This window comes from Canis aureus, chromosome X (genome assembly GCF_053574225.1).
Source record: "Canis aureus isolate CA01 chromosome X, VMU_Caureus_v.1.0, whole genome shotgun sequence".
Lineage (NCBI taxonomy): Eukaryota > Metazoa > Chordata > Mammalia > Carnivora > Canidae > Canis > Canis aureus.
This window is the reverse complement of record NC_135649.1, coordinates 49,325,075-49,469,253: the sequence shown is the minus strand read 5'-3', so window position 1 is coordinate 49,469,253 and position 144,179 is coordinate 49,325,075. Positions and strand designations below refer to the sequence as shown.

At 39.3% G+C, this 144,179-nt stretch overlaps 3 protein-coding genes across 32 annotated transcripts; 1 reads left to right on the top strand and 2 right to left on the bottom strand.

Annotated features, from left to right (window-relative positions):
* Positions 1–25,307: 25,307 nt before the first annotated feature.
* LOC144308451 (uncharacterized) lies at positions 25,308–79,450 on the bottom strand. 27 transcript variants are annotated; one of them, XM_077888963.1, is made up of 9 exons: positions 78,771–78,978; positions 76,884–77,014; positions 76,495–76,555; positions 69,984–70,106; positions 63,775–63,823; positions 60,979–61,100; positions 50,256–50,313; positions 30,595–30,684; positions 26,695–27,427 (listed from the first exon to the last, which is right to left on the bottom strand). In XM_077888963.1, the coding sequence occupies exons 1-4, from the start codon at positions 78,824–78,826 to the stop codon at positions 70,103–70,105; spliced, it is 252 nt and encodes an 83-aa protein (XP_077745089.1). In that variant the 5' UTR covers positions 78,827–78,978; the 3' UTR covers positions 26,695–27,427; positions 30,595–30,684; positions 50,256–50,313; positions 60,979–61,100; positions 63,775–63,823; positions 69,984–70,102. The 27 variants fall into 27 exon arrangements, 18 of the variants coding, with proteins under 18 accessions (XP_077745074.1, XP_077745073.1, XP_077745076.1 ...); XM_077888962.1 differs by lacking the exon at positions 69,984–70,106 and adding an exon at positions 53,257–53,493; XM_077888961.1 differs by lacking the exon at positions 69,984–70,106 and adding an exon at positions 53,257–53,479.
* Positions 79,244–103,135, top strand: CSTF2 (cleavage stimulation factor subunit 2). Of its 4 annotated transcripts, none has more exons than XM_077888940.1 (16): positions 79,244–79,399; positions 80,437–80,515; positions 81,046–81,215; positions 81,916–82,052; positions 82,515–82,634; positions 82,749–82,886; positions 84,757–84,880; positions 89,905–89,967; positions 92,550–92,609; positions 92,790–92,876; positions 93,257–93,398; positions 94,363–94,538; positions 95,115–95,407; positions 98,815–98,925; positions 100,063–100,188; positions 102,925–103,135. In XM_077888940.1, the coding sequence occupies exons 1-15, from the start codon at positions 79,342–79,344 to the stop codon at positions 100,183–100,185; spliced, it is 1,881 nt and encodes a 626-aa protein (XP_077745066.1). In that variant the 5' UTR covers positions 79,244–79,341; the 3' UTR covers positions 100,186–100,188; positions 102,925–103,135. The 4 variants fall into 4 exon arrangements, with proteins under 4 accessions (XP_077745066.1, XP_077745067.1, XP_077745068.1 ...); XM_077888944.1 differs by lacking the exon at positions 79,244–79,399 and adding an exon at positions 79,418–79,587; XM_077888941.1 differs by lacking the exon at positions 92,790–92,876.
* Positions 103,136–103,892: 757 nt separating this feature from the next.
* On the bottom strand, positions 103,893–132,792 carry NOX1 (NADPH oxidase 1). The gene is made up of 13 exons (XM_077888965.1): positions 132,569–132,792; positions 126,985–127,080; positions 122,104–122,214; positions 121,783–121,867; positions 121,290–121,441; positions 121,005–121,186; positions 120,785–120,917; positions 111,880–111,972; positions 110,515–110,750; positions 110,153–110,315; positions 109,603–109,749; positions 109,299–109,423; positions 103,893–106,211 (listed from the first exon to the last, which is right to left on the bottom strand). The coding sequence occupies exons 1-13, from the start codon at positions 132,611–132,613 to the stop codon at positions 106,085–106,087; spliced, it is 1,695 nt and encodes a 564-aa protein (XP_077745091.1). The 5' UTR covers positions 132,614–132,792; the 3' UTR covers positions 103,893–106,084.
* Positions 132,793–144,179: the final 11,387 nt, after the last annotated feature.

Below are 144,179 nucleotides of genomic sequence, written 5' to 3'. Positions count from 1 at the left end.
TTCCACATGATATATCTGATGAAGGGTTAGTATCCATAATCTATAAAGAACTTATCAAACTCAACACCGAAAAATCAAATAATCCAGTTAATAATGGGCAGAAGACATGAGCAGACATTTTTCCAAGAAGATATCTAGATCTCTAACCAACATGTGAAAAGATGCTCAACATCACTCATCAGGAGGAAAATACAAATTAAAACCATAATTAGATAACACCTCACACCTGGCAGAGTGGATAAAATTAACACAGAAAACAACAGATGTTCCTGAGGATGTGGAGAAAGGGGGACCCACTTACCCTGTTAGTGGGAATGCAAACTGGTGCAGCCACTCTGGAAAACAGTATGGAGGTTCCTCCAAAAGTTAAAAATAGAACTGCTACATGATCCAGCAATCACACTACTAGGTATTTGCCCAAAGGTTACAAAAACACTGATTCAAAGGGATAATGCACCCCGATATTCATAGCACATTATCAACAATAGCCAAATTATGTGAAGATCCCAAATGACCATTGACTGATGAATGGATAAAGAAGATGTGGTATATATATACAATGGAATAATACTCAGCCAAAAAAAAAAGAAATCTTGGCATTTGCAATGACATGGATGGAGCCAAAATGTATTATGCTAAGCAAAATAAGTCAGAGAAAGACAAATACCATATGATTTCACATATGTGGAGTTTTTTAAAAGATTTATTTATTTATTTTAGAGAGCTAGAGAACATGTGGAGGGGTAGAGAGATATAGAGAATATCTCAAGCAGACTTCCTGATAAGCACAGAGTGCTCAATCCCACAACTCCGAGATCATGACCTGAGCTAAGATCAAGAATCAGATGCCTAACTGACAGAACCAGCCAGGTGCCCTTCATATGTGGAATTTAAGAAACAAAACAGATGAACATAGGGGGAAAAAGAGAGATGCAAACCATAAAGCAGAATCTTAACTATAGAGAACAAGCTGAGGTTTATTGGAGGGGAGATGGAGGGAGTATGGGTTATATGGGTAATAAGTATCAAGGAAGGCACTGTGATGAGCAATGAGTATTGTATATAAATGATGAATCACTAAATTCTACTCTTGAAACTAATATTACGTTATATGTTAACTAACTGGAATTTACGTAAAAACTTGAAAATAAAAAGTAAAAAAAAATTAAAATTAAAGGTACTAGAGGGCATTGATATGGTTCTAGACATGAGGGAGATGCCACCCAGATACTCAGATACTCCAGTCTCATGCCCCTCTACACACACTGCCCCAGAAATTTCCCTTGAACAAATTTCCCTCAAAGAAAAGGACTCCTCACTCCCTCCCCAATAAACCCTCACCTATTTTTGCCCCTTATAGAAATACACAGGCAAACCCCTACTGGGAGTTACACAAAGTTGAGGTTCTTGGCCACTTAATCTCTGGACAGCCAGTCTTTAAACCCCAGGCCCTAGGGGTTTAAAGAATTCTAGAAAACTAGTATTCTTTCAGCTACAGCCCTGCCATCCATCCTCTTGCCACACAGCCACCCTCTAACTCTTCTGATGCCACTATTCCCTCTTCTCCCTTCCCTGACTTTGAAGATTGGCAGACATCTTCTAACCTCCTATCCTAGGAAATTGATGGCTCCCTGGGGCTTGTCCCACCTTTTGGGGACAATCGCCTCTGGTAGTTCATTGAGACAATAAAAATGCACAGTTCTGAAGCACCTGGGTGGCTCAGTCAGTTAAGTGTCAGACTCTTGATTTCAGCTCAGGCCATGATCTCAGGTTTATGAGATCAAGCCCTGTGTCAGGCTCCATGCTGGGCATAGCCTGCTTAGGATTCTCTCTCTCCTTCCTCTGATCCTCCTCACATCTCTAAAAAAAATGCATAGTCCTTTCTGGCCCTATTAGACATTGGAGCCCAAGTTACTGTCATTCCAAGAAATACCACCAAATTCCCCGAAGGGGAGCCCTTCTACCTACAGGACATTGCTGGTGTACAGACCCATTCAGGTGTAACTATTAGGACCGGTCACCTTAACTGGCTTCCTCTGGTGGTGACCCCTATGGTTCTTTCTTTCCCTATTATACAAATGGAGGCATTTGACACAGTGCCATACTACATGGAACAAGCCCAAGTTCTTGGCCTTCCTGGTAGGATTTGCCAAATGGATACCAGCAACTTTCCCTTCTCAGGTCACTTCCCAATAACTGACTTAGAGATGACACTGAATGCCTACACCCTGTCATTAAAAATTTTCTTGAGACAGGAGTCATTAAGCCCACAAACTCCCTAAAAGCCCATTTGGATGGTACTTAAGAGAACCACTAATGAATGGCATCTCATGATTGGCTACTGAAATCTCCCCCGATTAAGGCTCCAATTCCTATTATAAAATTGACTGGGGACATACAATGGCCCAAGGAGCATCCATGGATCATTTACCTTGCTAATATGTTCTTCTCTGTTCCCATTTCAGAGGAATTCCAAAACCTTTCACTACTGAAGGGGCTCAGTATATATTTATGTGGTCCCCAGTAGGAAATTTAAATAGCCCTGCAATTGCATATAACCTCTGATGCCAGGATTTAAACCCCTCACAATTGGAAAGGTACCGTTTTTTGCCATTGTATGCTTAGGAGTCCCTCTGAGGAAGTATGGGAAAATTTACACACCCTCACAGACTCCCTACACCAAAAATTGCACCTCACAAGGTCCAAGGCCCAGTCTCATCTCTCAAGTTTCTGGGCATCACCTAGTCCTTTGAGGGCTGAGAAATTTCTCCAACAATCAAACATAAATTATTCAGCATTAAACTACCCACTATATTCAAATAGGCACAACACATACTAGGACTTTTCATGTCCTGGAGGCAACACATCCCTCATATCTAATTCTTTGCCCTATATATGCAATCATACGAAAGTCTGCCACCTTCCATTGGGATGAAGCCCAACAGTGTGCTTTGGAAGCTGCCCAGCAGGCAGTTCAGTAAGCCTTACTTTTGGTCCCACCTGGCTTCACATTCCAAATCACACCACATCTAACTATGCCTCCTGGAGTTTCTGGACAAAAGAGGAGTCTACCTGGCTTCCTATGGAGTTTTGGACTAACTGCCTACCTCCAGTTGCAACTTGATATACTCCCCTTGAGTGCCAGCTTTTGTCATCTTGTTGGGCTTTTAGAAAGTGAGGCCATAACAGGCCCCCACTGGGTAATACCTCAGACTCAAGTTCCTATATTGCCCTGAGAGATGCCTCCCAGTAGAACCTTAGCACAACCACTGATGCCTCCTTGGTTAAATGGAAATGGTACCTTTAGGAGAGGGTTAAACCTGATGTCAAAGGCCTTGCCAAATTATAAGAAAATACGGCTTCCCCCATGCTCAGCCCCTTGCCTGAAAGCCTAGAGGAAGTGATAGTGGTGCCCTGCTTCCTCTTCTTCTGGCTGTTTGGGGAACCACTTGGGATCAACCATCAGAGATGGACAATGAGTCAGTGTCGTTTACTGATGGAAGAACATACAACTTTGTACAACACTGTACACAATGCAGCTTTCTGTAGAGCCACAGCATTCTACCTAGCATTAGGTACCTCACTAGCTGTGGAGGACACTCGAGGCTCAACCCGGTGGAACTTGTAGCTAGCTGTTCACTTAGCTCTTAAGGAAGCAAAAAGGGGCTTTTCACAACTCCACATTTTTATATATTCCTGATTTGTTGCTAACAGTCTTGTGGTTTGATCTGGCCAGTGGCTAAGGGACAATTTTCTCATTAAAGGCAAGTCCTTCTGGGGCACTCAGATATGGAAGTAATTAGCAAAGTCCCCAGTTTCTATTATTGTTTCTCACATTCTGCTCATATTAACCACTGCACACTAGAAGCCATTTCAATTTCAGAGTCCCTCATTAAGCCCTCCACACTCTGCCTGGTATGGGCTCCTCAGGTATTAACTTTTCCTGTTAGCTCACAAAATGGGTCCACACAACCTCAGGTCATCAGGGAATTCAGCCTTAATAACTGGGGTTCAAGTGAAGGGATGCCCTCAATCCTCAGTGCCAGCCAAGGTTGTGATAGATGAGTGCATTCTTTGTTCCCATACCAAACAATGGAGACTATCCAGATGGGGATATACTCCAGGGGGAAACCAACCATACTTCTGTTTTGGCATATTGACTTCATCAGCCCACTGTCCCCTTCTGCTGGGGCTTCCAGGTAAAAATCATTAAAATCATCAGTACTTACATGGAACTCTTCTCAGTGACCCTCACCCAGAATTTCTCTCCAAACAGGTAATATCTTCTTTACTAAATTTGTTCTTGTTCACTTTGGATCACCAAACATTATTGACTCTAACTACAGTACTCATTTTACCCCTCAGGAGACTAAACAGTGGTCTATCCAACATAATATTCTTCAGAACATCAATCTAGACTATTGCTGCAAGGCAACAGGCCTCATTAAGCACCATAACAGCTTTCCTTTTTTTAGTATAGTTGACATGTAATAGCATATTAGTTTCAAGTGTACAACATAGTAACTAAACAATTATATAAATTACAAAATGCTCACAATGATAAGTATAGTTACCATCTGTCACCATTCATAGTTATTACAATGTTATTGGCTCTATTTCCTATACTACAGTTTTTATCCCTGTGACTTATCAATTTTATAACTGTAAGTTTGTACTTCTTAATCCCCTTCACTCATTTTACCCATCCCCTCCTTCACTCCCAGCATCCACCAGTCTGCTCTCTATATTTAAGCCTATTTCTTTTGTTAATTTGTTTTGTTTTAAATTCCATATATACGTGAAATCATACAGTACTTGTCTTTCTATCTACTTATATCACTTAACATAACACCCTCTAGATCCATCCATGTTGTCACTAATGGTAAGATTTCATTTTTTTAAAATGACTATTAGTCCGTTGTGTATATATATAATATCCTCCTTATCCATTCATTTTCCAATGGACACTTAAATTGCTTCCATATTTTGGCTTTTACAAATAAGACTGCAATAAACATAGGGGTGCATATATCTTTTAGAATTAGTGTTTTCTGTTTTTGTTTTCTTTGGGTAAATACCCAGAAATGAAATTACCAAGTAGTATGGTATTTCTATTTTTAATTTTTTGAGGAACTTCCATTCTGTTTTCCATAGTAGCTATACCAATTTGCATTCCCACCAATAGTGCTTGAGAGTTCCATTTTCTCCACATCCTTGCTAATGCTTGTTATTTCTTTTCTTTTTGATACTAGCCATCCTGACTGGTGTGGGGTAATATCTCGTGGTTTTGGTTTGATTTCCAAAATGATTGGTAATGTTGAGCATCTTTTCATGTCTGTTAGCCATCTGGATGTCTTCCTTGGAAAAATATCTAGTCAGGCCCATTTTTAAATCAGATTATTTGTTTTGGTGTTGAGATGTAGGAGTTCTTTATATTTTTTGGATATTAGCTTCATATCAGATATATCACAAGTAAATATCTTATCCCATTCAGTAGGTGGTCTTTTCAATTTGTTGATGGTTTCCTTCACTGTATAAAAGATTTGTTTGATGTTTGCCCAATTGTTTCTTTTTTCTTTGCCTGAGGAGAATGTCTAGAAAAAAATGCTACTAAGGCTGATGTCCAAGAGATTACTTCCTATGTTTTCTTTCAGGAGTTCATGGTTTCAGGTCTTACATTTAGGTCTTTAATCCGTTTTGAGTTTGTTTTTCTGTATGGTGTAAGAAATTAGTCAAGTTTTATTATTTTGCATCTAGCTGTCCTGTTATAACCAGCGCCATTTATGGGAGAAACTGTCCTTCCCCTCTTGTATATTATTTCCTTCTTTGTTGAAGAATAATTGACCATATAAGGGTGGGTTTATCTCTGGACTCTATCTCCTGTCTATTTTGGGGGGTCAGATGATACTGTTTTGATTACTATAGATTTGCAGTATAGATTGACATCTGGAATTGTGATGCCTGCAGTTTTGTTTTTCTTTTTTAATGATTCCTTTGGCTATTTGGGGTCTTTTGTGGTTCCATACAAATTTTAGGATTATTTGTTCTAGTATTATGAAAAATACTATTGGTATTCTGATAGGTATTGTATTGAATCTATAGATTACTTTGGGTAGTATGGACATTTATTAGTTCTTCCAATTCATGAGCATGATATATCTTTCTATTTATTTGTGCCTCCTTCACTTTCTTTCATTAAGGTATATAGTTTTTAAAGTACAGGTCTTTGACCTCCTTGGTTAAATTTTTCCTAGGTATTTAAGTTTTTTAATGCAATTGAAATAGGATTTTTTCTTAATTTCTTTTTCTGCTCGCCCATCACTAGTGTATAGAGACACAAAAAATTTCTGTATTAATTTTAAATCCAGCAACTTTATTGAATTCATTGATTACTTCAAATAGTTTTCTGGTGGAATCTTATTTTAAGTTTTTATTTTAGGGCAGCCCGGGTGGCTCAGCAGTTTAGCACCACCTTCAGCCCAGAGCGTGATCCTGGAGACCCGGGATCGATTCCCACGTCAGGCTCCCTGCATGGAGCCTACTTCTCCCTCTGCCTGTGTCTCTGCCTCTTTCTCTCTCTCTGTGTCTCTCATGAATAAATAAATAAAATCTTTAAAAAAAGTTTTTAATTCCAATTAGTTAACAGTAAGTGTTATATTAGTTTCAGGTGTACAATATAGTGATTCAACAATTCATACATCACTCAGTACTCATCACAACAAGTGCACTCCTTAATCCTCATCTCCTATTTAACCCATCCCCACACCCACCTCCCCTCTGGTAACCGTCACTATGTTCTCTATAATTAAGAGTCTGTTTCTTGGTTTCTCCCTCTCTTTTTTCCCCTTTGTTCATTTTTTTTGTTTCTAAATTCCACATATGAGTGAAATCATATGGTATTTCTCTTTCTCTTACTAACTTGTTTCACTTACCATAATCCTCTCTAGTTCCATCCATGTCATTTGCAAAAGGCAAGATTTCATTTTTATGGCTGAATCATATTCCATTGTATATACATACCACATCTTATACATTCATCAATCAAAGGACACTTGGGTGTTTCTATAAATTGGCTATTGCAGATAATGCTGCTATAAACATTGGGGTGCATGTATCCTTTTGAATTAGTATTTTTGTATTCTTTGGGTAAATATCTAGTGGAGCAACTGCTGGATCATAGGGTAGTTCCATTTTTGTCTTTTTGAGGAACCTCCATACTGTTTTCCAGAGTGGCTGTGCCAGTTTGCATTCCCACTGAGAGTGTTAGGAGGGTTCTCCTTTCTCCACATCCTTGCCAACACCTGTTGTTTCTTGTTTTGCTGACTTTAGCCATTCTGAAAGGTGTAAGCTGGGATCCCTGGGTGGGGCAGCGGTTTGGCGCCTGCCTTTGGCCCAGGGCGCGATCCTGGAGACCCGGGATCGAATCCCACGTCGGGCTCCCGGTGCATGGAGCCTGCTTCTCCCTCTGCCTGTGTCTCTGCCTCTCTCTCTCTCTGTGTGACTGTCATAAATAAATAAAAAAAATATTATTGAAAGGTGTAAGCTGACATCTTATTGTAGTTTTTTTAAGAGAGAGAGAGAATGTATATGAGGAGGGGGAGGAGCAAAGGGAGAAGAGAGAGAATCTTATTTTTTTTTATAAACAATAGAAATTTATTTCTCGAAGGGAGGGGCAAGATGGTGGAAGAGTAGGGTCTCCAAATCACCTGTCTCCACCAAATTACCTAGAAAACCTTCAAATTATCCTGAAAATCTTTGAATTCGGCCTGAGAATTAAAGAGAGAACACCTGGAATGCTACAGTGAGAAGAGTTTGCGCTTCTATCAAGGTAGGAAGACTGGGGGGAAAAAGAAATAAAGAAACAAAGGCCTCCAAGGGGCAGGGGCCCCGCGAGGAGCCGGGCTGAGGCCGGGGCGAGTGTCCCCAGGACAGGAGAGCCCCGTCCCGGAGGAGCAGGAGCTGCACCGACCTTCCCGGGTGGAAAGGGGCTCGCGGGGAGGTGGAGCAGGACCCAGGAGGGCGGGGATGCCCTCGGGCTCCCCGGGACAGTAACAGCAACTGCGCGCCCAGGAGAGTGCGCCGAGCTCCCTAAGGGCTGCAGTGCGCACGGCGGGACCCGGCGGGACCCGGAGCAGCTCGGAGGGGCTCGGGCAGAGGAAGAGGCTCCGTGCGGAGGTGGCTGCGCGGTTCCAGGAGCAGCTCGGGAGGGCTCGGGCGGCGGCTCCGCGGAGGGGGCTGCGCGGCCAGGAGCGCGAATACAACAGCGCAGGCCCCGGAGCACAGGGCGCCGGGACACAGCCCAGGATCCGGCCTCCACCCGGGACAGGCAGAGGCCGGGAGGGCCCAGGACAGCGAGGACGCTCCTGCCCCGAGCAGAGCAGATCAGCGGCCCCGCCCCGGAGCCTCCAGGCCCTGCAGACGGAGAGCTCCGGAGTTACTGCGGGGGCGGAATCCAGGTTTCCAGAGCTGCCCCGCCACTGGGGCTGTTGCTCCTGGGGCCTCACGGGGTAAACAACCCCCACTGAGCCCTGCACCAGGCAGGGGCAGAGCAGCTCCCCCAACTGCTAACACCTGAAAATCAGCACAACAGGCCCCTCCGCCAGAACACCAGCTAGACTGACTGACAACTTCCAGGGGAAGCCAAGGGACTTAAAGTACACAGAATCAGAAGATACTCCCCCGTGGTTCTTTTTTTTCTTTTTCTTTTTTTTTTTGTTTTGTTTTGCTTTTTGATTTGTTTCCTTCCCCCAACCCCCTTTTTTCTCCTTTCTTTCTTTTTCTTTCTCTTTTTCTTCTTTTTTTTTCTTCGTTTTTTTTCTTGCCTTTTTTTTCTCTTTCTCTTTTCTTTCCTTCTTTCTCTCCTCTCTTTTTCTCCTTTTCCCAGTACAACTTGTTTTTGGACACTCTGCACTGAGCAAAATGACTAGAAGGAAAACCTCACCTCAAAAGAAAGAATCAGAAACAGTCCTCTCTCCCACAGAGTTACAAAATCTGGATTAAAATTCAATGTCAGAAAGCCAATTCAGAAGCACTATTATACAGCTACTGGTGGCTCTAGAAAAAAAGCATAAAGGACTCAAGAGACTTCATGACTGCAGAATTTAGAGCTAATCAGGCAGAAATTAAAAATCAATTGAATGAGATGCAATCCAAACTAGAAGTCCTAACGACGAGGGTTAACGAGGTGGAAGAACGAGTGAGTGACACAGAAGACAAGTTGATAGCAAAGAGGGAAACTGAGGAAAAAAGAGACAAACAATTAAAAGACCATGAAGATAGAATAAGGGAAATAAACGACAGCCTGAGGAAGAAAAACCTACGTTTAATTGGTGTTCCCGAGGGTGCCGAAAGGGCCAGAGGGCCAGAATATGTATTTGAACAAATCATAGCTGAAAACTTTCCTAATCTGGGAAGGGAAACAGGCATTCAGATCCAGGAAATAGAGAGATCCCCCCCCTAAAATCAATAAAAACCGTTCAACACCTCGACATTTAATAGTGAAGCTTGCAAATTCCAAAGATAAGGAGAAGATCCTTAAAGCAGCAAGAGACAAGAAATCCCTGACTTTTATGGGGAGGAGTATTAGGGTAACAGCAGACCTCTCCACAGAGACCTGGCAGGCCAGAAAGGGCTGGCAGGATATATTCAGGGTCCTAAATGAGAAGAACATGCAACCAAGAATACTTTATCCAGCAATGCTCTCATTCAAAATGGAAGGAGAGATAAAGAGCTTCCAAGACAGGCAGCAACTAAAAGAATATGTGACCTCCAAACCAGCTCTGCAAGAAATTTTAAGGGGGACTCTTAAAATTCCTCTTTAAGAAGAAATTCAGTGGAACATTCCACAAAAACAAGGACTGAATAGTTATCATGATGACACTAAATTCATATCTCTCAATAGTAACTCTGAATGTGAACGGGCTTAATGACCCCATCAAAAGGCGCAGGGTTTCAGACTGGATAAAAAAGCAGGACCCATCTATTTGCTGTCTACAAGAGACTCATTTTAGACAGAAGGACACCCACAGCCTGAAAATAAAAGGTTGGAGAACCATTTACCATTCGAATGGTCCTCAAAAGAAAGCAGGGGTAGCCATCCTTATATCAGATAAACTAAAATTTACCCCAAAGACTGTAGTGAGAGATGAAGAGGGACACTATCTCATACTTAAAGGATCTATCCAACAAGAGGACTTAACAATCCTCAATATATATGCCCCGAATGTGGGAGCTGCCAAATATATAAATCAATTATTAACCAAAGTGAAGAAATACTTAGATAATAATACACTTATACTTGATGACTTCAATCTAGCTCTTTCTATACTCGATAGGTCTTCTAAGCACAACATCTCCAAAGAAACGAGAGCTTTAAATGATACACTGGACCAGATGGATTTCACAGATATCTACAGAACTTTACATCCAAACTCAACTGAATACACATTCTTCTCAAGTGCACATGGAACTTTCTCCAGAATAGACCACATATTGGGTCACAAATCGGGTCTGAACCGATACCAAAAGATTGGGATCTTTTGCAGGGGACGCCCTGCATATTCTCAGACCATAATGCCTTGAAATTAGAACTAAATCACAACAAGAAGTTTGGAAGGACCTCAAACACGTGGAGGTTAAGGACCATCCTGCTAAAAGATGAAAGGGTCAACCAGGAAATTAAGGAAGAATTAAAAAGATTCATGGAAACTAATGAGAATGAAGATACAACCATCCAAAATCTTTGGGATGCAGCAAAAGCAGTCCTAAGGGGGAAATACATCGCAATACAAGCATCCATTCAAAAACTGGAAAGAACTCAAATACAAAAGCTAACCTTACACATAAAGGATCTAGAGAAAAAACAGCAAATAGATCCTACACCCAAGAGAAGAAGGGAGTTAATAAAGATTTGAGCAGAACTCAACGAAATCGAGACCAGAAGAACTGTGGAACAGATCAACAGAACCAGGAGTTGGTTCTTTGAAAGAATTAATAAGATAGATAAACCATTAGCCAGCCTTATTAAAAAGAAGAGAGAGAAGACTCAAATTAATAAAATCATGAATGAGAAAGGAGAGATCACTACCAACACCAAGGAAATACAAACGATTTTAAAAACATATTATGAACAGCTGTACGCCAATAAATTAGGCAATCTAGGAGAAATGGACGCATTCCTGGAAAGCCACAAACTACCAAAACTGGAACAGGAAGAAATAGAAAACCTGAACAGGCCAATAACCAGGGAGGAAATTGAAGCAGTCATCAAACACCTCCCAAAACACAAGAGTCCAGGGCCAGATGGCTTCCCAGGGGAATTTTATCAAACGTTTAAAGAAGAAACCATACCTATTCTCCTAAAGCTGTTTGGAAAGATAGAAAGAGATGGAGTACTTCCAAATTCGTTCTATGAGGCCAGCATCACCTTAATTCCAAAACCAGACAAAGACCCCACCAAAAAGGAGAATTAAAGACCAATATCCCTGATGAACATGGATGCAAAAATTCTCAACAAGATACTGGCCAATAGGATCCAACAGTACATTAAGAAAATTATTCACCATGACCAAGTAGGATTTATCCCTGGGACACAAGGCTGGTTCAACACCCGTAAAACAATCAATGTGATTCATCATATCAGCAAGAGAAAAACCATGAACCATATGATCCTCTCATTAGATGCAGAGAAAGCATTTGACAAAATACAGCATCCATTCCTGATCAAAACTCTTCAGAGTGTAGGGATAGAGGGAACATTCCTCGACATCTTAAAAGCCATCTATGAAAAGCCCACAGCAAATCTCATTCTCAATGGGGAAGCACTGGGAGCCTTTCCCCTAAGATTAGGAACAAGACAGAGATGTCCACTCTCACCACTGCTGTTCAACATAGTACTGTAAGTCCTAGCGTCAGCAATCAGACAACAAAAAGACATTAAAGGCATTCAAATTGGCAAAGAAGAAGTCAAACTCTCCCTCTTCGCCGATGACATGATACTCTACATAGAAAACCCAAAAGTCTCCACCCCAAGATTGCTAGAACTCATACAGCAATTCGGTAGCGTGGCAGGATACAAAATCAATGCCCAGAAATCAATGGCATTTCTATACACTAACAATGAGACTGAAGAAAGAGAAATTAAGGAGTCAATCCCATTTACAATTGCACCCAAAAGCATAAGATACCTAGGAATAAACCTAACCAAAGATGTAAAGGATCTATACCCTCAAAACTATAGAACACTTCTGAAAGAAATTGAGGAAGACACAAAGAGATGGAAAAATATTCCATGCTCATGGATTGGCAGAATTAATATTGTGAAAATGTCAATGTTACCCAGGGCAATATACACGTTTAATGCAATCCCTTTCAAAATACCATGGACTTTCTTCACACAGTTGGAAAAAATAATGTTAAGATTTGTGTGGAATCAGAAAAGACCCCGAATAGCCAGGGGAATTTTAAAAAAGAAAACCATATCCGGGGGCATCACAATGCCAGATTTCTGGTTGTACTACAAAGCTGTAGTCATCAAGACAGTGTGGTACTGGCACAAAAACAGACGCATAGATCAGTGGAACAGAATAGAGAATCCAGAAGTGGACCCTGAACTTTATGGTCAACTAATATTCGATAAAGGAGGAAAGACTATCCATTGGAAGAAAGACAGTCTCTTCAATAAATGGTGCTGGGAAAATTGGACATCCACATGCAGAAGAATGAAACTAGACCACTCTCTTTCACCATACACAAAGATAAACTCAAAATGGATGAAATACCTAAATGTGAGACAAGATTCCATCAAAATCCTAGAGAAGAACACAGGCAACACCCTTTTTGAACTCGGCCATAGTAACTTCTTGCAAGATACATCCACGAAGGCAAAAGAAACAAAAGCAAAAATGAACTATTGGGACTTCATCAAGATAAGAAGCTTTTGCACAGCAAAGGATACAGTCAACAAAACTCAAAGACAACCTACAGAATGGGAGAAGATATTTGCAAATGACATATCAGATAAAGGGCTAGTTTCCAAGATCTATAAAGAACTTATCAAACTCAACACCAAAGAAACAAACAATCCAATCGTGAAATGGGCAAAAGACATGAACAGAAATCTCACAGAGGAAGACATAGACATGGCCAACATGCATATGAGAAAATGCTCTGCATCACTTGCCATCAGGGAAATACAAATGAAAACCACAATGAGATACCACCTCACACCAGTGAGAATGGGGAAAATTAACAAGGCAGGAAACAACAAATGTTGGAGAGGATGCGGAGAAAAGGGAACCCTCCTGCACTGTTGGTGGGAATGTGAACTGGTGCAGCCACTCTGGAAAACTGTGTGGAGGTTCCTCAAACAGTTAAAAATATACCTGCCCTATGACCCAGCAATTGCACTGTTGGGGATTTACCCCAAAGATACAAATGCAATGAAACACCGGGACACCTGCACCCCGATGTTTATAGCAGCAATGGCCACGATAGCCAAACTGTGGAAGGAGCCTCGGTGTCCAACGAAAGATGAATGGATAAAGAAGATGTGGTTTATGTATACAATGGAATATTACTCAGCTATTAGAAATGACAAATACCCACCATTTGCTTCAACGTGGATGGAACTGGAGGGTATTATGCTGAGTGAAGTAAGTCAGTCGGTGAAGGACAAACATTATATGTTCTCATTCATTTGGGGAATATAAATAATAGTGAAAGGGAATATAAGGGAAGGGAGAAGAAATGTGTGGGAAATATCAGAAAGGGAGACAGAACGTAAAGACTCCTAACTCTGGGAAACGAACTAGGGTTGGTGGAAGGGGAGAAGGGAGGGGGGTGGGAGTGAATGGGTGATGGGCACTGGGGGTTATTCTGTATGTTAGTAAATTGAACACCAATAAAAAATAAATTAAAAAAATTAAAAAAAATAAAATAAAAAAAAAAAAGAAATTTATTTCTCACAGTTCTGGAGGCTGAAAGTCTAAGATCAGTGTGCCAGCATGGTGATGGCCCTCTAGAAAATGGCAGACGTCCTGTGAAGAGAGAGAAACTTAAGCAGCCTCCATGCTCAGTGCAGAGCCAGATGTGGGACTTGATCTCACAACCTGAGTCAAAATTGAGTTGTACACTTAACTGATTGAGCCACCTAGGCACCCTTCTCATTGTAGTTTTGATTTCCATTTCCCTAATGATGAATGACGTTAAGCATCTTTTCATCTGTTGTCCACCTGGATGTCACCTTTGGAAAAATGCCTATTCATATCCTCTGCCCATGTTTAAATTGGATTATTTGGGTTTTGGATGTTGAGTTTGATAAGTTCTTATAGATTTTGGATACTAACCATTCATCAGATATTTCACTTGCAAACACCTTCTCCCATTCTAAATGTTGTCTTTTAGTTTTGTTGATTGTCTCCCTCAATGTGCAATAGCTTTTTATTTTTATATAATGCAAACAGTTTATTGTCGCTTTTGCTTCCCTTGTCTCAGGAGGTCTCTCTGGAAAAAAAGTTGCTGTGGCTGAGGTCAAAGAAGTTACTGCCTGTGTTCTCTTCTAGGATTTTTATGGTTTTAGGTCTCACATTTAGGTTTTCAATGCATTTGTATTTATATCTGTGTATGGTATAAGAAAATGGTCCAGTCTCATTCTTTTGCATGTTGCTGTCCAGTTTTCCCAATACCATTTGTTGAAGAGACTGTCTTTTTTAAAAAATATATATATTTTATTTGTTTATTTGAGAGAGATAGAGTGCACAAGCAGAGGGAAAGGGAGGCTCTCTGCCAAGCAGGAAGCCCAATGTGGGGCTCGATCCCAGGACCCTGGGGTCATGACCTGAGCCAAAGGCAGATGCTTAACCAACTGAGCCACCCAGGTATCCCAAAAGTGTCTTTTCCCATTTGATATCCTTTCCTGCTTTGTCAAAGATTGATGGACAATATAATTGTGAGTTCATTTCTGGGTTTTTGATTCTGTGCCATTTCTGTGCCAGTACTATATTGTTTTGATTACTACAGTTTTGAAATATAACGTGAAGTCCCCCAAGTTTGCTTTTCTTTTGCAAACTCGTTTTGGCTATTCAGGGTCTTTTGTGGTTCCACACAAATTTTAGGATTGTTTGTTCTAGTTCTGTGAAAAATGCTGTTGGTATTTTCATAGAGATTGCACTAAATGTGTAGATTTCTTGGGGGTAGTATAGACATTTTAACAATATTCTTCAATCCATGTGCATGGAATGTCTTTCCATTTCTTCAGGTTATCTTCAATGGCTTTCATCAGTGTTTTCTAGTTTTCACAATACAGGTCTTTTCACCTCTTTGGTATCATTTTGTTTTGATGTAATTGTAAATGAGATTGATTCTTTAATTTCTCCTGCTGCTTCATTATTGGTGTATAAAAATTCAACTGATTTCTGTACATTGATTTTGTATCCTGCAACTACTGAATTTATCAGTTCTAGCAGTTTTTTTGGTGGAGTCTTTCATATTTTTTATATATTGTATCATGTCCTCTGCAAACAGTGAGAGTTTTACTCCTTCCTTACTGATTTGCAGGCTTTTTATCTTGTTGTCTGCTGTGGATAGGACTTCCAGTACTATCCAGTACTATGTTAAATAACAGTAGGTGTGGATTTTTGTATATGGCCTTCATTATGTTGAGGTATGTTCCCTCTATCCCTACTTTGTTGAGGGTTTTTATCATGAATGGATATTGTACTTTGTCAAATGCTTTTTCTGCATTCATTTAATCAATCACATGGGTCTCAGCCTTTCTTTTATTAATGTAGTGTATCATGCTGATTGATTTGCAAGTATTGAACCACTCTGGCCCCTCAAGAATAAATCCCACTTGATTGTGGTGAATGATTTTTTTAAGTGTATGGTTAGATTTGGTTTGCTAATATTTTGTTGAGGATTTCTGCACTTGTGTTCCTCAGGTATATTGGCCTGTTAGTTCTCTTTTTTAGTGGACTCTTTATCTCAGGTTTTGGTTTCTGGGTAATGCTACTTTCATAGAATGAACTTGGAAGTTATCCTTCCTTTACTACTTTTTGGAACAGTTTGAGAAGAATAGGTATGAATTCTTTAAATGTTTGGTAGGATTTACCTGTGAAGTCATCTGGTCCTGGACTTTCTTTGTTGGCAGTCTTTTTACTATTGATTCAATTTCTTGGCAGGTTTTCTATCTGTACAAGTATTCCATTTCTTCCTGTTTCAGTTTTAGTAGCTTACATGTTTATAGGAATTTGTCCATTTCTTCTAGATTGTCCCATTTGTTGGCACAAAGTTTTTCATAATATTCTCTTATAACTGTGTTTCGTTGGTGTTGGCTGATATTTCTCCTCTCTCATCAGTGATTTTATTTATTTGGGTCTCTTCCCATTTCTTCTTTATAACTGGGTGAAAGGTTTATCAATTTTATTAATTTTTTTCAAGGAACCAACTTCTGGTTTCATTGATCGATTTTTTTCTGTATTTCTATATCATTTATTTCTGCTCTAATCTTTGTTATTTCCTTCCTTCTGCTAACTTTCATCTGTTCTTTTTTCAGCTTCTCTAGGTGTAAGGTTAGGTGTCTATTTGAGATTTTTCTTTTTCTTGAGGTAGGCCTGTATTGCTATATACTTTCCTCGTAGGACTGCTTTTGCTGCATCCCAAAGGTTTTGGACTGTTGTGTGTTGTCATTTTCATTTGTCCATGTACTTTTTTATTTCTTCTTTTATTTACTGATTGACCTATTCTTTGTTTAGTAGCATATTGTTTAACCTCCATATATTTGTGGTCTTTGCAGATTTTTTTCTTGTGGTTCACATCAAGTTTCATAGCATTGTGGTCAGAAAATATGCATCGTATGATCTCAATCTTTTTGTACTTACTGAGTCCTGATTTGTGACCAGTGTGTGATCTATTCTGGAGGATGTCCCATGTGCACTTGAATACAATTTGTCTTCTGCTGCTTTAGGATGTAATGTTCTGAATATATTTGTTAAGCCCATCTAGCCCAGTGTGTCATGCAAAGCCATTGTTTCCTTATTGATTTTTGACTTTATGATCTGTATAATTTAATCACAATGTTAGATTGGTGTTAAAGTTTCTTACTATTATTGTATTATTATCAATGAGTTCCTTGATGTTTGTTACTAATTATTTTATACAATAGGTGCTCCCATGTTGGGTGCATAAATATTTACAATTATTATATCTTCTTGTTTGACTGTCCCCTTTATGATTATATAGCATCCTCTTGGTCTTGTGTTACAGTCTTTGTTTTAAAGTCTAGTGCATCTGATACAAGTATTGCTATTCCAGCTTTCTTTTGACAGTCATTTGTGTGATAAATGGTGTCCCCCCTCAATCTGCAGGTATCTTTAGGTCTAAAATGAGTCTCTTGTAGGCAGCATATAAATGGGTCTTTTTTTTTTCATCCATTCTGACACCCTATGTCCTTTTGTTGGAGAGTTCAGTCCATTTATAGTCAAAGTATTTATTGATAGATATGTATTTATTACCATTTTATTACTTGTTTTGTCATTGTTTCTGGAAGTTTTCTCTGATCATTTCTTGTCTTTGTCACTTTTGGTCTCTACTTTCCACTCAGAGTTTCCTTGAATATTTTTTGCATGGCTGGTTTAGTGGTCACAAACACCTTTAGTTTTTATTTGTCTGGGAAACTTTATTTCTCCTATTCTTAATGATAGCCTTGACAGATAGAGTACTCCTGGCTACAGATTTTTCCTTTCAACACTTTGAATATATCATGCCACTTTTTTCTGGCTTGGAAAGTTTCTGTGGATAAATCCCCTGATAGCCTTATGAGTTTTCCCTTGTCAGTTAAGGACTTCTTTTGTCTTGATGCTTTAAAATGTTTTCTTTGGGGAGGGGCAAGATGATGGAAGAGTAGAGGTCCTCAACTCACCTGGCCCCACAAACTTACCTAGATAGCTTTCAAAACATCCTGAACACCTACAAATTCAACCTGAAGATTTAAAGAGAGAACAGCTGGAATGCTACAGAGAGAAAAGTTGTTGATTCTAACAAGGTAGGAAGGTGAAAAAAAGTTTTCAAAAAAGAATAAAATGGGGAAGAGGAACCACAAGTAGCCAAGCTGAAGTGGAGCAGTGAAAGCTTCCGGGACAGGAAAGCCCAGATCTAGAGAAGAGGGAACTTTAAAAATCTGTGCCAGAGTTTTCTGTGATAGAAAAGTGCTTAGCAGGGAAATCGGGCAAAATCCCAGGAGGGGCAGTGAAGCCTCAAGATTCCAAGAGTCACTATAAGAGGAGGGTCACCCAGAGGAAAGCTCACTGCAAACTGAGGTCTGATATCTGTAAAGGGCTGGAGTTCCACAGCCCTCCAGGGCATTTGGGAGAAGATAGTCAGTTAGGCAGGCCTGCTCCAGATGGAGGTGGCTGAGCCCTCTTCCCTTCAGGCCAGGAGGCCCCTGGGAGTGTGGGTCTAGTGGCACAGGGCTTTGGATCCCAGGGCGCCCAAGCAGGCAAAGCCAGCGATCCTGTATTCCCCCTGGGACAGGCAGAATCATGGAGGGCACAGAAAAGTGAGAACTCTCCTGCCACTGGGTGCCCCACAAGCTGTGCAGGTCAGTGCACCTGCGCCTGCCCCCAGGAGCATCTAGGGCAGTGCAGACTGGAAGACTAGTTAGTTACTCGTGGGGAGCTTGACTCCAGAGCTGGATATTTGGTTGCTGTCATATATAGTATATATGTGTGGAGGTTCCCCAAAGAGTTAAAAATAGAGCTACCCTAGGACCCAGCAATTGCCCTGCTGGGGATTTACCCCAAAGATACAGATGCAGTGAAACACTGGGACACCTGCACCCCGATGTTCATAGCAGCAATGTCCACAACATCCAAACTGTGGAAGGAGACACGATGTCCTTCGATAGATGAATGGATAAAGAAGATGTGGTCTATGTATACAATGGAATATTACTCAGTGGTCAGAAAGACGCATACCCACCATTTGCTTCAACATGGATGGAGCTGGAGGGTATTATGCTGGGTGAAGTAAATCAATTGGAGGACACACATCATATGGTTTCCCTCGTATGTGGAATATAAGAAATAGGGAAAGGGATTTTGAAGGAAAGGAGGGGAACTGAGTGGGAAAAATTAGAGAGGAAGACAAATCATGAGAGACTCCTAAGTCTGGGAAACAAACAAAGGGTTGCAGAAGGGGAGGTGGGTGGGGGATTGCAGTAACTGGTGATGAGCACTGAGGAGGGCACTTGATGGGATGAGCACTGAGTGTTATACTATATGTTGGCAAATTGAACATTAATAAAAAGAAAAAACAAATAAATAAAATGTTTTCTTTATCAGTATATTTTACCAATTTAATTACAATGTGTCTTGGTGTGGAACTGCTTTTGTTTATTTTTTTAGGGGTTCTCTGTGCCTCCTGGATCTAGATTATCTTTTTTTCTTTCCCAGATTAGGAAGTTTTGAGCTATTATTACTTCAAATGAACTTGCTGCTCCCTTTTTTCTCTCTTCTGGGACTCCTATGATATGATTGTTACTATGTTTGAAGGAGTTACTGAGTTCCTTAAGTGTGTTCTCATTTTGCTTAACTCCTTTTCCTCTCTTGTTCAGCTTGATTATTTTCCATTACTCTGTCTTCTAGGTCATTAGTTCATTCTTCTGCTTTTCCAGCTTACTGTTCATTCCATTAGGCATATTTCTCATTTCGTTTATTGAGCTCTTTATTTCTGCTATGTTATTCCTTACCTCTGTGTTAATGTTCTCACTCATGTCTTCCACTCTTCTCAAGTCCAGTGAGTTTCCTTATGGTCACTGTTTTATTTTATTTTTTTGGTAATTGTTTTAAATACTCCATTATGCATGTTACTTATATCTGTTTTACTTAGATCACATAGCTGAGGAATCTTGTCACTCACTCATACTCTTCCTTTTCCCATGGAAGAAATCATGGGAGAAGGAGAGGGTGTCTCTTGGCACTGAGCTATGCCACCTTAAAGGAAGGGTGATGCAAGTGCAGGGATACTTTTCCTCTTACCATTTACAGTAAGTCCAGGATCAGATTATTTTTGCTCCATTGTTATGCAAGAACTTCTCCACTGGACCCCTGGACTTCCATGAAAGCACTCACATCTATAGAGGATTATGAAAATTAATGTTCTGAAGGTAGAGGAGATAGTGTAAACCTCCCAGTTTGCCATTTTGCTAATGTCACTCTGAATCCAGTAAGTTTTGTTATTTTGTGCTTTTGTTTTCATTTGTCTCAGATAACTTTTTTCATTCTCTTGTAATTTCTTCTTTGATTATTTGGTTAAGAGTGAATAGTTTAACTTCTACACATTTGTAGACTTTCCTGTTTCTTACTATTGATTTCTGATTTCATTCCATTGTGGTCAAAGATTTTTTGTATGAATTCAATCTTCTTAAATTTGTTCAGCACTGTTTTGTGATGTAATGTGAATGCTTATGTGTGCTTGAGTAGAATGTGCATTCTGCTGCTGTTAAAATGAAATGTTCTATATACATCTGCTAAGTCTCTTTGGTCTATTGTGTTGGTCCAGTCCTCTGTTTCCTAATTGATCTTCTGTCTGGTTTTTCTATCAATAACTGAAAATGAGGTATGAAAGTCTCCTATTGTTATTGTACTGCTGTTTATTTCTCCTTTTGGTTTTGTCAATGTTTCCTTCATACATTTGGGAGCTCTATTTTAGTATATGTGCTGCCAAAGCGAGCACTATTTGGGAGCTCTAATATTAGGTGCACATATTTATAATCATTATATCCTCCTTCCTTATGTATATATTTACCTTTACCAGGGAGTTTCATATTTTCATATGGTTTTGTGTTGTTATCATTTTTAAGCTCAACTTGAAGGAATCCCTTTAGCATTTCTTATAGGGCAAATGTTGTGGTAATAAATTCTTTCAGGTTTTATCTAATAAAATCTTAATTTCTTTTTCATTTCTGAAGGATAGTTTTGCTGGATATATCATTGATTATATCATCCCACTTTCTTCTAACCTGGAAGATTTCTGCTAAGAAATCCATTAATAATTTTAATGGATTTTAAGGAGCTCACTTATATGTAATGAGTTGCTCTTGCTGCTTTCAAGATTCTTTGTGACTTTTGACTGTTGGCTGAAATGTGTCTTGGTGTAGGCCTCTTTATACTTATCCTACTTAGAGTTTTATGAGGTTCTTGAATTCATATGTTCATTTGTCCTCAGATTTGGAAATTTTCAGCCATTAGCTCTTCATATAGATTCTCTGTACCCTTTTCCTCTTTCTTCTCCTTCTGGAACTTCCATAATGCATATGTTGCTCCTCTTGATGGTGTCTCTTAGACTCTGTTCAGTGTTTTCATTCTTTTTCTTCACCTGTCTCAGTAATTTTGAAGTCTTTGAACTTCAGTGATTCGTCTGCCTGGTCACACCTACTGTGGAACCCCTCTAGTGACTTTTTCAGTTCAGTAATTATATTCTTCAGTTCCTGAATTTTATGTCTTTTTTTCATAACTTCTAACTTTTTCTCAATATTCTAATTTACTTCCTGAAATTTTTCCCTTGATTTTGCCTGTATTCTCTTTTATGGCAGTTATTTTGAACTTGTTGCATGGTGAGTCATATATCTCTTTTATTCTAGGAATGGCATCAGTATATTTAATTTGTTCCTTTGATTGAGCCATGTTTCCCTGTTTCTTTATATACCTTGTTATGTTCTACCGGGTCTTTGGCATTTGAAAAATCAGCCACCTCTCCCAGTCTTTGTGGTCTGGTTTTGTATAGGGAAGACTTTCTCCAATCTCTCAGCTAGAGATTCAGGAATCGTCTAAAGCTTTTTCTGGGAACACACTCTCTCAGGGCTTGTATGTGAATTCCTAATTTAAGAGATTTGACAATGTCTGTTCGGCAAGCTCCCCCTGGTGTCTATTTGCGATACTGCAAGCCTGTAGTAGTATACTAAGCCACAGTACTGGACCACCATCTAGTGTCCTTTTGTGATATTGCAGCCCCTGGTGCATGTTACTTTCCCTTGTTCTTAAATGCTTCGAAACTAACTTTTATTTTATTTAAGATTTTATTTATTTATTCATGAGAGACAGAGACAGAGAGAGAGAGAGAGAGAGGAGAAGCAGGTTCCATGCAGTGAGCCCGATGTGGGGACTCAACAGCCACACTCCAGGATCATGCCCTGAGCCAAAGGCAGACGCTCAACCACTGAGCCACCCAGGTGTCTGGAAACTGACATTTTAGAGTCAAAGTAAGTAAGTAAGGCAAAAGCCAGTATCTCAGGCAACTCCCCCAAAAGTCAGAACACTGGATGTGTGTTCTACTCTTCTCTTTCCCTCCCAAGGGAAATTTGGGAGTTTTCTCTCAATCATGCCTACTGTGCTGGGAGGAGGGGCTCTAGTGAGTACCATGAATTTTTCTTAAAGATTTTTTATTTGTTTATTTGAGAATGAGAGAGAGGGTGGGTGAGGGGGCATAAATAGGAGGGAGGAGCAGAGGGAGAGGGAGAAGCAGACTCCCCACTGAGCAGGAAGCCTGATGCAGGACTCAATCCCAGGACTCTGGGATCATGACCTGAGCCAAAGAGAGACACTTAACAGACTGCCACTCAGGCACCCCTACCATGAATTTTTCTGTCAGGCTTTGATGCAGTTGGCTTCATACTCACCTGGGGTGCTGGAACCTCTTAACTGTTCTCTTGATATCCTACAAAGGCAATTGGTCTGTGTACTGTGTTAAGTTGGTGTTTGTGTGGGTGGAGGTTCTGGGGCTTCCTATCCTATCTTGCTGATGACACTACCCATGAGTCTATTCATTCTTTTTCTTTAAATAGATTTAGTAATTTATAATTCACATGCCACACAATTGACCCATTTAAAGTGTACAACTTAGTGGTTTTTAATATATTTACAGATATGGGCAACTACCACCAGTCAATTTTAGAGCATTTTCATCACCTCAAAAAGGAACCCTGTAAAATTTAGCTGCCCTCATCTTTCCAAACCCTAAACCACTAATCTTCTGTGTCTACAGATTTCCCTATTCTGGATATTTCATAAGAATGAAATCATGAAATCATGATTGCTTAAGACTGGCTTGTTTTGTTTAGCATAATGATTTTAAGCTTCAACCATGGGGCACATATCAATATATCATTACTTTTATGGCTGAATAATATTCCATTGTATGGTAATACTATATATACAAAAAATTTATAAATATCTTTTCATTTAGGTTTTCAAAAAAAATAACAAATCGAACCCAAAAATGTATAGAAATAATTATATACCAGGACCAGTTTTTCCAACTATGTAAGGTTTGTCCAATATTTAAATATCAGTGTAATCCATTGTATTAATAGGCTTAAAAAACCAGTATCAGTTCTTGAGAAAACTTAATACTTACATGTGAATTTAAATAAAGCTATTTTTTAAGTCTTAGTATACCAGGAATAGAAGGAACTGTTATTTTGTTGGTTTTTTTTACATTTATATTCATAAGGAATATTGTTCTGTAGTTTTATATTTTATGTGAAGTGTTTGGCTACTTTTGGCATCAAGGTAATACTGGTTTCACAGAATAAAGCTGAAGCTGTTCCTTTTTTTTATTTTTTGAAGAGTTTATATAAAATTGATATTCTTTTTTAAATAATTAGAATTTACTAATGAAGTGATATATGGTCCTGGGGTTTTTGTTACAGGCATACATTTTACTGATATAACTTAGATAACATAAAATCCAACCTCATAAAGCATGCATTTGTGAATTAGTATGTTAGTGTTAAGAACTCTTACCACAATTAATTTTAAAATACATTCACTGCCTTTTAAAAAGTCTATACCAACTAGCATTCTCTTGCCCACCATGCTCCCCACTATATTCCTATGCAACCAATAATTTACTTTCCAGCTATGTTTTTGCCTATTACGCACATTTCATATAAACTATAGGGTTCTTTGTGACTCGCTTCTTTCATGTAGCATGTTTTTTCTTATTTATTTATTTATTTATTTATTTATTTATTTATTTATTTATTTTATTGGAGTTCAATTTGCCAACATATAGCATATCACCCAGTGCTCATCCAGTCAAGTGCCCCCCTTGGTGCCCGTCACCCAGTCACCTCAACCCCCCGCCCACCTCCCCTTCCACTATCCCTTGTTCGTTCCCCAGAGTTAGGAGTCTCATTTCTGTCACCCACACTGAGCATGTTAATTTCATCTATGTTAAATCATATATCAGTACTTCGCTGTTTTGAATGCCTGAATAATATTTCATTGTATGGAAATGTCACATTTGTTTATCCATTAATTGACATTTAGATTGTTCCCACTTTTTGGAAATTATCAGGAATGCTGCTATGAACATTTGTGTATAATTTTTTATGAACATGTTTTCACTTCTCTTGCATATATACCTAGGAATGGAATTTGTCTATGTTAACTCAATGCTTAACCTTTTGATGTTTTGTTTCACATAGCAGTTGCACCATTTCCCATTACTACTAGCAATATATGAGGTTTCCAATTTCTCTGTCGTTATCATTTGTTATTCTTTCTTTTTTTAAGTAGGCTCCACACTCCCACGGAGCCCAACATAGGGAATGAACTCATGACCCTGACATTGAGATCTGAACTGAGATCAAGAGTCAGATGTTTTACCAACTAAATCACCCAAGAGCCCCTATCTTCTATTATAGCCTCACTTCTGTGTGTCAAGTGGAATCTCATTGTTGTTTTGACTTGTATTTCTCTAACAACTGATGATAGCATCTTTTCAAGTGCTTATTGGTCATTTATATATCTTCTTTGGAAAAATTCAAATCCTTTGTCCATTTTTAAGTTGGGTTGTATGTGTTTCATTTTGTCATTTACGTAGGCTCCACACCCAGCATGGAGCCCAATGTGGAGCTTGAATTCATGACCCTGAGATCAAGACCTGAGCCCAAATCTAGTGTCGGACACTTAACTGAGCCACCCAGGTGCCCCAGGTTGTAGGTCTTGAGTTGAAAGAACTCTTAAATGAATGTTAAGAGTTCACACATTCTAGATACTAGACTCTAACCAGATATATGATGCAAATATTTTTGTGGATTTGCTTTTAATTTTATTGAACATGAATTTTTTATAGAAAATTCCTTACATGAATTTTCAATGAGTAAAATTTTAGTGTCATTTGAAGAAAAGAAATTCTTAAATTTTGATAAACATAATTTATATTCTCTTTTGTTATTTTTCCTTTAGGTACCAAATCTAAAAAGCCATGACCTAATCTAAGTACAAGAACACGTACACTTATGACTTTTTAAATTGTTTTTATTTTAATTCCAGTATAATTAACATACAGTGTTGTATTAGTTTCAGGTGTACAATATAGTGATTTAATAATTCCATACATCACCCAGTGCTCATCACAAATGCACTTGTTAATCTTCATCACCTATTTCACCATCACATCTATCAGAATGGCTAAAATAAAAAAACAACAAGTATTGACAAGGATGTGGAGAAAAAGGAAACCTCTTGCACTGTTAGTGGAAATGCAAACTGATGCAGCCACTGTGGAAAAAAGTATAGAGTTTCATTAAAAAGTTAAAAATAAAACTACCCTACATCCAACAATTGCACAATTTGTATTTACCCCAAAATACAAAAACACCTATGCCTTCTAGTAATAATTTTATAGTTCCACTTCTTACATATAGGTCTTTGATACAGAGTTAATATGCATATATAGTGTGAGACAGGGTTACAAATCTCCCAGCAAGATTTGTTGAAAACATTGCTTTTTTTTTTCTATTGAATTGTCTTGGCATTCTTATTGAAAAGCAAGACCTACTGGTTTATTTCCGGACTCTCAATTGTATTCCATTGATCTATATAACTATCTTCATGACAGTATCACATTGCTCTGATTACTATAGGTTTGTAGTAAATTATGAAACAGGGAAATGAGTCCTCCAACTTTGTTGCTCTTTTTCAAGATTCTTTTAGCTCTTATAGGTTCCTTGAATTTCCATATGAATGTTAAGATCAGATTGCCAATGTTAAGGAAAAACAAGCATCTGAAATTTTGATAGAGATTACATTGAATCAGTAGATCATTTTGGGTAGTACTAGCATCTTAACAATATTAAGCCCTCCGATCTATAAACATAGAATATCTTTTAATTTAATTTAATCCAATATTTTGTAATTTTCAGTGTACAAGTCATTCATTTCCTTGGTTATCCTAATATTTTATTCTTTTTGATGCTATTGTAAATAGTTATTTTAATTCATTTTTGGATTATTAATTGCTAATATAAAGAAGTACAACTGATTTTTATATTGGTCTTGTATCCTGCAATGTTTCCGAACTCACTTATTTTTTTAAAGATTTTATTTATTTATTCATGAGAGACAGCGAGAGAGCGCGAGAAAGAGGCAGAGACACAGGCAGGGGGAGAAGCAGGCTCCATGCAGGGATCCTGATGTGGGACTCGATCCGAGAACTCCAGGATTACACCCTGGGCAGAAGGCAGGCACTAAACCGCGGAGCCATCCAGGGATCCCCTGAACTCACTTATTAGTTCCAAAAGTTTTGTGTGTGTAGATTCCTTAGGAAATTATATAGAAAATTATGTCTTCTGAAAGTAAATATAGTTTTACTCCTTTCCTTCTGACCTGGATATTCTTGTTTGTTTCAGGATTAATAAGATGGAACTGACAAATCAAAATTGTATATATTTAAGGTATACACTTTTGTGGGTTTTTTTTTTAAAGATTTTATTTATTCACGAGAGACACACAGAGAGAGGCAGAGGGAGAGGGAAGAGCAGGCTCCCTGTGGGGAGCGTGATGCAGGACTTGATCCCAGGACCCCGGGATCACGACCTGAGCCAAAGGCAGAAGCTCAACCACTGAGCCACCCAGGCGTCCTGTGATGTTTTGATAAATGTATACATTGTGAAATGACCACCACAATCAAGTAAATCACCATAGCCATCATCTAATATAATTACCTTTTTGTGGGTGTGGTGAGAACACCTCTTAGTAAATCTCAAGTTTTCAATACAATATTTCTAACTAGTCATTATGCTATACATTAGATCTCTAGGACTTCCTATCATGCATAACTGAAACTTTGTACTCTTTTCCCATTTCCCCCTCATCCTAGCCGCTGGCAACAACCTTTCTATTCTTTGCTATGAATTTGACTGTTTTAGATTCCATATTGCATTAGTCAGGGTTCTCCAGAGAAACAGAACCAATAGGATGGATGAATTGATATAGAGCTACAGATACAGATACAGCCATATAGCTATGAGGACTGTTATAAATTAGCTCATGTGATTATGGAGGCCAGGAAATCCCAAGATCTGCCGTTTTTAAGCTGGAGAACACGGAAAGCTGGTGATGTAATTCAGTCTGAATCCAGAGGCCTGAAAATGAGAGATCAATGGTGTAAGTTCCAGTCTGTGTCTAAAGGCCCAAGAGCCGGGATCCCTGGGTGGCACAGCGGTTTGGTGCCTGCCTTTGGCCCAGGGCGCGATCCTGGAGACCCGGGATCGAGTCCCACATCGGGCTCCCAGTGCATGGAGTCTGCCTGTGTCTCTGCCTCTCTCTCTCTCTCTCTCTCTCTCTCACTATCATAAATAAATAAAAATTAAAAAAAAATAAAGGCCCAAGAGCCAGGAGTACCAACCTACAAGGTCAGGAGAAGATGGATAGTCCAACTGAAGCAAAGAGTAAATTTGCCCTTCCTCTGTTTGTTCTATTTAGGCCCTCAATGGATTGGATGATGCCCACCCATATTGGTGAGCCTGGTCTTTATTCAGTCTACTAATTCAAATGCTAATTACTCTGGAAACATCTTCATAGACACATCCAGAAATAATGTTTTACCAACTATCTGAGCATCCTGTAGCCTAGTCATGGTGATACGTAAAACTAACCAACATAAGTCCGTGACTTGTCAACTTGGCACCATATATATATCTCCTTAAACCATACTTATCTCCAAATAAAAACAATAACAAGGTCATAATTCTACCTAACATGATACAGCTCTCCTGCATGTAACTGAAAATGTATTAATCCTTTCTCCAGAAGATGAGGTAGAGTCCTTGAGCAGTGTTTACTCTTCTGTAACTTAAATAAAATTAGCAAAATTAACAACACTTAAGAACGGATATAAAGTCAATTCATGATAAGGGAATAAGAAACAAAGATATTTATGTAATTTATGTGTATATATGACAAACCTATTTGTAACAAAATGAGGAAGTATTGATGATCATTACAGTTCTCATTTCTGTAACTAGTCATGGTTGTAGGTGGGATTTATAACTACCTTCTTCTAATACACATTCTGTATTCCCTTTGCCTTCAGTGAACACCTACCTCAGCTGGCCATTTTTCTTTAGCTGGCAGGGTAACCCTAACTTTCATTTCTGAATGGTGTGGGCCATTAGTAGTCCTGCCTGGATTGGTTTGTTGTGGTTTTCCATTGATTGTGATCACAAGGCATGGTAATACTGAGAAACATCCTAAAAGACTATTCCAGGCATACTTTTCCTAAGTTCCACTGTGTAGTAGTAATCCAATTTCCCCTTGATAGTCAGGAACAATCATCCCAGGCAATGCCACAACTCTTTTCTTTGCCTGTTGATTTAGAGGCATGAGGAGGCCAAAGTGGCCCAATGGCAGTCTTAACTTCCAGCTCAATGGAATCATTGTTGTGTGTCCCAGTAGAAACTTTCCTCCCCCTGGCCTCTAGGCCAGCAGAACATTATGAGAACAGGAAGCAAAAATTTATGGGTCATTATGATAATAGTGAGTGGTGAGCTTTCATTTCCACCTCTTGATTCCTGGACCTGTGAATCCTAGCTGTTGGAAAAACAGCACCACATATTGGACATTTATTCAGAGCATATACAACTTTCTGGAAGGGCTAGCAAAGTACTGCCACCTAGCTGGTACTATAACTCTTAAAAAGGTCATTCCACTGTTAAATGAAGCAAGCTGCTTCAGGATAGGGAATATAGTAAGACCAGTGAATTCCATGACCATGAGCCCACTGTCATACTTCCTTTGCTGTGAAGTGAGTTCCCTGATCTGCAGGCAATGCTCTGTGAAATACCATGATGGTGAATAAGGCATTCTTTAAGTCCACAGATGGTAGTTTTGGAGGAAGCATTGCATGCATGGTAGGCAAATCTGTAACTATATCTAGTATGTCTATCCCAGTAAGGACAAATGCTGCCCCTCCCTCGAGATGGGAGCAATCTAATGTAATCAACCTGCCACCAGGTAGCTGCTGGTATAATCAGCCATATAGTACCATATAGGAACAGTACTATATAAGGCGCTCAGTTTTGGTCTCTACTGTTGGCAGACTGCACACTCAGTGTTGGCCATAGCCATGCTGGGCTTGGTAAATGGCAGTCCATGTTGCTAAGCCTATGTATAAACCACCATCCTAACACTATGGCCACTTTGTTCATGAGTTGACTGGGCAATGACAGAAGTGGCTGGAAAAAGAGGTGAATGGTATCCACAGAATGGGCCATCCTACCCACTTGATCATTAAAATATTCCTCTGGTGAGGAAACCAAATCTTTGGTGAAGATTCACACATGATATAAATATCTTCACATCTTTTTCCCAGAGAGGTCTATCCACATACCTCTTCCCTAAATTTGTTTGTCACCAATTTTTTAATCATGTTCCTTTCAAAGTTCGTGACCATTGGCTGCAGCCCATGAACTGGTATATAATCACACATCTGGTCATTTTTCTTTCCAAGATAAATTGAATAATCAGAGGTACTACCTGAAGTTCTGCCCACTAGACGGATTTCCCTTTACCACTGTCCTTCAGGGATGTCCCAGAGAGAAGCCACAGTGCTGCAGCTGTCCCCTTTTGAGTGGTACCTGGCATATCATGTAGAACCATCTATAAACCAGGGCCTAGTCTTCTCTTCCTGCCAGTTGATTATAGCAATCAATACAGGCTGGGAGAGAAATGGCAGCATAGCAGGAGTGGGGTCCATGGGCATTTGGGCTACTTCGTCATGTAGTCTGTGTCTTTAGAGCCTGTTTGGGCCTGATCACATATATATCACTTCCATTTGATGATGGAGTATTGTTTTGCATGCCCAACTTTGAGGCTTGCTGGGTCAGACAACACTCAGTTCATGAAAGGTAGCTCAGGTCATATGGTAACTTGGTGGTCCCTGGTCAAGTGTTCAGTCTCAGGCCCAGTAGCAGGCCAAGAGCAGTTTCTCAAAAGGATAGTATTTATCTCCAGATGTTGGCAGGGTCTTCCTCCAAAATCTGAAGGACTATGCTGCAATTCACCTATAGAAGTCTACCAATGGTTTCAAATACCATCTCTGTCACTAACACTTCAAGCACCACTGATCTTCTGGATCATATGGCCCAAGTGCAATACACCTTGCTCAGGAGCCTGGACTATTGCAGAGCCTTCTCTTGTTCTGGATTTCAGTCAAACCTAGCAACTTTCCAGGCCACTCAGTAAATGGACTGGAGTAACACAACCGAATGAAAAACATGTTCCTTCCAAAATCCAGAGCCCCACTATGTACCGTGCCTCTTTCTTGATCATAAAAGGGACCAAATATAATTTATCCTTCACCTGAGATGTCTCAATGTTGATGCTCCACACCACTGGATCCCTAGAAATTTCAGAGAGAAGATCCCCGAATTTTAGTTGAATTTATTTCCCACCCTCTGGCATACAACTATATCACTAGTAAGTCTAGACTAGTTGCTAATTCTCACTCACTAGGTCCAATTAGCATAATGTCATCAATACAAGAGAACAGCATGACATCTTGTGGAAGGTAAAGGCAATCACAATCCCTGTAAACTAAATGACATAGAGCTTGATGGTTGATGTACCCCTGAAGTACAACAGTGAAAGTATACTGCTGGCCTTGCCAACTGAAAGCAGACTGCTTCTGGTGGGCCTTATGGACAGGGATAGAGAAAAAATGCATCTCCCAAATCAATAGCTGCATACTATGTGCCATGTAATCTGTTAATTTGCTCAAGCAATGAAAACACATCTGGTACAGCACCTGCAACTGCAATCACTACCTAGTTAGGCTTAAAATAACCCATTATCATTCTCCATCTGTCTTCTGCATAGGTCAAATAGAAGAGTTGAAGGGGGATGTGGTAGAAATCACCACTCCTGCATCTTTCACCTCCTCAATGGTGGCACTAGTCTCTACAATCCCTCCAGTAATGTGGACTTTTAAAAAATTATTATTGAAGTATTTTTGATTTATTATTTTCCCAGGTAGAGGCAGTTCTAATAGCTTCTATTTGGCCTTTCCCACCATAATAGCCCTCACTCCACAGATCAGGAAACCAATATGGGGAGTCTGCCAGCTGTTATGTGTGTCTATTCCAGCTATACAGTCTGGAACTGAGGAAATAATCAGAATGGGTTTGGGGACCCACTGGACTCACTGTGAGACAGACCTGAGGTAAAACCCCATTGATCACCTGACATCTATAGGCCCATACTCTGATTGCAGGGCCACAGAGATGTTTCAAGTCTCCTAAAATCAGTGTCAGTTCAAAGTCAGTGCCTAGTAGTCCCTGAAAGGTCTGATTATTTCCTCTTGTTCAATGTAGTTACCTCATGTTGGTCCTATAGAGTAACAGTATAAAATTTCAATGTACTGAGGTCCTTCCTCAAGGGAACTGGCCTCCCCTTCATTCAAAGGGTTCTGGGCTTGCCAACTGCCTCAAGTGTGGGAATTTATTGAGAAGTTGTGACTCTTGATTTTTAGGATATGAGTTAGAATTTTGTTTATGTGACCTATAACTTTTCTGTTTATACAAACCAAGTAAGACTCTAGTAGGCTTCCTATTTATTTCACTTTTTAGAACACAATAACTAGTCAGTGCCATAAGTCTGCATGAATCATAAAAATCTGCTGTTTGACTCTACTGTCCATTACAATAACCACACCCACCTTCCCTTTGGGGTTTGAGAGCCACTACTTGGCCCCTGCCATCCCAGGATCCAATTACTCCCATTGCATTTAGGTTTTCCAACTGAGTGTCTGTAATTCCCACTGTAAGTTCTGGCCTACAGAGAAGAGCAATCACAGAGCTCTTTAAGGATACTAGGGCTCCATCATATCCTTCAACAGATAAATGGATAAAGAAGATGTGGTGTGTGTATATATACACACACACACACACACACATACATACACACACAATAGAATATTACTCAGCCATCAGAAAGGATGAATACCTACCATTTGCTTCCACATGAATAGAACTGGAGGGTATTATGCTCAGTGAAATAAGTTAATCGGAGAAAGAAAATCATCATATGGTTTCACTCATATATGGAATATATGAAATAGTGAAAGGGACTATAAGGGAAAGAAGGGAAACTGAGTGAGGAAAAATTAGAGAGGAAGACAAACCATGAGAGACTCCTAACTCTGGGAAACAAAGAGTTGCAGAAGGGGAAGAAGGTGAAAGGATGGGGTAACGGGGTCATGGGCACTAAGGAGGGCACTTGATGGGATGAGCACTGAGTGTTATACTATATGTTGGCAAACTAAATTTAATAAAATATATTTTTAAAGATTTTATTTATTTATTCATGACACACACACACACACAGAGAGAGAGAGAGAGAGAGAGAGAGAGAGAGAGAGAGAGACACGCAGAGATACAGGCAGAAGCAGAAGTAGGCTCCATGCAGGAAGCCCGACGTGGGACTCGATTCCAGGTCCCCAGGATCAGGCCCTGGGCTGAAGGCAGCGCTAAACCACTGAGCCACCCGGGCTGCCCAATAAAATACTTTTTAAAAAAGGATGCTAGAGCTCCACTCACAAAATTATTTCTCAAAGTATTAGTGAAAGGTATGTCTTCTGGACCCTCCCAGTATGGATGAGTACATCTTAAGTGACAAATCCATTTGAACATTCCAATCTAAGCCTCTAAACTCCTTCCTCTACATTAAACCAAGAGAGATGGGACATTTCCAATTCACGTAAGGTGGGCCATCTTTTGGTCCATATTTCAACCAATGAACAAATCAACCATTAAAGCCCTTTCTAACTTCTGAAGATATATTACATGCAGAATTTCTGCTTAGTGAGCTGCTGAAGAAGGTCATTGAGATAATGTGACCACTGGTTGACCCATGAGCAGAACCCAAGAAATCAGATACATAAAGCTTTTAACTAATATTTATGGAGAAGACTTTTAAGATTTGTATTTGCCCTTGATGAATAATCTTATGGAAACTGTACACTAAATTTGGGGTAAGGAAGCATCAATAGTAGTTGGTATTTTAAAACTTGGTCTGGGGATGCCTGGGTGGCTCAGCAATTGAGCATCGGCCTTCCACTCAGGGCATAATCCCAAGGTCCTGGATCAAGTCCCACATCAGGCTCACTGAGAAGAGCCTGCTTCTCTCTCTGCCTGTGTCTCTGCCTGTGTGTGTGTGTCTCATGAATAAATAAATACATTTAACAAAAAAAAGAATGCACCAGCCCCAGGCACCTTAGAATACCAAAACAAACAAACAAACAAACAAAAGCTATGGCTTTAAAGAGCAACAGAAATATCAGAGAACAAGTTCTAAAGCTCAAAGAGCAGGGTTGCTGCAAGAACTCTCTGGAATCAAAGGGACTGGTGGCACCATTGTTTACATTCCCCTTCCACATTAACAGTGAAGATGGGAACAGGGTTTAGGTACCCTAGCCATTTAGCTGCTCAACAAGTAGTAGGCCCAGCCCACACCAGTCCCAGATTAACCAAGATGGTCCAACTGCTTGAAACCACCCTGAGCTCCAGCCAACCCACCAAGACAACTCCAGCGGGACATACAGTAGGACACTCCTAGACAGTGACCATTACAGTTCCAGCCAACTGACCAAGGTGTCACAAGTACAAAGAATCCTGGAACATTTCAGGCCCACACCTAATTCAGCTCCAATATCCCAGGGCAATCCCTGCATGAAGTGCCATGAAACCTCCCAGCCACAACCACATCAGCTCCAGTTACCCACCAGGGCAACCATTCATAGAATATCACAAAGCTTCCCAGCCCACAGACACTTTAGGTCCAACCAGCCTGCAAGTGTATCCCATTAATAAAGTACCCTCAAACCACTCAGCCGGCACCCACTTTGGATCTTACAATCTTGCGAGTGTCCACTGTGGGGAGCACCCCAGGACCCCATGGCCCATGCCTGCTTCAACTCCAGATGCCCTGTTAGGGCACCCACTGTGTGGAATGTCCCAGGATTCCCATGCTGTACCCACTACAGCTCCAGCCTCAGCCAAAGAAACCAGGCATACATAGTCTATACAGGGAATGTATCTACATAAGACTATTCCTTCAATTATAGAAGTAGCTATTCTGCATAATTCACAGGAAGAAACAAAACCTCAAACAAAATGAGGAGAGAGGAATATACTCTGACAGAACAAAACAGAATCTCAGAAAAAGAACTAAACAAATGGAGATAAGCAATCTACCTGATAAAAAGTTCACAGTAATGGCCATAAGGAAACACACTGGATGTGAAAGAATAGATGGACTCAGAATTTCAACAGAGAAAATAGAAAAAGAACTAATCACACATGAAGAATATAACTGAAATGAAAAACACACCAGATTGTACTACAAAGCTGTGGTCATCAAGACAGTGTGGTACTAGCACAAAAACAGACACATAGATCAGTGGAACAGAATAGAGAACCCAGAAGTGGACCCTGAACTTTATGGTCAACTAATATTCGTTAAAGGAGGAAAGACTATCCATTGGAAGAAAGACAGTCTCTTCAATAAATGGTGCTGGGAAAATTGGACATCCACATGCAGAAGAATGAAACTAGACCACTCTCTTTCACCATACACAAAGATAAACTCAAAATGAATGAAAGATCTAAATGTGAGACAAGATTCCATCAAAATCCTAGAGGAGAACACAGGCAACGCCCTTTATGAACTTGGCCAAAGCAACTTCTTGCAAGATACATCCACAAAGGCAAAAGAAACAAAAGCAAAAATGAACTATTGGGATTTCATCAAGATAAGAAGCTTTTGCACAGCAAAGGATACAGTCAACAAAACTAAAAGACAACCTACAGAATGGAAGAAGAGATTTGCAAATGACATATCAGATAAAGGGCTAGTTTCCAAGATCTATAAAGAACTTCTTAAACTCAACACCAAAGAAACAAACAATCCAATCATGAAATGGGCAAAAGACATGAACAGAAATCTCACAGAGGAAGACATAGACATGGCCAACATGCACATGAGAAAATGTTCTGCATCACTTGCCATCAGGGAAATACAAATCAAAACCACAATGAGATACCACCTCACACCAGTGAGAATGGGGAAAATTAACAAGGCAGGAAACCACAAATGTTGGAGAGGATGTAGAGAAAAGGGAACCCTTTTACACTGTTGGTGGGAATATGAACTGGTACAGCCACTCTGGAAAACTGTGTGGAGGTTCCTCAAAGTGTTAAAAATAGATCTGCACTACGACCCAGCAATTGCACTGTTGGGGATTTATCCCAAAGATTCAGATGCAATGAAACGCCGGGACACCTGCACCCCGATGTTTCTAGCAGCAATGTCCACAATAGCCAAACTGTGGAAGGAGCCTCGGTGTCCATCGAAAGATGAATGGATAAAGAAGATGTGGTTTATGTATACAATGGAATATTACTCAGCCATTAGAAACAACAAATACCCACCATTTGCTTCAACGTGGATGGAACTGGAGGGTATTATGCTGAGTGAAGTCAATTGGAGAAGGACAAACATTATATGGTCTCATTCATTTGGGGAATATAAAAAGTAGTGAAAGGGAATAAAGGCATAGGAGAGAAAATGAGTGAAAATATCAGTGATGGTGACAAAACGTGAGAGACACCTAACGCTGAGAAATGAACAAGGGGTAGTGTAAGGGGAGGTGGACGGGGGGTTGGGGTGACTGGGTGATGGGCACTGAGTGGGGCACTTGGCGGGATGAGCAGTGGGTGTTATGCTATATGTTGGCAAATTGAACTCCAATAAGAAAAATAAACAAAAAACCCAAGTCCAGCAGAAGGAAGGAAATAATAAATATTAGAGCAGAAAAAAAAATGATACAGAAACTAAAGACACACACACACAACAACAACAACAGAACAGATCAATGAAATCAGAAGCTGGTTTTTTAAAAAAATCAATACAACTGATAAACCTCTAACCAGACTCATCAAAAAAAAAAAAATAGGCAGGTCTAAATAAACAAAATCACAAATGAAAGAAGAAAAAATAACAACACCACAGAAATACAAACTATTCTAAGAGAATATTATGAAAAATTATATGGCAACAAATTTGGACAACCTAAAAGGAATAAATTCCTAGAAACATATAACATACCAAAAGTGAAACAGGAAGAAATAAAAAATTTGTGCAAACAGATAACCAGCAGTGAAATTGATCAGCAGTTCAAAAACTCCCAATAAACAAAATCCAGGACCTTCAAAGATAAATTTTACCAAACATTTAAAGAAGAGTTAATATCTATTCTTCTAAAACTATTTGAAAAAATAGAAAAGGAAGGATAACTTCAAATTCATTCTAGGAGGTCATCATTACCCTGATACCAAAACCAGATAAAAACACCCCAAAAAAAGAGTACTACAGGCTAATATTTTTGTTGAACACAGATGTAAAAATTCTCAACAAATACTAGCAAACCAAATCCAGGAATACATTAAAAAAATCATTCACCAATCAAGTGGGATTTATTCCTGAGTTGCAAGGGAGGATCAATATTTGCAAATCAATCAATGTGATACACTAGAGTAATGTAAGAAAGGATAAGAACCACACAACCATTTCAATAGATGCATAAAAGAATTGGACAAAGTACAGCATCCATTCATGATAAAAACCCTCAACAAAGTAGATTTAGAGGGGATATACAACATAATAAAGGTCATATATGAAAAACCCACAGCTAATATCATCCTCAATGGGAAAAACTGAAAGTTTTTCCTGTAGGGTCAGGAACAAGACAGGGCTATCTACTCTCACCACTTTTATTCAACATAGTACTGGAAGTCCTTGCCAGGAATTCCTAGCAATCAGACAACAAAAAAGAAATAAAGGGCATCCAAATGGTAAGGAAGAAGTAACACTTTCATGATTTGCAGATGACATTATATGTACAACACCTAAAGACTCCACCTAAAAAACTACTAGAACTGATAAAAGATTTCAATAAAGTTGTAGGATACAAAATCAATGTATTGAAATCTTTAGATTCCTACACACTAATAATGAAGCAGCAGAAAGAGAAACTAAGAAAACAATCAATCGTATTTACAAATGCACCAAAACCAATTAAGATACCTAGAAATAAACTTAACCAAAGAGATGACACACCTATACTCTGAAAGCTAGAAAACTATGAAGAAAGAAATGGAAACATATTCCATGTTCATGGACTGGAAGAACAAATATTGTTAAAATGTCTATACTATCTAAAGCAAGCTACAGATTTAATTTAACCCTTACCAAAATACCAAGGGCATTTTTCATAGAACTAGAACAAACAATCCTAAAATGTGTATGCAACCACAAAAGACCCCAAATAGCAAAAACAATCTTGAAAAAGAAAAATAAAACTTGAGGTATCACAATCCCAGACATTAAGTTACAAAGCTGTAGCAATCAAGCATTATGGCCCCAGCACAAAAATAGACACATAAATCAACAGAACATAATAGAAAACACAGAAATGAACCCACAACTATATGATGAATTAATCTTCAACAATGGAGGCAAGAATATGCAATGGGAAAAAGACAGTCTCTTCAACAAATGGTGTTGGGAAAACTGGACAGCTACATGCAAAAGAATGAAAGGGGACCACTTCCTTGTACTATACATAAGAATAGGCTCAAAATGGATTAAAGACCTAAATGTGAAACCTGAAACCAAAAAACTATAGAATAGATCACAGGCAGTAAGTTCTCTGACACTGGCTGTGTGTAGCAACCTTTTCCTAGATATGTCTTCTAAGGCAAGGGAAACAAAAGCAAAAATAAACTATTGGAACTAAATCAAATAAAAAGCTTCTGCATAGCGAAGAACACATAGAATGACTAAAAGACAACCTACTGAATGGGAGAAAATATTTACAAATGACATATTCAATAAAAGGTTAGTATCTAAAATATATAAAGAACTTCTAAAACTTAACACCCCCCAAAAAAAAACAATCCAGTTTAAAAGGGGCACAAGACATGAAGAGACATTTCTCCAAAGATATACAGGTGGCCAACAGACACATGAAAGGATGTTATTCATCATCACTTACCATCAGGGAAATGCTAATCAAAACTACAATATCACCTCACACCTATCAGGATGGCTAAAATCAACAACACAAGAAACAACAGGTGTTGACAAGGATGTGGAGAAAAAAGGAACCCTCATGCACCGTTGGTGGGAATGCAAACTGGTGCAGCCACTGTGCAAAACAGTATTATTAAAAGTTTAAAAAGAAAAATGTTTATTTTTATTAAAAATAGAACCACCCTTTGATCCAGCAATTGCACTACTATGTATTTACCCAAAGAAAATTTAAAAAAACCCCACTAAATCAAAGGGATACATGCACCCCTATATTTACAGCAGCATTATTTACAATAGCCAGATTATGGAAGCACCCCAAGTCTCCATCAGTAGACAAGTGGATAAAGAGGTGGTGTGTATATATGTATGTACATGTGGTGTGTATATATGTGTGTACATATACATATACATATATACATACATATATACACACACATATACACACAGTGGAATATCATTCAGCCATAAAGGAGTGAAATCTTGCCATTTGCAATGACATGGATGGAGCCAGAAAGGATAATGTTAAGTGATATAAAAATTGGAGAAAGACAAAAACCATATGGTTTCATTCATATGTGGAATTTAAGAAACAAAAACAAGGAAAGAAGAGAGACAAACCAAGAAACCTACTCAATTATAGAGAACTAATGGTTGCCAGAAGGGAAGTGGGGCAGGGATGGGTGAAATAGGTGATGAGGATTTAAAGTACACTTATCATGATGAGCACTGAGTAATGTTTAGAATTGCTGAATCACTATATTCTACACATGAAACTAATATAACACTATGTTAACTACACTGGAATTAAAATTTAAAAATTAATTAAAAATCCTGTAACAAGAGACAAGAAAGAGTATTACATAATGATCAAGGGATCAATTCAATAAGAGGATATAACACTGGTACATATCCATACATCTAACATAGGAGTACCTAAATATAGAAAGCAAATATTAGTAGACATAAAGCTAGACACTGCCAGTAATGCAATCAAAATAGTACACTTCAACAGCCCATTTAAATCAATTCATAGGTCATCTGAACACCAAATCAATAAGGAAAGAGTGGTTTTCAATGACATATTAGATCAGGTTGACTTAACACATATATACAGAACATTCTATCCTAAAACAGCAAAATGCACATCCTTTTCTAATGCACATGTAACATTCTCCAGCAAAAATCACACGTTGGGACACAAAACTCAGTAAATTTAAGAAGACTGAAATCATATCAAGCATGTTTTCTGACCACAACAATATAAAACTAGAAATTGATTATAACAAAAAACTGGAAAAAAACACAAACACAGGGAGGCTAACATGCTAATGCTACTAAATAACCAATGGGTCACTGAAGAAATCAGAGCAAGTCAAAAAATACATGGAGGAAAAAAAAAAGTACATGGAGGAAATTAAAATAAAACACAACGGTCCAAAAATACTTGAGACACAATAAAAGCAATTCTAATAGGGAAGTTAATAGCAATAAAGGTCAACAAAAAAAAGGAAAACCTCAAATAAAAAACCTAACCTTATACCTTAAGGTGTAGAACAATACCTTTAGAAAAAGAACTGCAAAGGCCAAATTTAGAAGTAACGAATAATAAAGTTCACAGGAAAAAGAAATGAAATAAGAGACTAAACAACAATAGAAAAGATCAGTGGAACCAAGAGCTGGTTCTTTGAACAAAACTGATAAACCTTTAGCCAGGCTCATCAAGACAGATCTTTCAAGTCTGTAAAATAAGAAATAACAGAGAAGTACCAACTGACACCACAGAAAAACAAACAATTATAAGAGACTACTACAAAAAATTATATGCCAACGAATTAGACAACCTAAAAGAAATGGATAAATTCCTGGAAACACAATCTTCAAAGACTTAACCAGGAAGAAACAGAAAATATGAACAGGTCAATTACTAATTTGAAAACTGAATCAGTAATCAAATCTTCCCAACGAACAAAAGTCAGGACCAGGTGGTTTCATAGGTGAATTCTACCAAACATTTAAGAAGAGTTAAAACTCTTTCTCCCCAAATTATTCCAAAAAATAGGAGAGGAAGGAAAGTTTCCAAATTTATCCTATAAGACCAGCATCACTCTGATACCAAAGCCAGAGAGATAGTACAAAAAAATAAAATTACAAGCCAATATGCATAATGAACATATATGCAAAAATCCTCAACAAAATATCAGCAAACTGAATTCAATAATACATTAAAAGGATTAGTCAACACAATCGAGTGGAATTTATTCCAGGAATGCAGTTATAGTACAATTTTCTCAAATCAATTAACATGTTACATCACAGTAACCAAATAAAGGGTAAAAACCATATGATCATCTCAGCATTTGACAAAATTCTACATCTATTAATGATAAACACTGAACAAAATGAGTAGAGAGGACATCTACCTCAACATAATAAACACCATATATGACACACAACTAACATCATACTCAACATTGAAAACTGAAAACTTTCCATCTAATATCAGAAGCAAGGGCTACCTGGGTGGCTCAGTCGATTAAGTGTCTGCCTTCAGCTCAGGTCATGATCCCAGAGTCCTAGGACTTGAGTTCCCGCATCGGGCTCCCTTCTCAGTGGGAAGCCTGCTTCTTCCTCTCCTCCCTGCTCATGCTCTCTCTTGCTACCTCTGTCACTATCTCTCTCTCAAATAAATAAATAGTCTTTAAAAAATAAAATCAGGGGATCCCTGGGTGGCGCAGCGGTTTAGCGCCTGCCTTTGGCCCAGGGCGCAATCCTGGAGACCCGGGATCGAATCCCACATCAGGCTCCTGGTGCATGGAGCCTGCTTCTCCCTCTGCCTATGTCTCTGCCTCTCTCTCTCTCTCTCTGTGACTATCATAAATAAATAAAAAAAAATAAAATAAAATCAGAAACAAGACAATAATGTCCATTCTCACCAGTTTTACTAACATAGTAGTGGAAATCCTAGCAGTAGCAATCAGAAAAAAAATAATAAAAAGCATCCAAATTGGTAAGGAAGAAGTTAAACAGTCACTATTTGCAGATGACATGATACTACATACAGAAAACCCTAAAGACTCCACTAAAAGGCTATTAGAACAAATTAATTCAGTAAAGTTGATCAACACAAAATATACAGAAATCTGCTCCATTTCTACATACTAATAATGAAATAGCAGAAAGAGAATTAAGAAAACAAGCCCATTTACAATAGTACCAAGAAGAATAAAATACCTAGGAATAAATTTAACCAAGGAGGTGAAAGACCAGTACTCTGAGAACTATAAAACACTGATTTAAAAAAAATTGAAAATAAAACAAATGGAAAGATATACATGTTCATGGATGAGAAGAATATTGTTAAAATGTCCATACTACTCAACATAATCCTCAGATTCAATACACTTCCTATCAAAACATCACTAGTATTTTTCACAGAACTAGAAAAATTAATGGTGAAATTTGTATGGAACCACAAAAGATGCCTAGCCAAAGCAATCTTGAGAAAGAACAACAAAGTTGGAGGTATACAATGCCAGATTTCAAGAAAGACTACAAATCTAAAATTATTACAACAGTATGGTACTGTTACAAACTAGACATACTGATCAATGGAACAGGACAGAGAGCCCAGAAATAAACCCACACTTATAGGGCCAATTAATCTACAACAAACGACAATATATAATGGTGGAAAAGACAGTATATCCAATAAATGGCGCTGGGAAAACTGGACAGCTACATGTAAAAGCTACATGTAAAATTAGAATTCTTACAGCATACACAAAAATAAAGCCAAAATGGATTAAAGATCTGAATGTGAAACCTGAAACCATAAAACTCCCAAAAGAAAACAAAGGCAATTAGCACCTGAACATCACCTCTAGCAACATTTTTCTAGACAGTTCTCAAGCAAGGGAAGCAAAAGCAAAACTAAACTATTAGGATTACACCAAAAAGAAAGATTTTGCACAACAAAAAAAATCAACAAAACAAAAAAGGATACCTACTGAAGATATTTGTAAATGATACATCTGAAGAGGGATTAATATCCAAAATACATAATTTTATTCAAGTATCACCAAAAATCCCCAAACAATCCAATTTAAAAATGGGCAGAGGACCTGAATAGACATTTTCCCAAAGAAGACATATAGACAGGCCAACAGACATACAAAGATGCTCTGTATCACTAATTATCAGGGAAATGCAATCAAAACCACAATGAAATATCATTTACACCTGTTAGAATGGCTAGTATAAAGACAAGAAATAACAAATGTTTGTAAAGATATAGAGAAAAGGGAACACTCTTACACCACTGGTGGGAAATAAATTGGTGCAACTACTGTGGAAAACGGTATGAAGGTTCCTCAAAACAATAAAAATAGAAATGTCAGGGTGCCTGAGAGGCTCAGTCGATTAAGTGTCTGCCTTCAGCTTGGGTCATGATCCCAGAGTCCTGGGATCGAGCCCCGCATTAGGCTCCCTGCTCAATGGAGAGCCTGCTTCTCCCTCTGCCCCTCCCTCTGCTCATGCTTTCTCTCTCAAATAAAATCTTTTTTAAAAAATAAAATAAAAATAGAAATATCATATGATCCAATAATTCCATTACTGAGTATTTATCCAAAGAAAATGAGAACACTAATTCCAAAAGACATATGCCCCTATGTTTACAAAGCACTATTACAATATTCAAGGTATGAAAGCAACCTATGTGTCCATCAATAAATGAATGGATAAAAAAGATGTAAAATATATATATATATATACATATATACAACAGAATATTACTAAGCCATAAGAATGAGATCTTGCCATCTGCGACAACATTGATGGACCTAAAGGATATTATGTGAGAGACATCAAACAGAGAAGACAAAAACCATGTGATTTCACCTGTATGTGGAATGTAAAAAACGAACAAAGAAAACCGAGACAGAATCCTAAGTACAAAGAACTCATGTTTGCCAGAGGGGAGGGGTTTGGGGAGATGTGTGAAATAGGTGAAGAGAATTAAGAATTACAAACTTCCAGTCATAAAATTGGTAAGTCACAGGAATGAAAAGTATAATATGGGGAATATAGTCAATAATACTGTAATAACATTGTATGGTGACAGATGGAGATGGTAACTACAGTTTATCATGGTGAATATCGTGTAATGCACAGAACTGTCGAATCACTGTTGTACACCTGAAACTAACACAACATTGTACATCAAATATAATTCAAAAATACGGAAAGAAAATATGGTATACATGTACAATGGAATGAAATTCAGCCATAAAAAAAGATGAAATCTTGCCATTTGGAATTCCATGGATGGACCGTGAGGGCATTATGCTAAGTGAAGTATGTCAGAAGAAGACAAAAACCATATAATCTCATTAATATGTAGAATCCGGGGAGGGGCAGGGAAACAAACTCAGAGAATAGACTGGTAGTTGTCAGAGGTAGAGGTAGGCAGTGGACAAAATGGGTGAAGGGGGTCAAAAGGTACAAACTTTCAGTTTTAAAATAAATAAGCTATTGGATATAATGTACAACATGGTGACCACAGTTAATAAAATTATATTGCATATTTGAGAGTTGCTAAGATAGATCTTAAAAAAATTCTCACAAGAAAAAAATTATAACTGTGTGGTGATGTTAACTAGATCATTTTGCAATTTATACAATTCAAGTGATTATACTGTACACTTGAAACTATTAACATTATGACAATTATACCTCAATAAAGAAAAAAGAAATGGGTAGAAGTAGCCAAAGACCACTAAAAATATTTGCAAAAGACACATTCAATAAGGATTTTAATCCTCACCAAAAAATAGGTGAAATATCTGACACCTCACCAAAGATACACATTCAGCACATGAACATAAGAAGCTCCACATCACATGTCACTAAGAAATGGCAAATTAAGACAACAAAGGTGTACCACTACATAACTATTAGAATGGCCAAACTCTAGAACAGTAAGTGACACCACCAAATGCTGGTGAGAATGTGAAACAGCGAAAACGCTTTCATTCCTAGTGGGAATGTATATAGCCTCTTTGAAAGACAGTTTAATGGTTTCTTACTGTTGGTGGGAATGCAAGCTGGTGCAGCTGGAAAATGGTATGTAGGCTCCTCAAGAAACTAAAAATAGAGCTACCCTATGACCCAGCAATTGCACTACTGGGTATTTTCCCCAAAGATACAAATGAAGTGATCCAAAGGGGTACCTCCACCACAATGTTCATAGCAGCAATGTCCACAATAGCAAAACTGTGGAAAGAGCCAAGATGTCCTCTGACAGATGAATGGATAAAGATGTGGTGTGATGTGTGTGTGTGTGTATCCACATATATACAGTGGAATATTACTCAGCCATCAAAATGAATGAATATTTGCCATTTACATCAACATGGATGGAACTGGAGGGTATTACACTGAGTGAAATAAGTCAATCAGAGAAGATGATTATCATATGGTTTCACTCATATGTGGAATATAAGAAACAGCACAGAGAATCATAGGAGAAGGGAGGGAAAACTGAATGGGAGTCATTAGAGAGGGAGAAAAACCATGAGAGACTTTTTTTTTTTTTTGAGAGACTCTTTTTTTAAGATTATATTTATTTGGGGATCCCTGGGTGGCTCAAGGTTTAGCACCTGCCTTCGGTCCAGGGCGTGATCCTGGAGACCTGGGATCGAGTCCCACATCAGACTCCCTGCATGGAGCCCCTTTCTGCCTCTGCCTGTATCTCTGCCTCTCCCTCTCTCTGTCTCTCATGAATAAATAAAATCTTAAAAAAAGATTATATTTATTTATTTGAGAGACAGAGAGAGTGAGAGAGCTCACACAAGCAGGAAAAGGCAGAGGGAGGAGAAGCAGACTCCCCACTGAGCAGGGAGCCTAATGTGGGGCTTGATCTCAGGACCCCGGGATCATGACCTGAGGCAAAGGCAGATGCTTAACCAACTGAGCCACCAAGGCACCAAAGAGACTCTTAACTCTACGAAACAAACTGAGGGTTGCTGGAGGGGAGATGAGTGAGGGGATGGGATAATTTAGTGATGGGCATGAAGGAGGGCACATGATTTGATGAGCACTGAGTATTATATACAACTGATAAATTATTGAACACTATATCTGAAACTATGTACTATATGTCGGCTAATTGAATTTAAATTTTAAAAAGATCATATCATTAACAAAAAAAAACCCCATATATGTTTCTGCCATACAATCTAGCAATCACATTCCTTGGTATGTACCTAAAGATGAAAACTTATGTTCATGCAAAAACCTGCACACAGATATTCATAGGAACTTTATTCATAATTGCCAAAACTTTGGAAGCAACCAAGATGTCCTTCAGTAAGTGAATGGACTAATAAACTGTGGTACATCTAGATAACACAATATTATTCACTGCTAAAAGGAAATGGGCTATCAAGCCATGAAAAGACATGGAGGAATCTTAAATGCTTATTACTAAGCAAAAGAGTCAATCTTAAAAGACTACATGCTGTGTGATTCCAAATATATGACATTCTCGAAAAGGCAAAACTATGGAAACAATAAAAAAGATCACTTAGGGGTTGCAGGCAGGGGGTACTGAGCATAAAGGATATTTAGGGTAGCAGAAATACTTTATAGGATACTATAATGATGGACCTATATATAGTTATAAATTTTTCAAACCCACGGAATTTATATCAATAATGAACTCTAAGGTAAACTATGAGGTTTGGGTGACTATGATCTATCAATGTAGATTCATCAATTGCAACCAAAGTACCACTGTGGTGGGAGATGTTGAAAATGTGAGAGGCTATTTAAGTGTGGAAGCAGTGAGTATATAAGAAATCTCTGTATCTTTCAAATTTGCTGTGAACCTACAACTGCTCTAAAAAAAATTAAGTCTTTTAAAAAAAACACATGATAGAAGAAAATATTAGCAAATCATATAATTGGATAAGGGTCTAATATGTAGATATATAAAGAGCTCTTAAAATTCAACAACAAAATGACAACCCAGGGGCACTTGGGTGGTTCAATCAGTTAAGCATCTGACTCTTGATTTTGGCTCAGGTGATCTCAGGGTTGTGAAATCAAGCCCCACATCAAGCTCCACATACAGAATCTGCTTAAGATTTTCTCTCTCCCTCTTCCTCTGCCCCTCCCACTCTGCTCACATTCCCTCTCAAAAAGAAAAGACAATCCAATTAACAAATGGACAAAGGACTTAAATAAACATTTTCCAATGAAGATTTAAATACCTCCAACAAGCACATGAAAAGGTGTTCAACCGAATTATTAGAGAAATGCAAAACAAAACCACAAAGAGGTACCACTTTACACCCACTAGGCTGGCCACAATTTAAAAAAAAACAGAAACAAGTATTGGCAAAGATGTAGGGAAAATGGAACCATGTATATTGTTTGTGGGACTGTAAAATGGTACGCCACTGTGGAAAGTTTGACCCTTTGTTAAAAAGTTAGACACAGAATTACCATATCACCCAGCAATTCCACTCCTAGGTAAATGACTTAAATTCTAAAATGATCTAAAATGACTAATAATGCACTCATCTATGATTACAGTAAATACTATTAATTATTAATTTTTAAGATGTATTTATTTATTTTAGAGACAGAGAGCCACCCAGGCACCCCTGAATTATTTAATTGTATGATTTATATAATATCTGAATATTATAATATATATTATTATATCTTATCTGAAAATAGCTGCTATACACACACACATTCACACACAGATATGGAATGAAGTACTGACATATGCTACAACATGAATGAACCTCGAAATCATTTTGTTCATTCAGTTAAAGAAGCCAGTCACAAAAGACCACATGTTATATGATTCAATTTATAAAACTGTCCTTGACAGTCCAATATACAGAGACAAAATATACACTATTGGTTATCCAGGGCATGATGGAATGGGGAATTGGGGTGGTTAGAGCTAAAAATTACAGGGTTTCTTTGTGATGTGATGAAAATATTTCAAAATTGATGATGGTGATAGTTCCATAATTCTGTGAATATACTAAAAACAATGAATTATATACTTTAAATATGAATTATAGGACATCTGGGTGGTTCAGTGGCTTAAGCATCTGCCTTCAGCTCAGGTCATGATCCCAGTGTCCTGAGATGGAGTCCTGCATTGTGCTCCCTGCTCAGCAGGGAGTCTGCTTCCCCCTCTGCCCTTCTTGCCTGGCTCATATTCTCTCTCTCTCAAAAATAAAAAAATATTTTTTTAAAATGTGAATTATATCACAATTGTTTTTTGTAAAAGAAAAAAAAAAAGAACTGAAACAGAGTACTAGGAGACGAGGGGATTATAACTTGGGTTGAGATAACAAGTTAAAGGTACCAACTATGGAAGCTCTTTCACACATGGAACCCTTGTGTAACAGGATTTACCTCATCTAGTCAACTAAACGACAGGGGTAGATACCCAGCTCACACAGTTCAGATCCAGGACTATGTGATATACATAGACAGCATAGGATTTTACCAGTTGAATATGCAGGATCTGTGTTTTCCATAGTTTAGTGTGTACTTAGATGAAGAATGGCAACGATCTATAGTTCAAACCCACCTTTGCCACACTAGCTTGGCTACTGCCAGATTTCCTCATAGAAACTCTGGTAGCATTTTATTTCCACTGGTCATTGACAATTTGCTAAGGATAATGACAGTGCTTCTTTGCTTCTATTTCTCTGCTTCTGTGAAGATGGAGATTCTTCCCCAGGAAAGAATTGGTATTTTGGTGGACATGCAAAACACCCTCAGTCTTGATATAACATTTAACAGGCAATGAACCAGCCTTCTTCAGAGCTAAAGACTAGCCCCAGAATTACCCTATCAGTGATGTGCAATAGTTTTAGCTACAAGAGGCATAAAGAAATGAGGAACAACAGCAGTACTATCAAATGGGACACAGCTATAGCAAAGCAAAAGAGAAAACGACTACCTAGATTTTCCCAATTCTTTTCCAGTTGTGTATTCTGAAAAGAAAATAAATTATTTTGTACTTTATTCTGTAGGAAATGAGGATGACTCATCTTTCACAAGTTTTCACTTCAACTTAACATTTCTCACATCATTTTCCTCTCTAATTTATTTTAAGGCAGGCAATACACATCTTTGAACAGTACCATACTTTTATTCCCAAGTACTATAGTTTTATTTCTACCACTTCATTAATCTTTCTGCATTGGTTCCAGACCTTGGCTTCCTATCTAATCCCCTCCCTTCACCCAAGTACATGCAAATAAGTTCCTATATTGTATCACTCAAATTTTGAGTAAAATCATTCAATATCAGAGCAGTGCTTTCTATAGAGAGATGATGAAGGCAAGCAATAGAGTTAGTCTTGTTTTACTTTTGAATAGAAGAATATTTTCTGATTTTACTGTAGAAAGTCATTCTGAGTTGTCAAGATATATTTACCCAGTACTGACCTGTTATTCTCAAAGTATATTTGCTATTCCCTCTATCTCTAGATTTTTTTTCTTGGAGCAGCTATGAGGATTCCAATCATAGCCATGGAAGGTAGCACAGAATGAACTGGGAATGGCAATGTGAAATAGTCAATCTCTACTGAAAGATTATAGATACTGCTTTATATTATGGGCCCCAAGTGGCCAATCATAAACAAAGGTTCTAAACTCTAAGACTCAGATACAGCAATCTCCTTGAGGGAATACCCAGCTTTGGACTGAGTTGGAAGTTAATTTCTTATAATAACAGCCAAGAGACTAAAGAAGGCACAGGGAAACCAACTACCTCAAATTTAAGAAGTCCCCTTATTCAAATTCATAGATGACTATAGAGCTATTAGTTTTTATCTCTCTCCTGAATACCAATAAGCTGATACTTAGTAGTATCTTGACTGGGATGCTTACACACATGTTCTTTAAGAAGATGACATTAATACAAATATTTAGGAGATATGTAGGAACATAACCAAATGTTGAATATTTTGAGTATTTACACCATACATATCAAGGGTGACGGCATTCTAGGGAATAAATAGCAGTGTTCAAAAGACAGCAGATTAGGGAGGTATTATAGCACTCCTTGTATTACTCTAGGTGGAGTTTGAAGTTATTTGAATGACAGTCTAGTGAAGAAAATTATAAGAAAAGTATGTAAAAAATTTTAAAAAAGGGGTAAAAATCATGGGAGGAGGTTCATAGGTATAAAAAATGTGGCAATCTTATAGGGGGTGCTGACACTCACGGGCAAGATTTTAGATATCCACAGTGAAATAGGAGGACTGTTTAGGAGAAGAATCACATGATCAAAAGGAAGACAATTTCTTCTCAAAGGCATCACTTTAAAGAGCTCCCCGAACAAGGGGACAAAATTTGCTAGGCGGATAATAAAAAATTTTAATTCTATTAACAAAAAGAGATTTGGGAGGCACATGGGTGGCTCAGTCATTTAAGAATCTGCCTTCAGCTCAGGTCATGATCCCAGGGTCAAGCCCCACATCAGTCTCCCTCCTCCGTGGGGAGTCTGCTTCTCCCTCTCTCACTGCCCCTCCCCCTGCTCATGCTCTCTCTCAAATAAATCTCTAAAAAAGAGATTTGGTGTTCAGTTCACTTTAATATTTCATATTTGAACAACACATTTTTTGTGGTCTTGAGGAAAATATTGATAAAGACTCAAGAGTGGACTGAACCTAAATATGAATCTGGGGAAGAGACAGCTACTTAAAGCCAAAGGTCCCTAGAACTGTCACCTGCTTATAAACCCCCACGTGCTTCTCCAATATGAGGCAGTGATACCACTTACAGCTTCTCTCTTGATGATCTGAAAGGAGAACGTGTACTGGATCACATCAAAAGTATACCTAGGGAAAGAAATACAAGAGGGAAGCTGAACAACATAGGCATCATACAAAAAAGGTGAGGGTTCACAGTTGTTCATGACATTTAGTAGCTAGTTCAGATGAGTAAAGAAATGAGACTAGTAATAAGAGCTAACATATGAAGGCTTACTGTGTCCCAGGCATGGCAAAGCATGTCCTCTGTATTATTTAATCATCATCCCAACAACCACATGAGGTTATTATATCTGTACTACATATGAGGAAACTGAGGTTCACAGACACACAACTATAAAGTGTCAGAGTTGGCATTTAAACCGAACGTTTCCGACTCTTCGTTTATGCTCTTGAATTGCCTCCGAATGTATAGTAAACTATCATTCAGGAGAAAACTGGATTATGATCCTTCCAGTTTTTTCATTATCTTTGGTATTGTTAACTACCTCCTATACACACATACCTTCCAAATGAGTTTCTACTGGCTACTACAACCTATTAGACCTTTCATATTCTGGAAGACATTTTGATTTACTAAAAGGAACCACAGTTCTTTGGAGAAATGACTGATTCTCCAATGGCTGAGGCAGGGAATATACAAAATAGGCATCCCGTAGTGTAAGAAAGTAAGAAAGTGCTCAAAAAAACACAACAATGAGGGCATGCCAAAGGGACATGGGGACCAACGTGGAAAAGCTGAAATAAGATGAGAAACAAAATAATTCTTTCTACAGAAGAATGTGAAGTAATTTTTTTTAATTTTATTTATTTATTCATGACAGATACACAGAGAGAGAGGCAGAGACACAGGCAGAGGGAGAAGCAGACTCCATGCAGGAAGCCCGACATGGGACTCAATCCAGGGTCTCCAGGATCACACCCCAGGCTGAAGGTGGCGCTAAACCGCTGGGCCACTGGGGCTGCTCAAATGTGAAGTAATTTATGTAGTTTCTCATCCTCCAGGAAGTAAAGCTTAATCTTCCCCCAAGCCTTCTTAACTGTGGTATATAAGTGGAAAAAGTAAGTTTACAGAACAGAAACCTGGCAAACACTACTTTGGCCAGCTGATCAAGGCCTTGACATGACATAAGAATGATCTTTCTCCCAAATACCCATAACCCAGCCTAATCAAGAGAAAAGCCATCAGACAAATTCTGAGGCACAGTCTACAAAATACCTGAGTGGGGGAGTTGAGGCAAGACAGCAGAAGAATAGGGGTCCTCAATTCATTTGGTCCCACAAACTTACCTAGATAACTTTCAAAACATCCTGAAAACTTATGAATTTGAACTGAGATATAAAGAGAGAACAGCTGGAATGCTACAGAGAGAAAAGTTTTTGCTTATAACAAGGTAGGAAGGGAAAGAAAGAAGAAAGAAAGAAAGAAAGAAAGAAAGAAAGAAAGAAAGAAAGAAAGAAAGAAAGAAAGAAAGAAAGAAAGAAGAAAGAAAGAAAGAAAGAAAGAAAGAAAGAAAGAAAGAGTAAGTAAGTAAGTAAGTTGGGGAGGGAACCAAGACAAGTCAGGAGAAGCAGAGCCACAAAAGCCTCCAAGGCACAAAACCCCAGCCCTAGGCAAATGGGAACTTTAAAAATCTTCCCCTGAGTTTTCCCTGACAGAAAAGTGCTTAGCAGAGAAATGGGGCAGAAACGCAGGAAGGGCAGTGAAGCATCAAGATTTCTGGAGTCACTAAAAGAGGAGGGGCACCTGGGAGAAAGCTCACCACAAACCATGGTCCAATCTTGGTAAAGGGCTGGAGCGCCGCAACCCTGCACAGCATTTGGAAGAAGCCAGGTGGTTACACAGGCTAGCTTCAGAGCTCCCTTTACCTTAGAGCCTGGCAATGGATGGAGGAAGCTGTCCTCCATTCCCTTCAGGAGAGGTGTTCCCGGGGAGTGTGGGTCAGCAGCACAGGGCCCTGGATCCGAGTACACCAAAGCAGAGAAAGCTGCCTATCCTCTGCTCTCCCTGGGACAGGCGGAAGCGGGGAGGGCAGAGGAAAGCAAGAACTCTCCGCCACTGGGCACCCCTCAAGCTGTTCAAATCACTGCACCCATGACTCCCCCAGGAGCATCTAGGCCAATGTGGACTGGGACACTGCGGTTAGTGACACAGGGAGCTCGACTCCAGAGCAGGAAACCTGGCCACTGCCATTTTTTTTCTCTTCTTTTTACCTTGCACCTGGGAGAGGTGAGGCCTCTAGGGAACAAAGGATTCACAGGATAAACAGCTCATATTAAGCCCAGCACCTGGCAAGGGACAAAGCATTTCCACCCATAGACACCTGAGAATCAGAGCAGCAGACCCTACTCTCAGGAGAACTACTGGAAGAACAAGAGGAAAGCAAGTTTACTGAACAAGCAGCATTGGAAAGCTCCAGGACAGAGGGAAAATAGAATATAGAACTAGAGGATCTGTTTTTTTCATTTCTTCATTTTTAAAATTACAACTCAATTTTATATCAGGTTAAAAATTTCTAATATGTTTCCTCTTTTCCCACCTTAACTATAATATTTTACCAACTTGTTTTTAAGATTTTTCGTTTTTGACTTTCATATTTCTACAATTACATGTCATATATTTTTTCACTTCTGGATTCCCTTCAACGTATTCAACTTAATTTTGGTAGATATATGAAATATGGGCTTTTGTTTTTTGTTTTCTGTCTCGTTTTGCTTTACAGTAGTGGAAGTACCTTCTAACACAAGACAAAAATACACCCAGAATGAAGTGGAATGTTGTGTTGGTTCATTCTGTGAGATTATATTCTCTATTCCTTCCCATTCTGCACCCATCTTTTACTTTAAGTTTTTCCGGTTGATGTTGGGTCTATATATAAGTATTACTGGTTTATATAAATTTCGGATTGAGCATCTTCTGGCATACAAAACAAAATACACTCAGAACCAAGAGAATCACCCTCTAGGTCCCCTCAGAGAGACTATATTCTCTCTCCACCACCTCTTACTCACCAACACCATCACCCCTTTGTCTTTCTTTTTCTTCTTCTTGGTTTATGGCTTTTTATTTTTACTATTTTGTTTTTCACTTTAGCGGTCCTTTTGTTTTATTTTATTCTGTTCTGCTTTTCCTTTTGTTTTCTGGTCTCTGACTTCTTTGGAATCATGTAGGGCGTATTTTACTTAGATCATGGTTGATATTTTTAACACAGCTTGCTGATACAGCCACTCTGCACTGGAAAAAAATGACTAGAAGAAAGAATTCACCACAAAAGAAAGAACCGGAAGCAATACTCTGCCACAGAATTACTGAAAGTGGATTTAAATACAATATCAGAAATTCAACTCAAAAGTACAATGAGGGGCAGCCCCAGTGGCTCAGCAGTTTAATGCTGCCTTCAGCCCAGGGCATGATCCTGGTAGACCCGGGATTGAGTCCCACATCAGGCTCCCGGCATGGAGCCTGCTTCTCTCTCTGCCTGTGTCCCTGCCTCTCTCGCTCTGTCTCATGAATAAATAAATACTTAAAAAAAAAGTACAATGATAAATTTACTAGTGGCTCTCGAAAAAAAAGGTAAAGGACTCTAGAGACTTCATTACTGCAAAAATGAAATCTAATCAGGCTGAAATTAAAAATACTTTAACTGAGATGCAGTCCAAACTGGATGCTCTAACTGCTAGGATTAATGACATAGAAGAGTGAGTGACAAGGAAGACAAGTTAATGGAACGGAAGGAAGCTGAGGAACAAAGAGGAAAAACAATTAAGAGCCCATGAAAAAGGATTAGAGAAATAAATGATAGCTTGAGAAGGAAGAGTATACATCTAATTGGGATTCCAGAAGAGGCTGAGAGAGAGAGAGAGAGCCACTGAGTATATTTCAACAAATCATAGCTGAGAACTTCCTTAATTTGGGGAAGGAGATGAGCATTCAGACCCAAGAGATAGAGAGGACACCGCCCAAAAATCAATATAAAAAGTTCAACACCTCGACATTTAATAGTGAAACTAGCAAATTTCAAAGATAAAGGGAAAACTCTTAAAGCAGCGCAATACAAGAGATTCTTAACTTATGGGGGGAGAAATATCAGATTAACAGTAGACCTCTCCACAGAGACCTGGCAGGACAGAAAGGGCTGGCATGATATATACAGGGTACTAAATGAGAAGAACATGCAGCCAATAATACTTTATCTAGCTAAGCTGTCATTCAGAAAGAAGGAGAGATAAGGAACTTCCAGGATAGTCAAAAACTGAAAGAATACATGACCACCAAACAAGCCCTGCAAGAAATATTAAGGGGGACCCAGTAAAAGAGAGAGGGAACCCAAAGAAACAATCTACAAAAACAGGGATTGAATAGGTAATATGATGACACTAAATTCATATCTTCTAACAGTTACTCTGAACATGAATGGCCGAAATGATCCCATCAAAAGACACAGGGTATTGGACTGCATAAAAAAGCAAGACCCATCTATATGCTGTCTACAAGAGACTCATTTTAGACCTAAGGACACCTCCCAGTCTGAAAATGAAGGGGTAGAGAACCACTGACCATTCAAATGATCCTGAAAAGAAAGCTGGGGTAGCAATCCTCGTATCAGATAAATTACAGTTTATACCAAAGTCTGTAGTAAGAGATGAAGAGGGACACTACATCATACTTAAAGGGTCTATCCAACAAGAGGACCTGACAATTAGAAATATTTATGTCCCATATGTGGGAGCCTCCAAGTATATCAATCAATTAATTACCAAACAGATACTTAGATAATAATACACTAATAGTAGGAGACTTAAACGCAGCACTCTCAGTAAGTGACAGGTATTCTAAACAGAACATCACCAAAGAAACAAGGGCCTTAAATGATACACAGGACCAAATAGATTTCACAGAAATAAACAGAACTTTCTACCTGAATGCAACTGAATACACATTCTTCTGATGTGCACGTGGATCTTTCTCCAGTCACAAATCAGGTAACAACCGATACCAAAAGATTGGGATGGTGCCCTGCATATTTTCATACCACAATGCTTTGAAACTAGAACTCAATCACAAGAAGAAATTTGGAAGAAACTCAAAAACGTGGAGGTTAAAGAGCATCCCACTAAAGATGAATGGGTCAACCAGAAAATTAGAGAAGACTTTAAAAAGATTCATGGAACCTAATGAAAATGAAAAATTCCATTCAAAAAATGAATGAAAAAAAACATTCAAAATCTTTGGGATGTCATCATATCAGCAAGAGAAAAAACAAAAACCACAGGATCCTCTCAATAGATGCAGAGAAAGCATTTGACAAAATACAGCATCCATTCCTGATCAAAACTCTTCAGAGTGTAGGGATAGAGGGAACATTCCTCAGCATCCTAAAAGTCATCTATGAAAAGCCCACAGCAAATATCATTCTCAATGGGGAAACACTGGGAGCCTTCCCCCTAAGATCAGGAACAAGACAGGGATGTCCACTCTCACCACTGGTATTCAACATAGTACTAGAAGTCCTAGCCTCAGAAATCAGGCAACAAAAAGAAATAAAAGGCATTCAAATTGGCAAAGAAGAAGTCAAACTCTCCCTCTTCGCCGATGACATGATACTCTACATAGAAAACCCAAAAGACTCCACCCCAAGATTGCTAGAACTCATACAGCAATTTGGCAGTGTGGCAGGATACAAAGTCAATGCCCAGAAATCAGAGGCATTTCTATACACTAACAAAGAGACTGAAGAAAGAGAAATTCAGGAGTCAGTCCCATTTACAATTGTACCCAAAAGCATAAGATACCTAGGAATAAACCTAACCAAAGAGGTAAAGGATCTATACCCTAAAAACTACAGAACACTTCTGAAAGAAATTGAGGAAGACACAAAGAGATGGAAAAATATTCCATGCTCATGGATTGGAAGAATTAATACTGTGAAAATGTCAATGTTACCCAGGGCAATTTACACGTTTAATGCAATCTCTATCAAAATAACATGGGCTTTCTTCAGAGAGTTAGAACAAATTATTGTAAAATTTGTGTGGAATCAGAAAAGACCCTGAATAGCCAGGGGAATTTTAAAAAAGAAAACCAGAGCTGGGGGCATCACAATGACAGATTTCAGGCTGTACTACAAAGCTGTGGTCATCAAGACAGTGTGGTACTGGCACAAAAACAGACACATAGATCAATGGAACAGAACAGACATTCCAGAAGTGGACCCTCAACTTTATGGGCAACTAATATTCGACAAAGCAGGAAAGACTATCCACTGGAAAAAAAGACAGTCTCTTCAATAAATGGTGCTGGGAAAATTGGACATCCACATGCAGAAGAATGAAACTAGACCACTCTCTTGCACCATACACAAAGATAAACTCAAAATGGATGAAAGATCTAAATGTGAGACAGGATTCCATCAAAATCCTAGAGGAGGACACAGGCAACACCCTTTTTGGCCAGAGTAACTTCTTGCAATATACATCCATGAAGGCAAAAGAAACAAAAGCAAAAATGAATTATTGGGACTTCATCAAGAGAAGAAGCTTTTGCACAGCAAAAGATACAGTCAACAAAACTCAAAGACAACCTACAGAATGGGAGAAGATATTTGCAAATGACCTATCAGATAAAGGGCTAGTATCCAAGATCTATAAAGAACTTATTAAACTCAACAGCAAAGAAACAAACAATCCAATCATGAAATGGGCAAAAGACATGAAGAGAAATCTCACAGAGGAAGACATAGCACATGTGCCAACAAGCACATGAGAAAATGCTCCGCACCACTTGCCGTCAGGGAAATACAAATCAAAACCACAATGAGATACCACCTCACACCAGCGAGAATGGGGAAAATTAATAAGGTAGAAAACCACAAATGTTGGAGAGGATGTGGAGAAAGGGGAACTCTCCTGCACTATTGGCGGGAATGCGAACTGGTGCAGCCACCCTGGAAAACTGTGTGGAGATTCCTCAAAGAGTTAAAAATAGATCTGCCCTATGACCCAGCAATTGCACTGCTGGGGATTTACCCCAAAGATACAGATGCAATGAAACGCCAGGACACCTGCACCCCGATGTTTATAGCAGCAGTGTCCACAATAGCTAAACTGTGGAAGGAGCCTCAGTGTCCATCAAAAGATGAATAGATATAGAAGATGTGGTTTATGTATACAATGGAATATTACTCAGCCATTAGAAACTACAAATACAAAAAAAAAAAAGAAAAGAAAAGAAAAGAAATGAAACTACAAATACCCACCATTTGCTTTGATGTGGATGGACCTGGAGGGTATTATGCTGAGTGAAATAAGTCAATCAGAGAAGGAGAAACATTATATGGTCTCATTCATTTGGGGAATATAAACAATAGTGACAGGGAATAAAGGGGAAAGGATAAAAAATGAGTGGGAAATATCAGAAAGGGAGACAGAACATGAGAGACTCCTAACTCTGGGAAACAAACTAGGGGTGGGGGAAGGAGAGGTGGGCGGGGGGTGGGGTTGACTGGGTGATGGGCACTGAGGGGGGCACTTGATGGGATGAGCACTGGGTGTTATTCTATATGTTGGCAAATTGAGCACAAATAAAAAAAATAAATCTACAAAAAATAAAAATAAAAATAATAATAAAACATAAAAAAAAAAATCTTTGGGATGCAGCAAAAGTGGTCCTAAGAGGGAAATACATCACCTCCCTCAAAAAACAGGAAAAACCTCAAACACGCAAGCTAATCTCGCACATAAGGAATTGGAGAAAGAACAGTAAATAAAGCCTAAACCAAGAAGAAGAGAGATAATAAAGATTACAGCAGAATTCAATGAAATAGAGTCCAGAAGAACTATAGAACAGATCAACAAAACCAGGAGCTGGTTCTGTGAAAGAATTAATAAGATAGATAAACCCCCAGCCAGCCTTATTAAAAAGAAAAAAGATTCAAATTAATAAAATCACGAATAAAAGAGGAGAGATCACAACCAGTACCAAGGAAATACAAACGATTTCAAAACTGTATTATAAACAACTATATGCTATTTAGACAATCTAGAAGAAATGGATGCCTTTCTGGAAAACCACAAATTACCAAAACTGGAACAGGAAGAAATAGAAAAGCCAAAGAGGCCAATAACCAGAAGGAAATTGAAGCAGTCATCAAAAACCTCCCAAGACACAAAAGTCCAGGGCCAGATGGCTTAGCAGGGGAATTCTATCAAAAAAAGGGATGGAATACTTCCAAACTCGTTCTATGAGGCCAGCATCACCTTAATTCCAAAATCAGACAAAGACCCCATCAAAAAGAAGAACTATAAACCAATATCCCTGATGAACACAGATGGAAACATTTTCAACAAGATACTAGCCAATAGGATCCAACAGTACATTAAGATTATTCACCAGGACCAAGTGGGATTTATCCCCGGGATGCAAGGCTGGTTCAACACTCGTAAAACAACCAACCTGATAGATCACATCAACAAGAGAAAAAACAAGAACCATATGATCCTCTCAATAGATGCAGAGAAAGTATTTGACAAAATACAGCATCCATTCCTGATCAAAACTCTTCAAAGTATAGGGATTGAGGGAATATTCCTCAATATCTTAAAAGCCATATCTGAGGAGCCCACAGCGAATATCATTCTCAATAGGAAAACACTGGGAGCCTTTCACCTAAGATCAGGAACAAGACAGGGATGTCCACTCGCACCACTGCTATTCAACACAGTACTAGAAGGCCTAGCCTCAGCAATCAGACAACAAAAAGAACTAAAGGCATTCAAACTGGCAAAGAAGAAGTCAAACTCTCCCTCTTCACAGACAACATTATACTGTATAGAGAAAACCCAAAAGACTCCACCCCAAGATTGCTAGAACTCATACAGCAATTGTGCAATGTGGTAAGATACAAAATCAATGCCCAGAAGTCAGTGGCATTTCTATACACTAACAATGAGACTGAAGAAAGAGAAATTAAGGAGCCAATCCCTTTTACAATTGCACCCAAAAGCAGAAGATACCTAGGAATAAACCTAACCGAAGTAGTAAAGGATATATACTCTAAAAACTACAGAACACTTCTGAAAGAAATTGAGGAAGACACAAAGAGATGGAAAAAAAAACATTCTATGCTCATGGATTGGAAGAATAAACATTGTGAAAATGTCTATGCTAACCAAGGCGATTTGCACGGTTCAATGCAATCCCTATCAAAATACCATGGACTTTCTTCACAGAGTTGGACCAAGTAATCTTAAGATTTGTATGGAATCAGAAAAGACCCCTAATACCCAGGAGAATATTAAAAAAGAAAACCAATGCCGGGGCATCACAATGCCGGATTTCAAGCTATATTACAAAGCTATGATCATCAAGGCAGTATGGTACTGGCACAAAAACAGACACATAGATCAATGGAACAGAACAGAGAACCCAGAAATGGGCCCTCAACTCTATGTTCAACTAATATTCGGCAAAGCAGGAAGGAGTATCCACTGGAAAAAGGGCACTCTCTTCAATAAATGGCAATGGAAATATTGGACAGCCACATGCAGAAGAATGCACCTAGACCATTCTCTTACACCATACACAAAGATAAACTCACAGTGGTTGAAAGATCTAAATGTGAGATAAGCATCCATCAAAATCCTAAAGGTGAACACAGGCAACACGCTTTTTGAACTTGGCCACAGTAACTTCTTGCAAGCTACATCTATGAAGGCAAAGGAAATAAAAGCAGAAATAAGCTATTGGGACTTAATCAGGATAAAAAGCTGATTTAAAAAAAAGCTTCAAATGACATATCAGATAAAGGGCTTGTATCCAATATCTATAAAGTACTTATTAAACTCAATACCCAAGAAACAGAAAAATCCAGTCAATAAATGAGCAGAAGACATGAACAGAAATTTCACCAAAGAAGACATACACATGGCCAACAAGCTCATGAGAAAATGCTCCGCATCACTTGCCATCAGGGAAATACAAATCAAAACCACAATGAGATACCACCTCACACCAGTGAGAATGGGGAAAATTAATAAGGCAGGAAACAACAAATGTTGGAGTGGATGTGCAGAAGGGGGAAAACTCTTGCACTTTTGGTGGGAATGCAAACTGGTACAGCCACTCTGGAAAACAGTGTGGAGGTTCCTCAAAGAGTTAAAAATAAAGCTACCGTACGACCCAGCAATTGCACTGCTGGGATTTACCCCAAAGATACAGATGTAGTAAAACACCAGGACAACTGCATTCCAATGTTCATAGCAGCAATGTCCACAATAGCCAAACTGTGGAAGGAGACACGATGCCCTTCAACAGATGAATAGAGAAAGAAGATGTGATATATATATACACAATGGTATATTACTCAGCCATCAGAAACGACGAATACCCATCATTTGCTTCAATGTGGATGGAACTGGAGGGTATTATGCTTAGTGAAATATGTGAATCGGAGAAAGACAATCATCATATGGTTTCATCCATATGTGGAATATAAGAAACAGTGAAAGGGATTATAAGGGAAAACGACGGGAACTGAGTGGGAAAAATTAGAGGAGACAAACCATGAGTCTCCTAACTCTGGGAAACAAAGGGTGTAGAAGGGGAAGTGAGTCGGTTTGGGGTAACTGGGTGACGGGTACTGAGGAGGGCACTTGATGGGATGAGTACAGAGTGCTATACTATATGTTGGCAAATTGAATTTAAATTAAAAAAATAAAGATCTACCAAAAACATACCTGAGGGGTATTCCTCAACACTGTCATGGTCATCAAAACAAAGAAATTCTGTGAAACTGCCACATTCAACAGAAGCTAAAGAAGTCATGCCAACAATGTAATGTGGTATCCTAGATTGGGTCCTAGAATAGAAAAAAAAATAGGTTAAAAGTAAGGAAATCTGAATAAAGTATGGACTTCAGTTAACAATAATGTATCCAAAAAAAAAAAAAAACAATAATGTATCCATACTGGTTCATTAATTGTAACAAATATACCATACTAATCTAACACGTTGATAAAAGGGACAACTGTGTAGGGCAGTGGGTAGGTAGATATGGAAACTCTCTGTACTATGCAACTTTCTCATAAACCTAAATTATTCCAAAATATAAGTTTATTTTTTTAAAAAAAATCACAAAACCTGGAGAAAGAAAATCACAAATCCCAGCCTTTATCCTTATTAACTGCACAACCTTGTACAAGTCACTATCCGAGCTTTGGTATCTCTGTTTATAAAAAAAAGATACTCTTTTTTAGGGACATCTGCAAATTAGCAGCCTAGGAAGCTCTGTCCAGGCCCTCCATCCCCCACCCACACTGACATTTTTTTAAAGACTATAGAAGACAGGGAAGATGACAGAGTAGGATGACAGAGTGGGCTCACCTCCTCCCACAGACACACAAGGGCAATGACTTCATGTAGTGTTCAACAGACTCTGAAAACTACCTGACCACTGGAAGAACAGATCCTCCCATAGCCAATGACAAAGAAAAAAGGTCATACTGAGAAGAGTAGAAGGGGCAGAAGCACAGCCAGGAACCAACTGCCTGGCATGGTGACCCATAAGCAGAAGTTATATCACAGGCATGGAGGTCCTCTTCTTTGAGGAGGGGATCAAGACCCACACTGGGCACCCCCAGCCCTGGGGAACTACACCAAAAGGAAGTGCCTCCATTATGTCTTGTCTTTGAAAATCAGCAGGACTCAAAACTGGAATATTTGAAAATCAGCAGGGTTTGACTCCAGGAGAGCCACAGGGCTACAGGAAACTGAGACTTCGCTCTGAAAGGGCTAGTACACTATATCACTCAGTCTAAGACTTAGCACAGAAGCAGCAGTTTGAAAAACACCTATGTTATACATGGAGATTCACTTATTTTAGGTATGTGCTAGAGACACAGGGGTCTACTGGATCTTTCTCCAGGATTAGAAGTGCTGGTAGGCACTGTTTTTTCTTGCCCTCTTTTAGTCAACCTGGCTCAACACTGGTGGATACCAGTTCTGATACTCTCCATCTACCCTGCTAGCACTACTTGCCCTGTCTCAGAGTGCCCCTGCCAACCCACCCGAGCAAGAGCCCCTCCAAAGCAGCTACTGTTTCACCATGCTTGGCAGGCAGCCCCGCCTGGGATAGGTACCCCTACAAAGTGACTCCTGCCCTGGGAAAGGAGGTAGCCAGCCCCATCGACCACCATTCCCACTGGAGCCATTGTGGCCAGCCCATTCAGCCAGATATACCAAGATATGGCTACATCAACAGCATGCCACCAGCATCTACAGCCCAGCCTCTCAGCCAGCTACAGTGGGAACTAATTCTACTTAACAGCGGACCAGCAGCAGGTGTAGATGGCACTCTCAACCAGCTGTGTTAGAAGCTATCCCACCCACCAGAAAGCCAGCAACAGCTATAGTTGAACCAGTCAGCAAGTTGCACCAGGGTCCACCCCTGCCCACCAGTATGTTCACAGCAATAACACTGGTTATTGCTGACAAAAGGGCTGATGGCCAGCCATACCCACAAGTGTACCAGCAGCAGTCATGGCCAAATCACAACAGGAGGACATAGGAACTCACAAAGGGAACACTCCCATAGTGGCTGGTTCTGTTGACCAGGGGAACTACACTACTGGGCACCACAAGATGCCTTCTTCATAAGGCCACTACTTTCAAGAGCAGAAAACATAGGTGACCTACCTAATTCAAAGAAACAAACATGGAGACTCAGACAAAATGAGGAAACAGAAGAATAAGTTCTAAACAAAATAACAAAAAACTTGAGAAAAAGAACTAAATAAAATGGAGGTCAGCAATCTATTTGATAAGGACTTCAAAGTAATGGTCATAAAGAAATTCACCAGATTTGAGAAAATGAACTAAGTGAAAGCATCAATAAAGATATGGAAAAGTATGAAAAAGAACTAATTAGAGCTGAAGAATAAAATAAATGAAGCAAAAATATGCTAGAGAGAATCAAGAGCAGATTAAGAATGCAGAAAACAAGCAATCTGGAAGACAGGGTAGTGGAAAGCACTCAAGCTGAAGAGCAAAAAGGAAAAAAGATTTTTTAAAACTGAGGATAGGTTAAGCCACCTCTGACAAAATATCAAGCATAATAACATTCACATTAGAGAGGTCCCAGAAGGAGATTACAGAGAGAAGGGGGCAGAAAACTTATTTGAAAAAAAAATACCTGAAACTTCCCTAACCTGAGGAAGGAAAAGGACATCCAGGTCCAGCAAGCTCAGAGATCCCCAAACAAGGTGAACCCAAGGAGGTCCACACAAAGATACATCATAATTGAAATGTCAAAAAATTAAAAATAAGAGGAGAATCTTTAGGGGCGCCTGGGTGGCTCAGTTGGTTGGGCATCCGACTCTTGATTTCAGCTCAGATCATGATCTCAGGATTGTGAAACTGAGCCCTGTGTCAGGCTCTACACTCAGTGTGGAGTCTGCTCAGGATTCTCCCTCTCCTCTCTCTCTCAAAAAAATAAATAAAGAGAATCTTTTAAAAACATGAAAAAAAATACTTACGTACAAATGAAACTCCATAACACTATCAGCTGATTTATTAGCAGAAAATCTGTAGGCCAGAAAGGAGTGGCATGTTATATTCACAGCAATGAAAGGAAAATACCTGCCACCAAGAATACTCTACCCAGCAAGTTATCATTCAGAAGTGAACGAGAGTTTCCCAGAAACAAAAGATAGAAGTGCATTACTACTAAAACTGCCTTACAAGAAATGTCAAAGGGAATTTTTGAAAGGGAAAAGAGAAAGCCATAACTAGAAGAAAATCATCAAAGGAAAAAAATTTCACTGGTAAAAGGAAATAAATTTCACTGATAAAAGCAAACCAAGTAAAGGTAGTAAATCAACCACTTAAAATCTAATATGAAGGTTAAAAGACAAAAGTAGTAAAAACAATTTCATGTACAAAAGTTAGCTAAGGGATGCACAAAATAAAAAGACGTAAAATATGACAATGAATACATACAATGTGGAGTGGAGGGCGTAAAACTGTAGTGTCTTAAGAGTGTGTTTGAACTTAAGGGACCATCAACTCAAGACAAATTATTGCCATATACATAGGATGTAACCTATGAACCTCAAGATAACCACAAAAAAAAAAAAAAAAGATAACCACAAACAAAAACCTAAATAGATACAAAAAAAATAAAGAGAATGGAATCAAAGGATAACACTAAAGAAAGTCACCAAATTACAAGTGAACAGAACACAAGATGAAAGGAAAAGTATAAACACAACCAGAAAACAATTAACAAAAATAGCAATATGTACACCTGTCAATAATTACTTTGAATGTTAATCACCTAAATGCTCCAATCAAAAGACAAAAGGTGAACAAATAGATAAAAAAATAAAACCCATCTATATGCTGCTCACTTCAAACCTAAAGATACATACATATAGACTGAAAGTGAAGGAATAGAAAAAGATATTCCACATAAATGAAGGCCAAAAAAAAAAGCTAGGGTAGCAATACTGGTATCAGACAAAAGAGACTTCAAAGACCGTAACAAGAGACAAAAAAGAGTATCACATGATAAAGGGACCAATACAACAAGAAGATATAACAATTATAAACAGAGATGTACCCAACAGAGGAACACCTAAGCATATAAAGCAAATATTAACAGATCTAAAGGGAAGCATTAATAGTAATTCAATAAGAGTAGGGAACAGCCCACACAAGCAATGGATCACCCAGAGAGAAAATCAATAAGAAAATCATGGCTTTGAACAATACACTAGAGCAACTGGATTTAACAGATATATATATATAATGCTTCATCCAAAAATAGCAAAATACACATTCAAGTGCACATGAACATTCCCAAGCATAAATCACGTCATAGGCAACAAAACAAGTCTCAATAAATTTATGACAACTGAAATCATATCAAGTATCTTTTCACACTACAATAGTATGAAATCAGAAAAAAATTACCAAGAAAAAATGGGAAAAACACAAACACATGGAGGCTAAACAACATGCTACTAAACAACCAGTGGTCAACTACAAAATCAAAGAAGAAATTAAACATTCATGGAGACAAATGAAAACGGAAACACAACTGTTCAAAATCTTTGGTACACAGCCCAGTTTCAAGAGGAAAGTTTACAGAAATATAGGACTACCTCAATATGAAAAATCTCCAACAATCTAACCTTACACCTAATAGAACTAGAAAAGGAAAAAAAAGCCCAAAGTTAGCAGAAAGAAGGAAAAAATAAAGATCAGAGCAAAAATAGAGTTGATCTTTCAACAACATGGGTTTAGAACTGTGCAGGGCTACCAACATATTTTATTTTATAAAGTACAGGGCTGTAAATGTATTTTCTCTTCCTTATAACTTTTTTTTCTTGTAACTTTCTTAATAACATTTTCCCTTCTTTAGCTTACCTTTAAGACTAGAACACATACATACAAAACATGTGTTATTCAGTTTGGGAAGGGGTGGGGCAAGAGGGTGGAGAAGTACAGTCCCCAAATCACCTGTCCCCAACAACTTACCTAGATAACTTTCAAATCATCTTGAAAACCTACGAATTCGGTCTGAGATTTAAAGAGAACAGCTGGAATGCTACAGTGAGAAGAGTTCACGCTTCTATTAAGGTAGGAAGACAGGAAAAAAATAATAAAGAAATAAAAAAGCATCCAAGGGGGAGCCCCACCCCCCCAGGAGCCGGGCTAAGGCCAGGAGGCCAGTGCCCCCAGGACACGAGAGCCCACCGTGGAGAAGCAGGAGCTTTACCTATCTTCCCCAAGGGAAAAGCACTCGGAGGGAGTCCGAGCAGGATCCCAGGAGGGATGGGGATGCCCTCAGGCTCCTAGGGGCACTAACAGAGGACCTGCGCCCTAGGAGAGAGCACACCACACACCACGCAGCCGAGCTCCCTAAAGGGCTACAGCGCACGCTCCGCGGCCCCGGGAGCAGCTCCACCAGCGGCTGGGCCAGCTCCGTGCGGAGGGGGCTGCGGGGCCAGGGAGCACGATTCCCATGGTGCAGGCCCCAGAGCCCAGGGCGCCAGTGGCCACAGCCCAAGATCCTGCACTCTCCCCAGGACAGAAAGAGGCCGGGAGGGCCCAGAACAGCAAGGACGCTCCTGCTGCCGGGTGCCCCCGAGCTGTGCAGATCGGCGCCCCACCCCTGGAGCATCCAGGCCCCTGTGAACAGTAGTTACTGTGGAAGCTAACTCCAGAGCTGGACAGCTGGCCGCCACCACTATTGTTGTTCCTCCTGGTGTCACCTTGTACCTGGGACTGAGCAGGGGACTCACAGGATAAACAGCTCCCACTGAACCATGCACCTGGCAGGGGGCTGGGCAGCTCCCCCAGGTGCACACACCTGAGAATCAGCACAGTAGGCCCCTCCCCCAGGGAAGGAGGAGGCCCTCTTCCAGACCAGCTGGAAGGACAGGGGAAATGCAAGTTATTGACCAAGCAGCACTGGAAAGTTCCAGGGAAAAGTCGAGGGATTTACAATATATAGAATTAGAGGATACTCCCCCTTGTTTTTTTTTTCTGTTTGTTCCCCCTCCCCCTTTTCTCTTTTTTTTCTCTCTTTTTCTCGTTTTTCCGGTACAACTTGTTTTTGGCCACTCTGCACTGAACAAAATGACTAGAAGGAAAAACTCACCTCAAAAGAAAGAATCAGAAACAGTCCTCTCTCCCACAGAGTTATAAAATTTGGATTAAAATTCAATGTCAGAAAGCCAATTCAGAAGCACAGTTATAAAGCTACTGGTGGCTCTGGAAAAAAGCATAAAGGACTCAAGAGACTTCATGACTGCAGAATTTAGATCTAATCAGGCAGAAATTAAGAATCAATTAAATGAGATGCAATCCAAACTGGAGGTCCTCACGACGAGGGCTAACAAGGTAGAAGAATGAGTAAGTGACATAGAAGACAAGTTGATGGCAAGGAGAGAAACTGAGGAAAAAAGAGAAAAACAATTAAAAGAGCATGAGGATAGGTTAAGGGAAATAAATGACAGCCTCAGAAGGAAAAATCTATGTTTAATTGGGGTTCCCGAGGGCGCCTAAAGGGACAGAGGTCCAGAATATGGATTTGAACAAATCATAGCTGAGAACTTTCCTAACTTGGGAAGAGAAACAGGCATTCAGATCCAGGAGACAGAGAGATTCCCCCCCACCAAAATCAATAAAAACCACTCAACACCTCAACATTTAATAGTGAAACTTGCAAATTCCAATGATAAAGAGAAGATCCTTAAAGCAGCAAGAGACAAGAAATCCCTAACTTTTATGGGGAGAAGCATTAGGATAACAGCAGACCTCTCCACAGAGACCTGGCAGGCCAGAAAGGGCTGGCAGGATATATGCAGGGTCCTAAACAACAAGAACATGCAGCCAAGAATTTAACAAAAATACATTTGACAAAATACAGCACCCATTCCTGATCAAAACTCTTCAGAGTGTAGGGATAGAGGGAACATTCCTCAGCATCTTAAAAGCCATCTACGAAAAGCCCACAGCAAATATCATTCTCAATGGGGTAACACTGGGAGCCTTTCCCCCTAAGATCAGGAACAAGACAGGGATGTCCACTCTCACCACTGTTATTCAACATAGTACTAGAAGTCCTAGCCTCAGAAATCAGGCAACAAAAAGAAATAAAAGGCATTCAAATTAGCAAAGAAGAAGTCAAACTCTCCCTTTTCACAGATAACATGATACTGTATGTAGAAAACCCAAAAGACTCCACCCCAAGATTGCTAGAACTCATACAGCAATTTGGCAGTGTGGTAGAATACAAAGTCAATGCCCAGAAATCAGTGGCAATTCTATACACTAACAATGAGACTGAAGAAAGAGAAATTCAGGAGTCAGTCCCATTTACAATTGCACCCAAAAGCATAAGATACCTAGGAATAAACCTAACCAAAGAGGTAAAGGATCTATACCCTAAAAACTACAGAACACTTCTGAAAGAAATTGAGGAAGACACAAAGAGATGGAAAAATATTCCATGCTCATGGATTGGCAGAATTAATATTGTGAAAATGTCAATGTTACCCAGGGCAATTTACACGTTTAATGCAATCCCTATCAAAATACCATGGACTTTCTTCAGAGAGTTGGAACAAATAATCTTAACATTTGTGTGGAAGCAGAAAAGACCTTGAATAGCCAAGGGAATACTGAAAAAGAAAACCATAGCCGGGGGCATCACAATGACAGATTTCAGGCTGTACTACAAAGCTGTGGTCATCAAGACAGTGTGGTACTGGCACAAAAACAGACACATAGATCAATGGAACAGAATAGACATTCCAGAAGTGGACCCTCAACTTTATGGGCAACTAATATTCGACAAAGCAGGAAAGACTATCCACTGGAAAAAAGACAGTCTCAAAAAAAAAAAAAAACACAGTCTCTTCAATAAATGGTGCTGGGAAAATTGGACATCCACATGCAGAAGAATGAAACTAGACCACTCTCTTGCACCATACAGAAAGATAAACTCAAAATGGATGAAAGATCTAAATGTGAGACAGGATTCCATCAAAATCCTAGAGGAGAACACAGGCGACACCCTTTTTGAACTTGGCCACAGCAACTTCTTACAAGATACATCTATAAAGGCAAGGGAAACCAAAGGAAAAAATGAATTATTGGGACTTAAGATAAAAAGCTTCTGCGCAGCAAAAGAAACAGTCAACAAAACTAAAAGACAACCTACAGAATGGGAGAAGATATTTGCAAATGACCTATCAGATAAAGGGCTAGTATGCAAGATCTATAAAGAACTTATTAAACTCAAGCCAAGAAACAAACAATCCAATCATGAAATGGGCAAATTTCACCAAAGCAGACATAGACATGGCCAACAAGCATATGAAAAAATTCTCTGCATCACTGGCCATCAGGGAAATACAAATCAAAACCACAATGAGATACCACCTCACACCAGTAAGAATGGTGAAAATTAACAAGACAGGAAACCACAAACGTTGGAGAGGATGTGGAGAAAGGGGAACCCTCTTGCACTGTTGGTGGGAATGTGAACTGGTACAGCCACTCTGGAAAACTGTGTGGAGGTTCCTCAGAGAGTTAAAAATAGATCTGCCCTACCACCCAGCAATTGCACTGCTGGGGATTTACCCCAAAGATACAGATGCAGTGAAACGCCGGGACACCTGCACCCCGATGTTTATAGCAGCAATGTCTACCACAGCCAAACTGTGGAAGGAGTCTCGGTGTTCATCGAAACATGAATGGGTAAAGAAGATGTAGTATATGTATACAATGGAATATTACTCAGCCATTAGAAATAACAAATACCCACCATTTTCCCAACCTAGATGGAATTGGACGGTATTATGCTTAATGAAATAAGTCAATCAGAAAAGGACCAACATTATATGGTCTCATTCTTTTGGGGAATATAAAAATAGTGAAAGGGAATAAAGAGGAAAGGAGAGAAAAAGAGTGGGAAATATCAGTGAAGGTGACAGAACATGAGAGACTCATAACTCTGGGAAATGAACAGGGGTAGTAGAAGGGGAGGCGGGCTGATGTTGGGGTGACTGGGTGATGGGCACTGAGGGGGGCACTTGATAGAATGAGCACTGGGTGTTATGCTATATGTTGGCAATCAAACTCCAATAAAAAATATTTTTTGTTTATAAAAATATATATTTTTTGTTTAAAAAAAAGAAAACAATGTGAAAAAGAAATCAGTTGTTTGTACCTCAGTAAAGGCTTCCAGTTAACAGTAGGCTATTAGTAGTTAAGTCATGCAGGAGTCAAAGTTGTATGCAGATTTTTGACACAGAGTTTGGGGCCCCTAGCCCCTACACTGTTGAAGGTTCAACTGTAAACGAAATATAGGTCAAAAGTCAATTGACATTATAAGGAAACTTACTGCTGGTTCCTTGAAAAGATAAATACAGTTGATAAACCTTTAACCAGACTCATCAAGAAAAAGACAAAGAAAACTCAAATGATATCAGAAATGAAAGAGAAGTTACAACCCACACCAGAGAAATACAAATGATTATGAGATTACTACAAAAAATTATGTCAACTGGACAACCCACAAAAAATAGATAAATTCCTAGAAATATATACTCTTCCAAAACTGAATCAGAAAGAAATAGAAAATCTGAACAAACCAATTACTAATAACAATATTGAATTAGTAATAAAAAAAAAATCCCAGCGAACAAGTCTATGACCAGATGCTTCACAGGTGGATTCTACCAAACATTTACAGAAGAGTTAATAACTATCCTTTTCAGGAGCACCTGGGTGGCTCAGTCAGTTTAAGTGCCTGCCTTTGGCTTGGGTCATGATCCCAGGGTCCTAGGATTGAGTTCCCCCATCAGGCTCCCGGGAGAGCGCCTGCTTCTCCCTCTGCCTATGTCTCTGCCTCTTTCTGCATCTCTCATGAATAAATAAATAAAATCTTTTAAAAAATAACTATCCTTTCCAAACTATTCCAAAAAATATAAGAGGAAGGAGTATATTCAAATTCATTGTACAAGGCCAGCATTGCCCTAATACCAAAACCAGACAAAGACACTACAAAAAAATTTACAGATCAGTATCTCTGATGGACAAAGATGCAAGAATCCTGAAAAAGGTATTAGCAAATAAAATTCAACAATATATTAAATGGTTCATGCACCATGTACAAAAGGGATTTATCCTAGGGATGCAAGAATGGTTCAATACCTGCAAACCAATCAATGTGACACTCCGTATTAACAATATAAAGGATAAAGATCATGTGATCATCTCAATAGATGCAGAAAAAGCATCTGATAAAATTCAATATCCATTCAGAATAAAAACTCTTGGGCAGCCCACATGGCTCAGCAGTTTAGTGCCACCTTCAGCTCAGGGTGTGACCCTGGAGAACCAGGGATCGAGTCCCACATCAGGCTCCCTGCGTGCAGCCTACTTCTCCCTCTGCCTGTGTCTCTGCCTCTCTTTCTCTGTGTACTCACTCTCATGAATAAATAAATAAAATCTTAAAAAAAGAATAAAAACTCTTATAAAAGAGGGTTAGGGGGAATACACCTCAACATAATAAAGACATTATGTGACAATCCCACAGATAGCAACATAATCAATCATAAAAAGCTTTTCCACTAATATCAGGAACAGGAAAAGGATTTCCACTTTCATCCTTTTTACTCAACATAGTACTGAAGTCCTAGACACAGCAATCATACAAAAGAAAAGGATAAAAGGCATCCAAATTGGTAAGGAAGAAGTAAAACCATCACTATTTGCAGATTGCCTGATACTATATATAGAAAAACCCTAAAGATTCCAGCAAAAAAACTATTATGTAATAAAGGAATTCAATAAAGTTGCAGGATACAAAAATATAAATAAATGTGTTATTTCTATATACTACTAATCGAGTAGCAGAAAGAAAAATTGAGAAAACAATCCAATTTAAAATTGTATCAATAGGGCAGCCCGGGTGGCTCAGCGGCTTAGCGCCGCCTTCAGCCCAGGGCGTGATCCTGGGGTCCCGGGATCGAGTCCCACATCGGGCTCCCTGCATGGAGCCTGCTTCTCCCTCTGCCTGTGTCTCTGCCTCTCTCTCTCTCTGTGCTTCTCATTAATAAATAAATAAAATCTTTAAAAAAATGAAATGAAATGAAATTGTTTAAATAAGAATAAAATATCTATGAATAAACTTAACCAAGGAAGACCTATACTCAGAAAACTATAAAATGCTGATGAAAGAAACTGAAGACTACACAAAGAAACAGAAAGACATCTGATGCTCATGGATTGGGAGAAATAATATTGTTAAAATGCTCAAATTACCCAAAGCAATCTACAGATTTAACACAATTCTTGCCAGGACGCCTGGGTGGCTCAGTAGTTGAAGAGTGTCTGCCTTCAGCTCAGGATGTGATCCTCATTCCAGGGATCCAGTCCCACATCATGCTCCCTGAGGGGAGCCTACTTCTCCCTCTGCCTATGTCTTTGCCTCTCTCTCTCTGTATGTCTCTCATGAATGAAAAAAATAAAATCTTTATAAAATAAATAATTATTTAATTAAAATAATGCAATTCTTGTCAAAATACCAACATTTTTCACATAACTAAAACAAATTATACTAAAATTTGTATGGGAACGTAAAAGACCCCAAAAAGCAAAAACGATCTTCAAAAAGAAGAAAAAAGCTGGAGATAAAACAATCGCAGATTTTAAGGTATACTACAAAGCTGTAATAATCAAAACAGCATGATACTGTCACAAAATATATATAGATTAATGGAACAGAATAAAAAACCCAGAAATAAACCCATGCTTATATGGTCAAATTAATCTAGGACAAAGGAGACAAGGATATACCATTTGTCTCTTCAACAAATGGTGTTGGGAAAACTAGACAGCTATGTGCAAAGGAATGAAACTGGGCCACTTTTTAATGCCATTCACACACACACAAAAACTCAAAATGGATTAAACACCTAAATGTGAGACTCGAAACCATAAAACTCCTAGAGGAAAATATAGGTAGTAATTTCTTTGACATCAGTTGTAGCAACATTTTTCAAGATATGCTTCCTCCAGCAAGGGAATCAAAAGCAAAATTAAACTACTGGGACTACAAAAAAAGAAAAAACTTTTGTACAGTGAAGGAAACCATCAAAAAGCTTCTAAACAACAAAAGAAACAAACAAAACGAAAAGGCCACCTACTGAAAGGGAGAAAATACTTGCAAATGACATATCTAATAAGTAGTTAATATTCAAAATATATAAAGAACTTATATAATTCAACACCACAAAAAAGAATCCAATTTAAAAATGGGCAGAAGACATGAACAGTTTTCTAAAGAAGACATATAAATGGACAAAAGACACATGAAAAGATGTTCAATATCCATTTTCATCAGAGAAATGCAAATCAAAACCACAATGAGATACCACCTCATACCTATCAGAATGGCTAAAATAAAAATAAAAAAATAACAAGTTTTAGCAAGAATGTGGGAAAAAAGGAACTCTTATGCATTACTGGTGGTAATGGAAACTGGTGAAACCACTGTGGAAAGCAGTATGAAGGTTCCTCACAAATTAAAAACAGAATTACCATGTATCCAGTAATTCTACTACTGGGTATTTACCCAAACAAAAGAAAAACTCTAAATTGAAAAGATATATGCACCCTTATGTTTACTGTAGCATTATTTACAATAGCTAAGATATGGATGCAATCCAAGTGTTCATTCATAGTTGAGTGAAGAACATATGGTATATATACAAACACATAAACATACACATACACATACACACACTCTCTCTGAAATATTACTCATCCATAAAAAAGAATGAGATTTTTGCCATTTGCAACATGGATAAACCTACAGAGTATAAAGCTAAATTTAAAAAGTCCATCAGAAAGACAAATACCATACGATTTCACTCATATGTGGAATTTAAGACATAAAACAAAGGAACAAAAAAGACAATAAAAAAGATTCTTAAATACAGAAAAACTGGTCGTTGCTTGAAATAAATGAGATCAAGAGTACACTTATCTTGATGACCAGAGTAACATACAGAATTATTCATTATATTATATTCCTGAAACTCATATATATAACACTGAATGTTAACTTTACTTAAATACAGACATTTTTAAAGAGTAAATTTAATAAAGGAGATGCCTTTAGTGCTAAAAACTAAAAAAGGTTGCTGAAAGAAATTAAGGAATACACAAAATAAATGGAAAGATGGCATCCCATGTTCATGAGTTGGAAGATTCAATATTGGTACGATGTTAATGCCACTGAAAGCAATCTACAAATTCAAAGCAATCCCTATTAAAATCCCAATGACCGTTTTCAGAAATACAAAAATCCAACCTAAAATCCATATGAAATCTCAAGGGATTCTGAATAGTCAGAATAATCTTGAAAAAAAAAAAAGTTGGAGGTCTCACACTTCCACATTTCAAAACTTACTAAAAGCTACAATAATCAAAATGGCATGGTACTGGCATAAAGACAGACATGCAGATCAATGAAATAGCCCAGAAATAAACCCTCACATTTATGTTCAAATGATTTTTCAACAAGGGTGCCAAGACCATTCGGGGGGGGGGGGGCGGGGGCGGAGAAAAACATTCTCTCCAACAAATGGTGCTGGGACGACTGGATATCCACATGCAAAAGGATGAAGTTGGACCCTTACCTGAACCATATATAAAATTATCACAAATTATCAAAGACTTATATGTAAGAGCTAAACCTATGAAACTCTTAGAAGAAAACATAGGAGAGAAGTTTCATTACACTAGATTTGACCAAGATTTCTTGGATATAACACCAAATACACAGGCAACAAATAAAATATACATAAGTTCGATTCTATCAAAGTTAAAACCTTTTGTGCATCAAAGGACACTGTCAACAGTGAAAAGGCTACACATAGAATGGGAAAAAGTATTTGCAAATTATGTATCTGATGAGGGATTAGTATCCAGGATTTAAAGAAAAAAAAAAGACTCCTACAACAACAAAAAACAATCCCATTAAAAAATAGAAAAGGGGGCAGCCCAGGTGGCTTAGCGGTTTAGCACCACCTTCAGGCCAGGGTGTGATCCTGGAGACCTGGGATCGAGTCCTATGTCGGGCTTCCTGCATGGAGCCTGCTTCAACCTCTGCCTGTGTCTCTGCCTCTCTCTCTATTTCTCTCATGAATAAATAAATAAAATCTTTAAAAAAAATAGAAAAGGACTTAAACAGACATTACTCCAGAAAAGATATACAAGTGGCCAACGGCAGATGAAAACATGTTCAACCTCACTCATCATAGAAAATACATATATGGGTCTCTGCACCTGGCTCTCCATTTAGAACTCCTAAAACCCTTATAATTTCTAAGTGATAAGAGCATTAGTTGTGTCTCTTATTCTAATATTTGGTACTTGACCCTGTCCCTGATACAGGGCTCCTAAATCCCTTGTAAATTCCTAAGTGATAACAGCATTAGGAGTATTGTTTGCCCTAACGAGGCAACTCTGGGTGGATTCCTAGATGGGGGCTGGTCACCAAATAACTAAGCCATAATAAGATGTTGGAATTTTCAGCCCCACCCTTCGTCCGCCAGAGAGGGAAGTAAGTAAGGTTGGAAATGGAGTTAACGACTGATCTTGCCTAAGTGATGAAGCCTCCATAAAAATCCCAAAAGTAGGTAGGGAGACTCACAGAGCCTCCAGGTAGGTGAACACATCCGTGTACCAGGGTGCCACATCCCAACGCCATAAGGACAGAAGCTCTTGCACTCAGGACCGTCAGAGCTCACCTTATGTATCTCTTCATTTGGCTATTCACCTGTATCCTTTATCATATCCTTTAAGAAACTGGTAAATATTAGTACCTCTTTTCCTGAGGTCTGTGAGCTACAGTAGCAAATTAACTGAACCGAAGGTTATAACCAATCAGTGAGAAGCACAGGTGACAACCTAAACTTGCAATTGGCATCTGACGTGGGGTGGGGGCAGTCTTGTAGGATCTGTGGGATCTGACACTCTCTCCAGGTGTCAGAATTGAGTTAAATTATAGGACACCCATTTGGTATTGCAGAAAATTGCTTGTTGTGGGGGAAAAAAACCCACGTATTTGGTCACCAGAAATGTCAAAATTAAAGTGTTCCATTTGAAAGCAAAGGAAACACACAGGAGATAACAGTAGGTTTCCCAATATAGTAGTGAAAAGCAAATCAAAACCACAATGGAATACCACTTCACACCTATTAGGGTGGCTATCATTCCAAAAACAAAAAAGTAAATAAGAAATGTTGGTAAGGATGAAATGGGAACCCCTGTGCACTTCTGATGGAAATGTAAAATGATGTAGCCACTGTGGAAAATGGTACAGTGGTTCCTCAAAAAATTATACAAAAAAATTACCATATGATCTAACAATTACACTTCTGGATATATATGCAAAAGAATTCAAAGCAGGAACTCAAACAGGTATTTGTACTCCCATATTCATAGCAATATTATTCACAATAGCCAAAAGGTGGAAGCAGCGTAAGTGTCCATAACAGATGAGTGCATAAACAAATTTTGGTGTGTACATACAATGGAATATTATTCAGTCTTAAAAAGGAAGGAAATTCTAACACATACTACAACATAGATGAACCTTAGAAGACACTATGCTAAGTAAAATAAACCAGTCACAAAAGTAAACATAGAGTGAAGATTCCACTTACGTGAGGTACCTAAAATAGTCAAATTCATAGACGCAGAAAGTAACACGGTGGTTGCCAGGGGCTGGTGGGAGGGGATGATGGAAGATTAAAGTTTAATGGGTATGGAGTTTCCATTTGGAAAAATAAAGAAGTTCTAGAAATAGGATAGTGATGATGGCTGCACAATATGAATATACTTAATGGCACTGAATTGTACATTAAAAATTGTTAAAATGGCAAATCTTATTATGCATACTTTGCTATAATAAAAAAATATGCAGCACACTAAAATAATCTGCCAGGTTTTGTGAGACTGAAGATCTATGTAGAAAAGCTTGGTAATTTGTACAGCCCTTCACAAATACTAGCTCTTTTTAATCATTTTCACCCTGTTTACCCCAACCTGATACCATTATCCACATGTTCTGTCCAGTCATGTTCACTCAGCAGTACACTGTTGGTGTTTAATGTGGTACAGTGATATCCACCTTCGATATCCACCTTCCACGTGTCACTCCAACAGGCTCCCAGAGTTCTGGTTCTGAAACAGAACAAGCCCCCCAAAAGACAAGTTTTAGACAAGCCTCATTAGACTCTAAGAAAAAAAACTTAGAGACTTCCTCCTCTTGCCCAGTTTTCCCCAATGCTTGGTTTGGAAGCAGTCCTCATTCAGCAGCAAGAGGTCACCATGCCATTGCCAAGAACAGGGAAAATCTTCCTCCAATTCAGCTGACCACCTAACTCCCTGGCCTGCTACCAAGCAATATATCTTGTAATGCAGCCCTGGAGCAGGCGAACAATTGGGAATCTTCTGGATTCTAGAAAACAAATATAGGAAATGTATTCATTGAGCATGAATTGAGAATAAAAGTAATTAGATAAGAAAAAAATGAAAATACTAAAATTAAAAGACCAGAATGAAGAGCTTGGATGAACTGACAATTCTCTATATTGTAGCCTCAAAGCTGAACCCTCAAATACTCACAGAAAGAATACTGCTGCAGAACAAATGTGATAATGCAGTAGTGCAAAATTTAGGAATGATGTTTCTTTCTGAAAAGCAGGCTAATTGGGACCTACAACCAGATATTTACCAGGATCTGTGTAAGCATTCAGGTGCTACTCATTGAGAATTTCTCCTAACATGAGTAATGCCACAGTGCCATCTGCAATCTTTTTCATGCAATGATATATATCCAGGAGTTGCTGCCTTTGCAGATATTCCCAGGAGGACCTATGAAAGATTTTATTACATGGCTCTTTGGGGAACTTTAAATGTAGATCAAACATGAAGTGGTACTTACCCCCAGCCTTGGAAGTTTGACTTTCTATGACCAAGTCTCTGTGCCCTCACAATGCTAAATGTCTTCGTTTCACTTATGACTTAACCAAGATTCTTATTATCATCAAGACTAAATAAGAATTCGGGACTTTCCCACAAAACTTTCTGCCAATGCCCCACAAATCTTTGTGGCTTCCCAAATTCTTTGACTCTCCTCCAGGCATCCTTTCTCTTCTGCACAAGCTCCCAAATAACACTTATTCTAAATATAGTCCCATTTGTGTAGAAATGCACCTTTCCTAGTTTTTCCCCTTACCTCTTCATACTACACCTATACTCTTGTGTAACTGAAGTTCAGTCATAACACCTACAACAACATCAGACACCCTATCTTCTGTCTTCATTTTGTTATAATCTATAGGCTAAAGGTATGTGTCACTCCAAGAGTGTTGCAGTGAAGGAAAACGACTCTGAGGGACAACAGGCACTAAGGCAGGAGTCACTAGCACACGGCCTGTAAATGAAACCCAAATATACAAAAGCAAAAGCTTAGGAAACATCCCTTGCACACTCCTCCTTTTTTAACCAGTAAAGTAGGGTTGGTTGATGAAGTGAGAGAACCAACAGTCCATTCTCTACAAATGACTGATGGCAGCACAACAAGCCCCTGGTTATAGATGCCTCAACCTGTACTAGCGAAGTTCATTGTTATGAGCCACTGTCCCACAATCCCCAAGTCATACGGTCTAAATCGTTTTCCAAAAATGGTAATAAAATATGTCGAGTCATTCATATTCCCTCAGTTATACTGGGAGGCAATAGCTACAGCAGCTAAGCATTCAGTCTCTGAGCCAAAGCAACTTGAGTTCAAATCATGCTTTAGCTGCTTGTTGAGTACCAGCAGTCAAAGACCTTTTCTAGATACCCCTTTGCCTCCGCCTTCCGCCACCTTGCTCCCTCACCACCACAGAGCACGTGGAACCCAGGGGCAGACAGGGATCTGTTCTCCCTTTACCTCCCCATCTCCTCAGCTACGGTGACGCCTTGAATCTGAGCGATCCTCATTCTCATTCCCTAGACCGCCACTACTGTTTCCTCACGTTGCTTGGTACACTCCAGCCTTTACAAAATAACAGGCAAGCTGCGGGGGTGGGACCAAGCACTTTTCCCTGAAAGGGCGGAACTAAAACCAAAGCGCTAAGGTTATTAGCAAATGACTTCCCTGTTACCATGGTAAAGCGGCAGCCGCCATCTTTATTGTGGTCGATGATTCCTCGTGTTGGTCTCAGAAAAAAAGGAAAAATAAGGAATTTTACAGATTAAAATCCTGGAAGCTAGCCTGGGGCCGCTCAAACCTAGTTCGGGAAAGAGTTATCCTCTGGTCGCAACTCAGCTCGGAGGGGTTAATGCTCTTGGGGACGGAAAGCGCGCCGGCTGCAGACCGAATGACGCCAGAGGAGGGGCCATGCTGTTCGGCCCGCCCAGGTGCTTCCGGCTTACGCGCCGTACAGAAGCGTGTTTAGCGCAGAGCTCATGCGCCGTACACAAGTGTGCTCCGGCGCACCGGAAGCTTCCGGAAGAGAGCGATGGCGGGTTTGACTGTGAGAGACCCTGCGGTGGATCGTTCTCTGCGTTCGGTGTTCGGTGAGAGGAATTCGTGAAGCCAAGCATCGGGGAGGGACAGAAAGAGACAGGGTGCGGCGAGGAATGCCCCCTGCACCTCATGAATCGCCGGAGAAGCTGGTGATGGGTCGAGCTTGCAGCTCTACCTGCCTATCCTGTGGGGCGGCCAACCTAGTGGACTCGCGGGCAAAGTGATGCCTCCCCCTGAGGTCTCACTGCCTTTCCATGATGTGGCAGAGGAAGTTAAACTAGCATTCAGCTTCTATGCATTTCTTCTTTCATGAGCTTCACTTATTGTCTGGAATCGAGGGCGCATGGCAACTGTCCCTTACTACTTTTCACCCTCTACCCTAAAATACAGATTATATGCTGAGTGTCTATACGCTCCTTGTGTCCACTTCCCGCCCTTTTATAAGGACTTTTATCCTCTGTTGTTTACTGTGACATTTTAGTTCGATGTTGATTGTGGCCACCTTACGTCTTAAGGTGGATTGTAAATGAATGAATGAACGAATGATTAAGACCTTGTCGAAGAAATTTTAAAGAGGATCATAATATTTTGTTTAAGTAACTGTAGTGATTTTTAAAGCTTCTTTTGGAAAGGACATGACAAAATAGTTTAGAATAATTTTTAAACATCCTTCACTACATTCATGGTTATTCTTTGTGTGCGTGCGTGTAGAAATATGGACATAATGAGCCAGTTTTTAAAATTCCAATTGCTTTGGTATTTTTAGTAGTTATTGATAAGACTTGCAGATCTTCAGGTAAGTACCAATGCCAAACTATTTTCACTGAAGTTAAGGAAAATCATCACACTTGTCAGATGAGCCTGAGAACTGATATTTAGAAGTGCCTATACCTTTAGTCTTAGCAGTTTATATGTTTTGTAATTAAAGTCAGCAGACAAGATTGAAATCATGCCGAAATACCATGGAACTGCAATTGTAGGAACACTATTTTGAGATATTTGTTACATTTTCAGTAGGTGGACACTGTTTACTTACAAGGGAAATAGATCACAAACTCAGAATTTTAATGTCTATTTTCTTCCATAGTGGGGAACATTCCATATGAGGCTACTGAAGAACAATTAAAGGACATCTTTTCTGAGGTTGGACCTGTTGTTAGTTTCAGGTGAGATTCTCCTTTGACTACTTGGGGTTTTCTTTAAAATCACAAATTTAGGGACACCTGGGTGGCTCAGCGGTTAAGCGTCTGCCTTTGGCCCAGAGCGTGATCCTGGAGTCCCCGGATCGAGTCCCACATCAGGCTCCCTGCATGGAACCTGCTTCTCTCTCTGCCTGTGTCTCTGCCTCTGTCTCTGTGTCTCTCATGAATAAATAAATAAAATCTTTAAAATAAAATAAAATCACATATTTGGCCCTTAGCAATAATGGCAAGGTTTTTACTGGTGACTTTTCACATGCATCCTTCTGTTTGTAACAGCCTTATTCAGATATAATTCACATACCATATAATTCACAATTACTTTTACTAAATGATACTTTTTTTTCATTTAAAAATGTTTTAAAAATATTTCAGCAAAGCAATCAGAGTAATAAAGTTATTTGTCTTACAGTGAACCAAATTAGAACATGGCCGTGTTAGCAGGAACCCTGTATGTGTGTAGCATTTGTGCCTGATACTTGGTTCTACCCTTCCAGGTTGGTGTATGATAGGGAGACAGGAAAGCCAAAGGGTTATGGCTTCTGTGAATACCAAGACCAGGAGACGGCACTTAGTGCCATGCGAAACTTGAATGGACGTGAATTCAGTGGGAGAGCCCTTCGAGTGGACAATGCTGCCAGTGAAAAGAACAAAGAAGAGTTGAAGAGTGAGTATAAACCTGATTTATATGCAACGTGAGTTAGTAAAGATGTAACAAGATTTTTCCATTTATGATGTTTTTAGCACCTGCTGAAATGGTTAGCCACATAGCTTCTTGACCCACTTGAGGCACCTGCATTAGGGAATTGTATATCTTTGAGAAATAAAGTTGACTTTAGGAGTTGTTCAGGTGTGAAGGAGTTAATTTACAGTTGAAGATGAATTCAGGTTCATCAAACCATTAGTTGCACTAACTATGTCATTAGTTTACCACTGCTGTAACTATTTGCCAGATATGTAATTGGTGGGATTACTAAGGCATTCTGGGTCTTTTCATGTGGTAACAGACCAGGAATTCCATTTTGAAATTAGCATCTTTTTCTATTATTTTGTTTCTAGAAATTAGCATCTTTATTGTTTTGTTTCTGGAGTGACTTGTTAGAGGAAATTAATATGCCTCATCCCTAATTAGGTTAACATTTTCCATCTGTGTGATCCTAGTCCTAGCTTTCTTCTAAGAGTGGAAAATATACTCTGTCACTTTCCTCTACAGAAATAAGAGACTTGCAACTCACTTATTTCTCAGTTCCAGAAAATGTAAAGTTACAATGGGTCCTAGAAAGAAAGTGGCCCTAGAAGGTAGATACTTAAAATGATTTAGCTCATAATTTTGCCTCCTTAACTTTTTGTACTTTCTTCCCGATCAGGCCTTGGCACTGGTGCCCCTGTCATTGAGTCACCTTATGGAGAGACCATCAGTCCTGAGGATGCCCCTGAGTCCATTAGCAAAGCAGTTGCCAGTCTTCCACCAGAGCAGATGTTTGAGTTGATGAAACAAATGAAGGTGGGAGGAGGCATTAGGTTAAGAACAAATCAAATCACATCAAATTTTCATAACTTTTGTTAATGGAAATAATTCCCTGAGCTCAAATATAAGGTGTGCCTGTTGACCACCATTTCTTGCACCTTAGATATGCCATATGTGCATAGCATATTTTACATTTCGTGAAAAAAGCTTTCCATTTTTGTACACTAATATAGCTATACAATCTGGCTTTTTGTGGCCCGTGGATATCAGATATAGATATTCAAATGTTAACTTTTCTCCTAAATGGTGGTTTTATGGTATTTGAATGCCTCTTCCTTCTCTTGCCTGTCATGACCAAAATTTTGTGTGCTGCGCAAAAACTGATGATAGCTTAAAAAGCCTCTTGAGTATTATATTTCTCAGATGAAAATAGTTCTAAGTCACTGTTACTTTCTAAGTAATTATTGAACCTGATGATGAATCCATTTATCTTCTCAGCTCTGTGTCCAGAATAGTCCCCAGGAAGCACGGAACATGTTACTTCAGAACCCTCAGTTGGCTTATGCTTTGCTACAAGCACAGGTAGTGATGAGAATTGTGGATCCAGAGATTGCCCTGGTGAGTGCTTCTTATTCTTCTATGGAAACACCATGGTAAACCTTGAGTGGGGTAGGAACTGCCTGTTTGCGTTGTTAAACAGACAGATCATAGATTTGTCTTTTCATTTTTTAGAAAATTCTGCATCGCCAGACAAATATCCCAACGCTGATCGCAGGCAACCCTCAGCCAGTCCACAGTGCTGGGCCTGGCGCAGGATCCACCGTGTCAATGAACCAGCAGAACCCTCAGGCCCCTCAGGCCCAGTCTTTGGTAGGGCTTTATCTCTTAACATTTCATTTTACCTGTTTGAGAATGCCATTTTCATTTTAGTTCTTTAGATTAAAAGAACAGTCAGGAGCTGACGATAATTTCAGTTCCTGGACATAAAAGCAATTTTCAGTTTGCAGAGTACATGACCTCTGAATGAATATAGATTTGATGCCAAGTTTGTGAAACAAAGAGATCCTTCCTGTGTGTCCTTTTATATAGGCTAATTTGGTGTTTATGTGCATGTGTAATACTACGGTTGGCACTTTGTTATTCTGCATACATTATTTCTTTTAGTATTTACAGCAATTGTATGAGGTTGGCACTCTTATTATCTCCTTACCAATGAAAAGAAGTAGAGCTTGCTTTCCAAGCATGACACAAAACTAAAGCCATAAGAAAATAAATAAATTTGGGACACCTGGATGGCTCAGTAGTTAGGCATGGTACCTTTGGCTCAGGGCATGATCCTGGGGTCCCAGGATCGAGTCCCACATGGGGCTCCTTGCATGGAGCCTGCTTCTCCCTCTGCCTGTTTCTCTGCCCCTCTCTCTCTGTCTCTCATGAATAAATAAATTAAATCTTTAAAAAAAATACGTTTGAAAACTGAAAAATTTCTGTATGGAGAAAAAGAAATAAACACAAAGACAAATGACAAATTGGGAAAAAGTATTTGCCACACACATGATGGACAACAGGCTGATTAACAGTCCTTAATCATGGGCAGCCCGGCTGGCTCAGCGATTTAGCACCTGCCTTCAGCCCAGGGCGTGATCCTGGAGGCCCCGGGACCAAGTCCCACGTCAGGCTCCCTGCGTGGAGCCTGCTTCTCCCTCTGCCTGTGTCTCTGTCTCTGTCTCTCTGTGTCTCTCATGAATAAATAAATAAATAAAATCTTTTTTTAAAAAAAGAGTCCTTAGTCATGTTCAAGAATGTTTATTGCCACATTATAATAGTAAAAAGTTGAAATATCCTTAATATACATCAGTGGAAGAATGGGAAAAATATTGCATATTTATTCAGTGGAACACTTATAATGGTTAAATAAAGGACACGTGTCACCATGAATGACTTTCAACAAACATAATTCCATATAGCAGTAAAGATAAACTAGGATATATGGTATCAACACAGATAACTCAAAAGTGAAAAAAGTGAATGTGAGAGCTTTCCCAACATATGGGATATATGTGTTTTCATATATCCCAAAAACCCGTTGAATGAGTTGCAACTATGTTTAGTATGTAATGATTTACATACAATTTCAAAACATCTGTAAAAATTCTTAAGTGGAAAAAAAATTCTTTTTTTTTTAAAGATTTTATTTATTTATTCATAGAGACAGAGAGAGAGAGGGGCAGAGACACAGGCAGAGGAAGAAGCAGGCATCATACAGAGAGCCTGACATGGGACTCGATCCAGGGTCTCCAGGATCACGCCCTGGGCTGCAGGCGGCGCTAAACCGCTGTGACACCGGAGCTGCCCCGGAAAAAAAAATTCTTAAGTGGTTGTCTTAAGAAAGGATGCACTTGGGAAGACCATACGGGAGATTTCAAATATATATATTTATTTCCTAAACTGTACGTTTATTTTCTCTACAATTTATATATCTGGAATGTTTCATAATTAAAGTGTTCAACCTCAAAATACGGTAAACATAAACAGAAAGAACAGTAATTACCATTTTTACCATTCAGAGTGGGGGAGGTAAACAACTTGAAGTCAACCATAGGTGCTCCATATGGCCTCACAACTGATCAGATTTGTCAGTCTCTTTTCAGATTATGGTCCATCTTAATTGTGTTCTATTAACCAGGCTCATCATGTGTATTGTCCAGAGGTGTGTACATACTCTATTTTTTCTTTTGGTCAGGGTGGAATGCATGTCAATGGTGCACCCCCTCTGATGCAAGCTTCTATGCAATCTGGAGTTCCAACACCAGGGCAAATACCAGCAGCTGTAACAGGACCTGGTCCTGGTTCCTTAGCTCCTGCAGGTATGTTTCATTTGCAGTCTTCACCGTTTTGGTATTTTGCTAAAGTTTTGTTGTAGCAAATGTTATAATGTAGCCAAATTATTACATGGTAATGAGATCTTGATATAAGATTAATATACAGGGGTGCCTGAGTGGCTCAGGCAGTTCAGCATCTGTCTTCAGCTCAGGTCATCATTCCAGGGTCCTAGGATTGAGCCCCATGTTGGGTACCCTGCTCAGCAGGAATCCTGCCTCTCCCTCTCCTTCTGCCATTCCCCCACTTGTGCGGAGTCTCTCTGTCAAATAAATAAAAAAAAATATTTTTTAAAATAAAAAAAATTGTATATAAAATTAACATACAGTTAGGAAATGTGTATCGTAGGTGGAGGAAATAGTTGATCTCTTATACACGGAAAGCAGGGAAAAGGACCACAAAATGAAAAAGTATGGTAAAACTTCCAAATTAACAAGGGGGAAATAGAATGAATGGAAACTAGATTAAGCCAGCAAATAGAAGGAAAAGAAAACAACATTGTGAAGTAAGTAATAATAAATGTAGAGTAAGGAGGAAGGAATAAATTTTCATATAGTTGTTATTCTGCTGAATGTGAATGGACGGAATTTTCCCACTAAAAGCCAGAGACTTATATAGGTTAAAGGGACATTTAAAAAACAGACACAAAATACATAGTCACATTTGTTATTATTATATTTAACAGATGTGAAATTACATTTCATTAAATATAATCAGACCAAACAACAGAATTTTTAGAACTGTATTTTCATTGAAAGTAAAACTCTATATTTTCTTTGAAAGAAATTAATGGAGTATTGCTATTATGCTTGTAGCTTTTTGTCATTCAGCAATCATAACTACAGGCACTGAGTGGGGCACATGACGGGATGAGCACTGGGTGTTATGCTATATGTTGGCAAATTGAACTCCAATAAAAAAATTTTAAAATTAATTAATTAAATAAAAAATAAAAAGAATTGAATGAAATAGCGATTCCCTATATGAAACTCTTGTATGAACACATGACATATATCAATATTTAAAGTTTTTTATGCAACAGATTTGCCTCTTGTTAATTATCTAATCTGGGTTAGATTGACTACAACATACTCATAGAGGATAATTGAATCTACATTGTTCTGTTCTGGGGCATCTGGATGGCTCAGTAGTTGAGCTTCTGCCTTTGGCTCAGGTCATGATCCTAGGGTCCTGAGATCGAGTCCCACATCAGGCTCCCTGCAGGGAGCCTGCTTCTCCTCTGCCTATGTCTCTGCCATCTCTCTGTGTCTCATGAATAAATAAAATCTTAAAAAAAAAAAAACCTTGAAATATCTTTCAATGAGGGGCACCTGGATGGCTCAGTTGGTTAAGTGTCTGCCTTCAGCTCAGGTCATGATCCCAGATCCTGGAATTGAGCCTCACATTGGGCTCCCTGCTTGGTGGGGAGTCTGCTTCTCCCTCTCATTCCTCTTCACCTCCTCAACTAAATAAAATCTTTAAAATATTTTTTTTTTTAATGAAAGAAGTGGATTCTGTATTTTATATATTTTTAAGTTATGGGTGCCTAACTTTATAATATCTTAAGTGGTCCTACGACACATGGCAAGTATGCAACCCATGACATGTGTAGCTCATAATGTGAGTTGAAAAACACTCAAAGTGGTCTATATCTTTTTCAGTGAGACAAGTGCATTGATCATGCACTTGGATGTCACAGGAGTGTCAAACTGTTGTAAAAGTTTCTAAGTGTCTGCTCTCCATTTCTGCACTTATATTGTCATAAATTGTTAACATGCAGTGTGTGGATCAACATTGTCTGTGGACCACACTTTGAGTACTTTTGTACCAATAGACAAAAAATAAGACACTGAGGGAAAAAGTACTGGAACCAATAAGCATGATTTATCATGATTTATATTGGGAGATTTATATCTTCAAAGAATACACTTTCGCCCCCAAATGACCTTGGAATAGTAAAAAAAAAAAAAAAAAAAAAAAGAATGACCATGTACTTGGCCATAAAATAAAAACAAATTTAAAAAGTAGAGATTTTACATTCCATGTTCTCTCGTTATAAGCCAATAAGATTAGAAATAATTAAAAGATGACTGAAAATAACCTTTACTTGGAAAATTCAGGAACATATACTAGGTAATCCTTGAATTAAAGAGAAAATAAAAGGAAATTTTTAAATCATCCAAAAGATGACAAAAAGTAGTGTACTTTATACAAAAAAAGTATGACAAATAGTGATGGCAGTACTTGAGATGAATATCTTCAAATGCCTGTGTTGTTAAAGAATAAAGGAACTCTACTAGTTTTAAAGAATTAGGAAAATAAATTTTTTAAAGAAACAAGATACCAAGAAAGAATTAGGAAATATAGAAGCTGATGAGGTGCCTGGGTGGCATTGTCGGTTAAGCGTCTGCCTTCAGCTTAGGTTGTGATCCCAGGGTCTTGGGATCGAACCCCCATTAGGCTTCCTGCTCAATTGAGAGTCTGCTTCTGTCTCTGCTTCTCCCTCTGCCTCTCCCCTGCTCATGCTCGCTCACTTCCTCTCAAATAAATAAAATCTTAAAAAAAAATAAATACAAAAGTTGAAAATAAGTGTGAAAGGAACTTAAATTACTGAATTTTCAGGTGGTATTTTTTGTGAGCTTGTAGCATTTCTGTTTCTTAAGTTACTAAAACATCACTAAGATTCTTGAAATACCCTGTACAAAACTCTATGACAGTTGAGGAGGAGGAACAGCCTAGTAGAAAAAGTAGGCAAAGAAAATGAGTAGGCACTTCATGGAAGAGCAAATCCAAATGGCAACAAAATCAAGCTCATTTGTAGTCATGGGATTGCAAATTAGATAACAAGATTTCACTTAAACCCATCAGACTAGCAAAAGTTTCAAAGAGAGATGATACTATTGGTGGAAAAGTGGTATCATAAATTGCTAGTGGAACTGTGAAAGTATTCAGCCTTTTAAGAAAATAGTCTATTTAAAATAATCATGTACTCTTTGACCCACCAATTCCACTTCTGGGAAGCTAGCCCATACAAATAAAAGTGCCACCTTGTGATGGAGTATAACATGAGAAATTATGCCCATAAGTCCTGCCACTGCTTTCCTCAGACCCTAAATCTTTGTATTGTTTTAGCAAATGGTCTGAATAAATCATAGAATGGTTTGTGGTTAGAAGAGACCTTTGAAATTATTTAGACCTGTGGTTCTCAAACTTTAATGTACATTAGAATCACTTGATTAGCTTATTAAAGTACAGATACTGGTCCCCATCACCAGACTTCTAAATCAGCAGGTCTGAGGTCGGGCCCTGGAATTTGCAGTTCGTGGTTTTGTTTTGTTTTGTTTTGTTTTTTGTTTTTAAGATTTTATTTATTTGAGAGAGGGAGACAGCAGAGCAGGGGGGAGGGGTAGAGGGAGAAACAGACTCCCCCCAGGGAGCAGGGATCAGAATATGGAGCTCGATCCCAAGACCCTAAGATCATGACCTGAGCTGAAGGCAGATGCTTTACTGACTGAGCAACCCAGGCACCTCTGGAATTTGCAGTTCTAACAATTCTTTAGTGATATTGATGCTTCTGGTCTGAGCACCACATCCTGAGGACAACCGGTTTAGACCAACTCATTTACTTTACAGATGAGTAAGCGTGGGCGTATGTTAACTTTATTAAATCACTTGTTCAGAATCACAGTCACTTAGTAGGAGTAGGGCTAGGACAGGTTCAGGTTCTTAATCCATGCTTTTGGTGCCTGGCATGTTAAATGGAACAAGAGAATATGATGTGTACTTGATATTTTAGTTAAGCATTAATGAAGTGCAAATAGTTCAGCTTGTCTTTTCTCCCTACTCACAGCATATGTATTTCCTTTGAGGAAAAGAAAATTGCTATGTAGAAAGGCTAAGACAAGGGCTTGTGGCACATAATTATTCTTTGTATAGCAGTCCTTATATCCCACCTGGTTAGTGTAGGGTAGAGCAGTGGTTCTCTACTCTACTAGACCCTGTGGCATCTTTTCACAACAGATATTTTGCAGTGACTTTTTACTATCCTGAAATGAAATGCACCAGATGTAATCTACTTAATGTGATTTCCAAAAAAATATAATACCTAAACTATAATAGAAAGAAGTAAAAGGAAATTAACGTATAATAGAAAATATTTTTAATATTCAAGTGTTCAGGCACAACTACATAAGAAACCAAAAGTAGCAGTCAGGTACTTGCACTTACACCATCAATGTAAAAGCTACAGATGTAGACAAATACATTGGTATGTAGGTATCTTGTTTGGCAACGCAAATGCCAAAAGGACTGTTGACGTTAGTGTTGTGATTGTCTCAAATGCTGAAAACTCTTGGTAAAGTTCTTAACAAAACAAAATGCAATGCCTGTAATTGACTCAGTAATTGTATTTCTGAAAAATTCAGTATGTATGTGTACATATGTAAATAGAGAAAAGAATTTTTTTTTTTACAACTACAACAGGCTTAGGTTCTAAGTTCAGATGACTGTAAACAGGTTTTCATTTGTGTTAATGTTCACCAAGACATTTGAAAATTTTGCAAGACAAGATAATTCTGGATTTGGGAGGACTATCTCAGACATTGCAGGGCACCTAGTATCCCCATTGGCTTCTCATTAAATGCCAGCCATGCCCCATAAATCTTTTCATAACTAAAACCCACACATTTACAAAATACCCTAGGAATAGTATTGTCTCGTGTGAGAGGAATTATGTGGGTGAGTGCCATTGTTCCTCTATATAACAGAACTTCTCCCAAGGTTTTGGAAGCCAGTGAGATTAAGTATTCTCCTTTAACTCACTTTTCTGTCACTGAAGCATAGAGTTTACTAACAAACTTTACCTTCTGTACAACTGCATTGTTTAGTGGTAGCTGTGATCTTTGTAGTTTTCTGCCTATGAGGCAGAAAAAGGAAATTTGTTAACTCAGCCACTGTCCTTTTTCTCCACTGTCCTAATTTGTGTTTTTCTTTCCTTCCCTTCATCTCCTAGGAGGAATGCAAGCCCAGGTTGGAATGCCAGGAAGTGGACCAGTGTCCATTGAGCGGGGACAAGGTAAATAAATATCAATAACTGAGTAATGTGGACTGGACTCAGAAATGTTGCATATCTGCACTATCTTAATATGGCAGCCACTAGCCATACATGGCTATTTGAATATTTAATTAAATTTAAATCAAAATTAGGTGGAACTTAAAATTCATTTCCTCATTCACTCTAGCCACATTCTTTTTTTTTTTTTCCTAGCCACATTTTAAGTGCTCAGTGGCCAACTGAGGCTAGTGGATACCATTACTGGATATTGCAGATATGGAATATTTCCCTCATTACAGGATATTATTGAACACCTCTAGTCTAGACTTTCCATCTAGTGACTCAGAGCCAGCTCTACAAGAATTGATAAAGCAAATGCATCCTTTGTTTCTATTTAATTTATGTCACCTTTTCCTAATAGTCTAGTAATTCTGCTGACATGTTCTGTCCCACTCTGTGGATATCTATTGATCAAGTAAGCCATTTTAATAATGAGCATATAACATGTGGCTGGGCATGTAGAAGCTTAAATTTAAACCTCAGAGAAAACTGGGAAGGGAATCAAAGGCCTATAAAGCCCACTCGATAAGGGTATGTTGTACTGTGGCAGTAACACTGGGTACCACAGCAACAGCCACTCCAAAATCTCCATATTATTTTCCTCAGTTGCTGGAGTTTGAAGAAGCAGAAAATGCAGTGGTTTGACAACATTAAGAGGAGAGAGAATAAGAAAACAGAAAGAACTACCAATAAAACTGAGTGCATACTATAGGCCAGGCACTTTAATGTTCATAAACAACTGTGAGTTAGGTGGCAGCACCTCAGTATTCAGGTAGAGATGGAAGCTCAGTTTTTTTTAATAATAAATTTATTTTTTATTGGTGTTCAATTTACCAACATACAGAATAACACCCAGTGCTCATCCCGTCAAGTGCCCCCCTCAGTGCCCGTCACCCATTCACCCCCACCCCCCGCCCTCCTCCCCTTCCATCACCCCTAGTTCATTTCCCAGAGTTAGGAGTCTTTATGTTCTGTTCTGGAAGCTCTGGAAGCTCAGTTTTAAGTTACTTATTCAAGGGGACGTGGTAAGTAAATCCTGCCATCTGAGTAGGGTGGATGGGACTTGGGGCACTCACCTCCTCCAGCTAGTAAGTGGCAGAACAAGATTCTGAGGTCTCTGACTAAAATCTTCCTCTTTCTGAAAATCCACACTGCCTCAATCAACTTCCAGAAATACTCTTCAGTGTCTTCTATTCTTTGTCATCTTCTCATTGTGATGAGAAAGAACTGCTTTGGACAGCATAGAGAAGTTTAAGTTCCTTCTTCTTAGCATATGGCCTATAAGTGAAACCCGTTTTTTAAAAGCAAAATATTTAGAGGCCTGTGTACTATATTCCTTGTCTACGGTTAGTTCATTAGGGTTGATTGCTGAAGTGACAACTAAGAATCTTGTCAGATGTTTGACAGTGGGACAAGCTCTTAAACAAATGCCTCATTTAAGCAGCCTGTGCTTTTGTGCTGTCATGGCCCATGCCCTTGGCCTCTCTGAGTGTGTGTAACCAGAGTATTTCTGCATGAGGGAGAAGGAATTGGGGTTTCAGGCATATTTTTCTTCTTCCCAATCCATCAGTCATTCAAACTCTAGGTGTTTAATACATATTTCCACAAAGACATCTTCTTTCCTGCTATAGTTTTCTTCACCTCTCTGGTCAAAAGCTAGCAGAGGGAAATGACTTGATTTTTGAAGGTATATCGAGTATGTCTTCTTGAAGAGAGAAAATGAGATGAGTTTCCCTTTATAGTTTTTCTTCAGTACCCAGCAGAGGAAGCAAGAATCTTTCCACTTGTACCCAGTTTTCTTTCTTTTCCTGGAATCTATGCTTCTTATATGCTCCTTTGTAATAGTGAAAGGAGATAGTGAGATGCTTAAGAAGATACTTCTTGCCTTCTGCCACCTTTGTATAGTGTTAACACCCTTGTCATCTCATTAGTCTTTGTTTGCTGTTGTCATGGTGTTTGGTTATTACCAGAGACCTATAGTGGCAGTGTTTTTTGAGGAGTGGTAGTCTCTTTGTCTAAAGTTCATTTGCTGCATTTCTTGCAGAAATTTTTGTGCTTTAAATTATGGCAGAAATAGTACGGTCCATCTCTGTTATGGGCCTCTTCAGAATAAATCTTGCCTTCTAGATTCAGTACAATTTCTTTCATGTTTTGTTTATGAAAATATGTTATTTGCCTAGCTAGAGATTCAGAACCATACTTTTTATATTTTGCTTCTTTTCTTACAATGGCATAAGGAGATTTAGGTGGGCTCATAGTAGCAGAGGTCAAACTTGAAAGGGGCCTAATAAAATCAGTGGCCCACATATTTCACCTTAGGAGACAGTCTCATTACAGCAGAACAGTTTCAGATCCCCAAGAAGCTACTATAGTTTAGGAAGATGTTGTAGTCTGAGGCGGTTCCTGAACTCTTGGCTTTTTTATTTACCTGTGTACATCTCCAGTGCCTGTATGTGTATGATTGTCTGTGTATGTGCGTGTGTGTGCGTGCAAGCTATTTTAAGTGTCTGCTCTTTCTCCTTTTGAACTTACTGCTCACCTAGGAACCCTACAGCACTCGCCCGTGGGACCCGCCGGGCCTGCATCAATTGAGCGAGTTCAAGGTACCCATTGTATCTACGGGTTTCCTTTTGCTTATGGTGTTCAGGGTGGGACGTTGAGAGGACAAGGGCTGCTTGGCAGTCATCCTCACGTTCAAAACCCAAAAGGGTAGTGTTTTGGGCTTTTGTTTTTAAATTTTTTCCTGTTGGGGCCACAAGCCTAAGATTGACCTCTTCACACAGGGCAGAGAACATGGATGATATGGGCATCTGTCCGAGGCTGTACTCCCTCCCTACTGGTGTCAGGAGGCTTGGATGGAATAGCAGTCTGTAAGGAGACAGCAGGTTCTTGCAGAGCCATGGCAGTGTTCACAAATGCCAAGACCCTACCTCTCTTTTGTGACTCTGGTCCTTGAACTAAGGTTGATTATATAAGGAAAACCAGGAGCATAAGTTTCTACAGGTTGAAGTGCTAGTCCTTGGCAGGTTGCCCCCCACTTTGCTCTTTATATAATTCCATCCATACCTCTGACATGGCACAGATTCTGCCTACACCCTGCTTCTGTTCTTGAGCTGCAAGAGGAGTCTGCTGTGGTGAGGTTTCACCCACTCTCAGGTGTCTGAATTATGTTGTCAGTGGTATATAGAGTCATTTCTTGTTTCCTCATGTGTCCTTCACAACAGTAACTCCCTGTTTGTTTCCCTGTCAGTGCCGATGCAGGACCCCAGAGCAGCTATGCAGCGTGGGCCCTTGCCTGCCAACGTCCCAACCCCTCGAGGTTTACTAGGAGATGCTCCAAATGACCCACGTGGAGGCACTTTACTCTCTGTAACTGGAGAGGTAGAGCCTAGGTAAGCACTAACATAGAAAGGAAAGATTGGGGGAATCTTTCTCGATTTGAGAACACAGTCTTTCTGTACCTATTTGCCTACTTCAAAAGGTAAGTAAATATTCACGGCCGCTGTCCAAGGCTAAGCACTTCTCCTTGGACAGAACTATGTAGTTGATTATGTCATTTTGAATGAACCATGGCTACTCCATCTTTAGAAATTTGAAATTCTCAGGTGCCTGGGTGGCTTAGTCAAGTGTCTGCCTTCGGCTCAGGTCATGATCCCAGGATCCTGGGATTGAGTGCCACATCGAGCTTCCTGCTCCGTGTGGAGCCTGCTTCTCCCTCTCCCTCTGCCTGCCATTCTGCCTGCTTGTGCTCTCTCTTTCTCTGTCAAATAAATAAATAAAATCTTTAAAAAAAAGAAATTGGAAATTCTAACACATATCTAAACAGGAAAATCTTCTTGCTTATCAGTAGTAGTAATAATAATAACAATAATATAATGATGATTGATATTAATGAGGATTATGCCTCTGACTACTGTGAGTACTTAGATTATCTCATTAAATCCACATTGACAGTAATATCAGTCCTATTTTACAGATAAACTGAGGCATAGAGAAGTCAAATAAATGTGCTCAAGATTACACAGCTAATAAGTGATAAAGCTTAGATTTGAACCCATACAGTAACCCGTGTTCTTAAGCACTGTACTCCATATTCATTCTGTACAATGGATGTCCATAACCTCCTCCTTAATTATGAGTGCCCTGACCAAATATAAAATTCCAGGATATACAGGTTTATTTATCCATAGCTGTTGTTTTGTTTTGTTTTGTTTTTTACCTATTTGGTGTTAATCCTCTTAGCATTTGTAACTAATGTTAGCATCAGTTCTTTGATTTTTTTTTCTTACTGATCTCCTGGTTGACACTTTTTTTGTTGTTCTATTTTAAAATATAACTTTTTTTCTCCATCTCTAGAGGTTACATGGGACCGCCTCATCAGGGTCCACCCATGCACCATGTCCCTGGCCATGACAACCGTGGCCCACCCCCACATGAGATGAGGGGAGGACCATTAACTGAGCCCAGACCTCTAATGGCCGAGCCAAGAGGACCCATGCTAGATCAGAGGGGTCCACCCTTGGATGGCAGAGGTAAGGGGAGACCACATCACAAGGCTGACTGCTGGTTGTGGGCTGATAATAAACCCAGCTATCTTAGGTTCTAATCTTGGATAAAAGAAGGCTAGGACAATGGGGTTGACAAACATTTTTAAGATTTATCTGTAAAAAAAAAAAAAAAAAAAAAGATTTATCTGTAAAACTGAGACAGAGAAAGCAGTCCCTGAACAACACATTTGAACTATGCAGGTCGATTTATACATATTTTTTTTATAAATACAGTACAGTACTATAAAGGTATTTTCTCTTTTTTACAATTTTCTTAATAACATTCTCTTTCCTCTAGCTTATTTTGTTGTAAGAATGCAGAACATAATATACAAAACACGTATCAATCAACTGTTTATGTTTTTGGTAAGGCTTACCATCAGCAGTAGGTTGTTAATAGTTAACTTTTGGGGGAGTACTCCAATCCTTGCCTTGTAAAAGGGTCATCTGTAGTTGGGGGGAGATGTGACTGGAGAAATAAATTTCTATCTTTGACTATTGGTTCTTTTTGCCATAAAGATGAGTAGTTACACAGTGGTTTTCTTACAACTTTCTTTATAGGCGGTAGAGATCCCCGAGGCATAGATGCACGAGGGATGGAGGCACGAGCCATGGAGGCTAGAGGATTAGATGCCAGAGGATTGGAGGCTCGAGCAATGGAAGCCCGTGCGATGGAGGCCCGTGCAATGGAGGCCCGTGCAATGGAGGCCCGTGCAATGGAAGTCAGAGGGATAGAGGCCAGAAGTATGGATGCAAGGGGCCCAGTCCCTGGCCCTAGAGGCCCTATGCCTAGTGGAATCCAGGGTCCCAGTCCAATTAACATGGGGGCAGTTGGCCCCCAGGGATCCAGACAGGTATGTGCAATACTTCTTGCTTCTATATGAAATCTTGATCTATTCAGGAATTAACTATTGAAGCTGACTGTTACTGCTTTCCGACTTGGACTATTTCTCAGCTTGTTAAAACAGGAAGATTAGAAACTCCCTTCCTCTAGTTTCACTGTCCCTTAAGATGGTTATTTTCTGGCCACCATTGTAGCAGCTTTGTCCTACCATTTAAGGAACTCTTCCATTCAGAGCAGAGCACCCACAGATTTAGGAGGCAGCGTGTGTATCACTAGAATCTAGGCATGGATATTTGAAAAAACCTCCCCCAGGTGATTCTAATGTACAACCGTAAGAGCTGCATTAGAGCATGTGAAGAGCTGTTAGTAGTCATTTCGATAATCTTAGGTTTGCAGAAACCTATTTTAATTTGCTTTCATCACACAGCCTAAGTGGACAGTGGAATATGAAAGGCAGTTTTTACTAATGTTCACCTTAAAACCTGTGGAACTGAATTCTTATCTCTTCTTTCTCCTTATCTGGCTCTCTCTAGCTATGTGTATGTATATGGTGATCTCTGATTATCTGTGTGTTGTTATCTCCTCCCTCTTCAAACACAATTGGTTGTGGGGAGATGGTATGTGAGTGTCTTCCCTGAATTTTTACGTGCTGGCACCTTCAGCTCCCTCTTGCCCCTGCCAACCTTCCTTTTTCTGTATGTCTTCCTCCTTCCTCTACCATATGTTATGTGTCTTGGTCGTGTGTGTGTGTGTGTGTGTGTGTGTGTGTGTGTGTGTAAGGGTGGGGGGAGAGTGTCACTGGAATGGAATATGTCAGTCATCCAGTTCTCTCATTTCATAGGTTTGGAAACTGAGATCCAAGAATTCAGCTGACTTGTCCAAATTCACACAACTAAAAAGTGACAGAGCAAGGACTAGAACCCGCTATTTTTTTTCACTGTACCACTCTGTCCTGTTAGCTGCACATTATGTATGTGTATGTGTGTGTCTACCTCCCCCTCTTTAATAGGAAATATGAATATGTTGTTTCCTGGTATGTGTAAAAGAAAACTGTTTTCTATTTTTTTTTCCAAGTTGTGTTTTTTAAACATGTGTTTGTGGGCCTTGATGTTTATTCTGCCCTCTATGATCAGTAGCTTTGTAATAAGAATGGGTTTTATGCATCTATTCAGTCCTTCAACACATATTTATTGAGCATTTACTGTGTACCAGAGAGAGCTCTAGATAACTGAGGATATAGCAGTGTGAACAAAACAAAGTCCCTGCCCCTTGGAGCTTGCATTATAGTGGAGGAAACTGACAACAAATAAGTACATGATGTCCTTATATAATTCTGTCAGTCGTTTTGTGGAGAAACACATTGAAAATAATGGTTGGAAGACCATTTCTGGATTAATGTCTTGCTGTTTTATCTCTGCTAGTGCTTGAACTCATTCTGTAATATTGGATTCATACAGTTTTCATTAGTAGATTGTATAAAGCCTATTAGATCTGAATAGAAAAAATAAAAATTTTATCTTCATTTTTATATTGTTTAAATTAATATGTTCACTCACATATAAAAGATATACAGTGAGAACCTTGCTTCCTGCCCTGTATCCATCTCCCTTGTGACCCCAGTCCTAGAGAGAATTACTTTTATTCAATTTTTGATGTATCTTTCTAACAAAGAAGAGTATATTATTAGGAAAAATGCATATATTTTTCCTTTCACTGTTCAGTGCCTTGTTTTTTCACCTAATGGTATATCCCTAATTCATAATTTCAAATCAGATTTTATTTTATTTCTTTTATTCATGAGAGACACAGAGAGAGGCAAAAACAGAGAGAGAGAAGCAGGCTCCCTGTGGAAAGCCCAGTGTGGGACTTGATCCCAGGACCCCAGGACTACGCCCTGAGTTGAAGGCAGACGCTCAACCACTGAGCCACTCAGGCACCCCTTAAACCAGATTTTAAAATTAATTCCAGTTCACCTAGTTGGGAACTTGTCAGTAAAAGGCTTATTATTACTAGGGTGATTATATGACTTATCCAAACAGGGACATGTTTGAGAGTGAGAGTATTTATTAAGTAGTTACTCTGGGGCAAAAGCATAAGCTGGGACTATCTTAGGTAAACCTGGATGTGTGGTCACCTATATTGTGACTTGTCTGCCTAGAACAGGCACTCCTGGAAACTTTAAATGACCATTATTGAATGGTTAGATCACGATATAATACCTCAAATTAGTATTAACTGAAGCTTCAAAAATGTTATGGATGTGTCAGATCTGTAACATAACATTAAGATTCGGACCAGTCTGGATTCAGTATTGATAAGAACAGAAAGTGATAATGCAGTGTATTATGTTTCCTTCCCTTCTTAAACAAGATATGAAAAATGATTTAACCATTTCTGATTACTCAAGATTATCATTAAATGTACATATTATTGTATATGCTATAATAGAAAATATAGTCATCTCCTGTTTGGTTTCTGGTCTCCTTCACCATCAGGCTGTCGCCTGGCTCTTCACATTGTTGTCACGGTATCTGCTCCTAACAGTTTATCCACGTTTCTTTTTGTGCTTTGCTGCTTCTAATCTGCTGGGGAAGCAGGTAACAAGTTTGTTAACAGTTTGTGTTTCTTAAGAGTACCTAAACTCTGGGTGAATGCCTGAGTGTGAACATAACAACATAGGGCCTTTAACAGTTATTCTAGGTGCTCTGAGAAGCCTTTTCTCTTTCCTAAGATCGAACTCACCAAAGATCTTAAATAAGTGTGATACAACTGCATTTTGTTCTTTTAACCTGGGTCCGTCATGTTTCTTGGTCTGTATTTAGCGGAAAACATCTGTTGCACATTCTCTCCAGAAAGTACTAAAAAGCAAATGTTGGGCTAATAGTCTTTTCCACAGAGGCCTTCCCATCTCCTTCCTGCCTCTGCCATTATGATCATCTCTGCCTTACTTGTAGGATAGGGCCCTTTGGGACCAACTGCCTATGTCTGATTGAACTAGAGGTAGGCAGTATCTCTGTAAATGTAGCTTCCCCAGTGGACCAACATACAGTATCTCTAGAATCTGCTGGCTTTCATTTCTCTTTCCACTGAGCACTAGTTTCTAGGATGCTGTCAGTTTTCTCTGTGCTTATGCGGCTGGATTTTGCTTGATTTGGTGGTATCTGATTGTGCTGTGTGATATTTGTTGATGCTGGAGCTGTTGTAAGCAAATGTGTCTATAACTCGCTAGTTGATCTCTTGCTAAACCCTGCCTTCTGCCATTGCTAACAGTAGGAAATGATCTTCTGAGTTATTAATTTGCTTTTTTTAATTTATATCTATAATCAGATCATATTTTTCACGTTGCTCTTACTGGATTCTGAATACCTCTGTGAGAAGTTCTGAAAAACCTCTCCTCGTCTCTCTTTGTGCCCATAGGTTCCAGTCATGCAGGGAGCAGGCATGCAAGGAGCAAGCATTCAGGGTGGAGGTCAGCCTGGGGGCTTTAGTCCTGGCCAGAACCAAGTTACCCCACAGGACCATGAGAAGGTAAGCAATACTATCTATCTCCAAAGGCACACATCTGTTGGATTCCTCTTTTCAGTTATGATGTTCCTTTAGAGTTCCTTTAGAAGTCATGTTTACTTTTACTTTTGATGAACCTGTTACCTGAAAAATGTGTAGGCCTGATCTTAAATGAAATTAAAATTCTTAAATCGATGTATGTACATGGGAGCTTATCTTATATTTCAGAGTCATCAGCCAATAACTTTTTTTCTGCAGGCCAGAGTGACCTGAAAATCCAAGTACCCCCCCACCCCCCATTTTGCCTTATCCCTAAAAACAAGAGCAGATTCCCCATGAGGATTATCCCTAAAAACAAGAGCAGATTCCCCATGAGGATGTCTGTTCCTATATTTGACCATTGTGGGGAGCTCGTGTCTGATGAAAAGACTTAAACTTGTGAAATAGAGACTTTTAAAAATGGGATTAAAGGGACACCTGAATGGCTCAGTCATTTAAGCATCTGCCTGAATTCAGCTCAGGTCATGATCTCAGGGTCCTGGGATTGAGCAGCATCAGGCTCCTTGCTCAGCGGGGAGCCTGCTTCTCCTTCTCTGCCCCTCCCCTCCCCACCACCCCACCACCGCTCATGCTCACTCTCTCTGTCTCTCAAATAAATAAATAAAATTTAAAAATCTTTAAAACGAGATTAAGGGCACCTGGATGGCTCAGTGGTTGAGTGTCTGCCTTTAGTCCAGGTCATGATTCTGAGGTCCTGCGATCAAGTCCCACATCAGACTCCCCACAGGGAACCTACTTATCCCTCTGCCTCTCTCTGTGTGTCCCTCATGAATAAATAAATAAAATCTTTAAAAAAAATAAGATTAAAAACAAGACTTCCCAAGGTTCATAGATACCATGTTAGTCTACAGGAACTTTGGGTTCATGTAGTGTCTTTCTGATTTGAGTCACATAATCTTAGGTCTTACCGTACTTGAGCTTTTCATTGGGCCTTTTCTCATCAGCCCATTTTGGTTTGATTTGATTTGGGGATTTTGGGGGGGGGCGTTGTTTTTGCCTGCAGTATTCCATGCGTGAAGTATCTTTCCTTTTTGGATGGGAGCTGTGGTGTTTTTTTTAGCTGCTGTCATTAAAACTCATTCCCTTTTTTTCTCTTCACAGGCTGCTTTGATCATGCAGGTTCTTCAGCTGACTGCAGACCAGATCGCCATGCTGCCTCCTGAGCAGAGGCAGAGTATCCTAATCTTAAAGGAACAAATACAGAAATCCACTGGAGCACCTTGAAAGGTGAGCAGACTTAACCTGCATAAGTTGGACAAGCTGCTTGTGCCTTTGGAGTATTAGATACTTTCTTTTTTTTTTTCTTTTTAAATTTTTATTTATTTATGATAGTCACACAGAGAGAGAGAGAGAGAGAGAGAGAGAGAGAGGCAGAGACACAGGCAGAGGGAGAAGCAGGCTCCATGCACCGGGAGCCCGACGTGGGATTCGATCCCGGGTCTCCAGGATCGCGCCCTGGGCCAAAGGCAGGCGCTAAACCGCTGCGCCACCCAGGGATCCCAGTATTAGATACTTTCAGCCTTAACCAGCAGCACTGTCCTAATCTAAACACTGTCTGAGGACTACACTCCTGTTGGCTAGATTCTTCACCCTTCATTAAGTCAGTTCCTGTCAGGATAGGGGAAGGCAATAGGAGATCTGTTCAGTTGTCAAGTTGGTTGTAGTCTTGTTTAATCTTTCTTCCCTAATGGCAAAAGTAATGTGATCACTTTTACAAAATTAATCATACAGAAATGTAGAAAGGGCAGGATGGGAAGCTCTGCTTCCTGAATCTCATTCCCCAGACAACCTCTAAATATAGCTTGGTGTGTCTCCTTCCAGAATCAGTTGTGTTATTTTATTCCAACTGTCCCATCAAAATGGAGAAACTACAAAGCATTTCAATAAAATGTATAAATATTTTGGTTTCCAGTATTATTTATATTGACTATTTTGATGTTAAACTGTTAGAGTGCATATTTCAGGGTAGTAACTATACACCACCACCATCAATGTCCCTTTACATTTTAGAGGTTGCTGTCACTGCTGCCCTTTATTTTTCTTGCTTATCTGTTAGGTAAAAGGGATCACGATCATGGAATCCCTTAACATCTTATATTTCATAAATAATTGTTTTTTTTTTCTTTAAGACTCTTCTTTTTTCTTATTAAAGATTTTTCTTATTTTTAAGTAATCTTTGTACCCAAGTTGGGGCTCAAACATAACCCTGAGATCAAGAGTCATATATGCTCTACCAACTGAGCCAGCCAGGTTCTCCAATAATTCTGTTTTCTAAAAAACAGCTTAAAAAATAATAAAATAATAAATAAAATAAAATAAAATAAAATAAAATAAAATAAAATAAAATAAAATAAAATAAATAATAATAAAATAAATAAAAAATAAAATAAAATAAAATAAATAAAATAAAAACAGCTTAAAATTTTCATTGTCCCAGTATCAGCTGGAATATCACATTTTGAATTTCTACTTTTTACCCCATCTGTATTATAATTCCCATCCATATATTATATAATAGTGAACTCATTTACGCTAATTACCAATCTTTACTAAATATATTGTATTTTAATCCATATTTGCAATATCATTAAAACATCCAAACCGGAAACATGCATCTTATTTGTAGACTTAATTTTTTTTAAGATTTTATTTATTTATTCATGAGAGAGGTACAGAGAGAGAGAGGCGGAGACACAGGCAGAGGGAGAAGCAGGCTCCTCATAGGGAGCCCGATCACTCCCTGAGCCGAAGGCAGATGCTCAACCACTGAGCCACCCAGGCATCCCTGTATTTAGACTTTAAATAACTAAACTATAATAGGAAGCTATCATAGATGCATAGCTAGCTAGACTTTTGATATGACCAGTACTTTAACTTTTTAGTCCAGATACCTGAGGCATTTTCTTTAGTAAAATTATAGGCTATTTTATTCAGATGAATACATTAAAAACCATTTCCCTCTTTTACTTTTTCTAATTTATGTCATAGAAGGCATTCCTTACAATATGAGGAAATTACTATTTTTGGATAGTGGAGATAGAAATGTTTTTAAAAGTTCTTCCATTACGTATTCTAGCTTATAAAATATTTCAGAACCCTTGCACATAAACCACAGAGCAAGGGTTTTTGTTTTACATTTTATTTTGGAATAATTATAAATTCACAGAAGGTTGAAAAAATAGTACGGAGAGCCTTATGTACCCTTCCCCCAGTGATAACCTCTTCAGAACCCATTGTGCAATACCTTTTTGGTTTGTAGTACAAAACCCAAAAACTGACATTGGTATATTATTGTTAAGTAGACTACAGACCTTATTCAGTTTTAACCATTTTTATTTAACCATTTTTAAAACCTACATTAATGGGGGGAGGTGGTGTTATGTGCATGTAGTACTATACAGTTTTACATGGAGGAGGTTTTAATGTATATTTGCTGTTACTTGTGCATACTGCGGCCAAAATGTTGGTTCTCCATCCATCCTGCACCTTAGTAGTTGTGATCCATTTCTGCTATCACTTGACAGGCTTTTATACCATTAACATTAGATTAATAGTTCTCAACCAGAGGCAGTTTTGCTCCCTATAGGACATTTGGAAATGTCTGGAGACATTTTTCATTGTCACAACTTTAGGGGGCATGGTATACTACTGGCATGCAGTGGAGAGCAACCAGAGATGCCTTTGAACATCCTATAGGATATCCACCCCTCACACCCCCCACCACCCTCCACATAACAAAGAGTTATCTATCTCCAAATGTCCACAGTGCTTAGGTCGAGAAACCGTGCTGTAAGAGGTGATTACTGTGGGGATCCTGGAGGCAGACACCTTAGCAATCTCTCCCTGGTAATTTGCTCTTTTGGCATAGCCTCCCTCCCCCACTTTAAATTTTTTTTTCCTGATGTTTGGGGAAGAGAACTTTGTCTCCATCTCTAATGGCTTTCTCCCAACTTTTCCTTACAGGTTTTCAAAAATACCTGGCAACAAATCGGGACACTAATTCCATAACTTTGTTGGAACGTTGCAAAAAGATGACTTCTGCATCCTAACCCTTGAATGACTCAAATTGGTGCCAGGTGGAGGATTCACATCACCTTCTCTCAGAACAAAATCAGTTCATTCTATTGTCTTAGTTTGTATATTTTCTGTGACTTGAAATAAACTTTGAACACAATTTTAGTATACTGTAAATTGATATACACGACCTTTTTGCTTTTAAAAAGCTGAACACCAGGGGTGAAACCTTAGATATGTTTTCAACCCTTACCGCAGTACTGTGCTTTAATGTTATATTGCCATAATTCTGTTTTTCCTTTAAGTTAACCACTTATTCGTCTTGGTGATATTTGAGAATTTCTTAGAAGCAATGTTTTCTAGAACTTAGTTTTTTGCTTTGTTTGCTTCCAGCAGGAATAATAAGATTTTCCCTTTGAGAACTTGCTAGAGCTTCTGAGTTTACTGGGAGAAAATAGTCCATGCTTAGAGCTATAAAATTGTCAGAAGGCCCACAAAGCAAAGAGCCTAGTAGAGCAGTGTATGTACTTAGTTTAGAAAAATCCAATGATCAGAATGCACTTTTTTCAATCAATAGCAGGTTTATTCACATGCACCATTCAGAGTTAAGACAAAAATGTTGTATTGGCACTGGTTCAGGTGTATCGGCAACACAAGAGACTGTTGACATTTACCTGTCTTAAAACTCTTCAGTCTCAGTAGTCAACCATAAAAGTTTAAAAAGCCACCAATTTTTCACATGTTCAAAATGAAATAAAAACAAAATAGAAATCAAGTGAACAAAATACATTTCATTCTGCCTTCTAGATAATCACTAACCTACAGCCTTCCCCCTATAACCAAATTTATTCTGGGAAATTAAAACATAGAAAACCCTAAAACTTTTACATTCTTCTCACTTATTTTAAGAGGACCAGATGTAGAGCATAAGAGGTCAGATTGCCCATTAGGCCTGCCCCTGCCTGCTGCCTTGCAGATAGATGTGACAATAATCAGTGCCACTTGCTCTAACCTATGGCTCCTCCTGCCTAGTATTCTCTCATAGTGGTGTTAAGGAGGAACATGATTTCTCTCCATCAGGCCAACCTCAAGAGGTTAAGAGATGCCTTAATAATTAGTAAAGTTCCACTGGAACTATTCTTTGAGCCTATTTGTATTCTCAGAATCCTACCCCCTTCTGGGTTAGGATTATGGTCAAGTGAATTAAAAGCCTGCCATAGGCTTAGAGAATGTAATAGCATATTGCTTACATGTCAAGCAAAAGAATGCAAAGATAATCAACTTTATGAGAGACATTGAAATTGTGAGGGATTTTTCTACTCTGATGTAAACATTTACTACCAACAAAAGTTTGCTGAATAAGCTACTTCATATTACAACCTAGGAAGAAAAACTTGCTCAAAACAACTGAGGAGATTTCTGGGTATCCTGCTCATCCCTAATTCTGGCTTGGATGTTGATTATACATAGGATTTATTATTATTACCTTTTCTGCCTACTTCCATGAATATTCTAGGCCTTAATATGTTGATTTTAGCAGCAGTCATATCTTGAAGTATTGATATATTTAGACATTGAAGCCAAGAGCAAAGCCCTTTTTATCAGGAATTCATAAGTTTCAAGGAACCCTAAGATTCCAAATCAGAGTCAATGAAGATCAAATTTTATGGTCAGCAATTGTCTAAGGAATCATCCAGATTCAATTGTGCATTTTCCAAAAGCCTTATTCAATTTAATTTAGGTAGTTGAAATCCAGGAAATCAGCAACAGCAGGGGTATTCTAATCTATTCCTATGTAAGTACCCAGTACTATTTTTTCCTGATGTCCAGTTAACAAATGGAACATGATTAGCCACTGTGAGTTCATGACACCTTTGTTTTGTTCAGACTAGTTACTGAAAATGGATCTTACTAATCCTTCAAGTCATACAAGTTTCTGGATAATTCAAAACAATTTATTCATTTTTGGTCACTTAATTGTAGAAGAAATAGGTTACTAAGTTAGAATACTAAATACTAAGTCAGTAGAAACATTCTTACAAATTTAATGAGTGGACTTGTCTGGGCACAACAAAGTAAGGGTTTTTTTGGGGTTTTTTTCCCCTCTCTTTTAAGGGCCCCAGTCTTTGCTTCTACTGACTCACTGGGACTACTAACATCCCCGAGCCAGGTGGATGGGGAAATAAAAAGCATTTTGATAGGAGAAAAGACATGTTGCTTATGTCATTAGGTGAATGATTCTTTAATAAAGAGGGAAGAGCCCCAAAAAATGGTATCAAAATTGTAAATTACCTTTTTAAAAAACTAAACATTAATAAACCCCCCTTAACAAAAATGGCGATAAAGAGCCCCTGTTGACCAAGTCATCTTAAGATGGAGTTCAAGTTTTTGCAATTATTTCCAACAGAACAATGTAAGCTAATGACAATATATCTTTCAGTTATAATTTCCATTATAATTAGCATAGCTCCCAAGATTTTCTTTCCCAAATGGGAGAACCTAGATTAAGTAATCAAAGATTCATTCATTAAGCAAAGGAAAAGCAAGGATAAGTAAGGCATAAATTGCTATTCACACTGGATAAGAACGTGTTTAACAGTAAGAAAAAAGAAAAAACAGTAAGAATGTACATAGTGTTATATAGGGATGGAGTTCTTGGTGATTTTATGTTCATTTATTATTTATGCTTATTATGTTTTGTCATTAATTCTTCAATAAATATTTTATTTAAAAAAATCACCCTATTTAGAAATCTTCTTTGAAGGTGAGAGGGAGGGGAAAATATGACCAAAGGCTGGGAGATACTAACTCTTGGAATCAACGATATCCCCCAGGGCCAAGTTGTGTAACTGTCAACCACCTCTGCTATCAGGCCTTGTTAAAGTCATGGCATTCCAGAAGGATTTATAGTTCTTTTCCTAAGAAAGGATCCATGACCTTTGCAATTATCATGACTTCATGAAAATCTGATGTCCAAGTTGAATCCAGTCAAAAACAGGGTGCCAGGGAGTCAGAGCTTAAATGGCTGTCCCAACCCGATCAAACCAAGTAAGTTGCTAGAGATTCAGAGGGGAGACTAAATGCAGATGATCATCCTTGTTCCTGTAATTCAGAAGTTTTCTTTGTTGAAGTAGAATTGAACCTTCCTGGGATCCAGGCTGGAATATTGGCAACAGCATTTGCTCAGGCTCTTTGCCAAAGTCTGAGGACCGCATAGGAAGACTCCCACCACAGACCTGCGGGAATAGAACAATCGTAAGGGCTAGAATACAGCAAAAGCTTCTATGCTAGTGAGGATGGAGAACCTGCCTCTGCTAGGCCTCTACTGTTCCCAACGACCTTGCATATTCAGCTGTTGACTCTTTCACATTCTTCATGGTAGTTTCCTTACCTATTCTGCTCTTAGGCCTTGTCCTCAGCTGCAAGCCTTGCCTATTCCATCAAGAACAGATTCTCAGAAGATACTGTGCAATGTCGAGGTTTAAGTGCTAGACCCTTGAGCCCCGCTATCTGGGTTGAAATAACCATCTCTGACACTTATCCCAGCGGTGTGACTTCAGGCAAGTTTCTTTTAACCTCTCTTTCAGATTTATTCCATGTAAGATGAGGATAAAAATAGTACCCACCTCACAGAGTTGTTTTGAGGTTTATTTTTTTTAAGGTTTTATTTATTTGTTCATGAGAGACAGAGACATAGGCAGAGGCAGAAGCAGGCTCCCTGCGGGGAGCCTAATGCAGGACTCGATCCCAGGACCCCAAGATCATGACCTGAGCCAAAGGCATCTAGATACTCAACCATTGAGCCGCCCAGGTGACCATGCTTTGGGGTTTAAATGAAAAGCATATGTAAAGCAATTAGAAAAACGCCTGGCACATAGCAAGTGAATATGTGCTAGCCATCCATTGTGCATCTTTCCCCACTTCAAAATTCTCACACTGAGGAGGTGATGAGCCTTCTTGCCAAGAATAAGCTTTCTAACTGTGCACTGAGTCTCACCCTCACCTTCCCTCTCTCATACCTTCCTCTCCCCTTTTTGACTTGAGAAAGAATTCATGTGTCACAACATTCATCTTTTTAAAGTGTGCACTTAGTGCTTTTTTTAGAGAGAGAGAGTGCAGGCAGGGAGGGATGGAGGGAGGGAAAGAGAGAATCTTAAGCAGGCTCCATGCTCAGTGTGGAGCCTGACTTGGGGCTCAATCTCTGGACCCTGAGATCATGACCTGAGCCAAAATCAAGAGTCAGGCCCTAAACCTACTGAGCCACCTGGGCACTGCTACAGTTAATGCCTTTTAGAATAGCCACAAAGCTGTGCACCCATCACCCCTACCTAATCTGAGGACATTTTCATCATCCCCAAAAGAAACCCCATACACATTAGCAGTCAATCACTCCCCATGTCCTCCCAACCACCTCCTCCCAGCCCTAGACAATCAAATCTCCTTTTTCTCCCTAGATTTGCCTATTGTGAACATTTCATATAAATGGAATCATGTAATGTGTGGCCTTTTGCATCTGGTTCTTGTACTTAACATGCTACTTTCAAGGTTTATCCATAGCACGTGTCAGTACTTCATTCCTTTTTTTTTAAGATTTATTTATTTATTCATGATAGACACAGAGAGGGAGAGAGAGAGAGAGAGAGAGAGAGAGAGAGAGACAGGAGGAGGGAGAAGCAGGCTCCATGCCGGGAGCCCGACGCGGGACTCGATCCCGGGACTCCAGGATCATGCAGTGAGCTAAAGGCAGGCACTAAACCAGAGCCACCCAGGGATCCCCCTCATTCCTTTTTAATAACAGGATAATATCCCACTGTATGGATATACTATATGTTGTTTATCCTTTCATTTGCTGATGGATGCTTATTTCTAGTTTTTGGCTATTCTATATGCATTCATGTTCAAGGTTTTGGGTAGATAGCAAAGGCTGTTTTCAATTCCCCTGGGTACATACTTAGGAATGAAATTGCTGGGTCACATGGTAACTCCATGTTTATCATTTTGAGGAAATGTCAGAGTTCTTCCAAAATGCTGCACCATTTCACATTCCCACAAGCAATGTGGAGGAACTCTCCTACAATTTCTCCCCTTCCTTACCAACTCTTATTGCCACTCCTTCACTATGGTCAGCTCAACACAATAATTAGCATAATCTCTTTTGTTCAAATGCTGCTTTACTGTTTTTTTAAAGATTTTATTTATTTATTTATTCATGAAAGAAAGATAGAGAGAGGCAGAGACATAGGCAGAAGGAGAGGAGAGGCAGGCTCCCTGATGCAGGACTCATTCCCAGGACTCTGGGATCATGACCTGAGCCAAAGGCAAATGCTCAAACACTGAGCCATCCAGGTGTCCCCTGCTTTACTGTTTCCAGAGCATTTTTCATATATGTATTGCTTAACTGTTTATAACCATTTTTCAAGTGAGGAGAGAAGGCATTTACTAATATAATTCCCATTTTATAGATAAGAACTCAGAAAATCGGAGGACTTTCTAGCTCAAGGTCTCAGAAATGGAGTGTCAGAACTAGCATTAGCACCCAGAATCATCTGAATCTAAGCGACTGAGTGTTCTCACCACTGCCTTCATGAACCCTGCCCTGATCACCCCATGTGGACAGAGACTTTCCTTCCCTCCATGTCTATGTATCTGTTTCATGGAGTGCATCATTCTGTTTTGAATTGATTGTATGCATCACTTATTAAAATGTGTGCTCCTTGAGGGCAAGAATCATATTCTATTTCTCTTTCAACCTCCAAACCTTCTAGAATAGTGAATGCTGAGCTTATAGAAGGTAACCAGTGTTTGTGGAATTGAATTGATCTTCAGCTGCCAACTTGTCCCAGGAACTTATCTAATGATCACCTTATTCTCCTTCCCATTGGAATGGCTGGTTTCGTGGCACCCGGTTTTCCTATATGCTCAAGCATGTCTCAAAGCTCTTCTGAAAGACTGAGTTCAGGTCATCAGTTAACTAGACAATATACTCCAAACCTTTCTTACTTGCAGTAGGAATTACTGAAGCCAGAAATGATACATTTGAATTTTTCCAATTTTCCATTTTATTTGGTAATGCTAATGGGAACTGAGTCCCCTTGCCTCACTGTTTGAATGGGGACTTGTAGAGACAGGAAACATCTCATCCATTACAAGGTCACCACCCTTATTTGGCTTAAATCTCAGATGAATTTTTTTCAGCTGTACGCAAGAATCCGAGAATGGTGCAAATAGTTTCTGCCCCAGAGATCTTTTTTCCCAGGATGCTGCGATATCTTTCCTAAACCTTAACTCTGAAAACTCAACTAACTAGAAGAGAATACACTTACCTGGGGTGGGCATTAGCTATTGTAGAAAATTCATTGTCCCACATGGGTCTCCCAAAGGAAGTTTTCTGTTTCAGACCTGTCAGGATGTCAGTGGCCTTGTCAAAGTTTAATGTGGCATGACTGGCCTGAAGTCAAAGAAATAAAAGTTAGAGAAAGCAGGTCCTGACAGGTCTTCCTGTCAGCCACTTTTAAACTTGGGATAAGGGTGAGGCACTGGAAATAATTATTTCCAATCAGCATGCATGACCTTGTCTGACATTCATCTCACATCTAACATCAGAATTAATGTGTTGTTTGAACTTACAATATTGCTGTCCCATCCGGTGAGGAAGAGACGGTAGTTTAGAAAATCCACTTTGCCTAATTCCTCCATCTCACATTCCAGAGAAGCCAGCAGGTCATTGAACCAGGCAAAGGCACCTGTCTCCCTGCAGATCCAGTAGAAATAGATCTGGAATCAGCAAGAGAGAACATAGCCTTATTAAGTGTCTTTAAGCTGTACGTTGTGGCGACATAATTATTATATATACTTTATATTTGTTGGTCAAGTCTACAGGTGACCTGAAAAATCAGATGTACAGAGTGGCATGAATGTCCAGAGTTCTTACAACTTCCCTTAAGGAAAAAGACTTCCAACATCCTTTGGTTCAAGGTAATTTTAAACTCCAAATTGAAAATGAAGACCCCATTCTTATGATGAATCTGTAGAAATGGATGCCTTGGCAGAGTAGTGATCACTCACTCTCATAGCTCCAGGGATGGTTACTCTTTTATCAGTTGTAAAGAGCTAAAAGTCACAAAAGCAATGGATCTTTCAGGCCCAGACCAGATTAAAAGTAGCATAAGGGACTTACCGTTTGTGTTTTAAGGTTGTGATCTTCATGCCTAAATTTGTACCAGATAGATTTTAAGATGGAAGCAAAGGGGGTGACCCCAATTCCTGCTCCGACCAACACAACCACTTCATACTGGAAAACATCTTCACTGACAGTGCCAAAGGGACCATCCACCTCAATCCTGGCAACAGACAGAAGACAATGGGCAAGTGAAGTCTCACCTCCACCCCCAACCTCAAACATTCTCCCAGGACATAGCTGTTCCCATGGCTCCTTTAGTGCCTGTTTATTTTAATCATATTCTATTGCACCAGACAAGGTTCAACAATGAATCACCTCTTGCAGAAGCCTCTGGGTCTCTGCTGCTCTCAGGGACCTACCTGGGAATTGGTGAACACTGCTGCTCAAAAGCCCTTATGAGATTTTCTGTCCAGTCCCCCACTGCCCTGATATGAACGGAGAAGAAATCTTCCTCTGGAGCCGAGGTCAGAGTAAAGGGATGCCACTCCAAGTAAGAGACTGAGGGGCAATTAACAAAAATATACTGTCCCACTTCCATGCTGAAGCCACGCTTGATCATCTGCAATTCCAAAACTTTGGATGGGTGCATAACAACCTATGAACAAAGCACAGAGGCAAATTCAAGTGGTGGGGGGGGGGGTGCTGCTGGTGATGGTGGTGAACTGTGAGCAGAAGTCCTTTCTAAAGGGGGCAGAAGCTGTTAGCAAGCAATTCAACTCTCTGAACCATCAGTGTGGGGGCCAACCAAAGCATGTCTGTGGGCTCACCCAGGCCACCTGTTTACAGCCTCTGACAAAGAACCATGCTGATGATTTCTGCCAAACTCTCTTCCCCCAAAGTTCTTTCCAGCACTGGAGGAACTAAAGTATGTTGCCCCTGATTCTTTTTTGTTCCCTTCAGGGCGACAACATGGCAATCTAGTCCTATATGCAGGAAGAAAAGAACTCTTATCACAGCTAGAGGAAACTGTATGTTCTTTTTTTTAACTTTTTAAAAAAGATTTATTTATTTCTTTTAGCCAGGGGTGGGGGTGGGGGAGAGAGTCCCAAGCAGACTCTGTACTGAGCATGGAGCCTGACTTAGGGCTCCATCCCAAAACCCTGAGATAAGGACCTCAGCCAAAACCAGGAGTTGGACACTTAACTGACTGTACCACTCAGGTGCCCCAAGTGCATATTCTTTTTTAAAGTTTTTTTTTTAAGGGATGCTTGGGTGGCTCAATCAGGTGAGTGTCATCTTCAGCTTGGGTAATGATCTTGGAGTCCTGGCACTGAGCTCCACATTGGGCTGCCTGCTCAGCAGGGAGCTTGATTCTCCCTCTCCCTCTGCTCCCCAGCTCCTGCTCTCTCGCTTGCTCTATCTCAAATGAATAAATAAAACCTTTTTTTAAAAAATAAAGTTTTTATTTTTTTATAAATTTTTTTATTTATTTATGATAGTCACACACAGAGAGAGAGAGAGAGAGAGGCAGAGACACAGGCAGAGGGAGAAGCAGGCTCCATACACCGAGAGCCTGATGTGGGATTCGATTCCGGGTCTCCAGGATCGTGCCCTGGGCCAAAGGCAGGCGCTAAACCGCAGCACCACCCAGGGATCCAAAAATAAAGTTTTTAAAAGTAATTCCTACACCCCTTTTGAGACTTGAACTCATGACCCCAAGATCAAGAGTCACACGCTCCTCCCACTGAGCCAGCCAGGCACCCCAGAAAGAGCATATTCTTTACCTTGGTAATCACAACCTTCTGCTGCGAGCGGTAAAATCGGAGAATTCTTTCAAGAATATAAAGAACACCTGGTGCAAGGATCCACTTCCAAGACTGCAAAGAAAGAATAAAGAATGAGGTTACATGTTAATCTCTTATTGAGGATTCATATGTGTTGCAGTTCGTTTCTTCATTCAATAATATTTATCGAGGGCAGCCCGAGGGGCTCAGCGGTTTAGCGCTGCCTTCAGCCCAGGGTGTGATCCTGGAGACCCCAGATCGAGTCCTATGTTGGGCTCCCTGCATGGAGCTTGCTTCTCCCTCTGCCTGTGTCTCTGCCCCTGTGTGTGTGTGTGTCTCATGAATAAATAAATAAAATCTTTTTTAAAATACTAATATTAATACTACTAATAATATTTATCAAGTTCTCTGATATGTATCATTATTAAGCCACTAATTTCACCAAATTTTGAGGACGGAAATGGAAAGGAATAAATTACAATGGTTTTGTTTGCTAATCTGTTACTCATAAAGCAGATCATTTCCTGAAGTTTTACAAGTCTTACCAGGAAGCAAAAGTACAGAAATAAAATATGTGGTAATTATACATATAATGCAATACAAGTCTTACCAGGAAGCAAAAGTACAGAAATAAAATATGTGGTAATTATACATATAATACAATAATAATAAGAAGAATATTATTCTTAATTCTTAAATTATATATACATTTCAATTTTAAGACTCCAAGACAGTCTTCCAGGACAATTTGTCCAATCTGAAAACCCAACAGAGAAGATAGATAGACATTACATAGAAGCAGATGATTAAAAACAAAACAACCAACAAAGAAGGGAAAGTGTGAGTGGCTGATACTATTGGTAACAATCTATAAAACTTGGTATTTCTTTATACATCACTTCTTTTCTCAGGTGCTCAAAACACCTAACATAGTAATACACTTTTTATCTTTTCTACATTTTTTAAAGCAGCATTTCTATCCTGAGATCCTCTCAAAGGTAGCAGATTGCTTCCATATGCACAGGAGCTACTAAAAATGTATTTCCTAGCAATGCTAAGTCATGTCCTTTTTTGCACAATTGCTTCAGTGTGACACATCGGAGCTGTATAGAATGAGGTCTTCTATGCCATTTCAGGCAAACAATTTCTTGGGTATCTCCAGGGAGGAAAGGGGCAGAGATGGGGCAGGTGAACTTGACAGTGGGAATTATACAATTTGATGCTACTCCTTATTTGGGAAAAATTCCCCATGTCTTCAGATAAAAACACATATATATACGTTTTTAATGATATATGATATATATATTTAATGATATATACACACACATACACATATGAATGGCCAATAACAATGTGGTAAAAACTTTTGACCTCAGAAGTAATAAGAGAAACTAATATTAAACCAAAATAGCATTTTAACCTCTCAGATTAGAAAACAACATTAAACAATAATGCCCACCATTAACTGGGATGCAGAGAGATGGGCACACTCATATGTGCAGCCAATGGAGGGACAAATTAGTAGCATCTTCCCAGAGAGCAATTTGGCAATACATCCCAACAGCCTTGAAAGCATTCCTTCTATTTGACCCAGAAATTTCACTTCTAGTAAATTGACCATAAAGATATAATTAAGGCATGCCCAAAGTATACAATATAGGAATGGCCATATCATTTACTAAGAAAAAATGACAAAAATGATAAACTACACAGATTTTTTTGCAAATACCCAACTGTCTTTTTTAATTTTTATTTTTATTTATTTTTCTGTATTGAGATATAATTGACATATATCATTATATTAGTTTCAGGTGCACACCATAATGATTCAACATTTGTATATGTTGCAAAATGATCACAATAAGTATAGCTAATATTTGTCACCATACATCATTGCAAAAATTTTTTTCTTGTGCTGAGAACTTTTAATATCTACTCTCAGCAAACTTCAAATATACAATATAGTATTATTAACTATAGTAACCATGCTATACACAACATACCTATGACTTATTTATCTTATAACTGGAAGTTTGTACCTTTTGACCACCTTCACCCATTTTGCCCACTCTCCCACCCCCTGCCTCTGGAAACCACCAATCTGTTTTCTGTTTCTATGAGCTACGTTCATTAAAGTAAGATTCCACATATAGTGCAATCATACAGTATTTGTCTTTTTCGGTCTGACTTATTTCACTTTGCATAAAGCCATCAAGGTCATTAAAAATGATCATGTAAAAAAATTGACAAAAATGGTATACCATAGAGCTTTTTAAAAAACAAATGTTTCAGGGCAGCCTGGGTGGCTCAGCTGTTTAGCGCCGCCTTCGGCCCAGGGCGTGATCCTGGAGACCCGGGAACTGAGTCCCACATTGGGCTCCTTGCATGGGGTTTGCTTCTCTCTCCACCTGTGTCTCTCTCTCCCTCTCTCTCTCTCTCTCTCAAATAAATAAATAAATAAATAATCTTTTTTTGGTATTTTTTATTGGAGTTTGATTTGCCAACATATAGGCATATCACCCAGTGCTCATCCCATCAAGTGCCCCCCTTAATGCCCATCACCCAGTCACCCCGTCACCCTGCCCACCTCCCCTTCCACTACCCCTTGTTCGTTTCCCAGAGTTAGGAGTCTCTCATGTTCTGTCTCCCTTTCTGATATTTCCCACTCATTTTCTCTCCTTTCCCCTTTATTCCCTTTCACTATTTTTTATATTCCCCAAATGAATGAGACCATATAATGTTTGTCCTTCTCCGATTGACTTACTTCACTAAGCATAATACCCTCCAGTTCCATCCACGTTGAAGCAAATGGTGGGTATTTGTCATTTCTAATGACTAATATTCCATTGTATACATAGACCACATCTTTTTTTTAAGATTTTATTTATTTATTAATGAGAGAGAGAGGCAAAGACAAAGGCAGAGGGAGAAGCAGGCTCCATGCAGGAAGCCTGACATGGGACTTGATCCCAGGTCTCCAGGATCAGGCCCTGGGCCGAAGGTGGCGCTAACCCCCTGAGCCCCCCGGGCCCATCTTCTTTATCCATTCATCTTTCGATGGACACTAAGGCTCCTTCCACAGTTTGGCTATTGTGGACATTGCTGCTATAGACATCGGGGTGCAGGTGCCCTGCCGTTTCACTGCATCTGCATCTTTGGGGTAAATCCCCAGCAGTGCAATTGCTGGGTCGTAGGGCAGGTCTATTTTTAACTCTTTGCGGAACCTCCACACAGTTTTCCAGAGTGGCTGCACCAGTTCACATTCCCACCAACAGTGCAGGAGGGTTCCCCTTTCTCCACATCCTCTCCAACATTTGTGGTTTCCTGCCTTGTTAATCTTCCCCATTCTCACTGGTGTGAGGTGGTATCTCACTATGGTTTTGATTTGTATTTCCCTGATGGCAAGTGATGCAAAACATTTTCAAATGTGCTTGTTGGCCATGTCTATGTCTTCCTCTGTGAAATTTCTGTTCATGTCTTCTGCCCACTTCATGATTGGATTGTTTTTCTTTGCTATTGAATTTAATAAGTTCTTTATAGATCTTGTATGATAGCCCTTTATCTGATAGGTCATTTGCAAATATCTTCTCCCATTCTGTAGGTTGCCTTTTAGTTTTGTTGACTGTATCCTTTGCTGTGCAGAAGCTTTTTATCTTGTTTAAGTCCCAATAGATCATTTTTGCTTTTGTTTCCCTTGCCTTCATAGATGTATCTTGCAAGAAGTTGCTGTGGCCAAGTTCAAAAAAGGTGCTGCCTGTATTCTCCTCTAGGATTTTGATGGATTCTTGTCTCACATTTAGATCTTTCATCCACATCAGGCTCCCTGCATGGGGCTCACTTCTTTCTCTGCCTGTGTCTCTGCCTCTCTTTCTCTCTCTCTGTGTGTCTCTCATGAATAAATAAATAAATAAATTAATTAATTAATCTTTTTAAAATGTTTCAATGAAGCAGCAGAAAGATAATAAAGAAACATCAGGGATGCCTGTGTGGCTCAGCTGCTAAGCTTCTGCCTTTGGCTCAAGGCGTGATTCTGGAGTCCCAGGATTGAGTCCCACATCGGGCTCCTTGCATGGAGCCTGCTTCTCCCTCTGCCTGTGTCTCTGCCTCTCTCTCTCTCTCTCTCTCTCTCTCTCGGCCTCTCATGAATAAATAAAGTCTTTAAAAAAAAGAAAGAAACATCACTTACTATTACACCAAAAATAATAAAATACTTAAGAATAAAGTTAACCAAAGAAGTGAATGACCTGTACTCTGAAAACCATAAAGCACTGATGAAAGAAATTGAAGACAACACAAAGAAATGGAAAGACATTCCATGCTCATGGATTGGAAGACAAATACTGCTAAAATGTGCATACTCCCCATAGAAATCTACATACTTAATGTCCTAATCAAAATACCAACAGCATTTTTCACAGAACTTGAACAAACAATCCTAAAATTTACATGGAACCAGAGAAAATCATGAATACCCAAAGCAATCTTGATAAAGAAAAACAAAATTGGAGGTATCACAATTCCAGACTTCAAGTTGTATTACAAAGCTCTAGTAATCAAAACAGTATGGTACTGGCAGAAAAATAGACACATAGATCAATGGAACAGAATTTTAAAACCCAGAAATAAACCCACAACTGTATTATCAATTAATTTTCAACCAGGGAATAAAGAATATCCAATGGAAAAAGTATCTTCAACAAATGGTGTTGGGAAAAACTGGACAATAACATGGAAAAGAATGAACCTAGACCACTTTCTTATACTGTCCACAGAAATAAACTAAAAAAATGGATTAAAGACCTAAAAGGAACCATACAAATCCTAGAATAGAGCACAGGCAGTAATTTCTCTGACATCAGCTATAGCAACATTTCTCTAGATATGTCTTCTGAGGTAAGGGAAATAAAAGTAAAAATAAACTAATGGGACTACATCAAAATAAAACACTTCTGCACAGCAAAGGAAACAATCATCAAAATTAAAAGGCAACCTTCAGAATGGGAAAAGATATTTGCAAATGACATATCTGATGAAGGGTTAGTATCCAAAGTATATTAATAACTCACCAAACTCAACACCCAAAAACCAAACAATCCAGTCAAAAAATGGGCAGTAGACATGAATAGATATTTTTCTAAAGAAGACACACAGATGTCTAACAGACACATGAAAAGATGCTCAACATCACTCCTCATCAGGGAACTGCAAATCAAAACTACAATGAGGAGAGGTCGGAAGCAGCCAGCTTCCGCCAGCTTCTGGCTGTGTCGTGTGGCCATGGTAAGGGAAACTGCATGACCTAAGGTGGGGACCAGGACCCAGGGTGATGTCTGCAGCACCTATCTCTCACTTCTCTGGAGCTGTTAGTGAGGTTTAGGAACAGAATTCGGAGATGATGGTTGCAGCTACAGGAAGAGCTATGGCCTCAGACTGCCAGGTATAGCCAGTACATGTGGAATGGGAGTGCATTCAGAATATCCTCACCACGCAGCACAGAAGCCAACAGCTATTCCAGTGCATGAAATATCCAGAATTCCAGACCTGTGTCTGCTCATGAAAATGAGCAAAATTATTCTACTTGTTATAAGAATGAGAAAAGATTGAGAAGAATCTAAAGGAGAGTCGAAGAAAATGTGGAAGTGGAAGCTGAATAAACAGAAATCATAGTGAATTGGCAAGAGCTGTGAAGTGTTGGACTAAATCCATCACCAAGGGTCAATGCAACATTATATGAGGGACTAGAAGGGAGAGACAGTGGACTGGAGAAAGGGGTTGACAATGGCCATTGATGATAACATGATCCTATAGAAATCTGAGAAAAGAAGAATAAACAGCCAAATAGAAACCATTGGGAAAGTCCGATTCAATACTGAAACTGATCCTGAAACAAGCCATGGACAGAGTTTTACTAAGGAGGGTGGAGACAGATCTACAGTGATCTGGAAATTTACTAAATACAGAAGATCCTGAATATTCCAAGTCAGGAAAAAAAAAACCCTAAAATGAGATATCCCCTTAGACCAGTTAAAATGGCTAAAATTAACAATACAGGAAATAACAGGTGTTGGCATGGATGCAGAGGAAGGGGAGCCCGCTTACACTGTTGGTGGGGATGCAAACTGGTACAGCCACTCTGGAAAGCAGTATGGAGGGTCCTCAAAAAGTTAAACATAGAACTACCCTATGATCCAGCAATTACGCTATTAGGTATTTATTCAAAGGATACAGAAATACTAATTCAAAGGAATACATGCATCCCAATGTTTATAGCAGCATTATCCACAGTAGCCAAATTAAGGAAAAAGCCCAAATGTCCATCGACTGATGGATGGATAAAGAAGAGGTAGTATAATGGAATATTACTCAGCCATAAAAAAGAATGAAATCTTGCCATTTGCAAGACGTGGATGGAGCAAGGGAGCATTACACTGAGGGAAATAAGTCAGTCTGAAAAATACAAATACCATATGCTTATTCATATGTAAAATTTAAAAAACAAAACAAATGAGCATAGGGAAAAGAGAGAGAGGCAAAAACCAAGAAACAGACTTAACTCTAGAGAACAAACTGATGGTTATTAGAGGGGAGCTGGGTGAGGGGGATGAGTGACATAGGTGATAGGGATTAAGGAGTGCACTTGTGATGAGCACCGAGTGTTGTATGGAAGTATTGAATCACTAAATTGCACACCTGAAGCTAATATTACACTGTATGTTAACTAACTGAAATGTTAATAAAAACTAAAAATTTATATATAATAAATTTTAATATATATTTATTCAAATTTATTTTACTTTCTTTTCTGGCTTTAAGGTCTTTTTAAATCTTATTAAGGAAATATTTTTGTTACCCCTCCAATATTAGAAAAAAATTTCTCATGTGGTGTTATGAGGCTTTTATGATTTTTTTTCCTTTCTTTAAAACTTAAATCCTTGATCCATGCAATCTAGATTCATATTTTAGTGTAAAGTGTGGAATCAAGACTCAGCTTTTCTTCCTGGGTGTATAACCTATTATCCTAAAAAAATTATTTAATGATATATTTTTTTTTCCCAACTGATTTGAAATGCCAACTTTAGGGGATTTTTTAAGATATTGTTCTCATTTTAGATGAGGATCAAGCTATAGCTCTTAATTCTGCAACTGATTTAAAGACTAATCACCCTCAGAGCACTTTGAGACACCACAAGTCAACCTTCTCTTTCCATTTATACCTCCAACCTAACATATTTTACGAGCATGCAAAGGTAAACCATGATATCCATAATAATCATCCCAAGGCACACCTTGAGTTCCCTGGAACCCAGTTTCTTGACTGTCCACTATTTAATAATAATTTCCAAGCATGTTCTTATAACACCAAAGAAAGCTGACTTCGAGAATGCTTTAAAAAAAAAAGTTGAACTGGATCCCTGGGTGGCTCAGCAGTTTGGCGCCTGCCTTTGGCCCAGGGCGCGATCCTGGAGTCCCGGGATTGAGTCCCCGTCGGGCTCCCAGCATGGAGCCTGCTTCTCCCTCCTCCTGTGTCTCTGTCTCTCTCTCTCTCTCTCTATGTCTATCATAAATAAATAAATAAATCTTAAAAAAAAAGTTGAACTCATAGAGAAACAGACTAGAAAGGTGGGTAACCAGAGCCTAAGACTGGAGGTGGGGGAGTGATGGAAAAATGCTGGTCAAAATGTATGTGCCTTCAGTCATAAGATGAATAAGCTCTGAAGATCTAATGTAAAGCATGGTGACTACAGATGATAATACTATATAGCATACCTGAAATTTGCTAAAAGAGTAGATCTTAAGTATTCTCACCACACACGCACACATGCAAAATGGTAACCATGTGAGGTGATGGATGTGTTAATTAATCTCATCATGGTGATCATTTCACAAGGCATGCATGTGTCACTCACCACATTGTACACTTCAAATATATACAATTTTGTCAATTGTACTTCAATAAAGCTGGGGGGGAAGAATGCTTTCTTTAAAAAAGATTTTATTTATTTATTTATTCATGACACACACACACACACACACACACACACACAGAGGCAGTGCACAGGCAGAGGGAGAAGCAGGCTCCATGCAGGGAACCCGACATGGGACTCGATCCCAGGTCCCCAGGATCAGGCCCTGGGCTGACAGCGGCGCCAAACCGCTGCCCAAAAGAATGCTTTTCTTCCCCTCAAGAAAAGTGACTGGGGATCCCTGGGTGGCGCAGCGGTTTAGCGCCTGCCTTTGGCCCAGGGCGCGATCCTGGAGACCCGGGATCAAATCCCACGTCGGGCTCCCGGTGCATGGAGCCTGCTTCTCCCTCTCCTTCTGCCTGTGTCTCTGCCTCTCTCTCTCTCTCTTTCTCTGCGTGACTATCATAAATAAATAAAAATTTAAAAAAAAGAAAAGAAAAGTGACTGGATTTCAGAGCTAAGCTTTGGTACAGTAGTACAGTAGTCAAGAGCACAGTCTTTGGAATCTGCAAAGCCTGAGCTTGATTTGCAGTTCCACTAGTTACTTACTGTGACAGCTTGACAATTTAATCGCTTTGAATTTTAGTCCTATTGTCTCACAATGGAGACAAAAAAAATACCTACCTCTTAGATTATTGCTACGTATAAATGAGATAATCCATATTACACAGCAAACCTGTCCCATGGTAGACACTATAATAATGGGAGATATCATTATCACCTTTGAAGAGGGTCTCACAACATGCAATAACCATCAGTCCTTCCTCTACAGGATCTCCTGCTAATGGTAATTCCCTAGCCAGTGACACTGGAGTTCCTTGATGGTAGGAGACTTGTAGCAATATCCTCCACAGGACTCAGCACAGTAACAATAATAAGAGTAATAATAACAACAATAACAACTCCTAACAAAAGTTTATCCTTGTCTGTGGGGTTCTTACCTCAGCGGGGAGCCCTTCAAATCGGGGATGCTTGCAATGGGAATCATGATCATCCCACTGCTTGAAAGATTCTGCACACCTGTGAGGGTGACTCTCATTCAGGCTCTCTTCGGTCTGACCCCGGACAATTCCACTGAAACAAACAAAGAAGGACAGTTTGGACAAAGAATTATGCAAGGTCAGGGGCTGCAGCATGAGAATGAGTGTTTGAGGACCTTACCCAATGCCGTGAATCCCTAAGCCAATGAAGTAGATGATAAAAATATGGTGTGTATACCAGAAGACCTCAAAATAACTCCTCCGGATAAACTCCATAGCTGAAGTCACCATGAGAACCAAAGCTATCGTGATGATCACTCCAGTGAGACCAGCGATGCTGGTAAATGTCACATACTCCACTGTCTATGAAATGAGAAATTTCAGCCTGACACAATGTGTGCCAATCATATCATGCCCTTCCTACTCATGGCCAGATCCCAGATGCTTCGCCATTGAGTCAACTCACCATGTTTGGGGACTGCATAGGATTTAGCCAAGAATCTTCCTCTTTCCCTTGATGAGACAGGGTGGAGAGAATGGAAGCAAGGGATCCATCTGTGGCCTGTCGGCTTCTGCTGTACCGTTCAAAGTTAAACAGGTGTGCAATGATGTGAATAGCTAAATGGAAAGATGAAGAGGATTGAAAGGTGTCTCAGAAGCATCATTGCAGCATGCCCCCAGTAGCAAAGGAGAATTCTACGTATAATGCCTAGCAGAATTCTGAGTCCACCGAAGGTGACCAATAAATCGTGATTACAGTGAGAACCAAGATCTTTCCTATTCTCATTCTGTTCCCCCAAATAATCAAATGTAAGTTCTACGAAAATAGGCCTACAATAGTGCCTGACAAATAGTGCCAGGTGTTCAATACATACTGTTTGAATGTCTAAATGCAGAGATGAATGAAACTACACTCTGAATGCCCACAAGCTTGCAGTTTTGTGGTTTGCCTCAGTCACCTGTGTGTAGGCAGATCATATATGCTACCAGTTTGTGGAAGGTGAGGTTGTGATCCAGTTGCTTTCTCAGGGTGCGCCTGCAAAACTACAAATGGAAAGTGATCAAGGTCAGGTGTCTCTGGGCAGATTATAAAATTCAGTAACATGTCTTAAACAAAGCATACCAATACCCACCCACGCTTGCCTACCCCCTTGGCTACCAAAGGAGACCCCTGAATTCCATTCCTAAGGGTTTGAAAGTATCGGGTTGTCCTACTGTGGAGGAGTTCAGGGTCTCTTGTCTTTAATGTGGAAGTTGACCTAGGAGTAGTTGGGACTCACAGAGCAGGTACCCCTCAGGAAGGACAGTAGATTTCGACACACAGGAAGCAGTATCAGCATGCTGTTAAAATTCAGGCAGCGAGCAGAGGCTCGGGCCCAGGCCAACGTGGACTAGAAGAGATGAGAGAAGAGACCATCAGGCTGCTTCATCTCATCATCTAGTAGGTGAGCACAGCCCAGTCCACTTGTCTGAGACCTGGAGATGGGCAGGGCGGCATCTTCCTCACCCTTTTTTCAGTAGCCAGCACACTTGGTCCAGGCTCTCTGCTTTGCAAAATGACAAAAGATTTGCTGAACTTAATAGCAAATTGAGAAATTCTCATGACAAGTGGCTTGGAAATATTTGACTATACATCTAACAATATGAAAAAGAACAGGATTTAATAATTTCACGTTAACAAATACATCCCATCGATGGATACTTTGCAACAAGTATCTTTGCTTAATACACTCAATTGTTGGGGCGCCTGAATGGCTCAGTTGGCTAAGCATCTGCCTTCGGCTCAGGTCATGATCCCAGGATCTTGGGATCAAGCCCCGAGTCGGGCTCCCTGCTCATTGAGGAGTCAATTTCTCCCTCTCCTTCTGCCCTTCCCCCCTGCTCATGTTCTCTCTCTTGCTGTGTCCCTCTCAAATAAATAAAATCTTTAAAAAATACACCCACTTATTATTTTATTGTTTGTCATTTGTAAAACAACCTTGAAGATTGTATATGTTCTTATTTGCATTTTAAATAAAGCTTAGATATTTAGAGGTATAATTACAGATGGTGACTATTCCCTCTTCTATATTTTCTAATGTTGCAATTATAGGCATGTCATAATCATCCAAATGAACAATAAAAAATTTAACCATTTATATTTGAGATGTCTTTAATAGGGACACCTGGGTGGCTCAGTGGTTGAGCATCTGTCTTTGGCTCAGGGCATGATCCTAGGATACTGGGATCGAGTCCAGCATCAGGCTCCCCACAGGGGCCCTGCTTCTCTGTCTGCCTATGTCTCTGCCTGTCTCTCCATGTCTCTCGTGAATAAACAAATAAATAAAATATTTTTAAAATGTCTTTAATAAATGAATACAGCTTAGGCAAGACTAATGAACCCCTCAGAGCAAACATTTTAAACTTAGGTAAAGATCTGAGAAAGGAGAACTTCTGAGAACAGAATTTCAAACTGATTTCCTTAGGTGGCCAGACAGCATACATCAAGATCAATCTGATCCAGCAGTAGAAGCTGCCAGAAAAGGACACAAGGAATGAATGCTTCAAGGAAGTATCTAGTGCCAAAACAGGCTTGATTAGGTATAGGCTGGACAGAACAATGCTCAATCCCATGGTAGTCAAATCCAGCTTCTCTACTTGACTGTGCAACTGGTCTCTGAGTCAGCTCCATGTACTTGGGACTGCAAGTTACAGAGGGCAACAATCTCACATCAGCTGCAGAAGTGGTGGCAGCAGCCAGACAATTTGTGTCTCACTTTAGCTGATTGGCCAGACTTACCTGTGTGCCAATCAGCAACTCGAAGAAAGGAAGAACATGGGTTAGAGTTCACAATCTCTCCCCCCCCAACTCTCCTTTTCTTCTTCTTTTCCTCCCTGTTTCTAAAAATCTCTCCAGCACGAAAATTATTTTTCCATATGACACCTAAACCCAGGGCAATGTGACATCAAGCCAAGTCGAGATCTGCCTAACATCCCTAATGGCTCACAGTGTTAAGCAGTGCAGCGAACAGAAGCTGCCCTACTGTTTTCCATTTCTGGCTCTTCCATATGACCTGTATTTTCTCCCTCTGCTGAGTCACGCTCCAACTGTTTTTGAAAGAGACATTCTGTTCCATTTCTGAGTAAATTTTCTCTGCTCATCTCAAAAATCCTGCATTTCCACACTGGTGTGCACAGCTTGCTGACTTGAGACACAGAGGTTTCTTAAAGCTAAAATCGGCAAGTGAATGGAAGAGATAGGACTACAATTTCACAGTTCCATATTCTGTAGGGGCTATCTCTATGGGGATAAATTCTTTTTAGAGGACATCTTTTTCCCCCATTGCAGCACATTGGAATATCCCAATTTATGTGCACTTTTCAATATCAACTCTACCTGATGTTCAAATTCAACTGCTGCTGTCATTAATGTCTCGCTATGAATTTAAATTGCTTCTTCTATTATTTATTTGCTCTGCTTCATGGTGAATCAAATAACTCTCTGTATTTTCCTAGAGGAAGCACAAATTTAAGAAATAACTACAGAATGATTAAACAAATTATGGCCCATCAATGCCATGGACTGTTAGGTGCTTAAAAGGATGAAAGCTATATATGCAGTGGAGTAGGAGTGGTAAATGTTTAACATCCAGCTTTCAGGGAAGAGGGGAAGTCTTGATTTCCAGCATTTGTCAATTTACATGATGTAAATACTCCCACCGTGGCAGATTTCAAGATACCAATTGGATGTCATTGAACACCATTAAATATAGGGGTGGGAAGAGATGCACATAATTGGCTATTGCAAGCTGGCATGAGCTAGTTCCAGCATATCACTAGTTACATACTCACATGGAAAGATATCTGAAATATAATAAGAAGCAACTTCCAGCCAATATCTATGATGTGATCCCTTTTTCAATTAAAACAAAAAACTCTTTGCTACTGTATGTGTCTATCCAAACTCATAGAATGATACACCAAAAAAAAGCAAATTTTACTGTATACAGGAAATATAAAAGTGAATAAAAATAGTACCTACCTCAAAACAAAACCTGTATGTCTGATACATTTGTGAGCTTATGCCAGAGCATCTAAAGAGACACACACCCCAGAATTATTTTTTAAAGATTTATTTATTTATTTATTTATTTATTTATTTATTTATTTATTCATGAGAGACACACAGAGAGAGGCAGAGACATAGGCAGAGGGACAAGCAGGCTCCCTGTGGGGATCCTGATGTGGGACTCAATCCCAGGACCCTGGGATCACAATCTGAGCCAAAGGCAGATGCTCAACCACTGAGCCACCCAGGTGCCCCCCTGCCAAAATTATTAACAGTGGTTATCTTTGGGGAATGGGATGGGAGGGCAATTTTCACATTTTAGTTATACACTTCTGTATCACTTGATGTCACTGAAAGCATTATTTATAATTAATTTTTTTAATAGAGAGGATTTTTTTTAAAAAAATGAAATGAACAAGATGTCCACAGGATATCAGCATGATTCATTTTTCTGCTGCTGACTTTTTTGGTCATAAATAAATTAAGCTCTTAATAACTAGTCACATTTATTGCATCATTCTTTTACTAAAAAGCTTTTTAAAAATAAATTAACACTTCCTTTGGAGTTATAGTTTCCAAAGAGGGCTCAAGGACCAACATTTAAAATGGAAAACAGCAGGGTGAAATAAGCCATGAACAGAACATTCAAATTAGTTGTGATCTCAACATGGATCTTTTGATTTTAGAGAGAAAAGGATTTTTTTTAAAAGGACAAGCTGTCTTTAACCATGTACACTGGATGGGTCTTTGTGGAAATCCAATGATCTAGTCAAGGTGAAAGTGATTTAACCAAATCCCTTACCCGTTACTGAAAAACTCACTAGAGTTAGCAGTCAGTTTTGCTTTTCTAGTTGGATAGTGTCCAGATTGATGAGCCTGTGAGATGATCATTTTCACCTCCATGCTTCTTCCTGGTCATCACCAATGTCCCCTATCCACCTCCCCCCACCCTCCCTCTTCTGTTCTTCATCTATCTCTTCCACAGCCTTTTCCATCCTGTTATCTTCACCTGACCCCTGCTTTTCTTCAGCCCTTGAGTTCTGCAGTGCCACTCACCCCACAGACCCCCTAAATCTCCCTCTTGTTTGATAGAGAAGTATTATTCTGTGAGAGCAGTCTACAGCAGTGGTTTTCAAGTTGTTTGTTTACTTGTTTTAAACCAAACTCTTTCTGGAAATCATAAGCAAGAGTCCATAAGACAGGTAAAGGCTGCTTTGGTTAAAGTAGGGGCAGGGGCACTGTTAGCTTAACTGCAAAGTTAACTGCAAAGTTAGCTTTCCCCTCACACTCTATAGGAGTACTTGGGTCATTTGAAAAATGACTGCTTAGGGGTGCCTGGATGGCTCAGTCAGTTGGGTGTCTGCCTTCAGCTCAGAACATGGACCCATGGTCCTGGGATCAAGCTCCACATAGGGCTCCCTGCTCAGCATGGGGAGCCTGCTTCTCCCTCTCCCACTCCCCCTGCTCATTCTCTCTCTGGCAAATAAAATCTTTTTTTAAAAAAAGAAAAGAAAAGAAAATGACTGCTAAATAATTTTCTTTATTGTGTGTTTTTATTATTGGGTCTGGGGAGTACACCCTAGATAGGGCTGTCAGATTCAGTGAACAAAAATACTGGATGTCCAGATAAATTTGAACTTCAGATTTTAAAAATCAAATAATTTTTTAGCATATCTATGTCCCATGCAATATTGAAAATATACCAAAAATGATTTATTTTTCTGGAAATAAAATTTAACTGGGGCGGGGAACGGGTGCCTGGGTGGCTCAGTCTGCCTTCAGCTCAGGTCATGATCCTGGAGTCCCGGGATTGAGCCCCACGTCAGGCTCCCTACTCTGTGGGGAGTCTACTTCTCTCTCTCCCTCTGTTCCTCTCTGCACCCCCCTCCCCACTCATGCTCTCTCTCTTTCACTCACTCACTCACTCTCTCAAATAAAGTCTTTAAAAAAATTTAACTGGGCATCCTGTATTTTCTTTTTCTGGGAACCCCAGCCCTAGAGGAAATCAGGGCATTGGGTCTCAAAGGAGCCCAGGTCGCAAATAACAAACAAAAACAAAAACAAAAACAAAAACAACAGAGGTTCTCCATATCACCACAACTGTGATACTCACCCCCAGGATTTCTCTGGTATAGTAGTACTTATCAGCTTTCTCATATGACAGGAAGGCATGTACAAACAGGAAAACATTCAGCCCCAACCAAGTAGCCTAGAGGAAGAAAAAAACAAGCAAAGAATCAAGAAGAATTTGGGTATGGAAATGAATAGGTAAGGGATAGGAAATAATGTCACCATTTTGGCTATTTTGTTTCTATCTGTTTTCATTTTAAATGAATACAATCCATCTAGCATCTAACTTATTTTCAGAAAGAGTTAACACTTAAGAAATGCATTAGACCCTAGCAATCAGGGTCAGCAAATCAAGGCCTGTGGGCCAAATCCAGCTCACCACTTGCTTTATACAGCCTACAAATTAGGAATGGTTTTCATTTTTTTGTTTTCACATGTTTAAATGGTTGGAAAAATCAAAAGAAGAATAATATTTCATGATATGAAAATTACATAAAATCCTAATTTCAGCATCCATAAATACAGTGGTATTGGAACTTAACCATACCTTCTTATTTTTATATTGTTTATGGATGTCTTCATAATTCAATGGAAGCATTGAGTAGCTGTGACAGAAACTATATGGCCTCCAAAGCCTAAAATATGTACTACCTAGCCCTTTACAGAAAAGATTTGCCAACTCTGGTCTGGGAGCATTTGAACTATTGTGGCTAAAAGATAGCAATAAGTGAATAAATGGATTTCTAAAGAAACAAGGAATAAATTTAACATCTGTGACAATACCCATCTGAAAAGGACTAAACCGTTCCAGATGGGCCTGCCTCTTTAATTACGCCCTGACACACATTTTCTTGTTTTTAGATTGTGAGTCTCCTTTCAAATTAACCTATCATTGCTCTGGACTCAGTTGAGCTCTTAAGTCTGCTTTTGTCTATCCCAAGCTCTGTCTCTGCATTGGCAAAGGGGGAATTTGGAACCTACTGCCCCATTGCCTTGGAGACCAACTAATGTGGCTCTAGCTCAAGCTTTGAGGCTCCAGTTTGTTGTTGTTTTAAGAGTCTATTTGTTTATTAGAGAGAGAGTGTCTGTGAGCACAAGCAGGGGGAGCAGCAGGCAGAGGGAGAGGGAGAAGCAGACTCCTTGAAGAGCAGGGAGCCCCAACTCGGGCTGGATCCCAGAACCCTGAGATCATGACCTGAGCCAATGGCAGACTGAACCACCCAGGTGCCACGAGGTGCTAGTGTGTAACTGAGCAGGACTGTAGGTCACTAGGATGCCCCTAATATATATTGTTGGCCCCAGGGTGGATCAGAACCATCTTAACCCCACAAGTAGAGGGTCCTTTAGCCTAGGACAGGGCCCATTCAGATTCCCTAGATCTGGACCACTCACACACCTCCAGTAGCATAGCATAATGATTTAAAGTGATACTGGAGTCAAACTCCTTGGGCCCAAATTCTAGCTTCACTGCTTTCTAGTTCTGTAATCTCAGACAGACATGTGATTTAATTTCTCTGAGCCTTAGTTTCTTCTATACAGTGAGGTTAATAACGATATCTAACTCATAGCAATGCTGTGGGCTTATGTGAAATGATGCATGTGGAGTGATTAACCATGGTCGGTGCATACTGGGAGCTCAATAAATTCTAATTATAGACTTGTGTCATTACCAGGCTGGCTGTACTAACCAATTTCTTCCTGCATTCTTTGCTCAGACACTATTTCCAGAGTTGAGTGTCTTTCAGAGATCCTTTGATCCTAATAGAAGAGGAGAGGTGAAAGCCACAGACACCTCAAGAGTTCAGAAGACTGAGTTTTTTTTTAGAGAAAGCAGAAATATTTCAGGCTCCGAGAGTTCTTTGCCCCCATGGCAGACCATCCCCAACTGTAGGCAAGGTGAATACAGTGACATCTGGGAGTAAGGAATTGCATTTCCCACCCTCACTCTCATTTCCTTCCATCACGGGTGGAAAGTGAAGTGGAAGCCCGGGCAAAAGGAGGAGTCGGAATGTTTTTTGGAATAATCTCTCTTTGCTTTTAAAAAATAGCGCATAGGGGGAGCCCGGGTGGCGGTTAAGTGCCCAACTTTTGGTTTTGGCTCAGGTCATGGTCTCGGAGTGGTAAGATCTGGTAAGATCAAGCCCCGAGAGGGCTTCCCGCTCAGCGGGGAGTCTGCTAGAGTTTCTCTCTCCCTCTCCCTCTGCCCTGACCCCCTGCGCACTCTCCAGCACACATGCTTTCTCTCTCAGATAAATAAATAAATACATCCTTTAAAAAAATAGTGTGGGGCGCCTAGGTGGCTCAATCAGTTAAGCATTTGCCTTTGGCTCGTGTCGTGATCCCGGGATGCTGGGATGGAGCCCGGCATCAGGAGTGTGCGCCTCCTTCTTCCTTTGTCCCTCCCCCTGCTCATGCTCTCTCTCACTCACCCTCTCTCAAATAAATAAATAAAATCTTTTTAAAAGAGTGCATAGGGGGCAGCCTGGGTGGCTCAGCAGTTTAGCGCCGCCTTCAGCCCAGGGCGTGATCCTGGAGACCCGGGATCGAGTCCCACGTCGGGCTCCCTGCGTGGAGCCTGCTTCTCCCTCTGCCTGTGTCTCTGCCTCTCTGTCTCTCTGTCTCTGTCTCTGTCTCTCTCTCTCTCTCTGTTTCTCATGAATAAATAAAATATTTTAAAAAATAAAGCGTGCATAGGAGTATATGTCAGAGATAGTAAGAAGTCTGAGCCTGCCAGCAAGATTGGTAGGGGGTGGAAATTCAAAGCTACAGAGTTAAATGTGAGTCGCCATATTGGGTGATGAGCTCTATGAGAAAAACCAAGAGAAGGGTACAAAATGCAGAGGATTTTATAACTAGACACAGGCTTATACTTGTATCTAGTCTAGTTATTTAATTTACCTCCTCCCCCCAACACACATATGCGTAGGGGATGTGAAGTGTAGAGAACATAAATAATTTGATCAAGATCACTCAACAGCCGAAGTGAAACTAATCCTCAGGTTCCCTGTCTCCTAAACTAGTGCAAAAGGAATTAAATACACAACATTGAGCATTGAAAATATAAAGCATAGGGTAACATACCAAAATAAGTACTTGGCCTTTTGTTAAATGCAAAACAAACAACCCTCCAGGGGAATATGATTGCCCTTTACACTTTTCTCCCTTGAATACCTGGGCAGTCCTTGGGGACCCAAAGGAAACAATTGAAGAAAAGAGATAACCCCAGAAGGTGTGATGACATGAAGATCTAGGAAAGTGAGAAAGAACACAGGGTGTTCCAAGTTCAGGGATGGCTCAGAAACGGATGAACGAGAGTGGGGATAGGTGTGTGTGTGTGTGTGTGTGTGTGTGTGTGTGTGTGTGTGTGTGTAGAAGGGGATTGTGCATATATGGTATGGTAAAGAACCCTGGGAAGCTGGATTTGAGTGATGGCTCTGCAATCAATTCACTGTGTAACATATGGGTCTTATTTTCCCTTGTAAAAAATAAAGGAACTGGTTTGTATCTGCACTATGCAATGCCATAGCCACTACCCACATGTGATCACTTGAAATGTGGCTAGTCCTAATTTAGATATGCTGTAAGCATAAAATACATAGAGGGTTTCAAAAACTTAGTAAAAAAATACATTAAACGATCTCATTATTATTTCCTTTTTTAAAAATATTTTTTGACTGTAAAGTTTATTGGAAAATCTATGTGAAGCATAATTTAAAATCATTTAAAACAAATTAAAAGGGATCCCTGGGTGGCGCAGCGGTTTGGCGCCTGCCTTTGGCCCAGGGCGTGATCCTGGAGACCCAGGATCAAATCCCACGTCGGGCTCCTGGTGCATGGAGCCTGCTTCTCCCTCTGCCTGCGTCTCTGCCTCTCTCTCTCTCTCCTCTCTGTGCATTCTCATAAATAAATAAATAAAATCTTTAAAAATAAAAAAATAAAACAAATTAAAAACCTCTATAAAGGAATGCCTGGGTGGCTCAGCGGTTAAGCATCTGCCTTCGCTCAGCACATGATCCTGGAGTCCCCGGGGTCGAGTCCCACATCGGGCTCCCTGCATGGAGCCTGCTTCTCCCTCTGCCTGTGTCTCTGCCTCTGTGTGTGTGTGTGTCTCTCATTAATAAGTGAATAAAATCTTTTAAAAATAAATAAATAAATACCTCTATAAAAGGTCAGGACATTCAGTATTTTAAGATAAAACTTATTAGGAAAATTGTAGTATCATGGTTAAGAAAATAATAATTATGGGAAGCTATATGTTTGTAAATTATAGAAAACATTAAAAATTAAATATCTAACAAAATATGTTTTGCTATTGCTTTGGGAGAGAATATGGGGACACATTTTTTATTTTATTTACATATACTTATTAAAAGATTTCCCATATGACACTGCAAATAGTCCCATTTCCCTTGTATTTTGCTATAATACATGAATTCCCACAAAGGGTATGGAATACATAAAATTACAAATATGGTAGAAAAGTAAACCATATCACACCCAAATACACAGTGAATTACTGCAAAGTGCATACCTGAACATATAAGGCACATTAGTTTTAGAAAAAGAGCACTGCCCATCCCCAACATGTTAATATTTCTTAGATGTATTTATTTATTTATTTGACAGAGAGAGAGAGAGGGAGAGAGAGAGCACAAGTAGGTGAAGTGGCGGGCAGAGGGAGAGGGAGAAGCAGACTCCCCGCTGAGGAGAAAGCCCAATGCAGGGCTTGATCCTAGCACCCTGGGATCAGGACCTGAGCCAAAGGCAGAGGCTTAACTGATTGAGCCACCCCGGCGCCCTCATTAATATGTTTGATATTGATTATCTGTTAAAAGGATAACATTGTTCATATATTGGGTTAAACCAAATATATTACTAGACATTAATATAATCTAATGTAGGTACTAGAAAAATTTATATTTACATATGTAGCTCACATCACATTTCTATAATGGACAGCACTGGGCCATGATCTCCAAGTTTAGTTCTATCTCAAACATTCAATGACTTTATGAAATCTCAATGAAGATGAGAGAAGTACAGTGGTAGTACAGAAAGGATGAAGAGAAATGAATGTGCATGGCAGTGGTTAGAAGTGAGATGGAAGAGAAAAAAGACAGAAAATGAAAACATTGAAATTCCAAATACTTGTGGTTTATATCATTTGTCTCTTTACCAACCAATTTCTCGAGTTGGAGTTTTTCTCTTTTCTAAAATGGTGACATATATCATACACAGATTTTAGAAAACATACATGTGTAATCTTAGAGCTGGGCTTTTTAACTGATAAAACTGGCCTTAATGGGCCCAATACTGGCATAGAATATTTCCTTTTCGAATAACTTTAGAAATATTAACAAAAATAATCTCTCCTTACTCTATTAAGAGTGATTAATAGATAGTGAAACATGGGCATGTAGGTGGCTCAGTGGGTGAGCATCTGCCTTCCGCTCGTGTTGTGATCCCAGGGTCCTGGGATCGAGTCCCGCATCGGACTCCCTGCATGGAGCCTGCTTCTCCTTCTGCCTTTGTCTCTGCCTCTCTCTGTGTGTCTTTCATGAATAAATAAATAAAATTTTAGAAAAGATAGATAATGAAACAAAAAAACATAGTGAAACATTACTTACCAGAAACAAAACTGAGAACCAGTGGTTAACTACCCAGTTGCCCATGGTCTGGAGGTGGTTTAGAGTCTCTCTAGGCAGCAGGAAGATTCAGCAACCTGGATTCTAGAGAGGTTCTTCAAGGTTAGCACCTCTGTCTAGCTCAGAGTATGTGAGTCTTTAAGATAGGAAAGATGCACAATTACCCAGAAAGCTTCAAGGAATGAAATAAGTGCATTCTTCCTTCCTCCTCTGGACGGAACTATGTTATCGGCTTCAGTAGACCAGCCCTACTTATGAGAACCACAGGGGTTTTCCCTAGTGGGGATTTATCCCTTCAGGAAATAGCAATCTTCTTGAGTGAGAATATTCTCTCTCATCATCTTATCAACATGACCTAGTATGAGGCATTGCTTTCCTGATAAGACAATTGCTAAAGCTTGTCACTAAAGGCTGGGGCTACAAACAGATGACCTCAGGAGAAGCAGAGCAGGAAGCAAGCCTGTTAAGCTTTAAGAAAAGCTGCCACATCTGCACACTGGATTTGGACCTCAGACCAGCTAGCTCAGAAACGTCACCATATGTGTTCCCCTGGAGGATGATCTGGCTCTCCAGAGAGCTAGACTGGCTGGCAGGACAAGTGAAAAAAATGGCTAAATAAATAAGAGAAAATTTAGGAGCTAAATTTGGTTCAAAACAACAAAGACAGAGGGACGCCTGGGTGGCTCAGTCGCTTAAGCATCCGACTCTTGATTTCGGCTCAGGTCGCGATCTCAGGGTCCTGGGATTGAGCCCACGCCAGGCTCTGAGCTCATCGGGGAGTCTGCTGGAGGATTCTCTCTCCCTCTCCCTCTCCCTCTGCCCCTACCCCACAAAAAAATAAATAAATCTTAAAAAAAAAAAAAACCCAGAGGCAGAATACTCTGACAGGTGATAGTTTTCTAATATGGATTAACTAGAGTTGCGTGTTCAGTTCTGGGCACTGATCTTTTTTTCCTTTTCTAAAATGGTGAAATATGTCACACACAAAAGCATGCATAAAACATATATATGTACTTTAAAGAATAATTTTAAGGAATGAATATTTATGTACACACTACCCAGGTTTAAAAAATAGAATATTTATTTCCAGCATCTTAAAACCCTCTGTGTGTCCCTCTTTTATTACAATTCCCATATTCCTCTCTCCCTCCACCATCAGATGTGACTACTATCTTGAAATTTGAGGTAATTATTGCCTTGTTTTTCTTCATAGGTTTACTAACTGAGTGCATCCCTAAACAACATACCATATTGTTTGATTTTTCCTGTTTTTGAGCTTTTCAAGAAATGAGACCTAGTTGGTTGTATGTATATATGTCCTTGTGATTTGCTTCTTTCACTCAATATTGTGTTGGATGATAATAGAACAATGTTGATAAAATGATGTATATATGCTACAGTTACTCTAGAGTATATATATCCTGGAGTGAAATTCCTGGGTCCTGGGATTTGCACACATTCAACTTTACTGCGTAATGTCAACTTTCTCTAGATGCTTACCAACACTTGATATTTTTTATTAGACTTTTTTATTTTTATGATTCCAGTGATAATAAAATATTACTTTGTTGTGACTTTAATTTTCATTCCCTGATTACTAATGAGGTTGAACATCTTTTTTTAAAGATTTTATTCATTTATTTGATAGTGAGAGAGAGCGCAAGCACGCAAGTAGGGGGAGGGGTAGGCAAAAAGAGAAGCAGGCTCCTGGCTGAGCAGGGAGCCCCATGCAAGACTTGATCTCAGGACCCTGGGATCATGACCTGAGCTGAAGGCAGATACAACTCACTGAGCCACCCAGGCACCCCAGGTTGGGCATCTTTTAACTCAACTATTGACCCTTTGAATTTTGTCTTTTGAGAAGTGACCATTTTAGTTTTTGGCCTATATTTATATTGTTTCATTTTTCTATGTTTATAGATTTGAGTTCCCTTTATAATCTGATATTAATCCTTGATCGGTTACATTTATGGCTTGTCTTATCATCTTCTCAATAGTGTTTCTTGATAAATAGAAGTTCCTAATTTTAATGTACTCTGATTTATCAGTTTCTTTTGTAATTTATACATTTTGTGTCTACTTTTAGAAATCCTTTAATACCCAGAAATCATTAAGATGAGAGACTCCTAACTCTGGTAAATGAACAAGGGGTACTGGAAGGGGAGGTGGGCAGGGGAATGGGGTGACTGGGTGACGGGCACTGAGAGGGGCACTTGACGGGATGAGCACTGGGTGTTATACTATATGTTGGCAAATCGAACTCCAATAAAAATATGCATATTAAAAAAAAGACATTTTTTTACAGGGACACCTGGGTGGCTCAGCGGTTGAGCATCTGACTTTGGCTCATCCCAAATTGAGTCCCAAATGGGGCTCCCTGCATGGAGCCTGCTTCTCCCTCTGCTTATGTCTCTGCCTCTCTCTCTCTCTCTGTGTGTCTCTCATGAATAAATAAAATCTTTTTAAAAAATTATTTTGCATTTTCTTCTAAAAGTTTTATTTTTTGCCTCTCATATTTGTTTTGACTCCATCTGGAGTTGATGTTTTTATGTATGGTATGAGGTAGGGGCCCAATTTACTATTTTTCCATATGGAAAACAAATTGTGCCAGCACTATTTTTGAAAAGTACACTTTCTTCACTGATCTAAATGTCAGTTCTATATACAGGTGGGTTTATTCTTGAATTCTATTCAGTTTACCCCATGCCATGGCCTTAATTCCTATGGTTTTATAACAAATCTTGACATTTAATAGGACAGGTCTCCCCACCTTGTTCTTTAAGAATGTTTTGGCTATTCTTGACCTTTTGCACTTTTATGTAAATTTTGGATTCAACTTCCCCTTGCACCTCCTTTGTTACATTTGTTGCTCAGTACTTTATATTTTTATAGGATTATAAATCATACCTTTTTAACTTTTAATTATAGCTATTACTTAAAAGGGCAACTTATTTTTACATATTGATTCTTATATCTAGCAATGTCTCTGAACTTATTAATTCTAATATCTTTGTATTTGATGTTTTGGATTTTTATAAACTAAGTCTTATTTTTGGTATAATGACAATTTCATTTCTACCTTCTTTTATCTTTTATCTTTTATTTCTTCTTCTTCTTCTTCTCCTTCTTCTTCCTTTTTGGCTTGCTGCACTCACTAGAACTTCCAATACAATGTTGAGCAAAGATAGTAACAGTGATCTTGTCCAATTCCCAGTCTCAAAGGGGGTTCTTTCCACATTTCACCCTTAAGTATGATGTTTGGCATAACTTTTTGTCAATACCTGGCTGTATGTTCCTATTTTACTTTAGGCACAAAAGTGAATATTTAAAATAAGAAATCATAGCACATTTTTGACAGCTTTATTGATGTATAATTTATATACCATAAAATTTCCTCATTGTAAATATACAGTTCAATGAATAGCACATTTCATATTTTACAAAGCTAAAAAATCTCTTCAATAGCACAAAACTCACAAAAAACACTTTTAGGGACGCCTGGGTGGCTCAGCAGTTAAGCATCTGCCTTCAGCCCAGGGCGTGATCCTGGAGCCCTGGGATCGAGTCCCACCCACATCAGGCTTTCCGCATGGAGCCTGCTTCTCCCTCTGCCTGTGTCTCTGCCTCTCTCTCTCTGTGTCTCTCATGAATAAATAAATAAAATCTTAAAACAAACAAACAAAAAACACTTTTATTAGCGTTCTAACACACATGCAACTTAGTGTCACAGTGCTATGTGAAATCAGCACAGTAGGTGGTGAAGTCATTCCTGTATTAAGACAGCTAGCAATCAGTTAACTATGAAAGTATCAGTGCACCACATAATATATATTCTTCAAAATCCAAACTAAATATACCACCAACACAACTTCCCTTTAGTTCTATCCAGAAATGCGTATGGCCACTCCAGTGTGGCTTGACATGAGGGGAAGTATGACAGAGGGGAAGGAGGAGCAGAAAGAGACCATCATCTTAACCAGGTGTGATAAAAGTATCTTACTTCTGCAAATTTTACAGAAGCTCTTGAACATGCTCAAGACCACATCTTAAAAGAGAAACTAAAGCTTGTCCTTGGGAAGGTAACCAGAATGATGTAATGATTTGAAACCATTTTATATTAGGAAGTGTTAAAAGATTTAGGGAATTTGGCCTGGAAAAGAGGTTTGTGGAGAAAATGAACTTATCTACATTTGGGTTTTGTTGTTGTTGTTGTTGTTGTTGTTTAAGGTTTAGTTTGTTTTGTATGTGGTTCCAAGAGGTCAACCCAAGATTGAAGACTCTAAAGCAGCAACACATTTTTTTTAAAGATTTTATTTATTTATTCAAGAGAGACACACACACAGAGAGAGGCAGAGACAGGCAGAGGGAGAAGCAGGTTCCATGCAGGGAGTCCTACGCGGGACTCGATCCCGGGTCTCCAGGATCACGCCCTGGGCTGAAGGCGGCGCTAAACCACTGAGCCATCCGGGCTGCCCCAGCAACATATTTTTGTTCAATAAAAGCAAAATTTTCTCACACAGGTGTTTAGAGAAGTGAAGAGGTAATGAGTTTTCTGTTAATTTGAGATGCTGAAGGAAAAATGAATGCCTTCTCCCCAGCTATTTTATAGGGGGAATTTCAGCACCAGATGGATGGTTAATTAAATGTCTTTGAAGTATCTTCCAATGTTGAGATCCTGTGATTCATGAGAGAATGATTTATAATCTAGATGACAATTTATGTATTATCTGAACAATTAGACATGCCACACTGAATGAAGCCTTGTGTCTGGAGGGAGGGGCCCCTATTTCTGATATCAGAGTATTAGAAAGTCAATTGATAAATTGATGAGTATAGAATCTGGCAAAGACTGTCTGATGATTGGGGCACCTGGGTGGCTCTGTGGCTGAGTGTTTGCCTTTGGCTCAGGTTGTGATCCTGGGGTCCTAAGATCGAATCCTGCATCAGGCTCCCTCCCAGGAGCCTGCTTCTTCCTCTGCCTATGTCTCTGCCTCTCTCTGTGTCTCTCATGAAGAAATGGAATATTATTAAATTGCAGCAGCAGGATCATTTGTGCCCTTTCAAAATAAAATTATATTAATCCAAATAAAATATTCATGCCCCAAATCTGAGGCTTCTTTTTCTTGGGCAATCGTGAATACACTAAAAATTTCTTACTGGTAACCTCCCTTTTTTGGTAAATTCTCCAAGAATTGTTTTCCTTCTTTTGGCTGTAGACTTTATAATACCGCCCTTCCCTTATGTTTTACCAGACTGTCTCAATGTTTGCATTTCCCAGGTTTATAGATTGACAAGTTTGAGGTTGACCTCTAGGGAGTACTTAAATGTCATCAGTAACTTATCTACAGTTATACTATAGGCTGTAGTCTTTTGGAAAGATTTCCTGTAGACAGTTGATCCCACCCACCTCAGGTGGATATTTGCAAATTGCAAACATAGAGCCCCTCCCTCCCTGACTTGCCTGCCTGTCGTCTTCCTGATCACTTGCTTCTGTCACTGTCCCAAAATTACCTTTACTACTGTTACTTTATACATTTTTTCCAGGAATTAACATGTAACAGTAATAGTACTGAATTACTTAACAAACATGTGCTTAGGACACCCAGGAAAATGCTTTTAAGAATTCTTTTAAGACTGTGTTGGAAAGTACCTGGCTGGCTCAGTCAGTAGAGCATGTGACTCTTGATCTTGGGGCTGTGAGCTCAAGCCCCATGTTGGGTGTAGAGATGACTTAAAAAATAAAAATCTTTGGGGTACCTCAGTGGCTCAGTTGGTTAAGCATCTATCTGCCTTTGGCTCAGGTCATGGTCCTGGGGTCCTGGGACCTAACCCTGCATTGAACTTCCTGGTCTGTGAGGAGCCTGCTTCTCCCTCTCCCCTGCCCCTGCCCATGCTCTCTCTCATAAATAAAATCTTAAAAAATAAAAGTCTTTAAAAAGAAAAAAGATTAATTGTTGGTTTTCAAAAAGAAAAATTTAAGCAGCCATGATGAAAAAAATTGGCATTTGTGTTTATTTTTCCATTTCTAATTGTAATTATTATTGTTTTTAATTTGAATCTGTAGAGGATGGTGTGGGAAAGACAGCTTTCTCTTTTTTAGAACTTAGAGCTTCTAAAGGTATTAATCTGGCCTTGATCACAGTGTCTAAAAACAAAACATCCCATAATGATAATGTGATATTGTTTGAAACAGATTCTTTTATTATTTATTATTCTTTTAAATTCTTTTCACTATGTTGGATCAGAACCAGATCTCACAAAGTGGCCTTTATTAAAGACATGATGTGATGAAGCTAGATTTAAATCCCAGCTCCCACTCACTACCAATGTTGCCTTGGAAAAGTCTCACATATCGCAGCCTCAGTTTCTTCATATGTAACTTAATATGTTGGTTCCTCATGGTAAAAATGTCTAAGCAGTAGTCTACATTAATGGGCAGAAAGTGAACTGGTGTTAGGGAAGAGGCAGTGATCCAGTGTGGTATAGAAACAGATTTCAAAAAGAAAGAAAGAAAGAAAGAAAGAAAGAAAGAAAGAAAGAAAGAAAGAAAGAAAGAAAGAAAGAAAGAAGAAAGAAAGAAAGAAACACAGATTTCAGAGCCAGTCTATGCAGGTTTGAAGTCTGCCTCATTTTACTCGTCCATAAAATGGGCTGTTGTAAGAATTTAAATGAGTTAAAATATGTAAAGCAATTATAACAATGCACTCCATAGTTGCCTATTGCTATGATGATGATCCCTAAGAAACTGTAAGCAGAGGGCCTGAACCCAATGGTACTTTCTTTTACCTTTGAAAAAGAAAGCAGAAATTATTAATTAGAAGCCAACCTTATATCAACTTTGTAAGATTATGGAACATTTGCCACTCCCTTATGTCTATTTGCTTTATCCCCTGTTTCTCCAGAGTAGTCAGCAGATAAACTTTAAAATTAAATGAGCCTGTATGCTTGGCTTCAATGGCAGCAAGTAAGTGGGGGAGGTAGAAAGACTGTCTCATTCTGCATTTAGGCTTAAAGAGACAGCTACCAAAAGGAGAGAAAACAGGGGTGTCCCTGTGGCTGCTAGGAAAAAGGAACATAGGGATCAGAACTGGACCTGGAAGGGGGCCTGGGGACTTAAAGATGGCAAGGTTCATGTGGTTCCCTGCCCTCCCTACATTCCATTATGGGGCTGTGGTGAGCACCAAAGAGCTTATGACAGTGCTTTTTTTTTTTAATTTTTTTTTAATTTTTATTTATTTATGATAGTCACACAGAGAGAAAGAGAGAGAGGCAGAGACACAGGCAGAGGGAGAAGCAGGCTCCATGCACCGGGAGCCCGATATGGGATTCGATCCCGGGTCTCCAGGATCGCGCCCTGGGCAAAGGCAGGCGCCAAACCGCTGCGCCACCCAGGGATCCTGACAGTGCTTTTTAAGCTGATAAGTGTTATAGTGACATCACATTAAATAGCAGGGAGTACTTTCACTTTACAACTATTACTTTGGAAAGCTGCACTCAAAACTGTGTATTGCTAAGAGATAAACTGAGGCATATTAAAAATACTGACAGTTTATTTGAACAAAGATCAATTCTAACTGGGGCAACACCAAACCGGAAGTGGTTAGGAGCAATCCCCTGGCTGGAGCTAGGGGAAGAACTCTCCTAGAGAAGGTACAGAAGCAAAGAAAGGAAATTATTTGATTGACTATAGCTTAAAGCCAAGGAGGGCACTTGATGGGATGAGCAATGGGTGTTATACCATATGTTGGCAGATTGAATTTAAATAAATACATAAATACATACATAAATAAATAAATAAATAAATAAATAAATAAATAAAGCAAGCCTAGTTGGCTGTTTTTGATTGGTTTTCCTTAGGTTTCTATTTCTTAACCTTGAAGCATTTACATGCAGAGGTTTTAGTTTGTTTACTTACATAGGCCACCAAAGCATGATAGCCACCTCAGTCTAATGGCTTCCTTGTTTAATTAAACAGTACGTAAAACTTGTTCAACACACTGAACTCAACATTTTGATATCATTGGAACAATATTCAAACTTTTTTTGAGACTGACTGAGCAAGTTCTGCCTCTTCCAGGAAGCCTTCTCTTAACTCATCAATCACACCACACCCTCTTCTAATTTTCATAGGAGTTCCTCTTTTCTTCTTACCGCTCCTGCAGCCTGTGAACCTTCTATGGTTATTTACCTTTCTCTGAATAAGTCCTATCTCATCCAGATGGCTCCCTAAGGGAGAGCAGAAAGCTCTCTATTCATATAGTAGGTATTCAAAAACTATTTGTCAAGTGATGGCATGGTAGGCAGTATAATGGGCCCCTCTCAAAGATGTCCACATCCTGATCCCTGGAACCTGTGAATATGTCACTTTATATAGTAAAGGGGAACTAAGGGTGCCAGTGGAATTAAGGGTGATAATCAGCTGACTTCAAAACAGGGATACTGGATTATGCAGATCAGCCTGATGTAATCACAAGGACCCTTAAAAATGGAAGGAGGCAGAAAGATAGGTCAGAGTGATATAATGTGAGAACATGATCCTCTTGCTGGCTTTGAAGATGGTGGAAAGAAGCCAAGAGCCAAGGAATATAGGCAGGCTCTAGAAACTGGAAAAGGCAAGGAAATGGGTTCTCCCCCAGAACCTACCAAAAGGAATGTAACCCTGGAAATACCTTGATTTTAGCATAGTGAGACCCACTGCAGATTTCTAACATCCACAAGGTTAAGCCACCAAGTTTGTAGTAATTTGTTACAGCAGTAGTAGGAAACTAATACAGATGGCAGGAAATGAGTTTTCTATGACTGTATTCACTGGCTCTGAACTTCCTACTCAGCCCAAGAAAGAAGATAAAGCCTCAAGTTTGTTTTTTTCTAAAGATTTTGTTTATTTATTCATGAGAGCCACAGAGAGAAAGACAGAGACATAAGCAGAGGGAGAGGCAGGCTTCCTGCAGGGAGCCTGATACGGACTTGATCCTAGGACCCTGTGATCACAACCAGAGCCAAAGGCAGACATTCAACCACTGAACCACCCAGGCTTCCCAAGCCTCAAGTTTTCAAAGCTAAAGGTCGAGAGTCTATAGTTCCTATTATTAACATAACATGTGCTATGGCAAAAATGAGTTACAACTATTTTGGTTGCAAGTAAAGCAGGATATAAATGATTGGTCATTTTAATAAGGAAAGGTAACTGTTTTAAAAAAAACATTTTCCTCTATTCTATTAGAAACATTTAGCTCATTCTAGGGGTAAAGGAATACTCCCAAAAAAGGATGCAAATATTTGCACTCCCTTCCAGAGAGCACGGGATGAGATTATCTAAATTTTGAAAACTGAGCTTTTCTTACTGTCAGGAAAAGGGTTTTTTGATTGTTAAAAGTTAGGAGTCTGGTTTCAGGCTCTTCACCATGGGTTAACAAAGTCTCTTGGTGAAGAAAATAGAACTGGGTTTTGGATAGAGTGGAGGTATCTTGAAACCGAGGGTGGATTTGCAGCATGGGTTGGGGGTGTGTGGGATAAGTGGAGACAAGGAAGAGAATTGCTGGATATGTTAGGGCAAGTGGCCCAGGGGCTCTGGAGCTCAATCCTAGAAAGCCATCCTCACACCTATAGCTAATCAAGTGCACTAATAGAATAGCCACACCAAAAGGTAAAACCTGAACCCAAAACCTGTGCCCATTGGTCTTCCATGGTCTGCACATGAGCAGGAACATGATTCCATTCTGCCCAATGCTTTACCAGCCGACCATCCTGTGGGAGGGAGCCAATGCCTGGACCTCAGATTTTTTTTTAATTGCAGTAAAATACACATAACAAAAAATTCACCATTTAAAATGTACAATTTAGGGGCATTTAGTACATTCACAACATTGTACAACCATTACCAGCATCTACCATCATTTCACAATGTATACAAGTATCAAATCATTATGTGTATACCTGAAACTAATATGATACATGTCAATTATACCTCAATTTTAAAAAAATAAGATTTTTTCCCTGTCACCAACCACCTGTTCCATGCAGATATCTCCCCACAGTACTCACAAACACCACTTGTTGGTGCTACTCTTCCAAGAATCTCTTCCACTCCTACAAATCTTGCTGGATATGCCAAAGATGGAAGGTTCCAACCTGCTCTTTCCACAAGGCATGTCTCAGAGTTACTTATATTTGCAGCCGTGAGAGAGGAGGTAATACTTACCCAGAGACAAAAAGTAGGCTTTCTTCTGCTTGCTATAAATCAGTGAATCCACCAAGCTGAGTGTTCCTTGGCCACAAAGCAAACCTATTCCATGCACAGCATCTGCCTGGTCCGACCCTAGCCTGTCTACACCTCCCTGTGGGACTTGAGAGGCATGGGGAACCCACACAAAACAACATGAAGCTCCTGCTACTTGCTGTGCCATGAGTAATAAAGTCCAATGTCTCTGACCCAGTAGTCTCGGGTCTTTGCCAGCATCCATGACACATATGGTCTCACTTATTAGCCTGTAAGTAAGGTAAAATCCTGGAGCCTTCAGTTCTTTTTTTTTAAGATTTATTTATTTATTTATTTATTTATTTATTTATTTATTTGAGAGCGTTTACATGAGTGAGCACAAGTTGGGGGCAGAGGGAGAGGGAGAAGCAGACTCCCCACTGAGCAGGGAGCCAGATGTGGGGCTCAATCCCAGGACCCCGAGATCATGACCTGAGCCAAAGGCAGACACTTAACCAACTGAGCCACCCAGGTGCCCCATGGACCCTTCAGTTCTTGACACCTATAAGCCTTAGATATCTATATTAGGGTAGTGAAGGTGAGCTTACACATCTGTTCTGGGAGGGAATGTGAACTGAGCAAACTTAAACCCTAGGGCTGGGATACAGCATTTTGGTATTTTTAAATGTCTCTCTACAAAGTATTATTACTTAATCATAGAAGTCTTGCATATTTTTCTCTATATTTATTCCTAATAATTTATATTTATTATTGCCTGACAATTTGGATGATAATTTAGATATCGCTTTTATCTATTGTTTCATCTATATACGATTCAACTGATGTATTTATTTTGTATCCAAGAACCTAGCTCAATTTTTAAAAATTCTAGTATCTAATCTGGACATTATTTGGATGTTATGATTTGAAAGTTAATGAAGTTTGTGGCCACCTTATAAAAAGTCATTATTGGGGCACCTGAGTGGTTCAGTTGATTAAGCCTCTGACTCTTAATTTCAGTTCAGGTCATGATCTTAGGGTCATGAGATCAAGCCCAGTGTTGGGGCTCTGGGCTCAGCAGGGAGTCTGCTTGAGATTCTCTCATTCCCTCTCCCTCTGTCCCTTCCCTCTGTGTGCATGTATGCACTCTCTTTCTGTCTCCAAAATAAACAAATGAGTCTTTTTTAAAAATCATTATTATTTAATTCAAGTTAGACAATATTTTTCAAACTATAAAGTCTATAGAGAGAAATATAAGGTAAGAAGTCCTAGGTGATGAAAAGATTGGGATCAACTATGCTACTGATCTTGGGGACTTTCATTCATCATAGAAAATGGAATTTTATATTTGATATTTATTGAACACTTGTTATATACAAGGTGTGAGAAAGTCAG

Excerpts from the sequence above, each read along its gene's own strand:
- LOC144308451 (XM_077888948.1), bottom strand. The coding sequence starts at position 78,826 with ATGAGAATGAGGATCGCTCAGATTCAAGGCGTCACCGTAGCTGAGGAG. Across the intron at positions 61,101-63,774 it reads TTATGGAGTTTCATTTGTAC|GACCCAATCTAGGATACCAC; the intron begins GTAAGTATTTTT and ends TTTCTATTCTAG. Across the intron at positions 53,494-60,978 it reads TGTTGAGGAATACCCCTCAG|TCATTTTTTTCCAGTGCAGA; the intron begins GTATGTTTTTGG and ends TCTTTCTTCTAG.
- CSTF2 (XM_077888940.1), top strand. The coding sequence starts at position 79,342 with ATGGCGGGTTTGACTGTGAGAGACCCTGCGGTGGATCGTTCTCTGCGT. Across the intron at positions 81,216-81,915 it reads GAACAAAGAAGAGTTGAAGA|GCCTTGGCACTGGTGCCCCT; the intron begins GTGAGTATAAAC and ends CTTCCCGATCAG. Across the intron at positions 94,539-95,114 it reads TCCACCCTTGGATGGCAGAG|GCGGTAGAGATCCCCGAGGC; the intron begins GTAAGGGGAGAC and ends CTTTCTTTATAG.
- NOX1 (XM_077888965.1), bottom strand. The coding sequence starts at position 132,613 with ATGGGCAACTGGGTAGTTAACCACTGGTTCTCAGTTTTGTTTCTG. Across the intron at positions 121,868-122,103 it reads TCCTGAGGGGTACCTGCTCT|TTTTGCAGGCGCACCCTGAG; the intron begins GTGAGTCCCAAC and ends TTCCATTTGTAG. Across the intron at positions 111,973-120,784 it reads TTGAAGGGCTCCCCGCTGAG|TCTTGGAAGTGGATCCTTGC; the intron begins GTAAGAACCCCA and ends CTTTCTTTGCAG.